The sequence below is a fragment of the Haliotis cracherodii genome, unplaced genomic scaffold, assembly GCF_022045235.1.
Source record: "Haliotis cracherodii isolate W230 unplaced genomic scaffold, xgHalCrac1.p SCAF_7, whole genome shotgun sequence".
NCBI lineage: Eukaryota > Metazoa > Mollusca > Gastropoda > Lepetellida > Haliotidae > Haliotis > Haliotis cracherodii.
Window position 1 is genome coordinate 32,330,784 of NW_027266330.1, and position 144,179 is coordinate 32,474,962.

General features: G+C 38.6%; 1 protein-coding gene across 1 annotated transcript; it reads left to right on the forward strand.

The window, feature by feature from the left end:
- The first annotated feature begins 21,939 nt into the window (after positions 1-21,939).
- LOC139448804 (uncharacterized) lies at positions 21,940-114,301 on the forward strand. Its single transcript, XM_071230334.1, has 40 exons — positions 21,940-22,018; positions 22,666-22,761; positions 48,460-48,492; positions 48,943-49,044; positions 55,542-55,559; positions 56,145-56,177; positions 58,093-58,194; positions 59,612-59,752; positions 60,594-60,695; positions 61,738-61,833; positions 62,661-62,762; positions 63,806-63,901; positions 64,729-64,830; positions 65,873-65,968; positions 66,796-66,897; positions 67,937-68,032; positions 68,859-68,960; positions 70,000-70,095; positions 70,923-71,024; positions 72,067-72,162; positions 72,990-73,091; positions 74,131-74,226; positions 75,054-75,155; positions 76,062-76,157; positions 76,985-77,086; positions 78,129-78,224; positions 79,052-79,153; positions 80,195-80,290; positions 81,117-81,218; positions 82,236-82,331; positions 83,158-83,259; positions 84,302-84,367; positions 85,194-85,295; positions 86,292-86,384; positions 87,211-87,312; positions 87,989-88,036; positions 92,573-92,674; positions 94,089-94,139; positions 96,861-96,962; positions 113,523-114,301. The coding sequence occupies exons 1-40, from the start codon at positions 21,940-21,942 to the stop codon at positions 114,299-114,301; spliced, it is 4,329 nt and encodes a 1,442-aa protein (XP_071086435.1).
- Positions 114,302-144,179: the final 29,878 nt, after the last annotated feature.

The following is a 144,179-nucleotide window of genomic DNA, read 5'->3' on the forward strand; positions in this document are numbered from 1 at the left end:
TGGTGTATCTAGATCTATGTCTTTTCCACATTTGTCGTAATATGTTTGTTGTTTAAAGGAGTCATTTAGTTTATTACACTTCTGGCCTTTATTGTCTTTCTGTAGTTGTAATGCATTTTGAAAGCTTATGTGATTTGACTTATGAGTTATGCTATTACAGCATTCACGTGAATCAGTCTCTTGTCTACCGGCGTGCTTCTATCTCTTGTTAGTAGTTACTGGGGGTGGCCTGTACAGGGGTGGAGTGGGTCCAGACTTAAGCTCACTGTTCATGTATAACTTGTCCATTATGATATAGGCCTGCTGTTCCCTCTGTCGGGCCTGCTTCATGAGAGGGACGAGCACGTCCTGTCTGTACTGGCTTACTTCCTCGGGGAACAGATCGTTTTTTGTGAATGGTTTACCTTTGAGTTTCCTCGCAGCAGCCTTGACCGAGTCCCTTTCCCTCGTGAAGACAAACTTAGCAATCAGCGATCGGGGTCGGGGTGTGTCACCTGGGTGCCTGGGTGGGCGGGGCTTGCCAATCCTGTGTTCTCTCTTGAAACTCATCTGTTCTGACTCTAATGGGTTTTATCGAAATCCTTTAATACCCTTTCACAGCTCTCTAAAGTAGCCTCTGGTTCAGTTTCAGGTATGTTATCAAAGATCAAATTGTCCCTCATGGAACGACACCTTTAATCAATTAGAGCTTCTTTTAGAACAATATTCTCCTGCTTCAGATCTGCTAATTGTGGCGCACAAACACTGACCTTTTCACTTAAAGCCTTCACATCACAGAAAATATCAGCCTTATCTTTTGTCCATTCATCAAAACTGTCCCCCACAAACTTGCTAGATTTTTTAACGTCATTCATTCTAGTTTTCAATATTTCGATTTCTTGGACTTTCAAGTCTTGAAATGTTTGTTTTGATAGACAACACTTCAGCTTCTATTGCATCAAGTTTCGATAACTTTTAGTCCATGTGTTCAAGCTTCGCCGTTATGGCTGAATTATCAGGGCTCGTGGGTAGGGGTATTTGAGGAGACGGGAATGGACTTGGATAATGGTGTAACGGACCTGGTAGTGTTCAATACATATGCCGGTGTGGGTGAGGACTGTACACTGTCTCGAGGGCTTGTCTCACTGTGCTGTATGTGTCCATGTCGGGTACCCGTATACTAGACGGCGTGTCTCCTGTGTTGATACTTGTGTCCGACGAATTTGCTTTCTTCTTTCTTTTACGATCTGTTTTTTTGTTTGAAGGTTGCTTAGGCATAACTGGTCGTTTGATGATCCATTATAAGTGAGATGAGGCCCAGAGTACTAGTATAAAAGTACTTCAGGGTAAAACAATTGGCGAGCAGATTCAATGCACACCTGTGTCGGCCATCTTGTCACGTCACAAAAACGAGATTCTGTCTACATGGTCACACCCGGTGATTGTGAAGATCTAAAATTCTATCAACAGTGAGACAACATGGCTGTTCATATTCATTTCCAATATCCTTTTAGAATTAGTGATAAATGTTAAGTCCAACACAAAAATTTCTCTTAATAATTCTTACAAAATACCAAACAGAAAGTGGGGTGTGGGAAAATGGGACATGTTCCTGCGTGAAATAATAAGACATAAGTAGCGATGACAGTTCTATCATAATTGTACTATCTAAAGCATAGATTTGGCGAACGAAAAACGTTATATCTGCAATGAATGACTCATGTCGGCAAAACCTAAAACGTATATGTCCGCCATCCACAAACAATCACTTCATTAATGGCGAGCATTTACCAAACCGCGACAATCGTGGATTCCCCTAGAAATAAACTCGCTTCTAAACTCACTACTGTTCTACTGTCGGGTAGCCACAATGGCTAGGCTGGACCCTAGTGGAATGGTTCATGCCATAAAAGTCCAGCAACCGAACACTAATTAAGACGGGCCGACCTTGTGTTCGTGGTCTGCTGAACACAGGTCAATGGCCGCTCATTAACTCAAGATTCACATCTCACTGTTTTGATTTATCTCACTATGCATTTGATATATTTTCCAACTTCAACTGAAATCAGGTCCCGTGTTACACGCATGGCACACGCATGTGCAACGAGTGTCTCGCGCGTGCTCAACGGGTTGCACACGCGTGTTGAACGGGTGCTCGACCCGTGTGCAACCCGTTGAGCACCCGTGTCACATGCGTTTTAGGCAGTAGTGTAGGTACTGTAAGTACCCATGATCCCCAGCGGTGTGGCCTTGCTTTGGTTACTGGTTGCCTATAGCCCGCGTTTAAAAACTGTATACATGATACAAATGCTCAAACATATTTCATACATTGCTTGTTAATATAACTTTGCATAAATGACTCAATTGTGAATATATGAACTTGGTCTCGTAGAAATATGGCTGATATAATGCCGATGCCAGGTTAAATTTTAACTCTTTTAACTCACTATGTCTATGGTCGATAGTACTCCTTCTGATTGAAATACTTCAAACTTAGGTAAGTAGATCGGTAGTTACGCGATATTTGAAAAGCAATAATCTGTGAAACATTTATATGTCGTTTTATGGGACAAAAACATTTTTTCTAGCATATCTTGGGACAGGGATAGAGGTGGCCCAGTCGTCTAAGGCGACTCAATTCGCTTTGCAGAGCGCGTCCCTTGGGCACGACAGAAACCTATGATTATGGGTTCGAATGGCAGTTCACCCCAGTTATGTTTCTAGATTTGTAAGCACCATACCAGTGCTCGTAGGTTTCACCAAAGTGCTAAATGTTTGAGACCTGCACCATTTAGGGCAAAAGGCATCAGTGAAGCGCATGAGCAACGGATATGCCAAGTTTCAGGATAACTCAAAGCGTCTCAATAGACCCGCTGTTGCAGATTAAATACGGTAATTCCAAGATAGTGAGTTAACATAACCTTACTTCCTGAAATCTCAGCCATGAGATCATCCCTAACCAAAATCATATTTCTGTTCGTGGTCTCTGACCATGGATACAGTTCAGATTCGGGAGATAGTCCTTCACGAAAAACAATCTTGGGTACGTACATATCATCAAATATATCTCACCAAGAGAAGTAACAATACACGATAAGGTTTGGTTGCGTATCATACCCATGAAGACCCGGGGTAGTCTTCAGAAACCTATGCTTGTCATAACGGGATCAGGTGGTCAGGCTCGCTAATTTGGTTGATGCATGTCATCGTATCCCAATTGCGTTGATCGATGCTCATGATATCAGTCACTGGGTTGTCATTTCCGGTCACGTTCATATAGCTGGAATATTGCTGAGTGCGGCAAACAAATACACAAACACTTCGCCTGTATGAGTAAAAAAACGCCAATATCTGTATTTTCTATTCGATTTGAGAGGTTATCAGTATTTATTAACGGAAGACTTAACTCATTCGCTATCAAACTACTCAAAATTTGCCCACAGCACTAGGCCAGGTGTAGGGTAAGACACAACAGTACAATTGTATTTTAGTTATAAATCCGTAAAGATTCCGGTTGGAGGTAGGTCCCGAACCGCAATGTTTGTAACAGGTGTCACTGTAAAGCAAAACAACATCATAACGTTATAAAAATATGTATTAATCTGTGCTTTACCACTATGTGGCTCTTTCAGTATTATGTATACATTCTTAGTGATCACCTAAGTACAAACACAGAAGAAAATGGTAATAACAGATTAGAAAGTAGTTTGCTAAGGATCACCACTTCAAGTTGTGTGCATCTGTTGAAATAGCCGAAGACGATATTGTTTGAAGACATGGTTAATTAAGTCCTTGGTCATAAGCCACATAATGTCAACAAAAAACATGTCAAATATTTGAATGTAAAAAAAATCGCGAAAATAATTTCGTCCAAAAAGACACAACAGCTCTCAGTAGAGCGTATGTCAGCCACGTGATGCGATTAAAGCCCGACACTGCCGTCTCATGCTTCCAATAAGTGTTGGGATGGCTGCCAGGGGCAGATTGTTGTAAGAGCATTGTTGCCTGATTTGCAGCACTTTCCATATGTTTCGCCGGCTTTCCACTCCATGCCCGCATTTCATGCACTAAGTAGGCATCTCAACCTTGTAGCACACCTGTCATCGTGCCCCACTGTAGGGCATGGAGATCGGTTCTTCCATCTCTACTAATACCACCCTAATCATGACTGAGCCGCCTTAATGACAGTCATTTTCGGCTTCGTTTGAATCCTGAAATCGTCCTCCTTGTCTACGCCACACTCGCGCGCAACGATCTGTGACGTCTAGACAGCATATCGCTTCATCACTGAAAAGTCCTGGTCTGACCAAATGACGTGATTTTCAGCCCAAGCCAAACGTGCCTGCCTGTGACGTCGGGTCAGTGGGAAATGCATGCCCTCTGTGCCTGGAGACAGCCTCTCGGGGACGATTACGTACTGTCTGACTAGAATCGTTAGCGCCACTGGCGTTCGGAATGTCCTCACTGAGAGTTTGGCAGTGACGATGTGATGACGTTTCGCTGCAATCAGGCGAAACCTGTCGTCGCCAATCGCTTCAAATAGGCCGGTGTGACATTGAAAATGGACCCGCGTTGAAAAGTGACCCCGGAGTCATTATTCAACTTTGAAAACATACCCGGTCTCAGTTGAAAAGTGACCCTGTGATCTTACCAAGTCGTTAAATAGTGAACCGGGCCTCGCGTTGAAAAGTGACTACGTTGAATTATGACTTGTCTAAACATGTCTAAATTGGTGCAAATATTCATCAGTGTGTTCGGGATGAGGGTTGGAGGTGACACGCATTTATAGGCATGTGTTAACGTATGCATAATTATACAAATTGCCATGGTTCCTGGCTTTAGAAATGATCGTCACGATATGGCTAAAATATTGCGGATGTGACGTGAAGCATTAACTCACTCACTCACTTTAGAAATGTCCAAAAATGTGAGTGCATGAACAGCTGTCAAGTGACTGCCTGTGCGTACGCTTGCACGTGTGTTATGTTTGTTTGATTGGGTTTTACGTGGCTTTGGGTAGTATTTCAATGATAACACCACGGTGGTTACAATGGGGAACCAGTCTTCGGGCTGAACGAAAGTGGCCCGGTGGGTGGGTGCATGTGTGGTATGTATGTATGTATGTATGTATGTATTATGTATGTATGTATGTATGTATGTATGTATGTATGTATGTATGTATGTAGGAGAGAGAGAGAGAGAGAGAGAGAGAGAGAGAGAGAGAGAGAGAGAGAGAGAGAGAGAGAGAGAGAGAGAGAGAGAGAGAGAGAGAGAGCACTGTGTCCTGAATAGTTGAAGTTGATTATCCGAAGGTATTATATCTACAATCTGGAAGCTAGATAGACGTCCCCACGCATAAAATGTTCATGGTGGTGTTAGGAATAGCGTCTAATGATTATTTTTTCGAAGTGTTAATGTGATGTCAAGTATATTTCAGTACAAGCATATATAAATGTTGTGATTTGAAGTCATTCTATTATTATATTGATGCAAATATATATTGTGTTGACACGCAAGTTGGTATATTTACATACAAACTTCAACCCCATAATATTTCAAAAACGAATAAACGATATTGTGAGTTAGTATCAATAAGATTAGTTAAAAAACTATAACATTAAAAGCCATTAGTCTAATGCATGACAAAGGTCTGAAAGGGAAGACTGCAAGTGTTACCAGCTACCAAAAGGACGTGCCCACAACGTTGTAAGAACGTTACTTTGTTTAAGCAGCGTGACGTTGTCGTAATATTGCTACAACGTTTTTAAGCAGCCAATAAGTCGAACGTTGCACAGAAGTTGCATGGTTCCACAGGAACGTTCTTGTAATATTACTGAGCGTCTACATAGTAACCAAATAGTAACCTACGTATGCAACGTTGCCTGGACCCCCTGTGTTTACTGGGTTATTAGCATCTCTGTTGGAAGGGTAGATCACATCATCGTCATCATCGAATTAGGAATAACAACGGTTTATACAAGGCGGGTGAAGCAAAACAGAAATACATAGTTTTGTATTATAAACCCTAGAAGTTTCTGATCACATATGCTACAATGGCCACTACCATCATTTGCAACGTGAAATAAAAGTGCAGGCAGAGCGATGGACATTACCAGACTCGCCAACAGCAAAATACCAAGTTTGTTTTTAAAAGATTAAACCTTTTTACTATACTGAACAACAAAAGTTCCTGTGACATTGAATAAGACTTAATGCAAAGTTATGTTTTTACCAAATCTGAAACAATCTCGGTTTGCAGCAGATGAAAGACTCCTGTAAGTGTTCAAATGGTTTAATTTGCCATACTGACTTCAGAAGATGCGTGATTTCATGAAAAACATGAACATGCCAACATGTCAATTTTCAAATCACTAGCGTATGTGTCCACCTCTGTTTATATTTGATGAAATATGGACAACCGGAAATTTCCCTTCTTCGTGGCACAATGCTATTATTATTCCTATTTCAAAGCCAGGACAGGATCATACAGATTCATCCAACTACCGTCCAATATCATTAACTAGCTGCGTTTGTAAAACCATGGAGTGCATGGTCAACAATCGATTAGTCTGGTACCTGGAGACCAATAACCAACGTCCTGAGTGACATCCAGTGTGGTTTCCGAAAAAACAGAAGTACCATTGACCATTTGGTGCGTTTAGAATCGTTTATCAAAAATTCCATTGTCAACAAACAACATACTGTATCAATCTTTTTCGATCTAGAGAAAGCATATGATACAACGTGGAAACATGGTATTTTAAAAGATTTGCATGAATTTGGATTGAGGGGCAGATTACCTCAGTTCATATCTCAATTTTTAAACAACAGACAATTTCAAGTACATGTGGGCTCTACCCTGTCTCATCGTTTCGATCGAGATCAGGGCATCCCTCAAGGCAGCATACTATCAGTCACCCTTTTCAGCATCAAAATTAATAGTCTCACTAAAGTATTAAATAATAGCGTTGATGGTTCCCTTTTTGTGGACGATTTCAACATTTCTTGTCGTGGTTAGAATATGAATACAATAGAAAGACAGCTACAGCTCTGTCTTAACAAAATTCAAAAATGGGCCAACGAAAACGGCTTCAAATTTTCTAAATCCAAAACAAACTGTATTCACTTTTTGCCGTAAATAACAACCTCACAAGGATCCAGATTTATTTTTAGATGGTACTCCTATCAAGGTAGTAGAGGAGGCCAAATTCCTGGGCCCTCATATTTGACCGTCATCTCACATTCTTACCACACATTAAATATCTCAAGGCAAAGTGCCTGACGGCTCTCGACTTGTTAAAAGTCGTTTCAAATTCCGAGTTGGGAGGGGATCAGACCACCCTCCTTCACTTGTACAGATCATTAATACGCTCCAAACTAGACTATGGTTCCATTGTCTATGATGGATCCTGCAAAAGCAATTTAGAAAAATTGGACACTATACACCATCAAGGCCTAAGACTCTGTCTTGGAGCTTTTAGGACCTCTCCCGTGGACAGTTTATATGTGGAGGCAGATGAACCATCACTCGAACTGCATCGCATTTAACTTTCACTGCAATATATAACTAAATTGCACTCAAATAAATCTAACCCAGAGTGCAATTGTGTTTTCCACCCTCAATATGTAAACCTGTTTCGAAATCTATCTAACCTGGTTCCACCACTTTGGATCAGAATTCAACCACACATCACTGCACCTAAAATAGATTTCAATATCATATCACCCCACAGTCTTCTGTCTTCTCCTCCCTGGCAGATGATGAAGCCAGAAGTAGACCTCACTCTCACCAATCTAAAAAAGTCGGATACCAATCCTTTGGTATATCAACAATCGTATAACCAATTACGCTCCAAATATAATTCCCACAGGTTCATTTTTACAGACGGGTCCAAGGATGGTGGCAAAGTTGCAAGTGCCACCATCGTTGGTTCCAGAACTGTCTCCTCCAGAATCCCAGAGTTTAGTTCAATTTTTACTGCTGAGGCCAAAGCTATCCTAACAGCTTTGACCTACATTAAACAACAAAACCAATGTAAAACATACATCATCTTCTCCAATTACGTTATCTTGCCTTCAAGCACTTAAAAGTGTCTCACCACATCACCCTATTATCCTTGACATTTCAGAACTCTATGATGATCTTTCCCCTGGCCAATGTGACATCGTCTTTTGCTGGTTACCAAGTCATGTAGGCATAACAGGTAACTCTAAAGCCGATGCTGCAGCTAAAGCAGCTCTTGACAAACCGTTATCTCCACTTCGTATCCCGTACAGTGATTTCAAACCAACTATCAAATCTTATACTCGGGATCTCACGCAAAAGAAGTGGGACACCCAAGTAGGAAGCAATAAACTACACGAATTGAAACCAACAATCGGTCATACCTACTTGGGTTGTCAGTCAAGACATGACGAGGTCGGTTTACACACGAATATCTGCTTAAGACAGATGAGGACGAACCTCCTAAGTGTATCCCTTGTGATGAAAGGTTCACCGTCAAGCATATATTGCCTGACTGTGTGGACTTTGCAATAGCAAGGGATTCACATTATCAAAGTGTGTATCTACAAGATCTCTTTTCCCGAGTCAGCGGGCATCTCATCATAAATTACTTGAAAGAAATTGGTCTGTATAATAAATTTAAATATGTATGTGAATAATTAAAAGGTTGATTCTAAGTTTGGTGTCATGCCACTGTTAACAGACATTATTAAAGGTTCTATCCAGGAGGTTAAAGTGCCCTTAAAATAATGCCCCCATGCGTGACACGTAATCCTATCATAATCAATGTAACTATCATCAACCAGTGTGTTTAAGCCAACTCATTGAGGAGTATTTTTAAATATTGGCTAGCATTGTGCACAACCACCAGTGGCTAAAGTGATGACGTAAATCCTGCTGAGGTATCATGCAGGAAGCAGAGGTATTGTAAGTCTCCATGATCCCCAGTGAGGTGGCCTAGCTTTGGTTACTGGTGGCCTATAGCCCGTGTTTTAAAACTGTATATATTATTGTTATGCTCAAATATGTTTCATGAATTGTTTCTAAATATAGTATGCTCAAATATGTTTTACAACTTGTTTTTAAACCAAACTTTGCATTAATGACAAAATTGTAAATATATTAACTCGTCGCTATATTATTCTCGTCGCTATATGGCTGAAATAATGCCAATGCGACGTTAAATTTTAACTCACTCATTCACCCAAGTGGTGGAACCAGGTTTGATAGCTTTCGAAACAGGTTTTCATACTGAGGGTGGAAAACACAATTGTATGCTGGATGAGATTTATTTGAGTGCAATTTAGTGATGAATTGCAGTGAAAGTTTAATGCGGCGCAGTTCGAGTGCAGATTCATCAGCCTCCACATAGAAATGTCCACAGGAGAGGTCCTTAAAGCTCCAAGACAAGAGTCTTAGGCCTTGATGGTGTATAGTGTCCAATTTTTCTAAATTGCTTTTGCAGGCTACTCCATAGGCAATGGAACCATAGTCTAGTTTGGAGCGTATTAATGATCTGTACAAGTAAAGGAGGGCGGTCCTCACTCGGAATCTGAAACGACTTTTAACAAGTCGAGACCCTTCAGGCACTTTGCCCTGAGATATTTAATGTGTGGAAAGAATGTGAGATGACTATCAAATAAGAGGCCCAGGAATTTGGCCTCCTCTACTACCTTGATAGGAGTACCATCTAAAAATAAATCTGGATCCTTGTGAGGTTGTTATTTACGGCAAAAAGTGAATACAGTTTGTTTTGGATTTAGAAAATTTGAAGCCGTTTTCGTTTGCTCATTTTTGAATTTTGTTAAGACAGAGCTGTAGCTGTCTTTCTGTTGTATTCATATCCTTACTACGACAAGAAATGTTGAAATCGTCCACAAAATGTCAACATTCAACGTTATTGTTTAATACTTTTGTGAGACTATTAATTTTGATGTTGAAAAGTGTGACCGATAGTATGCTGCCATGAGGGACGCCCTGATCTTGATCGAAATGATCAGACCGGGTAGAGCCCACATGTACTTGAAATTGTCTGTTGTTTAATATATTGAAATATAAACTGAGGTAATCTGCCCCTCAGTCCAAATTCATGCAAATCTTTTAAAATACCATGTTTCCACTTTGAATCATATGCCTCCTCTGGATCGAAAAAGATTGATACAGTATGTTGTGAACAGTTCTAAATGCACCAAATGGTCAAAGGTACTTCTGTTTTTTCGGAAACCACACTGGATGTCACTCAGGAGGTTATTCGTCTCCAGGTACCATAGTAATCAAATGTTGACCAATTCACTCACATGAGTTCAGTGTGTGATGCTTAGAAACAGCAACCTTGATGTTGACAAATTCTTTTAAGTTGAGTAGAATGACGGATTGCGGTTTCTTTGCACACTCTACAAGGAGAGAACCGGAACAAAGTTTATTGACATTTGAAACCTCTCCGCAGATACCAGAGATACCTTTAGAGATTCAAATGGATGTAGCTTGATTGGTTTTTTGTCACATGCTTCAGTTACTAAAAAAACGTGGCCAATAGTCAGATCGAATTGGTGTATTCTCGTCTGACGAGGTATTGTCACATTCAATGTGCTCCAAGCTGCAAAGACCGAGGATAAAGGGGTGGTATATTCAAGCAAATTTGACATGCAAAGCTATAACTATCTACCAAATTAAAGGTCAGTTTGGTTCTGCCCATGACAATAGAGTGGAGACATACAGAATGGGGACAGCATCATCAGATTGGCCCATGTGTCACGGCCTTATTGGCATAGGGATTTAAGCAAGTTTGATAGATTCATACATATATTTACAAAATTTTGAATACATTCATTTTTATACACCACACGATTGTGCGAAAGATTGTATGCACAGGGCATGACATGACCAGCCCATTCAACCGCCCGTCAAGGCAAATTTAGGGTCGAAGTTGTGTGTTAGACTAAGGAACACTATTGCCGGCTCCATCGCCCTCAACCACCAGAATCCCTTCGTCTGCCAACACAGGGTCGCAGCCCACGGCAAACAGGCTGCCCACTTTGATCGCCTTTAACGACCAGCAATGGGGTGCTGATGACACATTCTTGTTTATTTTCCCCGGGTCCCAACGGGGACTTTCACGTAAGTGCTGTAGTAGTGTTACGTGTTCGACCGGATCTGGGAAGTTCACGTGTTGTCCTGTGTGTCTGATAACAATTCCACAGTCTTTCAATGATGCCTGGTGCTACGTGGAAAAACCTGGCTACACATGAAGATGATTCTCCTGTTTGCAGTCGGCCGATGGCGATGTTGCGCTCGGCTTCCTTTAGTCGTGGCATGTTTTCGCTGTTCACTTTCTGTAATATTGTGATGGCATGCAAATGAAATCCAAACGTTTTGGCCCCAACAAGTGATGTTGCACGTGCTTATGTTATGTTATGTTATGTTAGTTTCGGTGCAAGGCTCGAACGTAATTGTGTTTTTACGACTTTCACCAAATTTCTGCAGTACCTCCTTCTTTCCATACAAATAATTCCCTATCCATCTCGAAAGGACCAATTCGTTTTTTAGATTGATTTTGAATGGATGTCGGCACTTCTTTTGGTTTCTTTTTTGTGCAGAGTATATTTTAACAAATGTTGCAGGATTGACATCACTTTCTTATTTTTATCAGATTCCAAATCAAAGTCAGAGTAAACAGTATTCCAAGCAAAGTATAAGATGAAACAACCTCTATATTTCTATCTTTGTATATCCATTTCTCTATTTTTGATCATTTCCCACCGTTTTGAAGTGAGTGAGTGAGTGAGTTAAAATTTAACGTCGCATCGGCATTATTTCAGCCATATAGCGACGAGACCAAGCTAGTATATGAAGAACAAGACATATTCTTTTAGATTTACGGAAACAATGACCACTTGTCACAATAATTCTGTCAAAATGTTGATTTGACTTTGAAGACCTATTAACGCATTAGAGAAAACAACGTCAGCAAAAAGTATAAGGAATATTTCCATTTCTGTACCCAGAAATGTTCCAGCCTGTAAATGTTTCTCCAACCCTCAATCGAGCCTGTTCTTCATAAATGTTTCCCCAGCTCTAAATCGAGGCTGTTCTTCATGTTTCCCATTGCATCAAACCAACACCGTAATCTGTCTCTAAGAATCATGCAATATAATTTGATGAACAATGTACAGATATTCGTCGATAGTTATCAACATTTATCCATATCACCCTTTCTATGGCACAATATTTGCTTTTGACGATTCAAAAGAAACAAAACCGTTATTATATAGAGAATAGAACACTAGAAGTGAATACGGAATAATACCTGAACATTGAAACATTTCACTTATTACATAATCTGTTCCAGCTGCTTAATTACATTTCAACTTTCGAAAATTCTCTTGTATTTTCTCACTGCTATATATCTTTGTAAAAAGGGACTAACGTGATCAGGTTGTTAGGCTCGCTGACTTGGTTGATGCAGTCGTTGATCCCAGTTGCGTAGATCGATGCTCATGATATCAATTACTGGATTGTCGGGTCCAGACTCGATAATTTACAGATCGCCGTCATATAGCTGGAATATTGCTGAGTGCGGCGTTAAACTACCAGCCAACCAACCAATCAACATACCCTCTCAGGGGTACAGTAATGTAACACTAGTTTAACACCCCCTACGAGGAAATAGCCACTAACAATCTCAGTTACTGATTCATTCTACCAATTGTAAAAGGGAATTTATTTAGTTACAATACATAGTTATCAAAATTTATGACCCATTTCATTTAAAAAAAAAAAAAACAAGAATAAAATGAGAAATTACCTGTTTTACAAGATCCTTGATGGCTGAAACTTTAAAATATTGATCCCTTGTGATTGAAAAATCAATGCAGTCAAACAGGACATGTTTGACCGTGATTCTTTCATCACAAGGGATGCAGAATGGAGGATTCCCACCTTTACATAGATATTCATGAGTACATCAAAAATGGCCAATACGACATTGTCTTAAAAGGAACTATTCAAATCTGGACTGACAACCCAAGTACATGTAGGTATAACCGATATTTGCTCTTATTGCATGTATTTTATTTATACCCACTTGGGTGTCCCATTTCTTCTGTATTAGATCTCTGATGTAACATCTAAAAACAGGTGTATGATCACTATTGGGTGGTGTCACAGATTTGTTGAGTGCTGCCTTAGCAGCAGCAGCATCAGTCATTGTGTTACCAATGATCCTAACAGGGCTGGGTAACCATCAATTGACGATGTCGTCGTATTGGCCCGTAGCAAGACTATTATGTAATTCAGTGATGGTAAAGTAAAATTGGACGTTGAAACGATGTATTTTTTAATACCTGGAGACAGGACAGCGAGTCTAAAAAAAAATGAAATCCCCATATGTTTAGACTGTTTATTTATATATTTTACAGCTGTTAAAATGTCCTTTGATTCAGCTGTGAAAATGGACGAGTTATCTGGTGATCTAGTTGATAAAGTTCTGGATCGAACGATAGTGGCGCTGGCAACATCATCACTATCCTTGGATCCATCAGTAAAACAACATTTGTAAGTATCATTTTCGCTTCTTAACTGATCATATTCTTATTGATGTTAAAGTTGATTGGTGTCAGATTTCAATAGTTCAGTTAAGGTAAGAAGAGGAAGAAGAAGAAGAAGAATTTTATTCATGAATGAAAGCCACATGGCCCAGAGTTCATTTACAAGAATAACATATGCTATGTACATGCACAAATGTTCTTACAACAAACGTTAAGATTGCTTACATTTGTATTTACATAAGTAAATGTCTTTTTAAATATATGGACAGGTTTTTAATAACAATCATTTCTGGTGGATAGAAGACTGATATTTTTGTTAACAGATGGTTGCACATGTTAACATTTTGGAATTAAATGTTCTCTACTACTTATAATAAAAGGGCCAAATTCACAAAAATGGTATTCTTTTAAATAGTGGTTACATTTCATACATAAACTAAACGACGACTCTGTGGTTGTATTAAATCGAGTTTTCTGTACATTTAGATTATGGCTTAAACAACGGACTTTACATAAATCTCTTAGAAGATCTCTTTCATGATCACATGCTAAAGTAGACATATTTTTCTGGTTCGAGTAGTGATTTATAAGATGAATAAACATCAAGGAAAGAAGAATTGGTGATTTTGTAATGCCAGTTTTGGAATTCTATATCTTTACATCGTTGTTTGACTATCACCATGAAGCATTTCATATTGCCACAATCCTGAGACAACCACACATATGAAAACCCAGTTTGAAACAATAATTGTCTTATGTAAGAAACCCAGTTAGTTTGACCATTTTCGTCAGATGCCTTTAACATATGGTAACAGGCATACGGATATCTTGTTTCATGTAATCTAAGTAGTTGAAGCAAATACTTAATACAACGACTGTAATAGTGTAAATACAATGATGTTCTTCCCAGCTCTCCTAGAATTGCATTTATTGATGTTCTTTTACCAAGGTATTTGAAATATGATACAATTTCAATTTGCGAAGCTATATACAATTTCTCAGTTTTCCTCAGATAACAATCCTTTCTGAAAACTATGACTGTTGTCTAATCTAAATTAACTTCAAGGCCCTGCTTGTCACAATAAGAGTCTAAAGCATCTAGTTTTCTCTGCAGTCCAATTACACAATCATCAATATGAGTGACATCATCAGTAAATAATAATAACATGATTTCATCAAAATAATCACAAATATGCCTCTTAGCTCAAGAATCTCAAATCACTTACAAACTCCTCTATAAAAAGAATACAAAGAACAGGACTTAATATGTATCCTTGTCTAACACCACTTGTGTTAAAAAGGCTTGGTTTCACACCTTCAACCCTTACATATGCTTTTATATTTTCATACATATTTCTTATGATGATAAACATTTTACCTTAAACCTCCCTATTTAATAACGCATATACCAACTTATTTCTATCTACATAGTCAAGTGTTTTTCAGGCATAAAACCTGCGGTTTGATCTTCTAAGATATTTCTGACACAGGGATTGTAGAACAAAACTTTGATCAATGGTGGAATAATCATTTCTAAATCCCGCTTGTGCTTCGTGTAGCATATCATTAACCTCGACCAAGTTTCGAGTTCTCAGTTCCAGTAGTGAAGTAAAAATTCTACCAACAATATTTGAAGCGAAATTCCCCTGTAATTATCCGGATTTCGACCTTCACGATTTTATACAGTGGGACAATTATTCCTATATTCCACTCATCTGGAAATTCGCCACGATCAAATACAGAATAATAAAGTATATAATTAAATATGACACAATGGAAAGAGCGTTTTTCAATAAGGTGCTTTTTCAGACTTTAAACTTCTAATAGCTGCCCTTCTTACATCGTCAGTAATGACGTCGGACAGTATATCTGTAGTATTACAATAGTCACAGTTAACACAACCATGTTTGGTAATAAACTCTTTCACATATATATCACAATCAGTATGAGATTCTTTATCTTTGATATTTAGCAATTTTGTGAAGTAGTTGTACCACTCAGATACAGTGTTGTGAACACTGTTAGAGAGCAGCAAGTATTCGATTTTTCTCCAGAACATTTTACAGTCGTTTGACTGTACAACAGATTCAATCTCGTGTACGACAGACATTTTAAAAGCTTTTTTTTCTTTTCTTAACACGATTTACGGTATATCCTCTTTGCTGTCAGGTATTTTTCTAAATTTTCTCCAAATCTGTAGTTCCTTATAATATCTAAACATATATATTTCTTTCTCTTGGCACATAAACATTCACAGTCAAACCAAGGCGGTTGTCTCACTCTATAATGAGATTTATTTCTATTTATAACTTTAAAGTGATCGCCAGGATATTGGAGTAATTCGACAATTTTAGCAGTCGCTGCGTTTACATTCGTATGTACAGCATCAAGAAAATCATTAACTATATGTCTGCCCATATCAGAGTTTAATCGACTTTTAAACTCATAAATACCGTAATCTTGCCATTTGAACATAAGTATTGTTTCAGAATCAAGATCAGTCTGCCTGTGATATGGCGCACTATGGGAAATACAGGGAGGTTTTAGCTGACATGAAACTGGTAGATGATCAGAATCCGGTCCAGCGTGAACAGCTAGATCTAAGATATAATGGAATATATTTGATGATGCGATGAAGTACTCTACCAAGCTAGTACCCCTATTACTGACACATGTAAAACTTGTCAAATATCAATTGATTTAAATGCATGATGGAAAGCTCTCCAAATTCTAAGACTTTTGATACCAAATCCGACACATCTGAAACGGGTGGCACTAGTGAAGAGCAACCTCCCCGTGGTGAGTGCTGGGAAACGCTAATAGCTCTTCCCCGTGTGGACCCCGGGTAGAACATGTCCTCAGCATCCCATTACTTGTCGTACGAGGCGACTAAATTGGACAATCTATTTGTCGTGGGTTGCACCCCTGTGTTGGCAGAGGACGGGAGTCTAGTGGTTGAGGGCACTGGTTCCAGGAATAGCATTCCTTTGCCCAATACACCACTTTGATCTTAACTTCGGCTTGGTAGGATGTGCCCGGTCCTATCAATCGGCTGGTCATGCCGAGCCCTGTGCATTCAAAATGATATTTGCACAAATTATATTTCGGAATTATACTTTACTTGATGTTTTGCACTTATTATTACAACTGATGTCTTAGTTTCAAATGTGTGTGTTACAAATATATGTATTTCAATTATGAAATTTGCCTCAAGTCCAATGCCCAGAAGGCGGTGGCTCATGGGCCAATCTGGTGGAATAGTGACTGATTTAATTATTCTGCTTGAGTATATCACCCGTGCATCCTTGGTGAAGATCCGCTTGTTATTAGCATCGTCCTTATGACACTCCATGGTGGGTGGGGAGCTAAGGTAACGAAGCAATAACAATTGAACATGGATTACAAAACCCCCTAAAAAGCCAAAATGTCCATTTGAAGTTGATGATGAACAGCGACCGTCCAAATCGATTGATTACTGGCCACTTTTCATTGTGATTGAGACTTAAGATAAAACACCTTTATAGTTGAGCCCTTACGCAGTATCTAAGGGTATATACGGGTTTCTATAATGTATATCTATGGCATTGCAGGTGACGTCAAAAACATTAAATGCTTGCGTTCAGGCGTATTGTTAATTGAGTGTTGTAGAAGGCAGCAAGCAACAAACCTCATGTCAACGGAATCTTTTATCGGCGTCCCGGTTTCAGTCTCTGCATGCCGAACACTAAACACCAGTAAAAGAAATTGTTAGTGACCGAGATCGATTGTTTACTGACATGGCTGACATTGTTATCGTCTCAGAAATAAAAGACCAAGGTGTTACCTTCGTCAAACGCTTCACAGCCCGTAAAAAAACAATGTAACCTCTCCAACCAATACGTACCTGTTCTCATTTTCATCTCCTTCTGCTCCAAAATCATTAAAGGCAAGATATTGCAGCATTCCCAATCCCCTCAGATGTTTTAAATGCCAAATGTGTGGCCATGGTGTCAATACTTGCACATTGTCTCTTACAGGTGCTCACTGTGGCGAGAAGACACATGCAACAAAAGATTGTGACAGTAACCATAAAAAGTGCGCCAACTGTGCCGGAAGCCATCGTCTTTCTCAAAGGATTGTCCCGTATGGAAATGCCAGTTGGAACTAAACAAAATTAAATTCACCAGAAACATCAGTTTTACTGGTGCTAAAAAACTTCTCCAAAATCCTGAACTTAAAGCAACGTATGCATCCGTCACATGCCATAGACAGCTCCCAATACGTCTCAAATTCAATCATCTTGTGATACAGAACTCATTTCTCACACAGGTACAATCAACATGTCAGTCGTTTTGAAAACATCAAACGGAAACAATTGTCAAACAAATAGTTAAAAGCAAAAGCAAACCACGGTCGGAATCTTCAAAGAAATATCAAAGTGGCAGAGCCTCAAAGGGGTCAGAAAATGAAATCAAAATATTCAATAAATTTAGAGGACATTTCGAGGACATGGATGTGTCAGAACACACCCGTCCAAGGGCCCTAAAAAAGTGCGGGGTAGATCCCCAATCAATCCCCTAAAAAGATAGTGTATTCCAATAATATTTTGCAGTGGAATTGTAGACGACCGATGACTTATTTTAATTAATTGCAGCTATTAGTCCAGGATTTGAAACCTTTAGCATTCAGTCTGCAGGAAAACTATGTAAAACAGACAGAAAATTCTAACTTACATCAGTTCAAGGCATATCATTTTTTTCTCCTCCGGGTGATAGGGCCACTGGAGGTTCGTCAATCATTGTGAGACATGATGTTATCCATAGCCCTGTTATGCTTAAAACTAATCTCCAAGCTGTTGCAGTTCGACTCACTTTGAAGGTTGATTTTACACTCTGCTCATTGTATAATCCACCTACATCCGCTCTCGAGCAGTCTGATCTTCAAGGGCTATATGATGAACTCCCTAAGCCCCGTGTAATCAAAGGTGATCTAAATGGCCACAACCCACTCTGGGGTAGTACAAACACTAACACGAAACGTAAAATACAATGTAATTGAGGATTTCCACTCTGATAATGACATCTGCATATTTAATGATGATTCAAACACTTTCCTACATCCTGCAACTGGCACCTACACTTCTCTAGAATTGTCATTAACTCACTCCAATCTACTCAACGAATGTGAATAGTCAGTACACATGTACAATGATCATAGTGGAAGTGACCATTTCCCAAATGTCATTAAAGCAATCAATCCATCTGATAATCCACCTTCAACTAGATGGAAGTTTACCAAGGCTAACCGGTCTATGTTTAAATCATTATCCACAAATTAGCTAATTCCTGAGTGTTTCAGTGATGTTGCTGATCTTATTCAGGATTTTTCTGACGTTTTAAAAGAAATTGCTGATGAATGTACACCAAAATCCTCTGCAAATCCACATATACGAAAACCATGGTTTAACACTGACTGTAAACAAGCCAGGAAATCTAGGAAAAAGGCACAGAAGTATTTCTGTCATCCCCCAACTGTCCATAAGTTAAATAAATGTATAATTTTAAATGCAAAAGCTCGTTGAACGTTCAAACAAAATAAACGTTAATCTTGGCGGAACTATGTTTCTAAAATAAATTCACGTACACCAATGTCTAAGGTTTGGAATATGGTTCAAAGAATAAAAGGTAAAGGTTCCAAATCTAGTGTTCACCATCTTAAAGAGGGTGACACATTACTAACTGATAAATCTGATATAGCCAATAAATTAGGAGAAACTTAAGCTAAACATTCGTCATCATCTAATTATGTACCTACTTTCAGAATTTTAAAGACCAACAAGAAAGAAAGAAAATGAATTTTAACTCTGACAATGGTGAAGATTATAATGAAGTTTTTTTCCATTCATGAGCTAAATACTGCCTTAGGACAAGCTCATGATACTGCTACAGGTGCTGATAGTATCCACAATCAGTTGCTTAAATATTTACCCCTGTTTTGCAACACTATTAAACATATTTGATAATATCTTGACAACTGGTAATTTCCCTTCGTCATGGTGGAATGCTGTTATCATTCCAATTCCGAAACCTGGTTGGGATCACACTGATCCTTTAAATTATAGGCCAGTATCGCTTTAAAAGCGGTGTATATGCCTCCAGTAACCAAAGATTTGCTTGCCTCAGTTTCCTGCACAGTACTCCAGCCAGGATTTATGTCATCGCTTTAGCTGGGGGTGGTTGTGCACAATACTAGCAAATATTAGGAAGTACTCAGCAATGAGTTGGCCTAAAACACTAGATGATGATAGTTACATCGATTATGAAGGCAATTACGTGTCACACGGGGGGGACAATAATTATGCAGTACTTTAAGTGTGGTGGCACGTGGTCCTGTGCACAGGGCACATAGGTGAAGTTAAGCAACATCGGTCGCGGAGAGTAGCTGGATTGGTGACCACGTTAAGCAGCTTGACTACTGAGAGTTCCTAGGGCTTTATTCCTGCCCCACACCACATGTGGTGTCTCTTTGGGCAAGTGACTTTGTTCGAAATGTGCCTCTGTTCACCCACCAGTGATGGGTACCCGGTAGGTTGAAATGGTAATGTGTCTTTCAACCGTCTAGCTCTTCACAGGCAGATTGGGTTGTATACTCCCCAGCTCCTGGGCAGAGCCTTCAACAATCTTTGTAAAGCATCATACCAAACTTAAAACCAAGAAATTAGTTATTTTCAAATACATATCTAACAAGAGTGCTCTGAGAGCACAACATTCCCCGCATGAATTTATTTAACGAGTCAAATGAAGCTCCGTAAAACAGGGGCAACTCTGTCAAACTTTGTCGGAATGAAACGGGACTGCAATATGCGTATCATCAACATGTCGACATCTTGTGTGTATCCCATCTTGTGGGATATTCTCTGGAAACTGGAGGAGGAGTTGATTTCACAAGCTTAGTACCCTCAGTGGGACGGACAGACGGACGGACAGACAGACGTACGGACGGACGGACTGCGCCACGACATAATCCTCCTTCGGGCATTCTGGCCTGGCGGGGGATAAAAAATATGACACAAGAAGTTTAGGATGAGCTGTCCGCTTACACGGAAAAGAATTTTTTTCGGATTCACTGTTTGATTATGTGAATCCCTTGCAATTGCAATATATGCTTGACGTTGAACCTTTCCTGACAAATGATATAATGAACCGTATGACGAAATCTGTCCCGCTCGAATGAATGATTATGCCATTTAATAAGCACCATTATTACACAGAGACTCGTTCAACTAAGGACATTTACATGGTGTAGTGAGTGAGTGAGTTAAAATTTAACGTCGAATCGGCATTATCTCAGTCACAAAGCGACGAGACCAAGTTAATATATTTACAATTTAGTCATTAATGCAAAGTTTTGTTTAAAAACAAGATGTGAAACATATTTGAGCATACTATATTTAGAAACAATTCATGAAACATATTTGAGTATAACAGTATTATATATGGAGTTTTAAAACACGGGCTGTAGGCCACCAGTAACCAAAGCTAGGCCACCTCACTGGGGATCATGGGGACTTACAGTACCTCTGCCTCCTGCATGATATCCCAGCAGGATTTACGTCATCACTTTAGCCACTGGTGGTTGTGCACAATGCTAGCCAATATTTAAAAATACTCATCAATGATCATGAAGTGGCTTAAAAACACTGGTTGATGATAGTTACATTGATTATGATAGGATTACGTGTCACACATGGGGGCAATATTTTTACGGTACTTTAACCTCCTGGACAGAGCCTTCAAAAATGTCTGTTAATAGTAGCATCACACCAAAGTTAAAAAACAAACATTTAATAAATCACATACATACATGTATTCAAAATTCATTAAACAGACCAATTTCTTTCAAGTAGTTTATGAGGAAAATCCTCATATGGCTGAAATAATGCCGATGCGACGTTAAAACTCCCTCAGTCACATTGTGAAAATCGGCCCCTGTACATAAAACCACAACCCCCTACCCCATAGTCCCTTGTCAGTAGTTGTTCTCTATTGCCCCCGTGTTTATTCCGGGTCAGAATAGATCCGGTGATTTGATTATTGTATATAAGAGTTCCCCGATCGGGCCGGACATTGCTCACAATACACAAGTGTTGTGTAATCATCCCCTTGCAAGAAATGATTCTAAGTCAGATATTGGGGCCATGGGGAGCTGTATTTATTTTCTCGTCAAAGTCATCAGACCACAAAGATAAAACATTAATACGTGATAATTACACAAAATAGTAAGTGAACTGAAAGATGACGGATTATATTTGTCACCTGTCATCGATAAGATCATACGGTGCCTTAGGGGAAGTAAACATTTTATGCATATTTATGATTTAAAAGGCAAAAACATAGCAGACGAAATCTGTACTTGTTCAAGAGCGGACGCATGCCGAATCTCGAAATGGCAGTTTCTCAAATATGCTGTCTTCTTCTGATATTATGTCTCACACGAGTAGATGGTCAAGGTAATGATACGGTGCTGCATCTTCTTGGAAGTAACTGCATTAGCCAAAGAGACATTAAAAAGATGTTTGGACAAGCTAGACAAGCTAGAAGTTTGTATGTCATTCGCGGTCGATAGTGAGTCATTATTGTCTCACCTGAAGTATTGCATCGTGTTCTCCTTTGGCGGGAGCCCAAATATTGATTAGTAAGCTTCACATCCAGCGTAGTAGGTTGGCAAGTGGTAAAACCGTGTGCTCGTCATTCTGAAGACATCTGTTCCATTGCCCGTAAGTGTCAGCTCCTACGCTCCTGCGGACACGACTAGAGATAACTTCAGTGTGGTGTGAAGACCCAACTCGCCACTATCTTATTTCCTTGAAATTATCATTTTTCTTGTAAAATCTGACGACAGGTTATGTTCTTTCTATGATTTGGGAACAGACTGTACTTTTCAAAATTATTTCATGCCCTTAACAAGAACATGAAGTGGTCGGTCTGCAATTATATTACTCTGAAGGGTTCAAGTGAAGCATGTTTTTGTTACATTGATTGTATTAGATGGTTTGAGCCATGCTTTTTCCAATTTATCTGTTTTGTGAAAAACAGACATGATTAACGACAATAACCGACGATTAGATTTGTTCTTAATTTCTTTTCACTATTTCAGCATGCCCATCAACCGGATTCTCATGTGTTAGCAACTGTAATGCCGCAGGAGTAGTTCCCGCTTTCACGTGTCCAATTGGTCAGGTGTGCTGTTTAGGTAAGTTTTGTTTATTTGTCTTTTGTTTAACTGCCGCACTCAGAAATATCCCAGCTATATGACGGCGATCTGTAAATAATCAAATCTGGAACAGATAATCCAGTGATTGACATCATGAGCTTCGATATACGAAATTGGGATACGATGACATGCATCAACCAAGTCAGCAAGCCCGGCCATCTTATCCCTTCAGTCGCCTCTTGCGACTAGCATGGGTTGCTGAAGAACAATACTGATCGTCAGGATTAGCGTTAATGGCAATATGACTTTGTTACTTCGCTTTCACAAGCTCAAGAAGCAGGCTCTTTATTGCTCTAAAGTATTCGCAGTTCTTGGACACCTCCACAAATGATATTTATGAAAACTTGAAAAGGGAAATAGAATGCCAACGTAAATTTCAATCAATTTGGTTTTAATCGAGTCCTTTATCCCTGTCAGTGGATCAGAGTGCAAGTGTTGATATGGCAAGGATAGAATATCCTGTCAGATGAATGTAAAAGTTTGGAACCACACTGCACATACTACGAACGCTCAGGCAAGGAGCGCAAGAGCAGCATATTTAGAATGTGCCAGTTTCCGTAGAATGTAAATTTATGACCACTTCCATGCTTTGTTTGATAAAAAAACATCGTTCCCTCAAACCGGGAACTTCCGTACATCGTCCGAAAGCTGTAATAAGCATATGTGAGTGAGTGAGTGAATGTTGCTTAACGCCACATCAGCAATTTTGTAGCTATTCGCGGCGAGAAATGTCTTTTGTGTAATCATATATCTACCAATATAATAAAAGTGATGTTGCAAATCACTAAAATCTGTCATGTATCACATGCATAGATAAAAGACTGACTGTTCATTTAAAAATCCATATTTTATCATAGAGTCTGATTTCCTTTAAATACGCTAAAATCAAGTGATAAGAAACTATGGTAAAAAGTTCAGATAAGGTATGATTGTTTGTTTGTTTGGTTGTTGTTCAACGCCGCACTCAGCAATATTCCATCTATATGACGGGGGTCTGTAAATAATCGAGTCTGGACCAGACAATCCACTGATTTACATCATGAACATCGATCCCCGCAATTTGGATCGATGACATGCTTCAACCAAATCAGCGAGCCTGACCACCCGATCCCGTTAGTCGCCTTTTACGACAAGCACAGTCGCCTTTTACGGCAAGCATGGATTGCTGAAGACCTATTCTACCCCGGATCTTCACGGGTGCAGATAAGGTATGAACATTATCATAATAAGCATATGGGTCAAACAAATTAGATCGTCAAAATTTACGGTCTTTTCCAGAGCATCATTAGTCTACGCTTTGTTGGTGTCACGTTTTTTCTGCTGAAGTCGCTGTCTCAAAGGACGTTTACATGGTATAAATAGTGTTGCAACGTTCTTATTTCATCACACGGTTTAACCAAATTAAAGAACATTCAACTGAAGTTGTCTTGTTGGCTTTCCAACAATATCCAAAGTCATCAAAGCCAAAAGTGATATGCACTGCTTACCCATCACAGGTAGATAGATGTGACATAGCGGGACATAAACTGAACCAAATTATAAACTTCACAATCCTAAAATTATAACATTTTGACCAGTTATCATTGTGGGTCCTTATTGTGTATTTAAACAGTAATGGCCACGTATTGTCTTCAGATAACACCCGTTTTTGTGCAGGTGAATCGATCAAAATCATGTGCACAGCACCATAGTGTCAAAAGTGTTTTTTCACGTGCAACTGGTCACGTGGCCATAATACCGCACGTGTTTTCAGCCATACTTGTTAGCAATCATTAACAAATAAAGAAAAACACAAGAAAAGAAAAGTCTTTACGGCCATTTGTCATGCCACGCCTTTCAAATGTGCAACATAAACGTGCCATCGGCATGTTGCAGATGGAACGTCCGTAGCTGAAGTCGCAAGGACGATGGGTTGTAGTCGACGGACTGTTTATGATTTACAGACGCGTCTACAGCAAACGGGTACCACCGTTGATCGCCCTCGGCCAGGTCGACCACGTGTGACATCACCTCTGTAACCGATTTTTGACGGCTACATCAACCAGAAATGGACTGTTTTAGGGGTAGACTGAGTGCACAAACTGTTCGAAACCGTCTGAGAACTGCTCACCTTCACGCACGACAGCCATACTGCGGGCCGATTCTGACTCAATTACACAGACGTTAAACGTCAATTGTGGGAACAGCGACACTTACAATGGACTCTTCGATTTGCTTGATGGTAGAGCGAGGATGTGGAGGCGCCGTCATGAACGTTACGCCCAGTGTTGTGTACAGGAAAGTGACATATTTCGAGGTTGAAGTGTCATGTTGTGGGGTGCTTTCTGTGGCAATTCACGTTCCCGGCTTCCTGTCACCCGGGGCAACCTTAACGCTACTGCCTACCGCGACCAGGTACTGGCACAGAACTTCTGCCTGTTATGGCAGCACATGGACCCGGTTTGATCTTCCAACACGACAATGCCAGACACCACACAGCTATTGTGACAAGGAATTTCCTTCAGAATGCGGGAGTCAACGTCATGAACGGGCCGTCAAGGTCTCCCGACCTCAGTCCCATCGAACACGTCTGGAATGCTCTTGCCAGAAGTCTGCGCACTCTCCAGAACCAACCACAGAATTTGCAAGATCTTGGCACTATTTTGCAGCAACAATGGCGTCGTCTTCATGTGTTCACAAGCATCACAAGGTCCATGCGGAGGCGTTGTGTGGCAGTTGTCAACGCACGTGGTGGTCATACACGCTACTGTACTTGTGTGCCATCAGATATTCGTGCTTGGGACTTATGATTTAAAGCATTGTGTGAGTGAGTGAGTTAAAATTTAACTCACTCACTCACTCATTATCTCAGCCATATAGCGACGAGACCAAGTTAATATATTTACAATTTAGTCTTTGATGCAAAGTTTTGTTTAAAAACAAGTTGTAAAACATATTTGAGCATACTATATTTAGAAACAATTCATGAAACATATTTGAGCAATATTATATATACAGTTTTAAAACACGGGCTTTAGGCCACCAGTTACCAAAGCTAGGCAACCTCGCTTGGGATCATGGGTATTTACAGTACTTCTGCTTCCTGCATGATACCCCAGCAGGATTTATGTCATCACTTTAGCCACTGGTGGTTGTGCACAATGCTAGCCAATATTACAAAATACTCCTCAATGAGTTGGCTTAAAAAACACTGGTTGATGATAGTTACATTGATTATGATAGGATTACATGTCACGCAGGGGCGCAATATTTTTACGGTACTTTAACCTCCTGGACAGAGCCTCCAATAATGTCTGTTAATAGTAGCATCACACCAAAGTTAAAAACAAGCATTTAATTATTCACATACATATTTAAAATTTATCATACAGACCAATTTCTTTCAAGTAATTTATGATGAGATGCCCGCTGACACGGGAAAAGAGATCTTGTAGGTACACACTTTGATAATGTGAATCCCTTGCGATTGCAAAGTCCACACAGTCAAGCAATATATGCTTGACGGTGAACCTTTCATCACTATGAATACACTTGTTCGTCCTCATCTGTATTAAGCAGATATTCGTGTGTAAACCGACTGTTGCCAATACGACATCGTCGTAAAACGACCTCGTCATGTCTTGACTGACAACCCAAGTAGGTATGACTGACTGTTGGTTGCAATTCGTGTAGTTTATTGCTTCCTACTTTGGTGTCCCACCTCTTTTGCGTGAGATACCGATTATACGATTTGATGGTTGGTTTGAAATCAATGTACGGGATAAGAAGTGGAGATAACAGTTTGTCAAGAGGTACTTTAGCTGCAGCATCGGCTTTTGAGTTACCTGTTATGCCGACATGACTTGGTAACCAACAAAAGACGATGTCACATTGGCCAGTGGAAAGAACATTATAAAGTTCTATAATGTCATGGATAATAGGGTGATGTGGTGAGACACTTTTAAGTGCCTGAAGGCAAGATAACGAATCAGAGAAGATGATGACATTTTTAGATTGGTTTTGTTGTTGAATATAGGTCAAAGCTGTTAGGATAGCTTTGGCCTCAGCAGTAAAAATTGAACTAAAATCTGGGATTCTTGAGGAGACATTTCTAGATCCAATGATGGTGGCACTTGCCACATTGCAACTATCCTTGGACCCGTCTGTAAAAATGGACCTGTGAGAATTATATTTGGAGTGTAATTGGTTATATGATTGTTGATATACCAAAGAATTGGTATTGGTAGATTGGTTAGAGTGAGGTCTACTTCTGGCTTCACCATCTGCCAGGGAGGAGAAGACAGAAGACGGTAAGGTGATATGATATTTAGATCTATTTTAGGTGCAGTGATGTGTGGTTGAATTCTGATTCCAAGTGGTGGATTCAGGTTTGATAGATTTTGAAACAGGTTTTCATACTGAGGGTAGAAAACACAAATGTATGCTGGATGAGATTTATTTGAGTGCAATTGAGTGATATATTGCAGTGAATGTTTAATGCAGCACAGTTCGAGTGAAGGTTCATCTGCCTCCACATACAAATGTCCACAGGAGAGGTCCTTAAAGCTCCAAGACAGAGTCTTAGGCCTTGATGGTGTATAGTGTCCAATTTTTCTAAATTGCTTTTGCAGGCTCCACCATAGACAATGGAACCATAGTCTAGTTTGGAGCGTATTAATGATCTGTACAAGTGAAGGAGGGTAGTCTGATCCCCTCCCCACTCGGAATTTGAAACGACTTTTAACAAGTCGAGAACCATTAGGCACTTTGCCTTGAGATATTTAATGTGTGGTAAGAATGTGAGATGACGGTCAAATATGAGGCCCAGGAATTTGGCCTCCTCTACTACCTTGATAGGAGTACCATCTAAAAATAAATCTGGATCCTTGTGAAGTTAATATTCACGACAAAACTGAATACAGTTTGTTTTGGATTTAGAAAATTTGAAGCCTGTTATGATGTAAATTGTTATAAAAAGGTAAATTGTAATACTTGCAGCAAATTGTAATAATTTTGACGTAATTTGTAATCATCTCAAATTGCGGTAAAATGTAATTACTTTTTACGTAAATTGTAAAAACCTTATACAGTTTGAGTCACAATTATTGAGAATTGAAAAATCTTTAAAATTGTAAATATGAAAATTTCATCCGAAAATAAAATATATTTCAAGTGAGCACAAACCTTCTTTAATCACATCACAGTAACATCAATATTTAATCAGAACACCATTTGCTTCCAAACACAGTTTTATACGATTGGGCATACTTCCTATGAGAGAGGTTAGAGTCTCGTGGGTGAGAGAGTCCCAATATCGCACCACCTCGCACTTCATGTCATCAACTTTTGTCAATCCCTTTTGGTTCACCGACTCCTTCATGAGTCCCCACACATTTTCTATAGGATTTAAGTCCGGGCTGTAGCTAGGCCAGTCCAAAACGGTCACATTGTTGTCCTCAAACCACTGCCGCGCATGACTTGCGGTGTGTTTGGGGTCATTATCCTGGGTGGGTTTACTAAGTTGCAAGAACTTGTCCCCAATACAATTCTCATTTTGTTCTGTGAATAAAATATGTTTAAACGAAACTAAACTAGCAAATGGATGACATGTCATTCTGCAGTAGTCTGTGCTGATTTATACATGTTCATATACATAATATCAATTTATTATTATTCAAGTTTCAATTTTTTTAACGTTGCCTCGGAGGATGTTAAGCAAATAATGACAATATCCTGGGCAATGTACATGTAGGTATGTGAACCCGCAAGGACTACCTTTATCAATTATTTTACGTGCCGCTTGTGTCATGTCTGTATTGTTAGAATGATACTCTAGCAACTGTACACATCGAAATTGATGACTGAAAGATCCCTCCTTGGGTTAAAAATGATGGATTACATTAGGTACGTCTATTCGACAAATAGGTTAATTGATTTATCATCCAATAGTAGCTTAGCTAGGAGTCCATTGCAATAACATTGAGTTACCGAAGAGAGCTCTGTGCAACCGGACCCTGAAATTATGTAACAAATGAACAAAGTAAGATATTTTAAAAGATAAATAAGCTTTTTTAAGAAACACAAACCTGTAGATATACGAATTAGAATGAAGCAAATACATTAGATAAACGTATCTTCTACGTAGATGAAAGTATGTCCAACGAAGACATAAGTATATTCTTCGTAGATAATACGTTTTTCATTTTTTATCACTAATTTGAGACGGACAATAATCCCCTGAAAGCATAACCTCCTCTGGGGAGGACTAAAGTTATTCCAACAAACAAGCACTGTAACGCACGCACGCACGCGCACACACACACACACACACACACACACACACACACTACATACCCATACAAAAACACCCCCACACAAACACTATATGTGTGTATACATGTACGTATGTATGTATGGATGTATGTGTGTGTGTGCGCGCGCATGTAGGTGTGTATGTAATGACAGTTAATGTGAGCTCTATGTCATTTGTATCACATATATGACTGCACTTCTACATACTCTAGATGACAGTATCATGTACGTAGATGAAAGTATGTAAGTTGATCATAGTATCTAGAGGGCATAGTATCGGAGATAAATATAATTTGGTTTCTTAGTTAGTCACTATTCTTTTCATCGGAATGTTAAGAAAGTATGCTATAATTTCAATATTTTATTACAGTGCTTGATGTTAGCTGGAATTATTTTAATCCTCTTAAACCCCCAGAGAAGATTATCCTCTGATGTAGTTTTTGTCCGTATATATGTCACAAATTAGTGATAACTTATGAAAAACGTAATTATCTGTTTCGAAAATTATGTACCGCATTATACGTGAGGTACCACATTTGGTATCAAGGTTGCTTGGCGTAATCCACCAACGATTACCGAGTTTAATGATCTTAGAACAATCTTCGTATAAGGTCAAAGAGAATATTTACGTTAGTGACAAAACACTTTTCATTATAGATTTTCCATCCTTTCAATTTTGATCAAAACAGATACATTTCATCAATAATTGATTGCAACAAATTTATTAAACATTCTGATGCTCTTTGAAACTCAACAAGACATGCCCGAAGATACCAGATATTATTTGTCTATGCTTTGAATTATGATTTCTTGCCATTATCATGATGGATTCTGTTTTAGTTGATGGGGCAAGGAGTTATTATCCCAGCAAAAGTTGTCAGTAAGTTGTTGTTAGTTATTCATGACATGCCAGAACTAGCACTGAATCTGATTTTGTAGAAGATGATATCCTTGAATATCTCAAGGGTCATGATAACAGTGTATGGAGATTTCTCTTAGGCAATTTCAGCTTAAAAAGGTTTTCTGTGGATTTATCTTTGAATAATTTTGGTAAGAGCTTTCTAGAATTATGCAGTATACTAAATAAATACATATTATGAATGGAAGGTGCGGGTCAGACGCCGGGGTGGGAGATTTTACTTTTTTAGGAAATCAGGGTGCGAGTGTGGTGGATTATGTTATTGCCTCGTCCGAGTTGTTTGATATGTGCCATAGCTTTGACATACCGTCTCGAGCCGAGTCATCACACCTTCCTGTCACGATTTGTTTACGTACGCTTCTAGTAAATGACCCTATGCCACGCAATACACGTAACAATGCTTCCTTCAAATTTGTGTGGGTTGAAGAGAAGGCTGAAGAGTTTAGAATAAACCTTATTTCTGGGACTGGGACTGCGAATGATTTACTGGAGAAGGCTGTAGATGTAGCATTTGTTAACGTTGAAGAAAGTATTGGGTATATTACTGAAGCTGTTATTATTGTTGCATCTGATATGGAGAGAATGAATAAGGGCTGTAAATATGACCAACAATGGTTTGATAGCGATTGCCAGCTACTTAAAAAGGAACGATGTAGACGTTTAAATAATTTTAGAAAGAATAAGGATAGAGGATCAGTAACCGACTATAATAGAGTAAGAAATCAGTACAACGATGTTTGTAAGAAATAAAAGACAGAAACTGTTGGAATCAAGCATAGATAATTCTAAAACATTTTGGTCATCGCTAAAAGCCATTAAACCAAATAGATATTGCAAAAATGACATTGGTATTCAAGCCTGGTTTTAGCATTTCCAGGAACTGTTTTTAGTTCCCTTTAGCCATGATGATAACAATTTATTTGACATGGAATTCAACGAAGATAAAGTTGACAGTGTAACATATGATATTCTTGAATGTCCAATATCTAAAGAGGAAATTATTGACAGCATATCCAACCTTAAAGATAATAAGGCATCTGGAAATGATAATGTGATAGCAGAGTTTTTTAAACATTCCTCAGATATTTTAATACCATATTTGGAACTAATTTTTAATATCCTTTTGGAGAGATCATATTTTCCAGATAATTGGACAGTTGGCATTATTGTCCCTCTTCACAAACAAGGCGCAACCAGCGATGTTAATAATTACAGAGGCATAACTCTCCTAAGTACATTCAGTAAAATATTTATTTCAATTATTTATAAGAGACTCGTTTTCTGGGCGGATTCTTTGGATAAGATAAGTGAGTCACAAACAGGTTTTAGAAAAGGATACTCCACCACTGACAATGCTTTTATCCCATATTCTATACTTCAGAGATATCTATCAGTGAAACGAGGGAAGCTATATGCTGTATTCGTAGATTTTGCAAAAGCTTTTGACTCTGTGAAAAGGGATAACTTGTGATCACTCTTTCAAACACATGGGATAAGTAGCAAAATTGGAAAGTTATTATGCTCTCTATGTAAAAATGTGAAGGTGTGTGTCCGGAACAATGGCGCTATATCGGATACTTTTGTTAGTAGCATGGGTGTCTGACAAGGGTGTATATTAAGTCCCTTCTTATTTTCCTTTTTCATAAATGATCTGGCATATCAAATCCAAAAAAAATGCACTGATGGAATACAACTGCACCCCAAAACTATTAAATTATTTCTGCTTCTTTTTGCTATAGTCATGTTCTCGGGCACAATACCTGGCCTACAAAAGCAAATACATGTATTAGAGAGTTATTGTGACGAGTCAAAACTTACTGTAAATATGGATAAAACCAAAGTTGTAGTTTTTAAAAATGGTGGTAACATATCCAGAAAAGAAAAATGGTTTTACAGAGGGAAGTCTGTAGAAGTTGTTCCTATTTATAAATACTAAGGCTTGTGTTTTACAAGTAGATTAACTTGGTCAATAAATGCACATAACATTTCATAGCAAGCCAAGAAATTTTTTGTAGGCATATTAAAAAGTCTTAGAGTTCTGGACAATGTTACATATGATGTCTATTTTAAAATATTTGATACAAAAATAACCCCGATGGATATGGATATGGATAAGAAATTTGGGGCGTAGAACATTTGGATGTTATTGAGAAAATACATTTATATGCATGTAAACGGTTCTTGGGGGTAAAATCTAGCACAGAAAACGCAAGGGTATATGGTGAATGCGAACGGTTTCCCATGTATAACAATAGTTATTTAAAGGTTATTAAATACTTAGTCAAGCTAATAAATATGCCATCTTCAAAATACCCGAACAAATGTTATAGTATGATGCTTCTCTACGAAAGCCATGGGAAACAAAATTATGCATCAAAAGTTAAAAACATGTTTTACGAATGTCGATATGGTAATATTTGGTTACAGCAACATGTAGATATGCCACAACATTTCTTCACCCGTTTGACACAGTCTTTAAAAGATATGTACATTCAAAAATGGCATGGTTCTTTGTCAAGTTCTAGAAAAGCAAACTACTACACTACATTTAAGACTACTATTATACTAGAACCTTATCTATTAAGTGTAAATTTACATAAGTTTAGAACAGCTCTTTCTCGATTCCGTTGTGGCTCACATCATCTATTTATTGAAACAGGCAGATATGAAGGTATTGCAAGAGAACAAAGACTTTGTAGGATTTGTAAAACTGATTGTACTGAAGATGAATATCACTTTTTATGTGTATGTCCAGTGTATGAAGATTTAAGAGCAAAATATCTAAATAACCATTTCTACCGCAACCCAAACGGTAACAAAATAATGACTTGTGATTGTACAGAACCTATTAGAAATTTATTAATGTTCATTTATCCTGCCATGAAACTAAGAAAATGTATGAATTTGTAACACGCCCCACACAATGTACTATAGGCCTTTGGCCTCATAAGTACCATGAATAAAGATTTATTGACATATGAAAGGGATCAAGACAGTAACATTTATTCATTTATTTCATTAAATATACTTCTTCCTATGAAAGGAAATATTTTATGTTATATTAATGATCCATATGTTAATCATACATTGCTACAAATATTGCATAAGTTAACATTGTTTGCATTTATTTAATATTATTTCTTTATATGTGAGAAGTTCACAGAGATCGAGAATACACAATATCTAATAGTATATGCAATGTAGGAAAAGAATATCCACGCCCCTGTTTTGATATTGATAAAAACATTGTATATAATGTTATGTATTAAGTATTTTCCTTTCCCATCCATGGGAAATCTATGCTGCATTTGCTGACGACTGTTTTTTCTCCTTTGACATTGCACAGAAGATCTGTCACTCATTTGTTGTATTTGAATTCTTCGTCAAAATGTAATGTGTACATACGATTGAATTGTCTCGTTTGTTTCGAGGAAACGGTCATGTGCTCCTTATCAAATTAAGCAAACCTCCAATGCAAATCGACATGATTTCAGGGTCTGGTTGCACAGAGCTCTCTTTGGTAACTCGTTACTCAGTGTTATTGCAATGGACTCCTAGCTAAGCTACTATTGGATGATAAATCAATTAACCTATTTGTCGAATAGACGTACCTAATGTAATCCATCATTTTTAACCCAAGGAGGGATCTTTCAGTCATCAATTTCGATGTGTACAGTTGCTAGAGTATCATTCTAACAATACAGACATGACACAAGCGGCACGTAAAATAATTGATAAAGGTAGTCCTTGCGGGTTCACATACCTACATGAACATCGCCCAGGACATTGTCATTATTTGCTTAACATCCTCCGAGGCAACGTTAAAAAAATTGAAACTTGAATAATAATAAATTGATATTATGAACATATATAAATCAGCTTGAACACAGACTACTGCAGAATGACATGTCATCCATTTGCTAGTTTAGTTTCGTTTAAACATATTTTATTCACAGAACAAAATGAGAATTGTATTGGGGACAAGTTCTTGCAACTTAGTAAACCCCTCTCCGCTTAAAATATGTTTGTGTAAGTTTGTGACGTTATAATTATTCCATTGTGTATATTACTACCTACAATACTGCCTAGAAGTTCATTCCCCCTACACGCATGGGCAACGCGTTACGCAACCAATGTGCATCAGGTTGGTCACTCGTGTGGAACCCGTCCGCCACGCGTGTGATAACCGTTCGCCACTCGTGTGCAACGCGTGACACACTCATTAGAGGGGGAACAAACTTTTGACCAAAGGAGGACCCGTGTTAAGCTGAACTTGGAGGTGGTAACAAGGAGAGAAAATTTTGTTATCCTGACGAAAAATGATAATACACATGTATTTGCTAATGTCTCCTTTCTTTAAGTGATTTTGTGGGAATAACATGAATACTGTTGTGATTACATAGATCTGTCTTGTTTTATACGACCATTGCTTCTAAATCCCATGGTGTTAATAGAATACATGGTCCTGGAACATGTTATTACCATTGAAATGCTTTTATTGTGATTTGACATTAACCGTCTGTAGTACGACTTTCAGTGATAATATGTATGAGGTATGGCGGCGCATTGTTTTTATTGGACCCTAATTATTTTATGATGACTTGGACTCTTTTATCTCAGCTCCATAGCCATGAGGCTGGAAAAGAGCAGCAATTAATGAGGGTGGGTTATATCATTGAGGATACACTTGAGGGAGAGAATACTAATTACCGTACTACAGGAAGAGACCTGTAGACGTAAGTGCGGGGTTGTGTTTTAGCTGGCCGTTCGATAATGGCCGCCAGGAGAAGTGAGCTTTAACTGCGTCATCTAAAATAAATAATAAGATACAGCAGTGTTATTTTCACGGGTCTGTTGAATAAACTCCCAGCGCTACTGTCAATGTATCTTCTACTTGATCCTTGATACATCATTTTGGCATTCACAATATATAGTATTTCAACGAACAAAGGAGCACTGATCTAAAGCAATTCCGCGGGAGTAGTTGTTACCTGTGCATTACTGTATTTTCCAAGTGAGTACCCGGATGAAATAACAGAAACCTAGACTTGTTCGCGACCTGTGCTCGCCATTCGTAAGCGCATTTTTATTGATAGTAGAAGGACGTATGGTCACATTGATCAACAAAAATGAAATACAGTTTTGGAAATGTAGGTATATTTGTGGGGAGCATCAGTAATGGTGATGAAGTTTTGATAAGTCACTTGCTTGGTAATTGTGCGATCTTCGTGTACACTATTTTGACTTGCAACAAAAAGTAAATATTTCATCTGAACACTGCTTATTTTACCGTGTGTATATGTTTACACTCAAAATGTAAACAGATTTCACTAAGAAAATTTATTAAACGCCTAAATATTCAGTTATTTTACAAATTAACTGAAAAATATGTCCATCTTTATAAATATGATAACGAATTCAAAATATTTGTTTATGTTTAATATCATCACCAAGTACAGTTCTGTATTGTTTGGCTTCTTTTCTTAGCATAATTATGATATTGTGATGTGTTTAAGCTCTTTTCATAGTCTTTATCATTTTTAGTCAGTCGGTTAAATAAATGGACAGATTATTCAGTCAATTTGTAAAATGACTGAAATATTTAGATATTTAATAAATTGCCTGAGTGAATCATATTTTACACATGGACTGTAACATATACACTCTTACAAAAGAAAATACTTGTGAAAACAACGTCTATCGCGCATCGAAAAACTTCCCAACCGAACGGAAAGGAACAAGAATGATTCTGTTCAAAGCTGCCGCGAATGAATGAAAACAAAATGCAAATATCATTATTACAACCTACCAAAGTTATAATGTATCCGTGGATATCAACATAAAGGAACAATACCCATTGCGTATGCAGCTGTACAAAAATACTTATTCGATGTCAAATGTCTCTGTGAGAATCAAATACTTTGATAATAGTTATTTGGAAACAATATTTGGAATATATATGAAATATATCAATATATTTAAATATATCGTTTTTAAAAGTTATTTAAATGTATCGGATATTATAACCCGTGTTCGTTTCTTAACTGATCACTTAGTTTGTTTTAATTGTTTCACATAGGTGCCAAGTCAGCTGAGAAACCCCACGTGACAACTATTTTTATAATGTCCACGGTTCTTAAAAACATCCATTGAGTTAGATAACAATGAACAACCAGTCAGGGTATTATCAGTTACCCTTTGAACAAAGTATGTTGTTTTTACATCTGTACTTCACACCATGATATGAGTGTATTCCCTAGGTTTAGTACACCTACCTTCACATGTAAACACTTACTTTTGACATATCCACTGGGTTCCCTCCCATAACATCGGACCTCCAAAATGCAGACCTCCCAAAAAGCAGTTAAAATTAGCTCACTAATTAATTGGGCCATGCTGGTCACACCTAAGTAATGAATGGACTGGTCCACTCCCCTGCTTTGAGGGATTATCGATATGCTGAGACAATGAGCAGTAGTGGACAACAACGTTAACAACATTGTCTTAAAAAAACTCCTCCTTTCTTTAATCTGCTCCCGGTACATCACAAATCTTATTCAAACATTACCTTTAAACAAGATTTGTGTAAAATATACCAAATGTTCTCTATCACTAATACTTCCTTCTCTTGTGTATGGTATAACATATACATATATTTGAACATGAGCTTCAAACTCCATCTCGGCTTGGACACTCGCCCCGCGCAGATGTGTCCTTCTTGCTCGCAACCCACGCTCAGCCGTGAGAGATATCGCTTTATCTTTACCGAGGGGGTTTGTCGACATCCTGGAGCCCTTGCTGGCTTACAGGGTTAGAGACTACTCCCTCCAGACTTCGTACAAGTCCAACTCGTCTTCCCACTCCATCTCCTTGACCTAGGTCAAAGGAAAAGGCCTCTGGTCAAAGCTCCGGCCAAGACCAAGGCAAAGGTGAAGAAGACCCCGGCCCCTACCCCTGCTGCACCACGTCCGGTACAGAAGGCCAGGCCGCCCACAACGAAAAAGGCTCCACCAGTCGCCCCCATGGAGACCCAGGAGAGCCTTCCAACCACTCCTCCACCCCCGACAGCTGCACTGGAATGACTTATGTGGGCAAAATGAATTTGTTCGCAATCCACAAACAATCATTTTATTAATGGCGACCATTTACCAACCCGCGACAGTCGTGTCAACACGGGGGTTCCCCTAGCAATAAACTCGAATCTAAATTCACTACTGTTCTACTGTCGGCTACCCACAGTGGCTAGACTGGACCCTAGTGGAATAGTTCATGCCATAAAAGTCTAGCAAACGAACACTAATTAAGACGGGCCGACCTTGTATTTATGGTCTGGTGAACACAGCTTAGTGGCCGCTCATTAACTCAAATTTCACATCTCACTGTTTTGTTTTATCTCACTATTCATTTGATAAATGTGTCAACTTCAACTGGAACCCGGTCCCGTGTTACACGCGTGGCGCACGCGTGTGCAACGAGTGACCCACGCGTGTGCAACGGGTTGCACACGCGCTGCACACCCGTTGCACACCCGTGTCCAACGGGTCCTCAACCCGTGTGCAACCCGTTGAGCACCCGTGTCACATGCGTGTTACACGCGTTCTCAACGGTGTTAGGGGAATGAACTTCTAGGCAGTAGTGTACTTTACCAATTGAAATATGATTCCATTAGGTTAAATATGAACGATTATGTCGAAAATCGTCAATAGGATATATTACAATTATGTACAAAACACACAGAGTATTTCTCAAATAAATAACAAAACTAAGATAATTCTAGTAATTAATCCGCTTCTAGACAACCATAGAAAAGAAATTCCAATGTGTTGATATATACATATAATTATACAACAATGTACGATAACGACCTCAATCCTCCCCCACACCCATACTTTAATGACGATTGTATGATAAACCCTGTACCAACCGTGCCAAGGAAAGGTTCTAGTCATTTAACGCCTTTGACACTAAACTTATAAGGTTATTACAATTTACGTAAAAAGTTATTACATTTTACGTCAAGTTGAGATTATTACGTCAATTTTTATTACAATTTGCGTATAACAATTTACGTCAAATTCTATTACAATTTACGTTATTATTACAATTAACGTCAAAATTATTACAATTTGCTGCAAGTATTACAATTTATCTTTTTATTACGATTTACGTCGTAACAAAGCCGTTTTCGCTGGCCAATTTCTGAATTTTGTTAAGACAGAGCTGTAGCTGTCTTTCTATTGTATTCATATACTTACCACAACAAGAAATGTTGAAATCGTCCACAAAAAGTGAACCATCAACGCTATTGTTTAATACTTTAGTGAGACAATTAATTTTAATGCTGAAAAGGGTGACTGATAGTATGCTGCCTTGAGGGACGCCCTGATCTTGATCAAAATGATCAGACAGGGTAGAGCCCACATGTACTTGAAATTGTCTGTTGTTTAAAAATTGAGATATGAACTGAGGTTATCTGCCCCTCAATCCAAATTCATGCAAATCTTTTAAAATACCATGTTTCCATGTTGTATCATATGCCTTCTCTAGATCGAAAAAGATTGATACAGTATGCTGTTTGTTGACAATGGAATTTTTAATGAATGATTCTAAACGCACCAACTGGTCAATGGTACTTCTGTTTTTTTGGAAACCGCACCTGACGTCACTCAGGAGGTTATTTGTCTCCAGGTACCAGACTAATCGATTGTTGACCATTCGCTCCATGGTTTTACAAACACAGCTAGTTAATGATATTGGACGGTAGTTGGATGAATCTGTATGATCTGTATTGGAATAGGAATAATAATAGCATTGTGCCACGAAGAAGGGAAATTTCCGGTTGTCCATATTTCATCAAATATACTAAGTAACGTTTCCAATAATGAATCGGGCAAGTGTTTCAGGAGCTGATAGTAGATGTTGTCGGCTCCTGCTGCAGTGTCATAAGATTGCCCTAGGGCAGTTTATAATTCATGGATTGAAAATGTTTCGTTAAAGTCCTCACCATTATCAGAGTTAAAACTTACTTTTTTCTTTTCCTGCAGTTTTTGAAACCTCTGAAATGAATCGGGCAAGTGTTTCAGGAGCTGATAGTAGATGTTGTCGGCTCCTGCTGCAGTGTCATAAGATTGCCCTAGGGTAGTTTATAATTCATGGATTGAAAATGTTTCGTTAAAGTCCTCACCATTATCAGAGTTAAAACTTACTTTTTGCTTTTCCTGCAGTTTTTGAAACCTCTGAAATTGAGGATTATAGTTTGATGATGAGGAATGGTTTGCCAAAGTGTAACCAAGTTTGTTGGCAATATCTGATTTAGCAGTTAAAAGTGTATTACTATCTTTGTGATGGTGAACTCCAGATTTGGATCCTTTGCCCTTAATCTTTGGAATCATGTTTCACTCCTTGGACATAGGTGTGCGGGAATTAATTTTTGAAACATAGTTCCTCCAGGATTGGCGTTTATTCTGTTTAACGGTACGTCTCGCTTAAGCGCCCGTGATTTTAACGTTATTCAAATTGTGGACAGTTGGATGTCGTCGGAAATATTTTTCAGCTTTCTTCCTATTTTTCCTAGCTTGTTTACAATTATAATCGAACCATGGTTTACGTATATGAGGGTTTGCAGAGGACGTAGGAATGCTTTCATCTCCAATAGCATTTAATATATCTGAAAAAAGTTGTATGGGATGAGGAACATTCCTGAAACTGTCGGGTTTTTGTTTTTCAGAACAGAGTGTTTTGAAAAAAGACCAATTGGCTTTTGTAAAGTTCCACCTTGTTGACGGTGGTTCGTCAGACGGATTAATAGTTGTCAGTATCGTTAGAAAATGTTCGCTTCCACAAAGGTCATCATGGACCGACCATTCAAAATCATTTAAAATATTTGAATCTGTCAGTGAAAGGTCAAGGGCAGAGTATGTGGCGGGATGAAGATATGTGGTATTACCATCATTGAAGATGCATAAATCATTGTTTGAGATAAAATCTTCAAGGACTTTTCCCTTATTATTTGTGTTAGTACTCCCCCATAGGGGATTATGACCGTTCAAATCGCCCATGATGATACAGGGCTTCGGGAGCTGATCGTACAAAGTCTGAAGATCTGATTGACGGATAGTTGAGGAAGGTGGAAGATACAGTGAACGCAGTGTAAACACTGTGTTCAAAGTAACACGGACAGCAACAGTGAGCGTGCATCACAAATACCCCCGACCCGCCTAGCGTTTCAGTAGTTTCCAATTAAATAGCTAGGATAGGTTAGGGTTTGAAAAATTCATAAAAAAAGGAAAATCAATAAAAACATTTTTTTTCTTTTGACTGCACCCCTCCATATGACACAGATTATAAGTTTCAGATGAATCCACTGAATAGTTTAAGGGAGATCGCGCGGACAAAGTTTTCGGACGGACGTTAGGGTTTGGAAAATTCATAAAAAAATGTAAAATTCATAAAAAAACATTTTTTTCTTATGACTGCACCCCTCCATATGGCGCAGATCATAAGTTTCAGATGAATCCACTGAATAGTTTAAGAGAGATCGCGCGGACAAAGTTTACAGACGGACAGGCGGACGGACGGACGGACGGAACCTTGGTATAACTTTATACCCCCGACTTTTTGTCAGGGGTATAATAAGAGAAAACGTTTGTGAGGTTATCATACGATAATAGAGAGTACACGCTACCTCACTCATTTATGAACATTATATCAATAACCATGCTTATAAACGTACCTTTTGGCATATTTATATATAAACGATTATAGTTATCTTTTCATATCATAGACCTGAATATTTTCTGTCAATCAGTATCATAAACAGAAATTACTGTCCTTTCGTGTCTCTTTTATATTATACATTAATATACCGCAGGTATCCAGGTACTAGTATCTGCACAAATGCGGTTTTATTTGTTCCCCAACAAGTGGATCATTTGTACCCCAGTAATCATTCTCAACTCCCTGAGGAGTTTTCAACCCAAGTTGCCTAGGGACACCAGAAGGTTTTTACATCCATCTCACATATACATGTATGGTAGCCAGTCCCTGCTGGATGAACAGAGGCACATGAACTAAGCCCAGGCTTTGGTTTTAGTTTGTTATTTAACGCCGCACTCAGAAATATTCCAGCTATATGACGGCGGTCTGTAAATGTTCGAGTCTGGACCAGACAATCTAGTGATTGACATCATGAGCATCAATCTATGCAGTTGGGATACGACATGCATCAAACAAGTCAGCGAGTCTGACCACCCATTCTCGTTAGTCGCTTCTTACGACAAGCATAATCCCCTTTTACGGCAAGCACAGGTTGCAGAAGACCTATACTACCCCGGATCTTCACGGGTCTAAGCCCAGGCTGACAGCACAAGCTATGACACTTTCAGGTGTATGTACGTACTCATGTTTCCATCATCTGGTCATCTGCCATCGAACGAGTGGGTTCCTTTGAGTGCACATGATGTATATACTATACACCAGTGGTAGTGACAACACTAAAGACTTTTGTATCAAACCACAAAGCTAAAAATAGGGTTATGGGTCTTACCAAAACAACTTCTACTCTCTCTTACTCTACTGAAGTATCTCGTCCTCCTGTCACTGCTGCCTCTTTCGACTGCCAGACTGAGCTGATCATGGGTCAAGTCTGTTTAGCCACTTCATACTGCTTCACTCCATAAACCAGCTGTGACTCCTCTAAAACAAAAACTGTAAAAAAATGTTGAGTCTCAGACCCCTGAACCAACACCTGAAACAGAACCAGAGCCAGAAATTGCTAAACTTACAAACAGGGAAAAAAGGCCACTTCTCCTTTAGAGGTCCCAGTAGAGGTCCATAACGCCTTTGGTCCTCTGGAAAGGAAAAACAGTAGAACCATCGACCATTTGGCTTGCTTAAAATCATTTGCTAAAAATGCAATAATAAATAAACAACATGCAGTATCTATCCTTTTCGATCTAGAAAAAGCATATGACACTACATGGAAACATGTTATCTGAAAAGATTTACCTGATTTTGGATTACGAGGCTGTTTGCCCCAATTCATATCCGAATTTTTAACTGACTGGCAATTTCAAGTCCACGTGGGTTCTACCCTGTCTGATCTTGTCTGTCACATTGTTTAGTATTAAGATAAATAGTTTGTCTAAAGTTTTAAATGATTCGATTGATGGATCGCTCTTTGTAGATGATTTTAATATTTCTTGTCGTGTCAAACACATGCACACTATTGAAAGGCAACTGCAGCTATGTTTAAAAAAAATCTAGAAATGGTCTCTTGAAAAGGGTTTCAAGTTTTCCAAATCTAAAACAAACTGTATTCATTTTTGTAGAAAGTATAAACCCCACAAAGATCCAGAATTATATATATGCTTGAAGGCCCTAGATTTATTAAAAGTTGTCTCAAATTCTAAGTGAGGAGGGGAAAAGAAAACCCTCCTCCAACTACATCGAACACTTATCTGCTCTAAACTTTATTATGGCTCCATCATATATGGTGGGGCTTATAAGGGCAATTTAAAATTACTTGATACTATTCATCATCAGGGCCTGAGGCTTTGCCTTGGAGCCTTCAGAACTTCTCCTATTCATAGTTTGTATGTGGAAGCTGACGAACAATCCCTTAAACACCGTCTCATTAAATTAGCTCTACAATATATCTTCTTATAACTCCAATCCAGCGTATGACTGTGTTTTTAATCCCTTTACAGTAATCTCTACAAAACAAAATCTTCTCTTATTTCATCACTTGGAATAAGACAACAAGCAGACATTAATAAAGCTTGACTATACAGCCCAAACTCAGCTTCTCCGCGGTGAATTTGAAAAACCAGAGGGGAATCTTACCATAACTAAACTAAAGAAGCCAATCAACTAATCTATCAACAAGAATATAATGAATTAAGAAGCTTTTACAATACCTACAAATCTATGTTTACAGACGGATCCAAAGATGTTGACGCAGTTGCCAGCGCCACTGTCGCTGGATCCAAAATCATATCATCCAGATTACCAAATGACAGTTCGATTTTTACAGCAGAATCAAAGGCAATCTTAACAGCTCTCAAATATATAAATACTCAATCTAAGCATACACAGTTTATTATATCTTCTGATTTCCTTTCTGGTCTTCAAGCCATTAAGAATATTTCCTATCAATATCCACTTGTACGTGACATAATAGAACTTCATAACGATCTTGCTACTGGCCATTCTTTTGTTGGTTAGCCATGTTGGAATAACTGGTAACACAATGGATGCTGCTGCAGCCAAAGCAGCACTCAACAAATCTGTGACGCCACTTCTGATCCCATACACCGATTATAAATTCGTGGTTAGATCTTGCATCCATGATCTAATGCAAAAATAGTGGGACACTCAAGTAGGTATAAATAAATTACATGAACGTAAACCAACTATTGGCTACACCTACTTGGGTTGTCAGTCCAGATTTGAAGAGGTCATAATACGACGATGTCGTATTGGCCATAGCAGGTATACAAACGAATATTTATTGAAAGGTGAGGATCCTCCATTTTGTATCCCTTTGGATGAAAGAATCACCGTCAAGCATGTCATGCTTGACTGTGTTGATTTTTCCATCACAAGGGATAAATATTTCATATCGTCATCAATTAAGGATCTTTTTAATAGAATCAATTCTCATTTAATCATAGGTTTTTTAAAAGAAATTGAACTTTTTGATAAATTTTGGAATTGTGTACATAGCTATATTTTATATTGGTAATGTATAATTTGTAACTTAGATTGTCAGTGGCTATATCTTCAAAGGGGGTTGAAGTAGCGTAAAAGTATTGTCTCCCTGTGAGGATATGTAAGACCACATCATTCAAAATACATTTATTCTTACCTCGGTTTTAAAACGTAGTTTATTTGTTTCTTTTAACGGTTGGCGAAAATTGCATACCATTACCAGCAGCAGAAGGGATGATGTAAATCCGCCTGGGGTCCATGCAGGTAGCCAAAGTACTGTAAGTCCCCATAGACCCTGTCATGGTGATCTACCTTCAGCTGCTGGCGATCTATAGCCCTTTTTTATATTGAACCGTTATATATAGTGATATCTTTTGTAGTTGTATGCTAGTTTTAAATATTAATCTGTGATTTTCTAGTAATTTTACTGTCCATCGATGACAGGTTTTAATTTAGTTCAAACATATGTATTAATAAATGAAATTTCTCGTCACGATATGGCTGAAATATTGCCGATGTGACGTAAAGCTTAAACTCACTCACTCACTCCTCCATTTTGTATCCTTTGTGATGAAAGTATCAATGTCAAGCATATCCTGCTTGACTGTGTTGATTTTTCCATCACAAGGGATAAATATTTCAAATCATCATCAATTAAGGATATTTATAATAGAATCAATTCTAATTTAATTATAGTTTTTTTAAAAAGAAATTTAACTGTTTAAGTTTAGCCCTTTTTTATATTGTATTGTTGATTGAAAATGTATTCTTTTAACTGTTCTCAAATAGTTTTAAAATCGAAACTGTGATACTCAAATCTTACTGTCCGTCGTTGACAGCTTTTAAATTAAATCATAACTGTTTCGTCATGATATGGCTGAAATATTGCCGATGTGACGTTAAATTTCACTCACTCACTCACTTTGTGGAAGGCTCTGTCCAGGGGGTTAAAGTATAGTAAAATTATCGTCCCCCTGTGTGACAAGTAATCCTATCATAATTGAAGTGTGACTAGGCTTGTCGTTAAAGGCGACTAACGGGATCGGGTGGTCAGGCTTGCTGACTTGGTTGATGCATGTCATCGATCCCAATTGCGGCGTTAAACAACAATACAATACCTAATCGATGTAACTTTCATCAACCAGTGTTTTTGAGCCAACTCATTGCTGAGTATTTTTTACTATTGGCCAGTATTGTTCATGACCACTAGTGGCTGAAGTGATGATGTTAATACTGCTGGGGTATCATGCAGGTAGCAGAGGTACTGTAAGTCCCCATGATCCTCAGTGAGGTGGCCTAGCTTTGGTTACTGGTGGCCAAAAGCCTGTGTTTTAAAACTGTATATATAATATTGTTATGCTCAAATATGTCTCATAAATTGTTTGTAAATATATTATTCTCAAATATGTTTCACAACTTGTTTTTAAATAAAAAAATTGCGTTAATAACTAAATTGTAAATATATTAACTTGGTCTCGTTGCTATATGGCTGAAATAATGGCGATGCGACATTAAATTTTATCTCACTCACTCACTCACTCACCATAGGCACCAAGAAGTTTAATGATAGACAGTTTATTGTATATTTTGCCATAAGTAGCTATCAGTGGTTCTAATGTAGAGGTTTACTGACGTATCTGACCCAATACAAGTTTTTTTTTTCTGATGAACTGAATAAAATATCTGATACCTTTATTGCCAGGTCCTCTGCAAATCCTCACATCCGTAAACCATGGTTTACCAATGATTGTTAACAAGCTAGAAAGGCAAGGCAACAAGCTGAACACTGTTTCTGTATAATATAAAATCTTAAATGCTAAAGCGAGACGAACATTTAAACAAAATCAGGGCCAAACTTAGCAGAACTATGTTAGAAAAATAAATTCAAGAACGCCAATGTCCAAAGTATGGAACATGATCCAAAAGATCAAATGTAAGGGTTCTAAATCCAGCATCAACCACCTTAAACATGGGGATGAATTGCTTACTGATAGTTTGGATATAGCTTATAAACTGGGAGAAACTCTGGCAACACAATCTTCCTCGACTAACTATGTACCTAAATTTAAAAAATACCATAGCAGCAGGAAAAGAAAAACATTTGTTTTAAATCAGAAAATGGGGAAAACTACAACAAAATATTTTCCATTCATAAGCTCAAAACTGACGGAACGGGATCATAACTATCCCTTAAATAATAGACCCATTTCATTGACTAGCTGCGTTTGCAAAACCTTGGAACGCATGGTCAATAATAGCATGACATGGTACTTAGAATCCAATAATTTAATAACAAGTATTCAATGTGTTTTTCGTAAAAGTCGCACAACCACTGACCATTTGACCGATTAGAGTCATTCGTTGAGAATACAATTATAAACATGCAGTGTCTATCTTTTTCGATCTAGAAAAAGCTTATGCCACTGCATGGAAGCACAGTATTTTAAAAGATTTACACGATTGCGAGGCCGTTTGCCTTAACTGGTATGTGCATGGGTTCTACCCTGTGTGATCATTATATTTAGTGTCCCACAAAGCAATATTATGTCTGTCACTTTGTTTTGTATTAAAATATATAGTTTTAAAAAATTCACTTGATGGATCACTTTTTGTGGATGATCTTAACTTATCTTGTCATTTGGGAATGTGCACACTATCAAAAGACATGCAATGATGTCTAGCTAAAATAATTAAATGGTCTTTAGAAAACGGTTTTAAATTTTCGAAATCAAAAACAAATTGTATTCACCTTTGTATGAAATGCAAGCCTCATAGAGACCCAGAATTAGTTTTGGATGTCAATACTATTAAGACCCGTGAAGATTCCGGGGTAGAATAGGTCTTCAGCAACCCATGCTTGCTGTAAAAGGTGACTAGGCTTGTCGTAAAAGGCAACTAACGGGATCGGGTGGTCAGAATCGCTGACTTGGTTGATGCATGTCATCGATCCCAATTGCGTGGATCGATGCTCATGATATTAATCACTGATTATTTACAGACAGCCGTCATATATCTTGAATATTGCTGACTATATATCTTGAATATTGCTGACTGCGGCGTTAAACAACAAACCAAACCAAACCAAAACCAATCCTATTAAGGATTCACTATTAAGTGAAGCAAAGGACTCGGGTATCAGTCATTTGACATTTTTACCTCACATCAAACATAGTGGGGTGGGGATAAGAAAACTCTACTCCGCCTGCACTGATCACTGATTCTCTCTAATAGAGATTATGGCTCCATCGTGTATGGTGGAGCCTGCAAAAGTAATTTATAAATACTGGATATCATTCATCATCAAGGTCTGAGGTTTTGCCTTATGAACTTCTCCCATTAATTGTCTGTATGTTGAGGTTGACGAGCCATCCCCTAAACACCGTCGCTTAAAATTAGTATTGCAATATGTTGCAAAACTTTATTCCAAACCATCTAATCCTGCATATGAATGTGTTTTTCACCCTTCGTATGAGGATTTGTATGACCCCAAAACAGCACTTGGAATAAGAATAAAGCCATTTCTGATGCTAACATTAACCTTACAGTTATATCTCCCTCTCAGATTTTGTCTTCTCCTCCGTGGCAGTTTATAAACTCTGACGTTAACCAACCTAAATAAATCAGGTACAAATCAGTTACTTTATCAGCAAGAATATAATGAATTAAGAGGCACCTATAACGCTTACAAATCTTTTATGAAGACGGTTGTGCAGTTGCTAGTATCACTGTCACAGTGCCACTTTCACCATATCATCAAGAATACCATACGCCAGCTCAATTTTACAGCAGAATCATCAAAGGCATTTTTTTAACAGCTCTCCAATATATACATACACATTCTAAACATAAACAGTTCATCATATTTTCTGATTCCCTTTCCTGTCTACGGGCCATTAAAAATATTTCCTGTGACCATTCACTTATTTTTGAAATCAACAAAATGATCTGCTACTCATCTTTTGTTGGTTACCCGGCAATGTTGGTTCTATTGGTAACACAACGGCCGATGCTGCTGCAAAGGCAGCGCTCAAGAAATCTGTGACGCCACTTCTAATTCCATATATTGATTGTAAGCCTGCTATTAGATATTATATCAGAGAACTAATGCAAAAGACTTTGGACACCCAAGTAGTTATCAATAAGTTACATGAAATTAAACCAACTATGGGTTACACTTACTTGGGCTGTCAGTCCACATTTGAAGAGGTCACTAAAAGACGATGTCGTGTTGGCCATTCTCAATACACTCACGAGTATTCATTGAAAGGTGAGGATCTTCCTCTTTGTATCCTCTGTGATGAGAGAATCACTGTCAAGCATACGGTACTGTAAGTCCCCGTGGTCCCCAGTATGGGTTGCTGGTGATACATTGCCCACTTTTATATTTTTATTTTTTATATATTTTGTATTGTTATAAATATTTAAGTTTAATTGTAATTTACTAGTTTTACACCTATATCTTTGGTAATCTTGTTATTTTACTGTCCTTTGTGGACAGGTTTATATTTTAAATGTATGTCTTGTATGATTTGATATAGTTAGTATATGGCTGAAATATTGCTGACGTGACTATAAATATTAACTCACTTTAATGTAGAGATGCTTTTCTTTCAGGGGGAATATATGCTTCTGGAGTCAATGTTTAAGAGTGTATAAGAAAGATGTATTACAACGTAAACAACAACAGTATCTTCAAAATATAAGTCCTCATTGAAGAATGGAGCTGTATTATCCTAACATCCATTGCACTGTTTCAGATCCCTTTATTATACCAACAACGACCATGCCACGTAAGCCCTTCTGAATTCGTCCTTCAAGTAAATAACTTAAATAAAAAAATAACTTGACTTGATTCATCTTCTGGGACCGACCATGGGGGAGGGGGGTGACTGGGATTTTTTTATTGAGACCAGATATATTTTTCTGCTACAGCTGCAAAGCCAGCTATTATTTTTGATTAAACTACAAGCCAAAGTATATTTTTGGTCGGGACATTTTATGTTTTTCAATAAAATCCCAATAACCTCGCAAACCCCTTATCCCTGCAAATTAGATCAAGTGGTCGGATCCTCAGATCAACATATTTGTAACATAAAATTGCAGTTCAATCAATCCAGTAAAATGAAGTCAATAAGTGTTTTATCATTATCAGTAAATAATTTCCCAATGTGCTTAACATTGGTTTTCACAGATACCTGTTTTACTTACCTCCCGAATACTTTGATGAAAGTTTTTTTCAGCCTGCAATTTTGCCGGGATCGCATGTGTTGCCAATAGTAACTGTAACCCCGCAGGAATTATCGCTGCTCGCCAGTGTCCAAGTGGTCAGGTGTGCTGTGTCGGTAAGTAGTCTGACCTCTTTTGACCTTGAAACAGTGGCATTCTTTCCAGAGTGTTAAATTTATTTTTATGATCCTGCGATCAAGGAAATGTGTATAATTATAGTGGAAAACGAAATGGTCTACACAAACATGAAGGGTATTTGTGAATACCAGCTCCTCAGTGTTTTCATCTGGCATGGAAGTAATTTTGGAAACTTACAAATACTGTTTGCCATCATACAGTGATTTTGAAATCTGTCACAGAGCTTCGATATAAGTAAATCATGTTGGTCATATTGTGAATCCTGAGGATACGCTGTTAGCAAGTTATCAAATGTGTTTTTCACTCCAAGAGAAGTGAATTGTAAAAAATAGTGTATGAATCTTTGTTTCGGATGTCCTTGGAGTTAACGTTTGATGATACTCCTTGGTATAATTAGAAGTTAATCTATTATGTGATTTAACCTAATACATTTTACCATAGTACCTTTTACTTGAGTGAATGATATCAGTACGATTGTTTGCTATAAGTATAACGAGGACAATTGTGTCAGGGTACCATGTGTGTACTAGTCCAAGAGATGGGAGTGATTTATTTCACACAAGAGGTCCATACAAGTTAATGCTTGTTTCGAAGACAAAAATGGCTGAATTTTCCAAAAATGTTTGTCTTACAAAAATCTGATGGTCCATTTTCACACTAGGGGGCGCCGAAGTCATGACTCAGCATTTTTTTATGTATTATACCTCTGGCAAGTAAATGGATGTTTTCATCATAGTTTTTCTTTTAAAATTGGGTGTCAAAATAAAGAGAATACAACAACCTACTCAGTCATACACAAAATTTAAGCGTTCAGATATATTTCCGGTGCAATAATACTTGTTTGGCATAACTAAGTGCAAAAATAATCAATTTCGTTCTTTTTCCTTCCTCACATTAAAAAGCAACATTGTATTTTCTGTAAAAGAAATGTGTTGAAATTAAGAAAATCACTTTGTACTATTCAATTAAAAGTAATTAAAAGGTTATTACGAAATTTGTGACCGGAGTCATATGTTAAACGTTGACACAAGGGAGATAACTCTTGGCAATGGTTTTCATAAAAGTTGTCATTTTGATACATTTTAAGGAAAATAAAAGCACCTGGGATAAAATGTATTAGTTAATTGGTCATCAGTTAAACCAGATATTGGTTAGAATCTATAAGGAGGGCACAAAAACATTTCTCACCAAATTTCAATCCAAAGAGGTGTTTTACAGCAGCTTCAATTTACAATTATTATCCTTTGGTGTACGTTATAGCACTTGCAATGAGGATATCTGCATAAGAAGTTCCATATCTTATTTGACCCACACAATACATGTTTGTTATATATGTAACAATAATAATTAATTCATATGCATCTTGTTTTGAAATTATTCTCATGAATTTAAATGACCACATGATCGTATGTATTTCAGATATATTTCAACTATCCAAATTTGCATATCTAGTAGCCATAAATCAAACAGTTACTGACCCACTTAATTGTTGCCTGTAGTAAGAGTCATGATCTTGTTTAGTATGACACGTATTGTTATTTAAGCTATTTATGTACAGCTAAGTGTATGTCCATCTCACATCTTCAAGACATGACAAATCTACCAGACAAATCTTCTTCATCTGTGTCTGTGTCACTTCCACTGTCTGAAATGTGACTCATGCTTGCATCAGCATCATCTACGTCTAAATCATCAGGGATGGTTGTCAGTTCCTTTGTGATGTGGCTTGGCATGCTCCATCTACTAGCTTCTAGACATGTCCTTCTGGTGCATATTTAACAGGAGTTGGCGTGTGAGCATTTCACCAAACACTTGACACAAAGTTTGTTCGTTTGATCTTCTCAACCAATGATCTCTAGGATGGTGGAAACACACATGGGTCACACCCTCGAATCCTGTGAAGTGGAGCATAATTAGTTGAAGGAGCATTCATCTGTTTTAAAATACTAAATCGAATGTCATTTATAAGGCGCACACAAACTTCTCAATTCCAGAAACAATGTTTTGTGATAGTATCTGTGACAACCCCACACATTTAAATGTTGACTTCAAGGCTTCTGATGACTGGACTATTTGCAAGGGTCGACACTTTCCCTTTCTGATGAATGCAGCTGTACAGTCGCACCCTGTGAAAGCGTGTACAGACGGATGTACCTGACACATGTCTTCACCAACTACAGAAGCAACTGCATTGATGTCGATGTAGCGTCTTGTTTTGTTGCTGCTGTTCCCTGTATCCATCCAGACATGTCCCCCTTTCAGGTGTTTTACGTGATGAAGCAACAAAACAAGTACATCTGTATCTGATTCCCTCACAGATATGTTTGGAGAGTCAAGATCTTCATGATCACAGACATTACACAGATGGAAGATAATTCTGGTGTCAGCTTCTTCATGTGAGGAAGCTAGATGAGGTACTACAGCTCTAACAATGTTTCCACCACTTGCTGTATACACATAACAAATGTTTTCAATGGCAACACCTAGGATAGAACTGTAGTTATTCCCTGGCAAGAAATTTAAGGAATGATGTTTTAAAGGATGGATATCTTAAAGCCTGATGGAATACCTTAGGTCTTGTTTGTAGCGATCCAGTTACAACTGTTTCCATAACAGTTTCATCACGCATCTGTCTTTCAATGTCCTTGATTGATGGGCTTGACTATGTGTCACACATAAATTCAATGCGTGGAGCATTTCTACACAGAATACTAAGTACAAGTCTGGCAATATCCTTTTACAGGAGAGGGGGGATTGTCGGAGACTGAACAAGGTGCATCCCATCGATAATTATCACATCAACTCTGTCAGGTGATGAGTATGATTCAATGTTGCTTTCAAGTAACTTGGATAACTTTGATTTGTCAGTCTTGTTAATAGACCTATCTATCTGACCTACACAAAGTGGAACTGGTGTCAACGGATACTTGAAAACTTCTTTCAAATCCGTGCTAGTTGATGAGGCCAAGAATAGCAGCCGGCCAAACAGGTCAGGAGAGCATTACAGTTCTCGTATTTTGTCTTTTGAGTGGATTTTTAATTTCAGAGCCCCATCAGCAAAGTTCTTGATCTTTTGTCATGGAAGTGGTTTCTCAAAATGGCTTGGATCAATGAAACAACCGTCCCTGATAGTTATTGTCCTATTCCTGACCTTTTTCTAGACACTAGAGTGAAGATCTTGTGCGATTGGAGGTGAGACAGCTTTCCCTGTGTTGATACAGGACAGCTGAGAATCAATGTTTTCTTCTTGAAAGGCTTTCAATACCATTTGTTACTTGACGTACGTCATGCTGATCTCGCTGTATTCTGGAGGCTTTGCATTCTTTTGAGACATCCTCCTTTGGTTGCAGTCCAGTCATCCTCAATAAATATCCAACAACTGAACTTCTCATTGATCGAGTGATCATTCATTTCTTGCAGACTCTGATTGGGTGAAAGAAGATAACCTTACGTGAAATGAGTGAGTAAGTGAGTATGATTTTACGCTGCTTTTAGCAATATTCCAGCAATATGAGGGCGGGGGACACCAGAAATGGGCTTCACACATTGTACCCATGTCCGGAATCGAAACCGTTTTTGGCATGACGAGCGAACGCTTTAACCACTAGGCTACCCGACCGCCCCGGTGAGCCTTGAGGCAACATCAGCATTGACAGTCTGCGCCTACCCGATGTTAACTGGAACACGGGAAAACTCTTTTGATGTTCTTGATTTTACAGCCCTCCGTTTTCAAGCATCTTTCTTGCACCTGGATGGGTGACATCTATATTCAAGAGATTCAGATGATACCTGGCCATCCATTGTGCATAGTTGTGTCCACTGGCCACAAAAAATGCACATTTTCCTAAGACAATATGTGAATAGACTGAGATCATTAGTCCTGCATGCACTGCTGAACAATAAATACAGGTTCAACATGTCGATGTACATGACCCGGTATTGGGCTGTTTTCCCTACGCTGCCTGATCTGGTTTCATTCATGAAAATCGCATATTTGTGCAGCAGTTGAGTCACCTCCTTTGCTTTGATTTTCAGGAGATGGACTGGCTGAAAGATTTGTCACAGTCTCTTTCAATGTTGTGTCAACAAGATCCAAATTATGAATCAGAAATGTTTGGAAATGTAGTTTCCAAAAGAAGAATGCCATAATAGGATGTATGCGTTTACACCTATTAATATGTTTGCCACTTATGAAGCCCTTCAAAGAGCCACTGGCAATAACTCCTGAACAGTCCCCATGAACAATCTATATAAAGTGTCTCAGGCAAGCAAAGTATGCCATGGATCTGTGAAACGCTCCAAAGCAAATTTATACAAGTGTATATTGTTCTCCACATTGCTGTGGGATATCCACAATGGGATATCCATAATGTCTCAAGAACAATATTGAGCTGGGTTGCGGAATGTGTCAGATTCTCCATATATTCTATTTGGTGCTGTGATAAACTGTCTTCTGCAAGTTGTGAATTATTCCATGTACATGCCATCATACATAAGGCATCGGTACACAAGCTTGATAGCATTTTTTTAGGATCATCCTGGCTACGGATATCATATTGAAATTGTCCCACTTTAGGGTTCTTCCCGAAGGTTCTAGTTCATTTTTCTCATCTTGAAATGAACGATTTCTTGTTGATTTCTTTGGTGCACTATTGGTTTTGTCAGTGGGTGGAAAACATGTAGCACTCATAGTAGCATCCATTGGAATATTTTGGAAGCAGTTTCATGCAGTGTACCCTTTCCTGACAGAGGTCAGTGTTTTCATCATATACTGTGACATTGAATAAGATTTTATGCAAAGTTATGTTTTTTACCAAATCTAAAACAATTTCCTTTAGCAACAGATAAAAGACTCCTGTAAGTGTTCAAATGGTTTAATTTGCCATGTTGGCTTCAGAAAATGTGTGATTTCATAAAAAAACATGAACATGCCAAATGTCAATTTACAAATCAATAGCGCGTGTGTCCACCTCTGGTAGCTATTCAAGGACCACATCTTCGTCTCATTGAATTGACCAGGCATCACACAAAGTCCTGTGGGATATCTGTTCATATCTGCTGAAGCATGTTTTGAAGTTCCTGGGGTGTCTATGGAACACATGGTTGACGTCGAAGGCGCCGATCCATCTCAGCCCACATGTGCTCGATTGGTGAGAGATCAGGGGAGCGAGCCGACCAGGGGATGACATTCACATTGTTTTGTTGAAGAGAATCAAGAACAAGTTGAACAAATGATGCCAGGCGTTGTCATGTTGAAAGGCAATGCCTGGGCCTTGACGACGCAAAAACGGTAGAACAACAGGGCCGATGATTTCGTCGCGGTAGTGCTGTCCATTGAGATTTCCCTCTACCACTATAAAACGGTTCCTCTGTCTTGCTGTAATCCCACCCCATACCATAACGCTGCCGCCCCCGAACCGATCCTCCTCCATGACACAATGATTGACGTAACATCAACATGATGTTTGCATCAGTGATGATATTTTACTTCTTTAGAAATGAAGTCAATGTCACCAATTTCAGCAAGCAACTTTCTGTCCTCAAAAATGTGTGCTGCGTTTTTTATATTCTCCTCTGCTTCAAAACTCTCACATTTACCTACATGCTCTCTGACCTTGCCAAACCTCTTGGTCAAATGTTTGCAAAATATGCAGGTGTTTCCAAAAATGCCTTTGGTATGAATAATGTTGCTGTGTGACTGAGATCGTAAGAGACATGATTGGCTTGTTTCAGTTGAGATGTGTTCTTTGGGAATTGCAGTACAATTCTTGTAGCATGAATGGTGGTAACCAAATGAATTACCCAAGGCATCTACTGTTCTTAGTCTTTCACAAATGTTTTCATATTTGGAACGTCTGAACTTTTCCAATCAAAGTTTTGATATTTTCTGAACCTTTTGCCATGATTCACTGTCGAAATTGTGAACAGATTGTGTTGGCTTAAATGTTGGCTTCCCTTGTTAAGTTTCCACCTTTTGTTATGTTTTTACTTTTGTTGTTCTTACATGTACATATATATATGCTCTCTGCCTCATAGCATTCCCCTCATAAAGGAGCAAGCATATAGTCCAAAACGTTGTGTTCCTCATAATTAAGAAGTTGACATCTTCTTCATGTGTATCACTTCTAAATGCCTTTCAAAAGCTTAAACACTTTTAGTAAGTGAGTGAGTGAGTGAGTGAGTGAGTATGGTATTACGCCGCTTTTAGCAATATTCAAGCAATATCACGGCGGAGGACACCAGAAATGGGCTTCACACATTGTACACTCACAAACAACGACTTCAGGAAACTGCATTCCATCTGACAGAAATCATCTATATATAAGCACCCTTTATGCATATTTATTGTGAACAGGTTTTGGGCCTAATATGCAAGTTTGATTGGCTCAATGTAAGCAATTAGAAATACCTTTAATTGTAAACCATTATTTAACAATATAGGTGTATTTTTATGACATCAATTTTACTGTTTCAGATACCCTTACACTACCAAGTAGTTGGAGTCACGTGACAAAATTGGAGCAAATTAATATAAAATCTTAAATTTAAAAAAAAGTCTTATTGCTTCATGGGTTTATGGGTAACCACTCATAGAATGGATAATGAAGTTGGACCTATTTCAATAATAAACAACCCATTTTAGTGGTGTTGTGTTGTGTTGTGTTTGTAACGTAAATATTCCTCCTGAAGTAAGGGTGCAGGCAATTATATGGATCAGCCCATCAGTTAGCCCCGTTTGTGGATTTTAGGGCACCGCTCATTACAGGATTCTTTTTAAACCCATCTGTAATAAAACGGAAGGAAAGTCTTAATTTCAGCACGTTAGAACAGTAATCAAGTTTGCTGTACCCCCTTGTATATTGTAATAAAGAATAGTTTTGCCCTGAGCTATTATAACGTCAAAGCATTCGGGCGGAATTTCACTCGTGCTATAACTGTGATAGTACATGGTAAAACAATTCATATCATACTGTACGTGGGGATGGAGCAATTTTTATTTCTTAAAAAAAGCTGTATTTTCATGTCATCAATTGTACTGTTTCAGATGCCCTTACTTTAGCAACAACAACGACCTTAGCAACAACGACCTTAGCAACAACGACCCTTCAACGTAAGTGGTATGAATTAATATGCAGTCGATTATGGTAAAGTCCACCGACTATGTTTAAGTTGTAAATTCAGGCGCTTCTGAAATGTATTTCCAAATAGATTTGTTTTGTTTGTTGTTCTTGTTATTCTTGTTGTAAAAAGCGACTAATGGGATCGGGTGGTCAGGCTCGCTGACTTGGGTGATGCATGTCTGATGATTGTCTGGTCCAGACTAGATTAATTACAGACCGTCGTCATACAGAGTGTGGCGTAAAACAACAAACCAACCAACCTTACTCTAGCAACAGCAATAACAACCATTCCACGTAAGTTTATGAGATAATGTGCTGTGGACTATGGTTAAGGTTATGTTTGAACCCGAGCACGAAGAGTGAGGGGCGAGGTGTTCAGTTGTCGGGGCTGTGGTAGCACCGATTGGTGTCAGTACGAGCATTTCATTGCCATGACCACATCTCATTGGTTTGTTGTTTAACGCCACACTCAGCAATATTCCAGCTATATGACGGCGGTCTGTAAATAATCGAGTCTGGACCATCCAATCCAGTCATTAATATCATGAGCATCAATCCAGGAAATTGGGATCAATGACATGGATCATCCAAATCAGCGAGCCTGACAACCCGATCCCATTAGTCGGCTTTTTGACAAGCATAGTCGCCTTTTAAGGCAAGCATGGGTTGCTGAAGACCTATTCTATCCCGGATCTTCGTGAGTCTTTTCCCAATAGAGATCTTCTTTTGAGGAAATATTTGAGTTAACTTGATTCATTTTCAGGATCTGCTCAGTCATAGTAGATGGACATATTTCTCGGGTAACTTTACATGCAATTGTCACTTAAACAATCCAGAAAATATAAACTGTAGTTATTCAGAAATGGGTAACATTATCTGTAAATGGTTTCAATCTGTGCATATCATTTTACCTTCCGATTACATCATGTTTTCGGCTGAATGCACAAAAATATAATATTTGTTTGTTTCTTGTTAAACGCAGCACTCAGCAATATTCCATCTATATGATTGCGGTCTGTAAATAATCAAGTCTGGATCAGACAATCCAGTGAGCATCGATCCGAGCAAATTGGACACGATGACATGCTTCAACTAGGTCAGCGAGTCTGATCACTGGATCCCGTTAGTCGCCTCTTACAAGCATAGTCGTCTTTTATGACAAGCATTGGTTGCTGAAGAACTACTCTAGCCCGGGTCTTTACGGGTTGAAAAACATAATAATAAAACTCAGCATGAAAATGAAAGTCCCATGAATCTCACAAAAGTTTTGATGATCATTCTTTAGGCACGGAAGTACATATAAAAATACAGGGCTTTGTCTTTTTCGTCACATATCCAAAAAGGTTCTTGCTGACTTTCATTATAAAGCCTGTTGTAGTTTTGACATTGTTTTAAATGTGAGTCATTCATAAACTTAAGAACAGATGATCCAGTGTCTTGTTTTTGTGAAAGCGGGCAATAAAGATCCGGGATAAAAAAGGTCTTCAGCATCCCATGCTTGCCGTAAAAGGCAACTATTCTTGTCGTAAAAGGCGACTAACGCGATCGGGTGGTCAGCCTTCCTGACGTGGTTGATGCATGTGTGAGTTTCCCAGTTGTGTGGATCGATGCTCATGATGTCAATCACTGCATTGTCTGGTCCAGACACATTTACAGACCGCCGTCATATAGCTGAAATATTGCTGAGTGTGGAGTTAAACAACAAACAATCATTATTAATCCTGTTGTAGTTTTGACATTTTTTGGAAAGGGGGTCATCTATGAACCTAAGAACAGATGAGGTAATGTCTTGTTTTTGTGAAAAAGTGTACATTCTTAACACATTAATGACAAAATATGAAAAGTACTTTTCCGCCAAAGAATGAGTAAACAGATCTTTTTCCATTGGTGAACGTTTTCTTTCAGCCTGCACTGATGCCGGAATCTCATGTATTGTTACGAGTAACTGTAACTCCTTTGGAATTATTGCTAGTCGCCAGTGTCCAAGTGGTCAGGTTTGCTGTGTCGGTAAGAATTCTGACTTCGTTTGACCTCAAAACATGGGCATTCTTCCCAGGGCGTGAACTATTTTCTATTAAACGCAAAGGAAGGTTGATGATGAGAAGAAATAGATGTAGAAATTCCATTTCCATTTTCAGATTTGTTTTTTTTATGATCCTGTGATCAAGGAATTGTGAATAATTGTAGAGGAAAGCTAAACGATCCATACAAACATGTAGAATACTTGTCAATACGTGCTCCTTAGTGTTCCCACTGTCAAGGAAGTCATTTTGAGAACTTCCAAAGACTGATTGTCATTATGCAGTTATTGTTTTGAAATGTAATGAAATTTGCCATATTTGTAGTTTGTATGTATAAACCTGTCGATATTTGTTCTTTGTGTTGGCCATTTTGTGGATCTTAAGCATAGGTTATGTGTCAGCTGGTATGTTTTTCAATTTAAGAGTGAAAGACATGCCCCAGGCGGGTGTTTGTGTCCTACGAATTATGTATGCCTCTCAGAACAAAGGAATAAGCAATCCTTGAAAAGTTTCATAACCACCTTTACACTTGTTGCTCAGCATACAGCATTTAGCAATATACACCAGTCACACAAAACGCCTACTGTTGGTCTTCCTATGCCATGTTCGTCCGATAATGACACCATATCACGAGCCACTGGTCGTAGATTCACGTTGGTTTACCGGTCACGGTATCATGTAGCACAAGCAGCTAGGTAAGCACACTATTTCATCGCTTTGGAGTTGCTGCAGTCTGCTAACAGTAGTGACAGAATCAATGTTGTCACTTGTACAAAACACCTCTGCTCAAAATAACAAGCAACACAGAACTTCGGCTATGTTTACATGGTAGCTCTACCGCACAATGCACTTGCTGAATGGTTCGAGTCACGTGACAAATATAAAGCAAATTAATATAAAATCCTAAACTTAAAAAAAGTCTTATTGCTGCATGGGTTTATGGGTAACCACTCATAGAATGGATAATAAAGTGGGACCTATTTCAATAACAAACAACCCATTTTAGTGGCGTTGTGTTGTGTTTGTAACGTAAATATTCCTCTTGAAGTAAGGGTGCAGGCAATTAGATGGAACAGCCCGTCAGTTAGCCCCGTTCGTGGATTTTAGGGCGCCGCTCATTACAGGATTCTTTTTAAATCCATCTGTAATAAAACAGAAGCAAAGTCTTAATTTCAGCATGTTAGAAAAGTAATTAAGTTTGCTGTAGCCCCTTGTATATTGTAATGTAGAATAGTTTTGCCCTGACCTATTATAACGGAAAAGCACTAGGGCGCAATTTCACTCATGGTATAACTGTAATAGTACATCGTAAAACTATTCATATTAAACTGTACATCGGGATAGAGCAAACTTTATTTCTTAAATAAAGGTATTATTTCCTGACATCAATTGTACTGTTTCAGATGCCCTTACTTTAGCAACAACAACGACCTTAGCAACAACGACCTTAGCAACAACGACGGTAGCACCAACGACTGTAGCAGCAACGACCTTATCAACAACGACTTTAGCAACAACGACCTTAGCAACAACAACACTTCAACGTAAGTGGTATGAATTGATATGCAGTCGACTATGGTAAAGTCCACCAACAATATTAGAGTAGGAAATTCAGGCACTTCTGAATTTGTCAGCATTTATTTCCAACTAGATTTTTTGTTTTTTGTTTAACGCTGCACTCAGTTATATTCCATCTATATGACGGCAGTCTATAAATAATCGAGTCTGGACGAGACAATCCAGTGATTGAAATCATGAGCATCCATCCACGCATTTGGGATCTATAACATGTATCAACCAAGTCAGCGAACCTGACCAGCTGATCCCGTTTGTCGCCTCGTACAACAAGCATAGTCACCTTTTACGGCAAGCATAGGTAGCGAGGACTTATTCTATCCCAGATCTTCGTGGGTCTTTTCCCAATAGAGATCTTCTTTTGAGGAAATTTTTGAGTTAACTTGATTCATTTTCAGGATCTACTCGATCATAGTATATGGACACATTTCTCGGGTAACTTGACATGCAATTGTCACTAAAACAATCCAGAAAATACTAACTGTAGTAATTCGGAAATGGTTATCATTATCAGTAAATGGTTTCAATCTGTGCATATCATTTTAATCCCCTTCCGAAAACACCACTTTTTTTGCTGAATGCACAAAATATAATATTTGTTTGTTTCTTGTTTAACGCGGCACTCAGCAATATTCCAGCTATATGACGGCGGTCTGTAAATAATCGTGTCTGGACCAGACAGTCCAGTGATTGACATCATGAGCATCGATCCACTCAATTAGGACAATTGTGACAAAATATAAAAAAAGGGCATTTCTGACAAAGAACGAGAAAACAGATCTATTTCCATTGGTGAACGTTTTCTTTCAGCCTGCACTGATGCTGGAATCTCATGTATTGTCATGAGTAGCTGTAACTCCATAGGAATTATTCCTAGTCGCCAGTGTCCAAGTGGTCAGGTTTGCTGTGCCGGTGAGTATTCTGACCTGGTTTGACCTCAGAACATGGGCATTCTTCCCAGGGCGTGAACTATTTTCTGTTAAATGCAAAGGAAGGTTGATGATGATGAATTATGTGTGCCTCTCAGGACAAAGGAATAAGCAATCCTTGAAAAGTTTCATAACCACATGTACACTTGTTGCTCAGCATATGGCATTTAGCAATATACACCAGTCACACAAAACGCCTACTGTTGGTCTTCCTATGCCATGTTCGTCCGAAAATGACACCATATCACGAGCCACTGGTAGTAGATTCATGTTGGTTTACGGGTCACGGTATCATGAAGCACAAGCAGCTCGGTAAGCACACTATTTCATCGCTTGGAGTTGCTGCAGTCTGCTAACAGTAGTGGCAGAAACAATGTTGTCACTTGTATAAAACACCTCTGCTCAAAATAACAAGCAACACCGAACTTCAGCTATGTTTACATGTTAGCTCGACCACACAATGCACTTGCTGAATGGTTGGAGTCACGTGACAAAATTGGAGCAAATTAATATAAAATCTTAAATTTAGAAAAAAGTCTTATTGCTTCATGGGTTTATGGGTAACCACTCATAGAATGGATAATGAAGTGGGACCTATTTCAATAATAAACAACCCATTTTAGTGGTGTTGTGTTGTGTTGTGTTTGTAACGTAAATATTCCTCTTGTCGTAAGGGTGCAGGCAATTATATGGATCAGCCCGTCAGTTAGCCCCGTTTGTGGATTTAAGGGCGTCGCTCATTACAGGATTCTTTTTAAACCCATCTGTAATAAAACGGAAGGAAAGTCTTAATTTCAGCACGTTAGAACAGTAATCAAGTTTGCTGTACCCCCTTGTATATTGTAATAAAGAATAGTTTTGCCCTGAGCTATTATAACGTCAAAGCATTCGGGCGGAATTTCACTCGTGCTTTAAATGTGATAGTACATGGTAAAACAATTCATATCATACTGCACGTGGGGATGGAGCAATTTTTATTTCTTAAATCAAGCTGTATTTTCATGTCATCAATTGTACTGTTTCAGATGCCCTTACTTTAGCAACAACAACGACCTTAGCAACAACGACCTTAGCAACAACCACCTTAGCAACAACGACCTTAGCAACAACAACACTTCAACGTAAGTGGTATGAATTAATATGCAGTTGACTATGGTAAAGTCCATCGACAATGTTTTAGTATGAAATTCAGGCACTTCTGAATTTGTCAGCATGTATTTCCCAATAGCTTTGTTTTGTTTGTTGTTTAACGTCGCACTCAGCAATATTCCAGCTATATGACGGCGGTCTGTAAATAATCGAGTGTGGACCAGACAATCCAGTGATTAATATCATGAGTATCGATCCCCGCAATTGGGATCGATGACATGCATCAACCAAGTCAGCGAGCCTGACCACCTCGTACAACAAGCATAGTCACCATTTATGAGAAGCATAGGTGCTGAGGACCTATTCTATCCCAGATCTTCATGGGTCTTTTCCCTATAGAGATATTTTTTTGATTTAATATTTGAGTTAACTTGATTCATTTTCAGGATCTACTCGGTCATAGCAGATGGACATATTTTTTGGGTGACTTGACATGCAATTGTCACTAAAACAATCCAGAAAATATTAACTGTAGTCATTCGGAAATGGTTATCATTATCAGTAAATGGTTTCAATCCGTGCATATCATTTTAATCTCCTTTCCGAATACACCACTTTTTTGCTGAATGCACAAAAATATAATATTTGTTTGTTTCTTGTTTAACGAGGCACTCAGCAATATTCCAGCTATATGACGTTGTTCTGTAAATAATTGAGTCTTGACCAGACAGTCCAATGATTGACATCATGAGCATCGATCCACTCAATTAGGACAATTGTGACAAAATATAAAAAACGGGCATTTCTGACAAAGAACGAGAAAACAGATCTATTTCCATTGGTGAACGTTTTCTTTCAGCCTGCACTGATGCTGGAATCTCATGTATTGTCATGGGTAGCTGTAACTCCATAGGAATTATTCCTGGTCGCCAGTGTCCAAGTGGTCAGGTTTGCTGTGCCGGTGAGTATTCTGACCTCGTTTGACCTCAGAACATGGGCATTCTTCCCAGGGCGTGAACTATTTTCTGTTAAATGCAAAGGAAGGTTGATGATGATGAATTATGTGTGCCTCTCAGGACAAAGGAATAAGCAATCCTTGAAAAGTTTCATAACCACATGTACACTTGTTGCTCAGCATATGGCATTTAGCAATATACACCAGTCACACAAAACGTCTACTGTTGGTCTTCCTATGCCATGTTCGTCCGATAATGACACCATATCACGAGCCACTGGTAGTAGATTCATGTTGGTTTACCGGTCACGGTATCATGAAGCACAAGCAGCTCGGCAAGCACACTATTTCATCGCTTTGGAGTTGCTGCAGTCTGCTAACAGTAGTGGCAGAAACAATGTTGTCACTTGTACAAAACACCTCTGCTCAAAATAACAAGCAACACCGAACTTCGGCTATGTTTACATGTTAGCTCGACCACACAATGCACTTGCTTAATGGTTGGAGTCACGTGACAAAATTGGAGCAAATTAATATAAAATCTTAAATTTAGAAAAAAGTCTTATTGCTTCATGGGTTTATGGGTAACCACTCATAGAATGGATAATGAAGTGGGACCTATTTCAATAATAAACAACCCATTTTAGTGGTGTTGTGTTGTGTTGTGTTTGTAACGTAAATATTCCTCCTGAAGTAAGGGTGCAGGAAATTATATGGATCAGACCGTCAGTTAGCCCCGTTCGTGGATTTTAGGGCGCCGCTCATTACAGGATTCTTTTTAAATCCATCTGTAATAAAACAGAAGCAAAGTCTTAATTTCAGCATGTTAGAAAAGTAATTAAGTTTGCTGTACCCCCTTGTATATTGTAATAAAGAATAGTTTTGCCCTGAGCTATTATAACGTCAAAGCATTCGGGCGGAATTTCACTCGTGCTTTAACTGTGATAGTACATGGTAAAACAATTCATATCATACTGTACGTGGGGATGGAGCAATTTTTATTTCTTAAATCAAGCTGTATTTTCATGTCATCAATTGTACTGTTTCAGATGCCCTTACTTTAGCAACAACAACGACCTTAGCAACAACGACCTTAGCAACAACCACCTTAGCAACAACGACCTTAGCAACAACAACACTTCAACGTAAGTGGTATGAATTAATATGCAGTTGACTATGGTAAAGTCCATCGACAATGTTTTAGTATGAAATTCAGGCACTTCTGAATTTGTCAGCATGTATTTCCCAATAGCTTTGTTTTGTTTGTTGTTTAACGTCGCACTCAGCAATATTCCAGCTATATGACGGCGGTCTGTAAATAATCGAGTGTGGACCAGACAATCCAGTGATTAATATCATGAGTATCGATCCCCGCAATTGGGATTGATGACATGCATCAACTAAGTCAGCGAGCCTGACCACCTCGTACAACAAGCATAGTCACCATTTATGAGAAGCATAGGTGCTGAGGACCTATTCTATCCCAGATCTTCATGGGTCTTTTCCCTATAGAGATATTTTTTTGATGAAATATTTGAGTTAACTTGATTCATTTTCAGGATCTACTCGGTCATAGCAGATGGACATATTTTTTGGGTGACTTGACATGCAATTGTCACTAAAACAATCCAGAAAATATTAACTGTAGTCATTCGGAAATGGTTATCATTATCAGTAAATGGTTTCAATCCGTGCATATCATTTTAATCTCCTTTCCGAATACACCACTTTTTTGCTGAATGCACAAAAATATAATATTTGTTTGTTTCTTGTTTAACGAGGCACTCAGCAATATTCCAGCTATATGACGTCGTTCTGTAAATAATTGAGTCTTGACCAGACAGTCCAATGATTGACATCATGAGCATCGATCCACGCTATTAGGACAATTGTGACAAAATATAAAAAAAGGGCATTTCTGCCAAAGAACGAGAAAACAGATCTATTTCCATTGATGAACGTTTTCTTTCAGCCTGCACTGATGCCGGAATCTCATGTATTGTCATGGGTAGCTGTAACTCCATAGGAATTATTCCTGGTCGCCAGTGTCCAAGTGGTCAGGTTTGCTGTGCCGGTGAGTATTCTGACCTCGTTTGACCTCAGAACATGGGCATTCTTCCCAGGGCGTGAACTATTTTCTGTTAAATGCAAAGGAAGGTTGATGATGATGAATTATGTGTGCCTCTCAGGACAAAGGAATAAGCAGTCCTTGAAAAGTGTCATAACCACATGTACACTTGTTGCTCAGCATATGGCATTTAGCAATAAACGCCAGTCAGACAAAACGCCTACTGTTGGTCTTCCTATGCCATGTTCGTCCGATAATGACACCATATCACGAGCCACTGGTAGTAGATTCATGTTGGTTTACGGGTCATGGTATCATGAAGCACAAGCAGCTCGGTAAGCACACTATTTCATTGCTTGGAGTTGCTGCAGTCTGCTAACAGTAGTGGCAGAAACAATGTTGTCACTTGTATAAAACACCTCTGCTCGAAATAACAAGCAACACCGAACTTCGGCTATGTTTACATGTTAGCTCGACCACACAATGCACTTGCTTAATGGTTGGAGTCACGTGACAAAATTGGAGCAAATTAATATAAAATCTTAAATTTAGAAAAAAGTCTTATTGCTTCATGGGTTTATGGGTAACCACTCATAGAATGGATAATGAAGTGGGACCTATTTCAATAATAAACAACCCATTTTAGTGGTGTTGTGTTGTGTTGTGTTTGTAACGTAAATATTCCTCCTGAAGTAAGGGTGCAGGCAATTATATGGATCAGCCCGTCAGTTAGCCCCGTTCGTGGATTTTAGGGCGCCGCTCATTACAGGATTCTTTTTAAATCCATCTGTAATAAAACAGAAGCAAAGTCTTAATTTCAGCATGTTAGAAAAGTAATTAAGTTTGCTGTACCCCCTTGTATATTGTAATAAAGAATAGTTTTGCCCTGAGCTATTATAACGTCAAAGCATTCGGGCGGAATTTCACTCGTGCTTTAACTGTGATAGTACATGGTAAAACAATTCATATCATACTGTACGTGGGGATGGAGCAATTTTTATTTCTTAAATCAAGCTGTATTTTCATGTCATCAATTGTACTGTTTCAGATGCCCTTACTTTAGCAACAACAACGACCTTAGCAACAACGACCTTAGCAACAACCACCTTAGCAACAACGACCTTAGCAACAACAACACTTCAACGTAAGTGGTATGAATTAATATGCAGTTGACTATGGTAAAGTCCATCGACAATGTTTTAGTATGAAATTCAGGCACTTCTGAATTTGTCAGCATGTATTTCCCAATAGCTTTGTTTTGTTTGTTGTTTAACGTCGCACTCAGCAATATTCCAGCTATATGACGGCGGTCTGTAAATAATCGAGTGTGGACCAGACAATCCAGTGATTAATATCATGAGTATCGATCCCCGCAATTGGGATCGATGACATGCATCAACCAAGTCAGCGAGCCTGACCACCTCGTACAACAAGCATAGTCACCATTTATGAGAAGCATAGGTGCTGAGGACCTATTCTATCCCAGATCTTCATGGGTCTTTTCCCTATAGAGATATTTTTTTGATTTAATATTTGAGTTAACTTGATTCATTTTCAGGATCTACTCGGTCATAGCAGATGGACATATTTTTTGGGTGACTTGACATGCAATTGTCACTAAAACAATCCAGAAAATATTAACTGTAGTCATTCGGAAATGGTTATCATTATCAGTAAATGGTTTCAATCCGTGCATATCATTTTAATCTCCTTTCCGAATACACCACTTTTTTGCTGAATGCACAAAAATATAATATTTGTTTGTTTCTTGTTTAACGAGGCACTCAGCAATATTCCAGCTATATGACGTCGTTCTGTAAATAATTGAGTCTTGACCAGACAGTCCAATGATTGACATCATGAGCATCGATCCACGCAATTAGGACAATTGTGACAAAATATAAAAAAAGGGCATTTCTGCCAAAGAACGAGAAAACATATCTATTTCCATTGATGAACGTTTTCTTTCAGCCTGCACTGATGCTGGAATCTCATGTATTGTCATGGGTAGCTGTAACTCCATAGGAATTATTCCTGGTCGCCAGTGTCCAAGTGGTCAGGTTTGCTGTGCCGGTGAGTATTCTGACCTCGTTTGACCTCAGAACATGGGCATTCTTCCCAGGGCGTGAACTATTTTCTGTTAAATGCAAAGGAAGGTTGATGATGATGAATTATGTGTGCCTCTCAGGACAAAGGAATAAGCAGTCCTTGAAAAGTGTCATAACCACATGTACACTTGTTGCTCAGCATATGGCATTTAGCAATAAACGCGTCACACAAAACGCCTACTGTTGGTCTTCCTATGCCATGTTAGTCCAATAATGACACCATATCACGAGCCACTGGTAGTAGATTCATGTTGGTTTACGGTCACGGTATCATGAAGAACAAGCAGCTCGGTAAGCACACTATTTCATCGCTTGGAGTTGCTGCAGTCTGCTAACAGTAGTGGCAGAAACAATGTTGTCACTAGTATAAAACACCTCTGCTCGAAATAACAAGCAACACCGAACTTCAGCTATGTTTACATGTTAGCTCGACCACACAATGCACTTGCTTAATGGTTGGAGTCACGTGACAAAATTGGAGCAAATTAATATAAAATCTTAAATTTAGAAAAAAGTCTTATTGCTTCATGGGTTTATGGGTAACCACTCATAGAATGGATAATGAAGTGGGACCTATTTCAATAATAAACAACCCATTTTAGTGGTGTTGTGTTGTGTTGTGTTTGTAACGTAAATATTCCTCCTGAAGTAAGGGTGCAGGCAATTATATGGATCAGCCCGTCAGTTAGCCCCGTTCGTGGATTTTAGGGCGCCGCTCATTACAGGATTCTTTTTAAATCCATCTGTAATAAAACAGAAGCAAAGTCTTAATTTCAGCATGTTAGAAAAGTAATTAAGTTTGCTGTACCCCCTTGTATATTGTAATAAAGAATAGTTTTGCCCTGAGCTATTATAACGTCAAAGCATTCGGGCGGAATTTCACTCGTGCTTTAACTGTGATAGTACATGGTAAAACAATTCATATCATACTGTACGTGGGGATGGAGCAATTTTTATTTCTTAAATCAAGCTGTATTTTCATGTCATCAATTGTACTGTTTCAGATGCCCTTACTTTAGCAACAACAACGACCTTAGCAACAACGACCTTAGCAACAACCACCTTAGCAACAACGACCTTAGCAACAACAACACTTCAACGTAAGTGGTATGAATTAATATGCAGTTGACTATGGTAAAGTCCATCGACAATGTTTTAGTATGAAATTCAGGCACTTCTGAATTTGTCAGCATGTATTTCCCAATAGCTTTGTTTTGTTTGTTGTTTAACGTCGCACTCAGCAATATTCCAGCTATATGACGGCGGTCTGTAAATAATCGAGTGTGGACCAGACAATCCAGTGATTAATATCATGAGTATCGATCCCCGCAATTGGGATCGATGACATGCATCAACCAAGTCAGCGAGCCTGACCACCTCGTACAACAAGCATAGTCACCATTTATGAGAAGCATAGGTGCTGAGGACCTATTCTATCCCAGATCTTCATGGGTCTTTTCCCTATAGAGATATTTTTTTGATTTAATATTTGAGTTAACTTGATTCATTTTCAGGATCTACTCGGTCATAGCAGATGGACATATTTTTTGGGTGACTTGACATGCAATTGTCACTAAAACAATCCAGAAAATATTAACTGTAGTCATTCGGAAATGGTTATCATTATCAGTAAATGGTTTCAATCCGTGCATATCATTTTAATCTCCTTTCCGAATACACCACTTTTTTGCTGAATGCACAAAAATATAATATTTGTTTGTTTCTTGTTTAACGAGGCACTCAGCAATATTCCAGCTATATGACGTCGTTCTGTAAATAATTGAGTCTTGACCAGACAGTCCAATGATTGACATCATGAGCATCGATCCACGCAATTAGGACAATTGTGACAAAATATAAAAAAGGGCATTTCTGCCAAAGAACGAGAAAACATATCTATTTCCATTGATGAACGTTTTCTTTCAGCCTGCACTGATGCTGGAATCTCATGTATTGTCATGGGTAGCTGTAACTCCATAGGAATTATTCCTGGTCGCCAGTGTCCAAGTGGTCAGGTTTGCTGTGCCGGTGAGTATTCTGACCTCGTTTGACCTCAGAACATGGGCATTCTTCCCAGGGCGTGAACTATTTTCTGTTAAATGCAAAGGAAGGTTGATGATGATGAATTATGTGTGCCTCTCAGGACAAAGGAATAAGCAGTCCTTGAAAAGTGTCATAACCACATGTACACTTGTTGCTCAGCATATGGCATTTAGCAATAAACGCGTCACACAAAACGCCTACTGTTGGTCTTCCTATGCCATGTTAGTCCGATAATGACACCATATCACGAGCCACTGGTAGTAGATTCATGTTGGTTTACGGTCACGGTATCATGAAGAACAAGCAGCTCGGTAAGCACACTATTTCATCGCTTGGAGTTGCTGCAGTCTGCTAACAGTAGTGGCAGAAACAATGTTGTCACTAGTATAAAACACCTCTGCTCGAAATAACAAGCAACACCGAACTTCGGCTATGTTTACATGTTAGCTCGACCACACAATGCACTTGCTTAATGGTTGGAGTCACGTGACAAAATTGGAGCAAATTAATATAAAATCTTAAATTTAGAAAAAAGTCTTATTGCTTCATGGGTTTATGGGTAACCACTCATAGAATGGATAATGAAGTGGGACCTATTTCAATAATAAACAACCCATTTTAGTGGTGTTGTGTTGTGTTGTGTTTGTAACGTAAATATTCCTCTTGTTGTAAGGGTGCAGGCAATTATATGGATCAGCCCGTCAGTTAGCCCCGTTTGTGGATTTAAGGGCGTCGCTCACTACAGGATTCTTTTTAAACCCATCTGTAATAAAACGGAAGGAAAGTCTTAATTTCAGCACGTTAGAACAGTAATCAAGTTTGCTGTACCCCCTTGTATATTGTAATAAAGAATAGTTTTGCTCTGAGCTATTATAACGTCAAAGCATTCGGGCGGAATTTCACTCGTGCTTTAAATGTGATAGTACATGGTAAAACAATTCATATCATACTGTACGTGGGGATGGAGCAATTTTTATTTCTTAAATCAAGCTGTATTTTCATGTCATCAATTGTACTGTTTCAGATGCCCTTACTTTAGCAACAACAACGACCTTAGCAACAACGACCTTAGCAACAACCACCTTAGCAACAACGACCTTAGCAACAACAACACTTCAACGTAAGTGGTATGAATTAATATGCAGTTGACTATGGTAAAGTCCATCGACAATGTTTTAGTATGAAATTCAGGCACTTCTGAATTTGTCAGCATGTATTTCCCAATAGCTTTGTTTTGTTTGTTGTTTAACGTCGCACTCAGCAATATTCCAGCTATATGACGGCGGTCTGTAAATAATCGAGTGTGGACCAGACTATCCAGTGATTAATATCATGAGTATCGATCCCCGCAATTGGGATCGATGACATGCATCAACCAAGTCAGCGAGCCTGACCACCTCGTACAACAAGCATAGTCACCATTTATGAGAAGCATAGGTGCTGAGGACCTATTCTATCCCAGATCTTCATGGGTCTTTTCCCTATAGAGATATTTTTTTGATGAAACATTTGAGTTAACTTGATTCATTTTCAGGATCTACTCGGTCATAGCAGATGGACATATTTTTTGGGTGACTTGACATGCAATTGTCACTAAAACAATCCAGAAAATATTAACTGTAGTAATTCGGAAATGGTTATCATTATCAGTAAATGGTTTCAATCCGTGCATATCATTTTAATCTCCTTTCCGAATACACCACTTTTTTGCTGAATGCACAAAAATATAATATTTGTTTGTTTCTTGTTTAACGAGGCACTCAGCAATATTCCAGCTATATGACGTCGTTCTGTAAATAATTGAGTCTTGACCAGACAGTCCAATGATTGACATCATGAGCATCGATCCACGCTATTAGGACAATTGTGACAAAATATAAAAAAAGGGCATTTCTGCCAAAGAACGAGAAAACAGATCTATTTCCATTGATGAACGTTTTCTTTCAGCCTGCACTGATGCCGGAATCTCATGTATTGTCATGGGTAGCTGTAACTCCATAGGAATTATTCCTGGTCGCCAGTGTCCAAGTGGTCAGGTTTGCTGTGCCGGTGAGTATTCTGACCTCGTTTGACCTCAGAACATGGGCATTCTTCCCAGGGCGTGAACTATTTTCTGTTAAATGCAAAGGAAGGTTGATGATGATGAATTATGTGTGCCTCTCAGGACAAAGGAATAAGCAGTCCTTGAAAAGTGTCATAACCACATGTACACTTGTTGCTCAGCATATGGCATTTAGCAATAAACGCCAGTCACACAAAACGCCTACTGTTGGTCTTCCTATGCCATGTTCGTCCGATAATGACACCATATCACGAGCCACTGGTAGTAGATTCATGTTGGTTTACGGGTCATGGTATCATGAAGCACAAGCAGCTCGGTAAGCACACTATTTCATTGCTTGGAGTTGCTGCAGTCTGCTAACAGTAGTGGCAGAAACAATGTTGTCACTAGTATAAAACACCTCTGCTCGAAATAACAAGCAACACCGAACTTCGGCTATGTTTACATGTTAGCTCGACCACACAATGCACTTGCTTAATGGTTGGAGTCACGTGACAAAATTGGAGCAAATTAATATAAAATCTTAAATTTAGAAAAAAGTCTTATTGCTTCATGGGTTTATGGGTAACCACTCATAGAATGGATAATGAAGTGGGACCTATTTCAATAATAAACAACCCATTTTAGTGGTGTTGTGTTGTGTTGTGTTTGTAACGTAAATATTCCTCCTGAAGTAAGGGTGCAGGCAATTATATGGATCAGCCCGTCAGTTAGCCCCGTTCGTGGATTTTAGGGCGCCGCTCATTACAGGATTCTTTTTAAATCCATCTGTAATAAAACAGAAGCAAAGTCTTAATTTCAGCATGTTAGAAAAGTAATTAAGTTTGCTGTACCCCCTTGTATATTGTAATAAAGAATAGTTTTGCCCTGAGCTATTATAACGTCAAAGCATTCGGGCGGAATTTCACTCGTGCTTTAACTGTGATAGTACATGGTAAAACAATTCATATCATACTGTACGTGGGGATGGAGCAATTTTTATTTCTTAAATCAAGCTGTATTTTCATGTCATCAATTGTACTGTTTCAGATGCCCTTACTTTAGCAACAACAACGACCTTAGCAACAACGACCTTAGCAACAACCACCTTAGCAACAACGACCTTAGCAACAACAACACTTCAACGTAAGTGGTATGAATTAATATGCAGTTGACTATGGTAAAGTCCATCGACAATGTTTTAGTATGAAATTCAGGCACTTCTGAATTTGTCAGCATGTATTTCCCAATAGCTTTGTTTTGTTTGTTGTTTAACGTCGCACTCAGCAATATTCCAGCTATATGACGGCGGTCTGTAAATAATCGAGTGTGGACCAGACAATCCAGTGATTAATATCATGAGTATCGATCCCCGCAATTGGGATCGATGACATGCATCAACCAAGTCAGCGAGCCTGACCACCTCGTACAACAAGCATAGTCACCATTTATGAGAAGCATAGGTGCTGAGGACCTATTCTATCCCAGATCTTCATGGGTCTTTTCCCTATAGAGATATTTTTTTTATTTAATATTTGAGTTAACTTGATTCATTTTCAGGATCTACTCGGTCATAGCAGATGGACATATTTTTTGGGTGACTTGACATGCAATTGTCACTAAAACAATCCAGAAAATATTAACTGTAGTCATTCGGAAATGGTTATCATTATCAGTAAATGGTTTCAATCCGTGCATATCATTTTAATCTCCTTTCCGAATACACCACTTTTTTGCTGAATGCACAAAAATATAATATTTGTTTGTTTCTTGTTTAACGAGGCACTCAGCAATATTCCAGCTATATGACGTCGTTCTGTAAATAATTGAGTCTTGACCAGACAGTCCAATGATTGACATCATGAGCATCGATCCACGCAATTAGGACAATTGTGACAAAATATAAAAAAAGGGCATTTCTGCCAAAGAACGAGAAAACATATCTATTTCCATTGATGAACGTTTTCTTTCAGCCTGCACTGATGCTGGAATCTCATGTATTGTCATGGGTAGCTGTAACTCCATAGGAATTATTCCTGGTCGCCAGTGTCCAAGTGGTCAGGTTTGCTGTGCCGGTGAGTATTCTGACCTGGTTTGACCTCAGAACATGGGCATTCTTCCCAGGGCGTGAACTATTTTCTGTTAAATGCAAAGGAAGGTTGATGATGATGAATTATGTGTGCCTCTCAGGACAAAGGAATAAGCAGTCCTTGAAAAGTGTCATAACCACATGTACACTTGTTGCTCAGCATATGGCATTTAGCAATAAACGCGTCACACAAAACGCCTACTGTTGGTCTTCCTATGCCATGTTAGTCCGATAATGACACCATATCACGAGCCACTGGTAGTAGATTCATGTTGGTTTACGGTCACGGTATCATGAAGAACAAGCAGCTCAGTAAGCACACTATTTCATCGCTTGGAGTTGCTGCAGTCTGCTAACAGTAGTGGCAGAAACAATGTTGTCACTAGTATAAAACACCTCTGCTCGAAATAACAAGCAACACCGAACTTCGGCTATGTTTACATGTTAGCTCGACCACACAATGCACTTGCTTAATGGTTGGAGTCACGTGACAAAATTGGAGCAAATTAATATAAAATCTTAAATTTAGAAAAAAGTCTTATTGCTTCATGGGTTTATGGGTAACCACTCATAGAATGGATAATGAAGTGGGACCTATTTCAATAATAAACAACCCATTTTAGTGGTGTTGTGTTGTGTTGTGTTTGTAACGTAAATATTCCTCTTGTTGTAAGGGTGCAGGCAATTATATGGATCAGCCCGTCAGTTAGCCCCGTTTGTGGATTTAAGGGCGTCGCTCACTACAGGATTCTTTTTAAACCCATCTGTAATAAAACGGAAGGAAAGTCTTAATTTCAGCACGTTAGAACAGTAATCAAGTTTGCTGTACCCCCTTGTATATTGTAATAAAGAATAGTTTTGCTCTGAGCTATTATAACGTCAAAGCATTCGGGCGGAATTTCACTCGTGCTTTAACTGTGATAGTACATGGTAAAACCATTCATATCATACTGTACGTGGGGATGGAGCAATTTTTATTTCTTAAATCAAGCTGTATTTTCATGTCATCAATTGTACTGTTTCAGATGCCCTTACTTTAGCAACAACAACGACCTTAGCAACAACGACCTTAGCAACAACCACCTTAGCAACAACGACCTTAGCAACAACAACACTTCAACGTAAGTGGTATGAATTAATATGCAGTTGACTATGGTAAAGTCCATCGACAATGTTTTAGTATGAAATTCAGGCACTTCTGAATTTGTCAGCATGTATTTCCCAATAGCTTTGTTTTGTTTGTTGTTTAACGTCGCACTCAGCAATATTCCAGCTATATGACGGCGGTCTGTAAATAATCGAGTGTGGACCAGACTATCCAGTGATTAATATCATGAGTATCGATCCCCGCAATTGGGATCGATGACATGCATCAACCAAGTCAGCGAGCCTGACCACCTCGTACAACAAGCATAGTCACCATTTATGAGAAGCATAGGTGCTGAGGACCTATTCTATCCCAGATCTTCATGGGTCTTTTCCCTATAGAGATATTTTTTTGATGAAACATTTGAGTTAACTTGATTCATTTTCAGGATCTACTCGGTCATAGCAGATGGACATATTTTTTGGGTGACTTGACATGCAATTGTCACTAAAACAATCCAGAAAATATTAACTGTAGTAATTTGGAAATGGTTATCATTATCAGTAAATGGTTTCAATCCGTGCATATCATTTTAATCTCCTTTCCGAATACACCACTTTTTTGCTGAATGCACAAAAATATAATATTTGTTTGTTTCTTGTTTAACGAGGCACTCAGCAATATTCCAGCTATATGACGTCGTTCTGTAAATAATTGAGTCTTGACCAGACAGTCCAATGATTGACATCATGAGCATCGATCCACGCTATTAGGACAATTGTGACAAAATATAAAAAAAGGGCATTTCTGCCAAAGAACGAGAAAACAGATCTATTTCCATTGATGAACGTTTTCTTTCAGCCTGCACTGATGCCGGAATCTCATGTATTGTCATGGGTAGCTGTAACTCCATAGGAATTATTCCTGGTCGCCAGTGTCCAAGTGGTCAGGTTTGCTGTGCCGGTGAGTATTCTGACCTCGTTTGACCTCAGAACATGGGCATTCTTCCCAGGGCGTGAACTATTTTCTGTTAAATGCAAAGGAAGGTTGATGATGATGAATTATGTGTGCCTCTCAGGACAAAGGAATAAGCAGTCATTGAAAAGTGTCATAACCACATGTACACTTGTTGCTCAGCATATGGCATTTAGCAATAAACGCCAGTCACACAAAACGCTTGGAGTTGCTGCAGTCTGCTAACAGTAGTGGCAGAAACAATGTTGTCACTAGTATAAAACACCTCTGCTCGAAATAACAAGCAACACCGAACTTCGGCTATGTTTACATGTTAGCTCGACCACACAATGCACTTGCTTAATGGTTGGAGTCACGTGACAAAATTGGAGCAAATTAATATAAAATCTTAAATTTAGAAAAAAGTCTTATTGCTTCATGGGTTTATGGGTAACCACTCATAGAATGGATAATGAAGTGGGACCTATTTCAATAATAAACAACCCATTTTAGTGGTGTTGTGTTGTGTTGTGTTTGTAACGTAAATATTCCTCTTGTTGTAAGGGTGCAGGCAATTATATGGATCAGCCCGTCAGTTAGCCCCGTTTGTGGATTTAAGGGCGTCGCTCACTACAGGATTCTTTTTAAACCCATCTGTAATAAAACGGAAGGAAAGTCTTAATTTCAGCACGTTAGAACAGTAATCAAGTTTGCTGTACCCCCTTGTATATTGTAATAAAGAATAGTTTTGCTCTGAGCTATTATAACGTCAAAGCATTCGGGCGGAATTTCACTCGTGCTTTAAATGTGATAGTACATGGTAAAACCATTCATATCATACTGTACGTGGGGATGGAGCAATTTTTATTTCTTAAATCAAGCTGTATTTTCATGTCATCAATTGTACTGTTTCAGATGCCCTTACTTTAGCAACAACAACGACCTTAGCAACAACGACCTTAGCAACAACCACCTTAGCAACAACGACCTTAGCAACAACAACACTTCAACGTAAGTGGTATGAATTAATATGCAGTTGACTATGGTAAAGTCCATCGACAATGTTTTAGTATGAAATTCAGGCACTTCTGAATTTGTCAGCATGTATTTCCCAATAGCTTTGTTTTGTTTGTTGTTTAACGTCGCACTCAGCAATATTCCAGCTATATGACGGCGGTCTGTAAATAATCGAGTGTGGACCAGACTATCCAGTGATTAATATCATGAGTATCGATCCCCGCAATTGGGATCGATGACATGCATCAACCAAGTCAGCGAGCCTGACCACCTCGTACAACAAGCATAGTCACCATTTATGAGAAGCATAGGTGCTGAGGACCTATTCTATCCCAGATCTTCATGGGTCTTTTCCCTATAGAGATATTTTTTTGATGAAACATTTGAGTTAACTTGATTCATTTTCAGGATCTACTCGGTCATAGCAGATGGACATATTTTTTGGGTGACTTGACATGCAATTGTCACTAAAACAATCCAGAAAATATTAACTGTAGTAATTCGGAAATGGTTATCATTATCAGTAAATGGTTTCAATCCGTGCATATCATTTTAATCTCCTTTCCGAATACACCACTTTTTTGCTGAATGCACAAAAATATAATATTTGTTTGTTTCTTGTTTAACGAGGCACTCAGCAATATTCCAGCTATATGACGTCGTTCTGTAAATAATTGAGTCTTGACCAGACAGTCCAATGATTGACATCATGAGCATCGATCCACGCTATTAGGACAATTGTGACAAAATATAAAAAAAGGGCATTTCTGCCAAAGAACGAGAAAACAGATCTATTTCCATTGATGAACGTTTTCTTTCAGCCTGCACTGATGCCGGAATCTCATGTATTGTCATGGGTAGCTGTAACTCCATAGGAATTATTCCTGGTCGCCAGTGTCCAAGTGGTCAGGTTTGCTGTGCCGGTGAGTATTCTGACCTCGTTTGACCTCAGAACATGGGCATTCTTCCCAGGGCGTGAACTATTTTCTGTTAAATGCAAAGGAAGGTTGATGATGATGAATTATGTGTGCCTCTCAGGACAAAGGAATAAGCAGTCCTTGAAAAGTGTCATAACCACATGTACACTTGTTGCTCAGCATATGGCATTTAGCAATAAACGCCAGTCACACAAAACGCCTACTGTTGGTCTTCCTATGCCATGTTCGTCCGATAATGACACCATATCACGAGCCACTGGTAGTAGATTCATGTTGGTTTACGGGTCATGGTATCATGAAGCACAAGCAGCTCGGTAAGCACACTATTTCATCGCTTGGAGTTGCTGCAGTCTGCTAACAGTAGTGGCAGAAACAATGTTGTCACTAGTATAAAACACCTCTGCTCGAAATAACAAGCAACACCGAACTTCGGCTATGTTTACATGTTAGCTCGACCACACAATGCACTTGCTTAATGGTTGGAGTCACGTGACAAAATTGGAGCAAATTAATATAAAATCTTAAATTTAGAAAAAAGTCTTATTGCTTCATGGGTTTATGGGTAACCACTCATAGAATGGATAATGAAGTGGGACCTATTTCAATAATAAACAACCCATTTTAGTGGTGTTGTGTTGTGTTGTGTTTGTAACGTAAATATTCCTCTTGTTGTAAGGGTGCAGGCAATTATATGGATCAGCCCGTCAGTTAGCCCCGTTTGTGGATTTAAGGGCGTCGCTCACTACAGGATTCTTTTTAAACCCATCTGTAATAAAACGGAAGGAAAGTCTTAATTTCAGCACGTTAGAACAGTAATCAAGTTTGCTGTACCCCCTTGTATATTGTAATAAAGAATAGTTTTGCCCTGAGCTATTATAACGTCAAAGCATTCGGGCGGAATTTCACTCGTGCTTTAACTGTGATAGTACATGGTAAAACAATTCATATCATACTGTACGTGGTGATGGAGCAATTTTTATTTCTTAAATCAAGCTGTATTTTCATGTCATCAATTGTACTGTTTCAGATGCCCTTACTTTAGCAACAACAACGACCTTAGCAACAACGACCTTAGCAACAACCACCTTAGCAACAACGACCTTAGCAACAACAACACTTCAACGTAAGTGGTATGAATTAATATGCAGTTGACTATGGTAAAGTCCATCGACAATGTTTTAGTATGAAATTCAGGCACTTCTGAATTTGTCAGCATGTATTTCCCAATAGCTTTGTTTTGTTTGTTGTTTAACGTCGCACTCAGCAATATTCCAGCTATATGACGGCGGTCTGTAAATAATCGAGTGTGGACCAGACAATCCAGTGATTAATATCATGAGTATCGATCCCCGCAATTGGGATTGATGACATGCATCAACCAAGTCAGCGAGCCTGACCACCTTGTACAACAAGCATAGTCACCATTTATGAGAAGCATAGGTGCTGAGGACCTATTCTATCCCAGATCTTCATGGGTCTTTTCCCTATAGAGATATTTTTTTGATGAAATATTTGAGTTAACTTGATTCATTTTCAGGATCTACTCGGTCATAGCAGATGGACATATTTTTTGGGTGACTTGACATGCAATTGTCACTAAAACAATCCAGAAAATATTAACTGTAGTAATTCGGAAATGGTTATCATTATCAGTAAATGGTTTCAATCCGTGCATATCATTTTAATCTCCTTTCCGAATACACCACTTTTTTGCTGAATGCACAAAAATATAATATTTGTTTGTTTCTTGTTTAACGAGGCACTCAGCAATATTCCAGCTATATGACGTCGTTCTGTAAATAATTGAGTCTTGACCAGACAGTCCAATGATTGACATCATGAGCATCGATCCACGCAATTAGGACAGTTGTGACAAAATATAAAAAAAGGGCATTTCTGCCAAAGAACGAGAAAACATATCTATTTCCATTGATGAACGTTTTCTTTCAGCCTGCACTGATGCTGGAATCTCATGTATTGTCATGGGTAGCTGTAACTCCATAGGAATTATTCCTGGTCGCCAGTGTCCAAGTGGTCAGGTTTGCTGTGCCGGTGAGTATTCTGACCTGGTTTGACCTCAGAACATGGGCATTCTTCCCAGGGCGTGAACTATTTTCTGTTAAATGCAAAGGAAGGTTGATGATGATGAATTATGTGTGCCTCTCAGGACAAAGGAATAAGCAGTCCTTGAAAAGTGTCATAACCACATGTACACTTGTTGCTCAGCATATGGCATTTAGCAATAAACGCCAGTCACACAAAACGCCTACTGTTGGTCTTCCTATGCCATGTTCGTCCGATAATGACACCATATCACGAGCCACTGGTAGTAGATTCATGTTGGTTTACGGGTCACGGTATCATGAAGCACAAGCAGCTCGGTAAGCACACTATTTCATCGCTTGGAGTTGCTGCAGTCTGCTAACAGTAGTGGCAGAAACAATGTTGTCACTAGTACAAAACACCTCTGCTCGAAATAACAAGCAACACCGAACTTCGGCTATGTTTACACGTTAGCTCGACCACACAATGCACTTGCTGAATGGTTGGAGTCACGTGACAAAATTGAAGGAAATTAATATAAAATCTTAAACTTAAAAAAAGTCTTATTGCTTCATGGGTTTATGGGTAACCACTCATAGAATGGATAATGAAGTGGGACCTATTTCAATAATAAACAACCCATTTTAGTGGTGTTGTGTTGTGTTGTGTTTGTAACGTAAATATTCCTCTTGAAGTAAGGGTGCACGAAATTATATGGATCAGCCCGTCAGTTAGTCCCGTTCGTGGATTTTAGGGCGCCGCTCATTACAGGATTCTTTTTAAATCCATCTGTAATAAAACAGAAGCAAAGTCTTAATTTCAGCACGTTAGAAAAGTAATTAAGTTTGCTGTACCCCCTTGTATATTGTAATAAAGAATAGTTTTGCCCTGAGCTATTATAACGTCAAAGCATTCGGGCGGAATTTCACTCGTGCTTTAACTGTGATAGTACATGGTAAAACAATTCATATCATACTGTACGTGGGGATGGAGCAATTTTTATTTCTTAAATCAAGCTGTATTTTCATGTCATCAATTGTACTGTTTCAGATGCCCTTACTTTAGCAACAACAACGACCTTAGCAACAACGACCTTAGCAACAACCACCTTAGCAACAACGACCTTAGCAACAACAACACTTCAACGTAAGTGGTATGAATTAATATGCAGTTGACTATGGTAAAGTCCATCGACAATGTTTTAGTATGAAATTCAGGCACTTCTGAATTTGTCAGCATGTATTTCCCAATAGCTTTGTTTTGTTTGTTGTTTAACGTCGCACTCAGCAATATTCCAGCTATATGACGGCGGTCTGTAAATAATCGAGTTTGGACCAGACAATCCAGTGATTAATATCATGAGTATCGATCCCCGCAATTGGGATCGATGACATGCATCAACCATGTCAGCGAGCCTGACCACCTTGTACAACAAGCATAGTCACCATTTATGAGAAGCATAGGTGCTGAGGACCTATTCTATCCCAGATCTTCATGGGTCTTTTCCCTATAGAGATATTTTTTTGATGAAATATTTGAGTTAACTTGATTCATTTTCAGGATCTACTCGGTCATAGCAGATGGACATATTTTTTGGGTGACTTGACATGCAATTGTCACTTAAACAATCCAGAAAATATTAACTGTAGTAATTCGGAAATGGTTATCATTATCAGTAAATGGTTTCAATCCGTGCATATCATTTTAATCTTCTTCCGAATACACCACTTTTTTGCTGAATGCACAAAAACATAATATTTGTTTGTTTCTTGTTTAACGAGGCACTCAGCAATATTCCAGCTATATGACGTCGTTCTGTAAATAATTGAGTCTTGACCAGACAGTCCAATGATTGACATCATGAGCATCGATCCACGCTATTAGGACAATTGTGACAAAATATTAAAAAAGGGCATTTCTGCCAAAGAACGAGAAAACAGATCTTTTTCCATTGATGAACGTTTTCTTTCAGCCTGCACTGATGCCGGAATCTCATGTATTGTCATGGGTAGCTGTAACTCCATAGGAATTATTCCTGGTCGCCAGTGTCCAAGTGGTCAGGTTTGCTGTGCCGGTGAGTATTCTGACCTCGTTTGACCTCAGAACATGGGCATTCTTCCCAGGGCGTGAACTATTTTCTGTTAAATGCAAAGGAAGGTTGATGATGATGAATTATGTGTGCCTCTCAGGACAAAGGAATAAGCAATCCTTGAAAAGTGTCATAACCACATGTACACTTGTTGCTCAGCATATGGCATTTAGCAATATACACCAGTCACACAAAACGCCTACTGTTGGTCTTCCTATGCCATGTTCGTCCAATAATGACACCATATCACGAGCCACTGGTCGTAGATTCATGTTGGTTTACGGGTCACGGTATCATGAAGCACAAGCAGCTCGGTAAGCACACTATTTCATCGCTTGGAGTTGCTGCAGTCTGCTAACAGTAGTGGCAGAAACAATGTTGTCACTAGTACAAAACACCTCTGCTCGAAATAACAAGCAACACCGAACTTCGGCTATGTTTACATGTTAGCTCGACCACACAATGCACTTGCTTAATGGTTGGAGTCACGTGACAAAATTGGAGCAAATTAATATAAAATCTTAAATTTAAAAAAAAAGTCTTATTGCTTCATGGGTTTATGGGTAACCACTCATAGAATGGATAATGAAGTGGGACCTATTTCAATAATAAACAACCCGTTTTAGTGGTGTTGTGTTGTGTTGTGTTGTGTTTGTAACGTAAATATTCCTCTTGTTGTAAGGGTGCAGGCAATTATATGGATCAGCCCGTCAGTTAGCCCCGTTTGTGGATTTTAGGGCACCGCTCATTACAGGATTCTTTTTAAACCCATCTGTAATAAAACGGAAGGAAAGTCTTAATTTCAGCACGTTAGAACAGTAAATAAAGAATAGTTTTGCCCTGAGCTATTATAACGTCAAAGCATTCGGGCGGAATTTCACTCGTGCTTTAACTGTGATAGTACATGGTAAAACAATTCATATCATACTGTACGTGGGGATGGAACAATTTTTATTTCTTAAATAAAGCTGTATTTTCATGTCATCAATTGTACTGTTTCAGATGCCCTTACTTTAGCAACAACAACGACCTTAGCAACAACGACCTTAGCAACAACCACCTTAGCAACAACGACCTTAGCAACAACAACACTTCAACGTAAGTGGTATGAATTAATATGCAGTTGACTATGGTAAAGTCCATCGACAATGTTTTAGTATGAAATTCAGGCACTTCTGAATTTGTCAGCATGTATTTCCCAATAGCTTTGTTTTGTTTGTTGTTTAACGTCGCACTCAGCAATATTCCAGCTATATGACGGCGGTCTGTAAATAATCGAGTTTGGACCAGACAATCCAGTGATTAATATCATGAGTATCGATCCCCGCAATTGGGATCGATTACATGCATCAACCATGTCAGCGAGCCTGACCACCTTGTACAACAAGCATAGTCACCATTTATGAGAAGCATAGGTGCTGAGGACCTATTCTATCCCAGATCTTCATGGGTCTTTTCCCTATAGAGATATTTTTTTGATGAAATATTTGAGTTAACTTGATTCATTTTCAGGATCTACTCGGTCATAGCAGATGGACATATTTTTTGGGTGACTTGACATGCAATTGTCACTTAAACAATCCAGAAAATATTAACTGTAGTAATTCGGAAATGGTTATCATTATCAGTAAATGGTTTCAATCCGTGCATATCATTTTAATCTTCTTCCGAATACACCACTTTTTTGCTGAATGCACAAAAACATAATATTTGTTTGTTTCTTGTTTAACGAGGCACTCCGCAATATTCCAGCTATATGACGTCGTTCTGTAAATAATTGAGTCTTGACCAGACAGTCCAATGATTGACATCATGAGCATCGATCCACGCTATTAGGACAATTGTGACAAAATATAAAAAAAGGGCATTTCTGCCAAAGAACGAGAAAACAGATCTTTTTCCATTGATGAACGTTTTCTTTCAGCCTGCACTGATGCCGGAATCTCATGTATTGTCATGGGTAGCTGTAACTCCATAGGAATTATTCCTGGTCGCCAGTGTCCAAGTGGTCAGGTTTGCTGTGCCGGTGAGTATTCTGACCTCGTTTGACCTCAGAACATGGGCATTCTTCCCAGGGCGTGAACTATTTTCTGTTAAATGCAAAGGAAGGTTGATGATGATGAATTATGTGTGCCTCTCAGGACAAAGGAATAAGCAATCCTTGAAAAGTGTCATAACCACATGTACACTTGTTGCTCAGCATATGGCATTTAGCAATATACACCAGTCACACAAAACGCCTACTGTTGGTCTTCCTATGCCATGTTCGTCCAATAATGACACCATATCACGAGCCACTGGTCGTAGATTCATGTTGGTTTACGGGTCACGGTATCATGAAGCACAAGCAGCTCGGTAAGCACACTATTTCATCGCTTGGAGTTGCTGCAGTCTGCTAACAGTAGTGGCAGAAACAATGTTGTCACTAGTACAAAACACCTCTGCTCGAAATAACAAGCAACACCGAACTTCGGCTATGTTTACATGTTAGCTCGACCACACAATGCACTTGCTTAATGGTTGGAGTCACGTGACAAAATTGGAGCAAATTAATATAAAATCTTAAATTTAAAAAAAAGTCTTATTGCTTCATGGGTTTATGGGTAACCACTCATAGAATGGATAATGAAGTGGGACCTATTTCAATAATAAACAACCCATTTTAGTGGTGTTGTGTTGTGTTGTGTTTGTAACGTAAATATTCCTCTTGTTGTAAGGGTGCAGGCAATTATATGGATCAGCCCATCAGTTAGCCCCGTTTGTGGATTTTAGGGCACCGCTCATTACAGGATTCTTTTTAAACCCATCTGTAATAAAACGGAAGGAAAGTCTTAATTTCAGCACGTTAGAACAGTAATCAAGTTTGCTGTACCCCCTTGTATATTGTAATAAAGAATAGTTTTGCCCTGAGCTATTATAACGTCAAAGCATTCGGGCGGAATTTCACTCATGCTATAACTGTGATAGTACATGGTAAAACAATTCATATCATACTGTACGTGGGGATGGAGCAATTTTTATTTCTTAAAAAAAGCTGTATTTTCATGTCATCAATTGTACTGTTTCAGATGCCCTTACTTTAGCAACAACAACGACCTTAGCAACAACGACCTTAGCAACAACAACACTTCAACGTAAGTGGTATGAATTAATATGCAGTTGACTATGGTAAAGTCCATCGACAATGTTTTAGTATGGAATTCAGGCGCTTCTGAATTTGTCAGCATGTATTTCCCAATAGCTTTGTTTTGTTTGTTATTTAACGTCGCACTCAGCAATATTCCAGCTATATGACGGCGGTCTGTAAATAATCGAGTTTGGACCAGACAATCCAGTGATTAATATCATGAGTATCAATCCCCGCAATTGGGATCGATGACATGCATCAACCATGTCAGCGAGCCTGACCACCTCGTACAACAAGCATAGTCACCATTTATGAGAAGCATAGGTGCTGAGGACCTATTCTATCCCAGATCTTCATGGGTCTTTTCCCTATAGAGATATTTTTTTGATGAAATATTTGAGTTAACTTGATTCATTTTCAGGATCTACTCGGTCATAGCAGATGGACATATTTTTTGGGTGACTTGACATGCAATTGTCACTTAAACAATCCAGAAAATATTAACTGTAGTAATTCGGAAATGGTTATCATTATCAGTAAATGGTTTCAATCTGTGCATATCATTTTAATCTCCTTCCGAATACACCACTTTTTTGCTGAATGCACAAAAACATAATATTTGTTTGTTTCTTGTTTAACGAGGCACTCCGCAATATTCCAGCTATATGACGTCGTTCTGTAAATAATTGAGTCTTGACCAGACAGTCCAATGATTGACATCATGAGCATCGATCCATGCAATTAGGACAATTGTGACAAAATATAAATAAAGGACATTTCTGCCAAAGAACGAGAAAACAGATCTATTTCCATTGATGAACGTTTTCTTTCAGCCTGCACTGATGCCGGAATCTCATGTATTGTCATGAGTAGCTGTAACTCCATAGGAATTATTCCTGGTCGCCAGTGTCCAAGTGGTCAGGTTTGCTGTGCCGGTGAGTATTCTGACCTCGTTTGACCTCAGAACATGGGCATTCTTCCCAGGGTGTGTACTATTTTCTGTTAAATGCAAAGGAAGGTTGATGATGATGAATTATGTGTGCCTCTCAGGACAAAGGAATAAGCAGTCCTTGAAAAGTGTCATAACCACATGTACACTTGTTGCTCAGCATATGGCATTTAGCAATATACACCAGTCACACAAAACGCCTACTGTTGGTCTTCCTATGCCATGTTCGTCCGATAATGACACCATATCACGAGCCACTGGTAGTAGATTCATGTTGGTTTACGGGTCACGGTATCATGAAGCACAAGCAGCTCGGTAAGCACACTATTTCATCGCTTGGAGTTGTCACTTGTACAAAACACCTCTGCTCGAAATAACAAGCAACACCGAACTTCGGCTATGTTTACATGTTAGCTCGACCACACAATGCACTTGCTGAATGGTTGGAGTCATGTGTCAAAATTGAAGGAAATTAATATAAAATCTTAAATTTAGAAAAAAGTCTTATTGCTTCATGGGTTTATGGGTAACCACTCATAGAATGGATAATGAAGTGGGACCTATTTCAATAATAAACAACCCATTTTAGTGGTGTTGCGTTGTGTTTGTAACGTAAATATTCCTCTTGTTGTAAGGGTGCAGGCAATTATATGGATCAGCCCGTCAGCCCTGTTTGTGGATTTAAGGGCGTTGCTCATTACAGGATTCTTTTTAAACCCATCTGTAATAAAACGGAAGGAAAGTCTTAATTTCAGCACGTTAGAACAGTAATCAAGTTTGCTGTACCCCCTTGTATATTGTAATAAAGAATAGTTTTGCCCTGAGCTATTATAACGTTAAAGCATTCGGGCGGAATTTCACTCGTGCTTTAACTGTGATAGTACATGGTAAAACAATTCCTATCATACTGTACATGGGGATGGAGCAATTTTTATTTCTTAAATAAAGCTGTATTTTCATGTCATCAATTGTACTGTTTCAGATGCCCTTACTTTAGCAACAACGACCTTAGCAACAACGACCTTAGCAACAACCACCTTAGCAACAACGACCTTAGCAACAACAACACTTCAACGTAAGTGGTATGAATTAATATGCAGTTGACTATGGTAAAGTCCATCGACAATGTTTTAGTATGAAATTCAGGCGCTTCTGAATTTGTCAGCATGTATTTCCCAATAGCTTTGTTTTGTTTGTTGTTTAACGTCGCACTCAGCAATATTCCAGCTATATGACGGCGGTCTGTAAATAATCGTGTCTGGACCAGACAATCCAGTGATTCATATCATGAGTATCGATCCCCGCAATTGGGATCGATGACATGCATCAACCATGTCAGCGAGCCTGACCACCTCGTACAACAAGCATAGTCACCATTTATGAGAAGCATAGGTGCTGAGGACCTATTCTATCCCAGATATTCATGGGTCTTTTCCCTATAGAGATATTTTTTTGATGAAATATTTGAGTTAACTTGATTCATTTTCAGGATCTACTCGGTCATAGCAGATGGACATATTTTTTGGGTGACTTGACATGCAATTGTCACTAAAACAATCCAGAAAATATTAACTGTAGTAATTCGGAAATGGTTATCATTATCAGTAAATGGTTTCAATCTGTGCATATCATTTTAATCTCCTTCCGACTACACCACTTTTTTGCTGAATGCACAAAAATATAATATTTGTTTGTTTCTTGTTTAACGAGGCACTCCGCAATATTCCAGCTATATGACGTCGTTCTGTAAATAATTGAGTCTTGACCAGACAGTCCAATGATTGACATCATGAGCATCGATCCACGCAATTAGGACAATTGTGACAAAATATAAATAAAGGACATTTCTGCCAAAGAACGAGAAAACAGATCTATTTCCATTGATGAACGTTTTCTTTCAGCCTGCACTGATGCCGGAATCTCATGTATTGTCATGAGTAGCTGTAATTCCATAGGAATTATTCCTGGTCGCCAGTGTCCAAGTGGTCAGGTTTGCTGTGCCGGTGAGTATTCTGACCTCGTTTGACCTCAGAACATGGGCATTTCTTCCCAGGGCGTGAACTATTTTCTGTTAAATGCAAAGGAAGGTTGATGATGATGAATTATGTGTGCCTCTCAGGACAAAGGAATAAGCAATCCTTGAAAAGTGTCATAACCACATGTACACTTGTTGCTCAGCATATGGCATTTAGCAATATACACCAGTCACACAAAACGCCTACTGTTGGTCTTCCTATGCCATGTTCGTCCGATAATGACACCATATCACGAGCCACCGGTCGTAGATTCACGTTGGTTTATGCGTCACGGTATCATGTAGCAGAAGCAGCTCGGTAAGCACACTATTTCATCGCTTGGAGTTGCTGCAGTCTGCTAACAGTAGTGGCAGAAACAATGTTGTCACTTGTACAAAACACCTCTGCTCGAAATAACAAGCAACACCGAACTTCGGCAATGTTTACATGTTAGCTCGACCACACAATGCACTTGGATATTGTAATAAAGAAAAGTTTTGCCCTGAGCTATTATAACGTCAAAGCACTCCGGCGGAATTTCACTTTTGCTTTAACTGTAATAGTACATGGTAAAACAATTCACATTTAACTGTACATGGGGATGGAGCAATTTTTATTTCTTAAATAAAGCTGTATTTTCATGTCATCAATTGTACTGTTTCAGATGCCCTTACTTTAGCAACAACAACAACCTTAGCAACAACACTTCAACGTAAGTGGTATGAATTAATATGCAGTCGACTATGGTAAAGTCAACCGACAAGTAGGAAATTAGGAAATTCAGGTGCTTCTGAATTTGTCAGCATGTATTTCCCAATAGCTTTGTTTTGTTTGTTGTTTAACGTCGCACTCAGTAATATTCCAGATATATGACGGCGGTCTGTAAATAATCGAGTCTGGACGAGACAATCCAGTGACTGACATCGTGAGCATCGATCCACGCAATTGGTAGGTTGGTTTGTTGTTTAACGCCGCACTCAGCAATATTCCAGCTATATAATGGCGGTCTGTAAATAATCGAGTCTGGACCAGACAATCAAGTGGTTAATATCGTGAGCATCGATCCACACAATTGGGATCAATGACATGGATCAAACAAGTCAGTAAGCCTGACCACCAGATCCTGTTTGTCGCCTCGTACAACAAGCATAGTCGCCTTTTAAGGCAAGCATGGGTTGCTGAAGACCTATTCTACAATGGAATCTTCACGTGTCCCACGCGATTTGGATCAATGCAATGATCAAACAAGTCAGTGAGCCTGACCACCCGATCCTATTTGTCGCCTCGTACAACAAGCATAGTCACCTTTCATGAGAAGCATAGGTGCTGAGGACCTATTCTATCCCAGATCTTCATGGGTCTTTTCCCCATAGAGATCTTCTTTTGATGAAATATTTGAGTTAACTTGATTCATTTTCAGGATCTACTCGGTCATAGCAGATGGACATACTTGTCGGGTAACTTGACATGCAATTGTCACTAAAAGAATCCAGAAAATATTAACTGTAGTTGTAGTTGGTATAATGCTCCCCAGCCCAAGGAGGTGTCACGTTTACCCAAAGTTTTTCCTGAAGCCAAATAAAGACAATATTAGTGGAGATGTACAAGAGAATGGAGTAACATCAACTGCGCATGCATCAAGCGCACATGGCAACATTTCTTACACACTTGTTCAGTGAAATAACAGTGCTTTCATATACAATCTGTAATCATAATTCTTATACATATATGATATATGAAACTTGGAATAAAACTTGGAATACTTCTTATATCTTCAATCTTACATCTTGACTTAAGGGTATCTTTAACCTTGCATTCTTAGTACTTAAGCTTAACCCTTAACTTAGACATGACATTCACAAGCTTCTTCACTGTTATGACAAAGTAAGAATATCATGTATAGGCTTATTGTCTTGAACAACTATCACTTGCCTAACATTCAAATATTTTGACCAGAGTTCTGACCCATTATGCAACTTCATTAACATTGACAAACTTTCATTAAACATATGAACATGAACTGGAAATAACTTGAAATACAACCTTGAAACTATTGACAGAATTTATATCCAACTTACTAAAAGTACATACTGGAAATATGAATTTACACTCTCAAGTTGTCTTGGCAACACCCTTAAAAATTAGATAAAGAAATACTGTACATTCTATCATTGACTATTCCAAACAGTAATAACACTTGAAACTTGGACTAAGTCATCTGAAACATCACCCATTGATAAGATAACAAAGACATTCATTCTAAATTATCTCCCTTGAATTACTAAATCACCTTGATGGAAACATTCAGATGCTTATATCAAAGGCATACATTCATCAAATCTACTGACAATATAAACAACATATACACCACTTGAAATTAGTGCATACAACTTCACCATGTTTGCCAGTGAAAAGAATAATGAAGAAATTCAACTTTTGCATTATCTCCCTTGGATTACTAAATAATTGACATGAAAATATTTAGCATAGAAAGAGATAAACAATTCTAAAAAAAACCTCCTGATAAAATATTAATAAAGATATCTATGAATTATTGATGAAAAACAATGTTACAAAGTTCCAAAATATTTAGAATATTGATAATATTTTAGTTTATATATATATATATATATATATATATATATATATATATATATATATATATATATATAAATATGATGATAATGAAAAGAATTTAATTTATACATTTGGAAAAAGGATGATGACACATTTACAATGAATTTTATTCAAAATGAGACAAACAATCTAAGCCTTTAATAAAACAAAACCTATTTCAAAGAAACTATCACAGCAAACCTTGAAATATCTACACATACTTCTGATTAAACTGATAACTAATTGACAAACCTATCTACATGATCTAGTAATACTTTGACAACATACTCACGGAAATCAACCTTTGAATACATCATACGTCATAACCACTTCTGAGTCCTGACACTATTGAACGATAACTTCAGACTGACACAATTCAATAACAATATTTATCTTGAGAGACAATCACAAAGCATAAGGATATAATGGAAACTTACTCTATTTTGCAAACACATGACTTGCTAAACACTTGTCTCAAGATACAACAAACTTTGAACGAAAACATTTTCACGCTACAGATTTGTTTACTTCCGCTCAGCAGCAGAGGGAAATAACTCTCTTACACATACAGGCAGTACCGCTAAGAAATTTGACTTGACGAAATGACATAAATTCTCATCAAATTAAACTTATTCCTATCTGAACTACAGAAATATTCATTTCCATACATTTCTACCATAAGCTAATGGACAACTTCAATATATCTATGCTATTTATACAATAACAACTTTTCTGACCATGCCGTTCGAGCAGACGAAAAACTTCTATGCATTGGGCCGACAATAATCATGAAATACAAACTATCTAATAGTGTTAATTAACATGATATTGCTAACAATTAAATGTTTATATGCTTATGAGATGGAAGGTGTGTATTTTGTGCATTGGCAACTAACCTGAAGCCAAATAAAGACAATATTAGTGGAGATGTAAAACATTTAATGTTTTCAAGAGAATGTAGTAACATCAACTGCGCATGCGTCAAGCGCACATGGCACCGAAGATGCTATTTACGTCCAAACCACTAATATATATGAATTTGAAATGGACTTCTGGTGAATTACAATATTGATAAAATATGTGACAATTGTACTTCTTTACATAGTAATTCGGAAATAGATATCATTATTAGTAAATGGTTTCAATCTGTGCATATCATTTTAATCTCCTTCCGAATACACCTTTTTTGAGGTGAATGCACAAAATATAATATTTGTTTGTTTCTTGTTTAACGTGGCACTCAGCAATATTCCAGCTATATGACGGTGGTAAGTAAATAATCGAATCTGGATGAGACAATCCAGTGACTGACGCCATGAGCATCAATCCACTCAATTGGGACATTATGAAATGCATCAACCAAGTCAGTGAGTCTGACTCCTGGATCACATGAGTAGCCTCCTAAGACAAGCATAGTTGTCTTTTACGGCAAGCAAGGGTTGCTGAAGAACTATTCTAGTCCGGATCTTCAGGGGTTGAAAAACATAATAATAAAACACAGCATGAAAATGACACTACCATGAATCTTACAAAGGTTTTGTTGATCATTCTTCAGGCACGGTAGTGCACATAAAAGTATGGGGCTTTCATGTTTTTCTTCACATATCCAAGGACGTTATTACGGACATTCATTATTAAGCCTGTTGTAGTTTTTAATTTTTTTGAAAATGGAGTCATCTGTAAACTTAAGAACAGATGATGATGTGTCTTGTTTTTGTGAAAAGTGTACATTCTAAAAAACAATAGTGTCAAAATATGACAAGTATTTGTCACAGAGTGACGAAATATCCCCCGCCTGTACACCATAGTACCAAATATGAAGACAATCCAGCGATTAGTTCTTGAGATATTGTGGCAACACCGTTTTCCAACTCCAAAAACAGATTTGCCTGCTGTGACCTTGAAAATGGGGTCAAGGTCACCAAATCTGACAGGTGTATGCGGTGTCTGTATATACACCATAGTTCCAAATATGAAGACATTCCAGAGATTAGTTCTTGAGATATTGCGGCAACACCGTTTTCCAACTCCAAAAGCAGATATGCCTGCTGTTACCTTGAAAATGGGATCAAGGTGACCAAAACCGACTGGTGTCTGCGGAGTCTGTATATACACCATAGTTCCAAATATGAAGACAATCCAGAGATTAGTTCTTGAGATATTGCGGCAACACCGTTTTCCAACTCTAAAAGCAGATTTGTCTGCTGTGACCTTGAAAATGGGGTCAAGGTCACCAAAACCGACTGGTGTCTGCGGAGTCTGTATATACACCATAGTTCCAAATATGAAGACAATCCAGTGTTTAGTTCTTGAGATATCGCGGCAACACCGTTTTCCAACTCCAAAAGCAGATATGCCTGCTGTGACCTTGAAAATGGGGTCAAGGTCACCAAAACCGACTGGTGTCTGCGGAGTCTGTATATACACCATAGTTCCAAATATGAAGACAATCCAGTGTTTAGTTCTTGAGATATCGCGGCAACAAACAGGTGGGACGTACGGACGGACGTACGGACGGTCGTGAATACTATATCCCCCGCTTCGCGCTTTCGCGCGGCGGGGGATAAAAAGGACATTTCCGTCAAAGAACAAGAAAAGAGATCTAATTACTTTGATGAACGTTTTCTTTCAGCCTGCACTGGTGCCGGAATATCATGTATTGTCACTAGTAACTGTAACTCCTTTGGAATTATTACTAGTCGCCAGTGTCCGAGTGGTCAGGTTTGCTGTGCCGGTAAGTATTCTGACCTAGTTTGACCTCAAAACATGGGCATTCTTCCCAGAGCGCGAACTATTTTCTATTTAACGCAAAGAAAGGTTGATGATGAGAAGAAATTGATGTAGGAATTGAATTTCCATTATGAGCTTTGTTTTGTTTATGATCCTGTGATCAGGGAATTGTGAATAATTTGAGAGGAAAGATAAACGATGCATACAAACATGTAGAATACTTGTGAATACCTGCTCCTTAGTGTTCCAACTGTCAAGGAAGTCATTTTGAGAACATCCAAAGACTGAATGTCATTTTAGAGCTATTGTTTTGGAGTATAATGTAATTTGCCATATTTGTAGTTTGTATGTATAAACCTGTCTATATTTGTTCTTTGCGTTGGCCATATTGTGAATCGTAAGGATACGTTATATGTCCGCTGGTATGTTTTTCAATTTAAGAGTGAAAGACATGTCCGAGGCTGGTGTTTTTGTCCAACGAATTATGTATGCCTCTCAGGACAAAGGAATGAGCAATCCTTGAAAGGTTTCACATGTATATAACCACATGTATACTTGTTGCTCAGCATATGACATTTAGCAATATACACAAGTCAAACAAAACTGCTACTGTTGGTCTTCCTATGCCATGTTAGTCCCATGGTGACATCATATCACAAGCCACTGGTCTTTGATTCACGTTGGTTTATGCGTTACGGTATCAAGCAGCTCGGTAAGCACACTTTTTCATGGCTTGCATTTGCTACAGTCTGCTAACTTTAGTGGCAGAAACAAAGTTGCATTTTCTGCAAAACAACTCAACTCAAAATAACAAGCAAAACCGAAATTCGGCTATGTTTACGTGTAAGCTTGATCACACAATGCACTTGTGAGATGTTTCATGTCACATGATAAAACTGAAGCAAATTAACAGAAAAACTTAAATTTAAATAAGCCTCATTGCTTCATGGGTTTATTGATAACCACACATTAAATGGATAATCGAGTGGGACCTACTTAAATAATAAACAAACCATTTAAGTGGTGTTGTGTTGTTTGTGTTTCAAACGTAAATATTCCTCTTTGCGTATGGGTGCAGGCAATTAGATGGAACAGCCCTTCAGTAAGCCCTGTTCCTTGATTGTAGGGCGCCGCTCATTACAGTATTCTTTTATAACCCATCTCTATTATAAAACAAGGTCTTAATTTCAGCATCTTAGAAAAGTAATATAGTTTGTTCTACCCCCTTGTATATTGTAATAAAGAATAGTTTTGCCCTGAGCTATTATAACGTCAAAGCACTCGGGCGCAAGTGCCCTCGTGCTTCAACTGTAATAGTACACGGCAAAACTATCCATATTAAACTGTACATGTGGGCAGAGCAAACTTTTTTTTTTAAACAGAGCTATATTTTCATTACATCAATTGTACTGTTTCAGATGCCCTTACTTTAGCAACAACAACAACCATAGCAACAACGACCCTTCAACGTAAGTATTAATCAGCAGTCGACTATAATAAAGTCCACCGACTATATTCAAGTAGGAAAGTCAAGTCCTTCTGAATTTGTCACCATGTTTTTCCAAATAGAGATCTTCTTTTGAGGAAACATTCAAGTTAACTTGATTCATTTTCAGGATCTGCTCGGTCATAGTAGATGGACATATTTCTCGGACAACTTGACATGCAATTGTTCCTTAAACAATCCAGAATATATAAACTGTAGTAAATTGTCATTATCAGTAATCTGTGCAGACCCGTGAAGATTCCGGGGTAGAATAGGTTTTCAGCAACCGATACTTGCCGTAAAAGGCGATTATGCTTGTCGTAAAAGGCGACTAACGGGATCGGGTGGACAGGCTCGCTGGGTGGGCAGGCTCGCTGACTTGGTTGATACATGTCATCGTATCCTAATTGCGTGGATCGATGCTCATGATGTCAATCACTGGATTGTCTGGTCCAGACTCGATTATTTTACAGACCGCTGTCATATAGCTGGAATATAGCTGAGTGCGGCGTTAAACAACAAAAAAACCAAACCGAATCAATCTGTGCATATCATGTTCCGAATACACCACTTTTTTGGCTGAATGCACAAAAATATAATATTTGTTTGTTTCTTGTTTAACGTGGCACTCAGCAATATTCCACCTACATGACGGCGGTCTGTAAATAATCGAGTCTGGACATGACAATCCAGTGATTGACATCATGAACATCAATCCACGCAATTGGGGCACGATGAAATGCATCAACCAAGTCAGAGAGTCTGAAAACTGGATTCCGTTAGCCGCATGTGACAAACATAGTTGTCTTGATTCATTTTCTTTTATCCACTCAGTCATATTATATTAATTACTTTGATGAAGTAATTGTTCGTTGAACACCAACAAAATGAATGATTTGTTCAATCGTGAGAACTTGTTTTACTTTCAAATCTGACTTTACAGCTGAAAACACATGAGAAATTATCGATATGAGCTATGATTTATCAGGCAATAGAAAAATGATTCCATTTGTGTCAATTTACACTTTAATTCTGAAAATAACTCAATCCTTGGCATAAAATGGGGATATGAGAGCTTACATACCATCCATCTAATTGCGTTAAATGCAGTTGAACTAATATGATTGTACCCGACTTGTATAAACGGTTGTGACATGTGGATGGAATCACATGTTTTTGAAACGTGTGACACTGTATGCTAGTGCTTGTCTTAACGGTAACGTCAACTGTCCTGAAGTGTTTACGGTACCGTTGGATCCATATGAAGAGAAGTCAACTCTCTTTCTTGTATCCATTTAGGGACTACCAAACTGTATATACAGTTCCACATCAAAAGTATTTTCTAACGCCCCTGTATCTATCAGGAGTTCACACGTTTTGCTGTTTATCAGGATTAACACAACATTTTTTTTTTTTATCGCGCTGATCCTATAGCAGTATTTTTCTTCGCTGTGTTTGTGTAACTGTCCTCTTGTATCGTTATACCTTCGACCTAAAAGGGCGGGGTTATATAGTTATACCAAGGAATTCCGTGTGTCCGTCTTTCCATCCGTTCTTCCGGTTCTACTGCCTAGGTTGTAGTCAAACTTGATTAAACCATCTTAATCATTAGGAGATGTGCAGCGCAAAATTTAATTTCAATCGGTGCAACCTAAAAACTAGGAACTACAACACGGATTGTTTTCAAATTTGAAGGAATACTTCCTATAACTAATTGGAGAGGTGATTTTGATATATGTATTGTTTTATATTTTGAACTGTTTTTTTTAAACCCCCGACCTGCGATCTTCAATCATGCCATTACCATGTTATATTTTGGTGCAGGGTCAATCGTTAAGGAATCAATATATCTCCGACCCGTGAAGATTCCGGGTATAGGTCTTCAGCAACCCTACTTGCCGTAAAAGACGCCTATGCTTGTCGTAAAAGGCGACTAACAGGATCGGGTGGTAAGACGCACTGACTTGGTTGATGCAGGTCATTTAATCCCAATAGCGTTGATCGATGCTCACGATGTCAATCACTGGATTGTCTGGTCCAGACTCGATTAATTACAGACCGCCGTCATATAGCTGGAATATTGCTGAGTGCGACGTTAAACAACAAACCAACTAACAACCAATATATCTCCAATATCAACATTGTTCTACAGCTGGTGTTGAGTACCCTGCCAAATCACTCCAGTAAAGCTGCATCTATCTGCAGAAAACATACAAACAAGTGAACAACATAAACACAGAAGAAACGAGACAAATAGTGAGCAGGGCGCTCTAATAGGACATCAGCAATCGATGCTTGCCGTAAGAGGCGACTAACGGGATCGGTTGGTCAGGCTCGCGGTTTTAGTTGATGCAGGTCATCGATCCCAATTGCGTGGATCGATGCCCATGACATCATTCCAGGATTGTCTGGTCCAGACTCGATTATTTACAGACCGCCGTCATATAGCTGGAATATTGCTGAGTGCGGCGTTAAACAACAAACCAACCAACCAAAGCTAATTGCGTCGAGCAGCGGGGGTAGTTAAATTGTAATGATCAAAACCATGAACATTACATTTTATCCTTCAACATGGTATGTAGTGGGATTGAAATCAGTTTGGTTTAAAATTAATTGTTGTGTAGTATAAGCGATATATTAAGATTACATTTCCCATTTAGCTTTAACAAAATGAATTGTCTTTTATGAAAACGCTCCATTTCAGCGTGCACTGACACTGGCATCTCGTGTGTTGGCACCAGTAGATGTCCTTCCGCAGCAGTCATAAATGCAAGAGAGTGTCCAAGTGGACAGGTGTGCTGTGTCAGTAAGTAATCCGTCCTTATAAAATAAAACGTGTATATAATGCTTTGTTATACCTATAACACAACAACAATATAGGTTTGTAATGTTCAAGTGGTTAGGGTCCGAATGTATAAACATTTGATGGCACTTGCAACGCGTGTAACGAGGGTACCACCGTTTTTCAATGCATATAATACAGAACTGGGTTTCAGCTGAAATTGCCAAACTCATCTTATGTATAGTTAGCTCCTCAGACTGACAAAACAAAAAGGAGGATCAAAGGTGAGCTTTCAGCCTAACGAGGAAAGATTTAACCATTAGTTCGAGGAAGAGGTTATTTTCTCTGTACACGATGTGTTTGTGCATTCTCTTCTGTTCTGTTATATGCATTAACATAGAAATTGCAAAGTGTTACTGTTTACACAGGTTTGATGGAGTCATTAGACATTTGCGTTGGCCAAACAAACAGACAAACAAACCAATGGAAAACCACTTGTACTTGGTGATTATCTATTGATAGATCTGTCTCAGGCTGTTTAGTCTTTAGGCTTGTTGAAATACGCTTACAAAATCACACAATCTTATCTATTTGCTCCGTGTTTTAATAACATCAATTTTATCTTTTCAGGTTCTTTGGTCTCTTAATGTAAGTAAAATATATTTATTTTAGGCGGTGTGTGTGTGACCCTTCTAAAATTAAAGGTCATAAGTTCAGATGTTGGAATCGGTACCCACAGGGTTAAGAGAAAATTATTCATTCCTGAAATAGTAGCTAAATAACACTGATATTACCACATTTGAGCCGTGAAGATTCCGGGGTAGAATAGGTCTTCTGCAACCTATGCTTGCCGTAAAAGACGACTATGCTTGTCGTAAAAGGCGACTAACGGGATTGGGTGGTTAGGCTCGCTGACTAGGTTGATGCATGTCATCGATCCCAATTGCGTTGATCGATGCTCATAATATCAATCACAGGATTGTCTGGTCTAGACTCGATTATTTTACAGACCGCCGTCATATAGCTGGAATATTGCTGAGTGCGGCGTTAAACAACAAACCAACCAACCACATTTGAGAAGAATCTGATTTATTACTATTACGTAAATTTGAATAAACAGGTTTGACAGGATGAAAATTCCAACAGAAAGTAGGATTCGTTTTTGCTATTTGATTTGTCCTTGATCATTGAAAATCGAATCTTCTTAAAGTCACAATAGAACCACACTGATTGTGATGAAAATGAATACTAGTACATTACCGTAAGAGATACAAGCATCAAGCATTATTCTGAGTTAACAGTGTTCGTGACAAGCATTATTCTGAGATGATAGCGTTAGTGACAAGCATTATTAGGTTAACAGTGTTTGTGAAACCATTATTCTGAGTTACCAGTGTTTATGATAAGAATAATTCTGTGATGACAGTGATTGTGATAAGCATTATTCAGAGTGAACAGAGTTGTTTGTGATAAGTATGATTTTGAGTTATCTGAATAAGAGAAACATACATCACAGAGAACCAAAAATATTGGCTTCAGAAAAAATATATGTACATTTTGTAGAGATAACGTTCACATGATTGGCAGTATGGTTGGACAACAAAAACGCTCGCTAAGTAATATTTTAAGTCGCGGTACAGAAGAGTTGTTATTTCTTTAAGACCAACGATTTAATGTTGTGGGTTGTGGGAACGTGGAGGTGTCGTTTCTTGACAGATATATTTTGGTCAGCACATCAAGACATGTTTGTTCACTGAAAGAGGCAAAAACTTTTCTTGGGACCAACAAATTTTTTTTTTTCAGCATGAATATTAGCTTCACATTTGGGTAAAACCCGAGTGCAAATTATTTTGCGACACATTAAAGCCAATGTGAGACAGGTAGTTTCAGAGAATGCTTAGATATCCTGCACTAGCGACAGGTGATTTATTATTTCTTCAGAATACTAACATACTGAAATATAGAGGTAAATATTCAAACCACCCTGGTAATATTGGTGAGTTCATCATATTACCACATGGCACATGCAACAAGGTTCCTGTTGCGAGTATCCAGCTACAACCTGCTCATAATCGTACTTGTATAATGCACATATATGACTGATATCATGAGCAAATGTCACAGTCATTAGAATATGATGACACACGGTACACATTCTTCCCACCCGATGTCTTATTTACGTTGGCTGTTATGACTAGCATTGAATGCTTGGGTCCTGTTCAGTGACAATATCCAACATAAAGTAAAATACAATAACAGTTATTGACCATAGTAATACTCCAACTAAAAAGCAAAACCTGTGGGTGAATGCAGTGCAATAATATTTTAATTTATTATTGATATGTTAATGATCACAGTAGTCTAGCTTTTGCCACGTTCGTTTGTAAATAATTGAGTGAGTGAATGAGTTAAGACTTAACGTCACATCGGCAATATTTCAGCCATATCGTGACTAAATCAAGTTGTACAGTAATAATACATACATATAGACTATAAAATCTGTCGACAAAGGACAGTAAAAGAACTAGAGTATCACAGATATAGATGTAAAATCAGTGCGTAACCATAAAACTTTGACTATTTGGAACAATACATCATAAAAATTGGCTAGTGATAACCAGCAGCCAAAGTTAGGCCACCATAAAAGGGACCATGGATACTTACGGTACATGTGCTTCCTGCATGGTACCTAAGCAGGATTTACACCATCCCTCTGGCTACAGGTGATTGTTATAAAGTTTTAGCCAAAGCATTTAAAAACAAGTATTCTATGCTTAAAAATATGGAAAAAGATTTTTTTTTTGAGTGAAATGGGACTTCATACCCTCTCAGGGGGACAATTATTTTACTTTACTTTAACCCCCTACAGCCACTAACAATCCCAGTTATATAATCATTTTGCCAACTTAAAATCACTTACTTTTTACAATACATTTTCTCAAAATTTTATCTTTTAATTCAATTTCTTAAAAAAAATCATTAAATGAGTACTTAACTGACGTAAAAGATCCTTGATGGATGAAACCTGGAAATAGTTATCACTTGTGATGGAAAAATCAATACAGTCAAGCAGGACATACTTGACCGTCATTCTTTCATCACAAGGGACACAAAATGGAGGATCTTCACCTTTTAATAAATATTCATGGGTATAGCGCGAATGGCCAATACGACATCGTCGCATAATGACCTCTTCAAATCTGGACTAACAACCCATGAAGGTGTTACCGATAGTTGGTTTTATTGCATCCAATTTATTGGTACTTACTTGGGTGTCCCACTTCTTTTGCATGGTCTTTGCTATATCATATAATTGGAGCTCCAAGCCGAAAGGCTGGAAGCCCTACTGTAATCGGCAGATTTATTATTATTATTATTATTATTATTATTATTATTCCGCCGATGTTTGTAACAGAGCTAACATAAAAACCACTTGCTCGATTTAGTTGAAATTTTGTATATGTATGAAGACAGTTGAGTTCTAGATACGAAATGATTCCCTAGGCCGTAGGCCCAAAGACCAAGGGCAGATAACTGAAAAACAAGTAATTTTTGAATCTATATTTTGCCCTATTGCTCAAAAACCTCTTGTCTGATTACTTTCAAATTTTGCATGTATCCCCTGCTTAAGGTGCTTGAACTTATTTGTTCTTTGACTGTGGTCATTGGATACTTGGTTTGGCAGCCATATTGGATTAAAGGTTTTCACCTGTTTTTTTGGGTGCCTGTCTTCAAATCCCTACTCCTCGTAATCCCCTGCATGAAATACATTCAAACTTTTTGTGAATTGTCTCCATACACAACACACCAATTTGACATCACCGATTTTGGATATCTTATTTAGTTGCCGCCATATTGGATTCAATGTTTTTACAGGGTTTTTGGGGTACCTGTCTTCAAATCCCTAATCCTCTGAATCCCTGCATGATATGCATTCAAACTTTCTGAGAATTGTCTCCATACAACAAATTGTCTTCACCGATTTGGGATATCTTTTTTAGTTGCAAAATTGGAACAAGGTTTTCAAGCAAAAAACTGACAGTTCGAGTATAAATGCTGAATGAAGCGCTCATAAAATATACGATTTACCCCCGTTCAATGACTCCACAGCAAAAGCCACTCTTGTCGTAAATGTCTTCTGCATTATGTATACTATCCTTGATCAGGGTTAGAATTGGTCTCCAGAAACCCATGCTTGTTTTAAGAGGAGACTATAAGAGGCGATTATCGGTATGGGGTGGTTAGGCTCCCTGACTTTGTACTTCATTTCCCAACTGCCAAATGCTTTCGTACCTTACTTTTGATGGCATTGTTAAAAGCAAACCATTTGAGGCTTCGAACATGGTCTAGTGCGGTTTAGAACACTCTGGTTCACTCTGGCACACTTCAGTTTCGTAGCGGTAATGTCCTGCAACGGTGATTATCATTTGACGGAGTTGGTACAAGCAAACCATTTGAGGATTCAAACATGGACAGCGTCTGAAATGGGTTTAGAACATCCCGGGACATTCTGGGACACGTCAGTTTCGTAGCAGCGATGTCTCGCAAGCGTTTCCTTACCTTTGACCGCGTCGGTACAACCAAACCATTTGGGGATTCGAACATGGTCGAAGTCATACATGTGTTAAGAACATACTTGGACACATGTGGTGATGTTTTGGGAACGGTTTATAACATTTGACGGCGTAGGTACAAGCAAACTATATGCGGATTCAAAATTGGTCGAGGTCAAACATTGGTTAAGAACGCACTGGGACACGTGGTGATGTCTCGCAAACGGTTTATCATATTTGACGGCGTTGGTACAGGCAAACCATATGCAGATTCGAACATGGTCAAAGTCAAACATGGGTTAAGAACAAACTGGGACACGAGGTGATGTCTCACAAGTGGTTCCTTACATTCGACGGCGTTGGTACAAGCAAACCATGTGCGGATTCGAACATGGACGGCGTGTGAAATGGGTTTAGAACATTCCCCGACGTTCTGGGACACGTCAAAGTCGTAGGGGCGATGTCATGCAAGCGTTTCCTTACTTCCGTCGGTACAGTCAAACCATTTGGAGATTCGAACATTCGAGCACTGTATCCCAGCAATGCGACAGAAACCCAGGACACTGACGAACTCAGAAGGCTAATCCTATTGACTGGAGGTCAACTGACAAAGAAGTTACAGCCTGTTAAAGAGTCACCAAGCTGAAAGGATGAAGAGCCCTCGTGTTGGTGATAATATTTGGGACACCCCTTGAACACTCAAATTTAGTAGTGACGATTTCCGGAGTTGGCACAAGCAAACCCTTTGAGGATTCGAACATGTTCGAGGTCGGAAATGGGGTATGATCAGACAAGGGCACCCCGGCACAAGACAATTTCGTAACGGCGATACCCTGCAAGTGGTGCCTTCATTTGACAGATTTGGTACATAGAAACCCTTTGAGCATTCGAACATGGACGTTTGTACACAGTGTCACTTGGAGCCCACCATTGCTGCTTGCAATTTTAATTAAAGGTTTGTAGTCACTGTATGGTAGAAGGAGTGGTGTCACAGATTTGTTGAGAGCGGCTTTTGCTGCAGCATCAGCCATTGTGTGGCCTTTTATGCCCACATGACTGGGCAACCAACAAAATACGATGTCGTATTTGCCAGTAAGTCATTGTATAGTTCTAAAATATCTAAAATGAATGGATGACTTGAAGAGCTGGATGCTATTGCCTGTAGGAAGGAAAATGAATCTGAGAAGATGATGAACCGTTTGCTGCTAGATTGTTTTTGAATATATTCCCAAACCGTTAATATGGCTTTTGCTTCAGTGGTGAAAATTGAGCTATCGTCTGGTAAGCGGGATGGTACGGTTTTTGATTCAATGACAGCAGCACTGGCGACTGTGCTACCGTCCTCGGATCCATCAGTAAAAATGAAACGGTGGGATTCATATTTAGTTCTAACTTCTATATATTCTTGTTGGTATATCAATTTATTTGTGTTTTTAAAAAACAACCCTGTAATAGTAAAGTTCACCTCCGGTCAGATAAGTTGCCAAGGAGAGAGGACAAAAGCCTGAAAGGAGAAATATTATCTAAATCAATATTTGCAGCTGTAATGTGTGGTTTAATCTGAATGCCTAGTGGTGGGACCTGCTTCGGCTTACTTTGAAAAAGTTCTTCATGAAGGGGTTGAAATATACAGTTATATGCAGGGTTTAACAGGTTAGAATGTAATTTTGTTATGTGTTGAAGCGATAATTTGATACGCCGTTGCTTCAAAGATGGGGTTCATCAGCTCTTAGGCCCTGATGGTGAATTGAATCTATTTTTTTGGAAATTGCTCTTACAGACACCATAAAAAATAGAGCCATGATCTAATTTAGAGCGGATCATAGACCAATTACACAAGTGGAGGACGGTTGTCTAATCACCTCCCCACTTTGTATTGGCAACAACTTTCAACAAATCTAGAGCCTTCAGGCATTTAGTTTTGAGGTAATTATTATGTGGCTTAAAAGTTAAATGGTGATCGAAAATGAGATCCAGGAACTTGGCCTCTTCTACAACCTTGATAGGAGTGCCATGTAACAATAGGTCTGGACATTTGTGGTGCAAATACAATACAATTGATCTTAGGTTTCGAAAACTTAAAGCCATTGATGAGACACCCTTTTTGGATTTTGTTGAGACATAGCTGCAACTGTCTCTCGATGGTATGCATTTTTTGCCACAACATGAAATATTAAAATCGTCCATCAATGGAATCATTTAAAACCTTTGACAGACTATCTATCTTTATACTAAACAAAGTTACAGACAAAATGCTGCCCTGCGGGACACCTTGATCCTGATTATAATGGTTAGACAGGGTGGAACCAACACGAACCTGAAATTCTCGGTCTGTTAGAAATGGGGATATACGTTGAGGCAAACGGCCTCTTAACCCCATCTCCGTGGGGACCCGGCGAAGATAAACAAGAATGTGTCCTCAGCACCCCATTGCTGGTCGTAAAAGGCAACCGAATTGGGCAGCCTGTTTGCCGGGGGCTGAGACCCTGTGTCGGCAGATGAAGGGATTCAGGTGGTTGTGGGCCAAGGAGACTGCTATAGTCCGACACACCACTTTGACCCTAACTTTGCCTAAACGGGCGGTAGAATGGCCCGATTCTATCAATCGGCTGGTACTATCATGCCCTGTGCATACTTTTTCGCACAAACGTTTGGTACTGAAACATAAATTTATTCAAAATGTCTATTCTAAATGTATGAATCTATAAACTTGCCTAATGCCCTATGCCCGGAAAGCGTTGGCTCATAGGCTAATCTGGCGATGCTGACCTCCGAATTATGTACGTCTCCAATAAATTGTCATGGGCCGAACCCTTACTTCGGTAGATAGTTATAGCTTTGCTTGAGTATACCACCCCTTTATACCTGGTCTTTGCAGCTTGGAGATCCGCTTCAGCATAAGACTGTTCTTGTAGACACTCCATGGTGGGTGGGGAAAAGGGATGCATAATTATTTCCCTTTTGACATGGCTTCCAAACACCCTGTTTCAAAAAGAAGACACATAGAGACTGACCAAAAAATACTACGCCTACTCGATCCGACTATTGGCCACGTTTCTTGGTTATAGAAGCTTTAGACAAAACACCAATCAAACTCAATCCATTTGGTATCAAAGGTATCATTGGTACCTGTGGAGAGGTTACAAATGTTACAAAGCTTCGATCTGGCTCTCCCCTTGTAGAATGTGCACGGAAACCTCAATCTGTCAATCTTCTTAAAGTAAATGAGTTTGTCAAGATCAATGTTGTTGCCTCATTGCACACTGAACTCGTGTAAGGGCATTGTCCATGATAGAGCTTGCTGCCTGTCTGGCATGTCCGAAGACGATATAGCCAAGGAACTTGAACAACAGTAGGTCACAGCTGTAAGACGGTTTACTTTCAAGAAGGATGGTGTTGTCAAACCAACCAACACCTACTTCTTCACTTTCGCCCGAACGTTGATCCCTCAATTTATCAAAGCTGGTTACTGTAACCTAGGAGTGGAGGTGTATATCCCCAATCCACTCCGGTGCTACACCTGCCAAGCATTTGGACATGGATCCAAGTCCTGCCATGCCTCCGCTGTTTGTTAACGCTGCGGGGACAAGCACGAGCCCACTGACTGCAGGAAAGATGTGAAGTGTTCAAACTGCAGTGGGAACCATATGGCTTCTTCACAATCCTGCCCTGTGTGGAAATGCGAGTCCCAAATCATGAGAATTAAGACCGAACAAAATGTCTCGTACCTCGAAGCCAAGAAGAGGGTTGAAGGGCTCACTTCAAGCACTTCCACCAACTCCTACCCTGCTGCTGTCACTCGTCCTCCTGTCACTACTGCCTCTATCGCCTGCTAGACTGATCTGACATGGGTCAAGTCTGTTCAGCCTCTTCCAACTACTTCAATCCAAAATCCAGCTATGCTACCTTCATCTGTAACACCCTCAAAACCAGAAATCGTCTAAGACTCCTAAAGTAACACCTGAAACCAGAACCAGCTAAACTTACAAACAGGGAAAAGAAATTATTTAAAATGATGCAGCTGAGAGAATCAGCTGCAAACACCAAAGGCCACCTCTCCTTTAGAGGTCCCAGTAGAGGTCCATAACTCCTTTGGTCCTCTGGACATGGAGGTAACTCCACCTCTACATTATACCGATAGGAGTACTACAAAGTCTTCCTCACGTTCGCGTGACATTTCTCCTGTAGAAGCACCACCATGAATCCACAAAACATAATACAATGGAATTGCAGAGGTCTTAAGAAAAACTTTTATTCCAAGATTTTAAACCGTCCGATTTTTGTCTCCAAGAAACATATCTAAAAAACACAGATCTATTTGATATCCGTTGGTACAGTCCTTACCACTTGTATTCCCCTCCTGGTGATAAAGCTACAGGAGGTTCTTCTATCCTGGTGAAGCAGGGCATTATCCATAGCCCTGTTCCACTCAACACGACTCTTCAAGCTGTTGCTGTCAGTGTTACTTTGAACACAGTGTTTACAATGACGAACCTCCTAAGTGTATCCCTTGTGATGAAAGGTTCACCGTCAAGCATATATTGCTAGATTGTGTGGAGACGATCCTCCAGTAGCTTCAACACCTGGTTGTGTAAAAGAATGGTAAGAGCTTAACCGACACAAATCAAAGCTGTCAGTCTGTTTGAGATATATCTCTTGGAGACAGATTGCCGATGGGTTAAAATCTTGAAATATTAAATGTAATTCATTAAAATTGCTCCTAAGACCTCTGCAATTCCACTGAATCAGTGGATTCATAATATTCATGTTACTGGTGGATGAACAGGAGATCTACGTCAGCCATGTCGAGGCGACTTACTTCTATTGCACACATTTGGATGAGTAGACACATCCATGTCCTCCAAGGTTTGAAACCCCTTATATATTTGTATAGGTCAAGGTGACACTTCGGTACACGATCTGAATTTCTAGAATATTCAACTTTTTTGCTGGCATTTGTAACAATAGGTGATGGTTTTGGTGCTGACGCCACAGTTGCCACTGGTGTTGATGATGACGTATCTTCTGTTTGGGAATGAGGACTTGATTGTACCATGGAAAAGTTATCGCTGTTAACCCAAGTTATATCTGTCTGTCATTGTACGGAGATAACTGATTTGGAAGTTATGCGTGTCACAGCTGCTGAGTATGACACAGATGTGGAGGTGGAAACAGTAGACATGACCAAATGCTTCGCTTCAGGGAAGGTTATGTTTCTTTCATGTTTCATTTTGACTATCTGAAGCTGAAGTTGGAAATTGGGACATGACTTCGAGGAAGCCGCATGATCTCCAGAACAGTTAGCACAGTGAGGGGTTTTGCTACATTTATCATCAGTATTGTGGTCACCTTCTCCACATTGATAACAGATATTTTGATTGTGGCATGATTGTGCCTCATGCCAAAACTGTTGGCATTTGTAGCATCTAAGTGTATTGGGATTATATTTATCCACTTCGATGTTGGTTTAGAAAAAGTCGTGAGATAAGTATTTGATTTAATGATTGCTTCATCTCGTTTGTAGGTGAAACATTTGACGTTAGTAACTCCTTGATCTTTCAATGCATCGGCTATTTCAATTTTGGACATGTCAGAGAGACAACGGTCTCTATCTCTGTCAATGCCTTTGCTTGAATTTAGGGTCTTGTGTGGCACAATCAAAACAGGAGTAGAAATCAATGTGTAAAAAAACAGGTAGTGTTGTTGATTGCTTAGGAGCTTTACATTCAACGAGCAGCAAACCAGAAGGGATTCTTTTAACATCCTGCACATCTCCAACTATGCCACAAAGTGCTTTGGACATTTGAAATGGGTTCAACTTCAATGGAGTACCATCAGTGGCAGAAACCACTCAAACTCGAGACCAACAAATAGACGAAGTCTTCAGGGTTGCATTCTCCTCATTTGAGGAATCCTCTAATGCACGTATTTTATTGCGTGTGCCATGGTTTGTGTATTAACGGTTCATCACCCTAGCTCCCCACAAACAATGGAGTGTCATTAAGACAATGCCGCTTGTAAAGAAAGAGAAAAACCTATCTGTCTGTGCCTACTCACCTTTCGAACTGACAGTATTTTTTTTCTTTTCAGAAGAACTCCAAGGATAGGATTTAACAGACACAGAGTACGAAGCCTGAGATAACACGTCACTGTCTGTATAAATACTCATGTGAATAAAAAGGTAACTCTACAATGCCTTGTTCAGTATGACACAACGACTGAGATATAGTCGATTACCGAGTGATGTCACAAAGGCCTTGGGCGGCAGTACAGCCTATCCGTCATAAAAGTATGTCACGTCTCATAATATGGTGAGATTGATGTGCGACATCACAGTATAACAATTTATAGTTCTGCTCTGCCAGCGGTTAATTTTCACTAAAAGATGCACATAGGCTGGCCACTCCAATGGTTGGAATTAACAGTCAGCACTAGGTATGATAATATAAACTTCTTTTAAAGACATTTCAAGCTGTGCATGGAACTCCTCCTACATATCATAAAGATCACACAAGGCACTATGTCCCTGCAAGAATGCTTTGGCAAAATCAACAATTCCTGCTGCGGGTTCCAAAATCAGACTTAAAGACCTTTGGCCCCAGATCGTAAAGCGTTCTTGTCGCTTATTTGTGGAACCCACTCACTCTCACACTAAAACCAGGACCAACACTTCACTCCCCTAAGTCATGGTGTAAAACTACCAGCACTATTCCAATTGACTCCGCAGATCTGATTGATAAGCCCTTTCAGAGTTGACTGCATGTGATAGTCTTGCAGTTTGTGTGCACTTTGAGCATGCCCGTGCGGTGTGGACAAATAGTGCAACATTCATGGCCTTATAATTGTTATTGTTAACAAAGCCCACAAAAAAACGAAAGAAAGCTAGGAACAATAACAAACAATCATTAAAATATAATTTATTAAACCACAGTTTGAATGTGAAATTATCAATAAAACATAGCATGGAAAGTAGGCCTTTGGGACAACTATCACAAACAGTGAATACACAATGCTATTTGGAAAGTGGTCAAATGTAACAAATGCTGTATTTGGGATAACACTTTCTTAGTAAAGTAGATTGTAGTAGATTTGTGGGTTGAGTCCCGTCCGGGATTCGAACCCACACTTGCCAGCACAAAAAGTCAGCGATCTAACCCACTCAGCCACCGAGACTTCCACAATAATGAAAGTCCGACAACTGGTAGTCTAGATAACGTACTTTGAGCACCCCTCAGACAAGTGTAAATTGGCACGGCTCCCATGGCCGAAAGCTATGAATACACAATGCCATTTAAATCGTTAAAACCGTAACCATCGTTCAGAATGTTAAAGTTAAAGTTTTCGAGGTTGTATGATTAGAAATCACATTCCGACTGTCACTTTCATGATCTGGAAAGTGACGTTCTGATTAGTCGGATGAAAGGTCGTTCTGACGTGACCCCTAATGGGATGTGTTCAGATCTTTGTTTAGCGGTAGCGAGAACTAAGGTCTGGTTTTAATGAGATTGCACACAAACAAATGCTTTCCTAAAGACTTCTATAGTAACGTTTAATATTTTTTACATAACTTAGCATTTAGCATCCATTTGATAAATGCACATGTGTGCACAGTTTGGCCATAAAGCAACACTTAAAACAGAAAGAATAGACTAGCTTAGTAGATCCTTTTCAGAGTGCAGGAAGCTAAACACACTACCCCCAGTTCTGCACCAAATGTCACTTGCTTGAAATTATCTATGGTCACATTCAGCGTTAGTCATCATGTTGAAAAAGACACGCTAAATATAGAAAAAACATTGTCAGATTGAATTACTGGATGGAAGTACATTACAAAAACCTTGAAATCATCAAATCACAGCTACCAGACGATTCTAAAAGGCTCTCAATGAAATCTGTTCCCGTGAAGACGCCGGGGTAGAATAGGACTTCAGCAACCCATACTTGCCGTTAAAGCTGACTATGCTTGTCGTAAAAGGCGACTAACGGGATCAGGTGGCGAGGCTCGCTGACTTCGCTGTCATCGACCCAAATTGCGTGGTTCGATGCTCATGATATAAATCACTGGATTGTCTGGTCCAGACGTGATTATTTACAGACCGCCGTCACATAGCTAGAATACTGCTGAATGCGGCGTTAAACAAAGCACAGTCGCCTTTAACGGCAAGCATGGGTTTCTGAAGACCTATTCTATCCCGGAATCTTCGCGGGTACTACGCAATTTGGATCGATGACATGTATCAACAAAGTCAGCGAGCCTGACCACCTGATCCCATTAGTCGCCTTTAACGACAAGCTTGGGTTGCTGAAGACCTATTCTACCCCGGATTTTCACGGGTCCTTAGTACTGTAAGTCCCCATGGACCCCAGTATTGTGATCTCTCTTCGGTGCCTGGCGATCTATAGCTCGTTTTTACCTTGTATTGTTACGTTTGGTGTTATATTTTAATGGGCAATTACTAGTTTTAGATATAATCTGGGATAAATCTACTTATTTTACTGTCCATCGTTGACAGATTTTTCATTTAGTCTAAATATGTGTATTAATAATGTACTTCTCGTCACGTAATGGCTGAAATACTGTGACGTTAAATCTAAACTCGCTCACTCACTCATTTCACCCTAAAACATATTTTCAACTGTAAATAATAATCAAAACTTTAAACCTCAGCACCAATAAAAATACATATCTCTAATTCATTAATGTCAGTTGTTTGCCTCCCTGTGCTGATATCATCCGATAATAGCAGTGTCTACAACATTCATGGAATATGGTTTTGACAGTCATGACATGATATGATTGAGATTCTTCGAGATTCCTCGAGTTTACATCACTGCATTGTTCCTACTATCAAGCACACAGTGACTGCCCACATTTAGTAAATCATCTGTAGAAGGGCTAACACGAATGTTAATGCTTTCTTTTACTCCTAAAATCAAAAGTGGAAGCACCTATGATAAAACCTGGTGTCATAGGTACACATTGAAAACATTATTCCTTGGTTCTACAGAAAAAGCATGGAGTTCAGGCTAGAAATTGGCCAGGGACACATTAACCGGCTTTAACGGTCTCATACATGTGAGGCAAGATGATGAGCCTTATCAAAGAGAAGGAAGTAAAGGGGTGGATTGTTACCACACTGTCTATCAAAGCCTATTAAGGGCAGTTACCCCATCAAGTAAAAGAAAACGCTTGAAAACAACACGAAAAAAAATAACACTTAAGTTTAATGTTTCATTTACTGAAGACTTTGAAATACTCCCAGAAAATCTAAAACATTTTCTGTTTCATGTTTTTAGGTTGCTTAACATGTCAGTTTCAATTATTTGCCAGTTTGAAGGAGACAAAGCAATAATTACACATTACTTAGAAAGTAAACAGGTTATCCCAACACAAAAGTTAGTATCTTTATTCACAATTAACAGTGTTTGGCAACACCAGCTTAAAAGAGAATTTTTCTCCAATAACTTATGGGCTTGTAGACAAATCAGATAAACACCTGCACTCGGAAAATCTGTAATTTATGTATTGTATTTATAGAGACTGGATTAAACTTCACTACATGTTCCTCCCCAACATGTCTATATGGCACCAGAGTACATAGTTTTGATACACCGAAAGAGTTGTAAGAGTTTAATGATGTATACTCCATCAATGTAGCGGTAGGAGAAAGCGATGTAACGAGATATTCTTAGGGGTATGCATAGAACATGTGTTTATAGACTTATCTCCCTTAGTAGAAAAACCGATTTGTTGTTATGAAAGCACGTGGTAGAGAATTGGGGAAAACTGCGATGTAAATGAGGAGGAACCATGGTGTTCACGGAGTCTACGATGTGTATTTGAGTAACTATATTTGTTGTGTGATGTACGATGGCTCCCGTATTTGACATGCATCTGAATAAATCCTTGAATTTTGTGTTTACTGCGAGTTGCACGTGCGAATGCGTTCCTAGCGGGGTACCGCTATAGTGAACACCAAACCCTTAGTGTGCAACTCGTAGATAACTGGAACTTTTGATGTGTGTGAGTATATTATCACATAATGAACGATAAACAGGAAGATGTAATGGAGAAATATTGGAGAATAAGTGGTTTGTCGAGAAGCTCTCGTGTGTCTTAAAAGTCACGTGACTCGAGAATTGAAGCCAAAGCGAAAGTCACAGTGTTTTGGCAGCAGCAAATGATATTGCCAATATGACAAGAACCTTTTCTGAGCAGATTACCTGTACCTGAACCTGGTATATTTTATGGCAATCCTCTCGTCTATCCTTCATGGAAGACTGACTTTGAAACCTTGATTGAAACTCATGAAATTCAGCCTCTAGAGAAAATTTATTACTTAAAGAAATATGTTTGTGGCAGTGTGAAAGATGACCTTTGAGGGATACTTTCTCATGAGAGCTCCCGAAGCCTATGATGAAGCAAAACAGTTGCTTGATAAAAGAAATGGAAATCAAGTCATTTTAGGAGATGCTTTCAGAGGCAAACTAGATACATGGCCGAAACTGAGTGGATAAAGTGGGACTGCATTGAGAAAGTATGCTGACTTTTTGAAACAATGTTCAATAGCATCAAGAACTATTCCAAGTCTGAAGGCCCTTGATTTTGAAAAGGAGAATAGGATGCTTGTTTCTAAATTGCCAGAAGCCTTGATCAGTTGAGTAGTTGTGAAACGAAGGTTAACGAATATGCATCATTTGCTGAGTTTGTGAAGTGTGTTGCTGATGAAGCAAATATTGCATGTGAACCAGTGACGGGTGCTCTTATTATGAAGCAGGACAAGATGAAAGAGCCCTCCTCACACAGAGATAAGGTCAGAGATATGCAGACAGCAAATAAGAGACCAGCTGTATCTCTGTCAACAGAACTCAAGGAGAAGTCGTCTCTCCTATGCAGCAAGGATCACGATCTTGAACATTGTGATGTTTTCCTGAAGAAATGCATGAATGACGGGAATGAGTTTGTGATGCGAAGAGGAATATGTTTCAGTTGTCTGCTCTGGGGTCACCACTCCCAAGGATTGTCCAGCTAGAAAAACTTGTCAAGTTTGTTCCAGGAAACACCCTTCTGTGTTTCATGGTGATCATGGTGAGGTGAAAGGGGCCACAAAGAGTGGGTGAAGAGACACGTGTGAAATCTATCAGTGGAAAAGTTGCTGTGAGCCATCTCAAGTTGCCCAATCGCTCGAGCAAGACTTTATTGAACATGAGACCAGAGATAAAGTGATGTCCTATGATGATACAAGATTTCTGAAGATTATGAAGAAAGGAATTCATCAAAGCTCTGTCAATCATTATCAAATGCACCTTCCTATTCGTCTCCCTGAACCGAGGTTACCTAACAACAAAGTTCAAGCAACTCATCGTTTGCAACAGTTGTCATCACGATTTAAAAGGGATGTCAAATTCCACAATGACTATGTGGCATTCATGGACAAGATTATCCAAAATGGCCATGTCGAGAGAGCCCCTGCAATAGGAGGAGTTGAGAATGATGAGTAGACAGTTTGGTATATTCCACACCATGGGGTTTACCACCCAAGAAAACCCAACAAAATAAGGGTTGTTTTTGACTTAGTGCTCGGTTTCCCTGAAAGATCACCTCCTTCAGGGACCTGACAACAAATACACTGATCAGGGTCCTCAACAGATTCCGCCAAGAACAGATTGCAGTCACCTGTGATATATAACAGATGTTCTTCCAGTTAAGAGTTGATGAGAGACAAACAGATTATCTGTGATTCCTGTGGTTTGATCAAGGTGACTTTAACTCTGAGCCATTGGAGTACCGCATGAAGGTACACTTGTTTGGTCAGGATGTTCGAACTATGGCTTGCGACAATGTGCAAATGACTATGAATCAGATGTTGGACATGTGGACATGATGCAGCTGATTTTCTGAGAAACAATTTTTATGTCGATGGTGGTTTGAAGTCAGTTCAGACAGTTCAGGAAGCTGTCAAACTTGTCAGTGCAAGCAAAGAGCTTTGTGGCAAGGGTGACATTAGATTACACATGTGAATCTCCAAAGAGGTTCTAGCCACAGTCCCACTAGAAGATTGTGACAACTCGAAGGCGTTGCAGCTGCTTAAGGGCATAGAAACTGTGGAAAAGCCTTTAGGAATCCATTGGTGTGTAGAGACTGATACACTCTCAATCAGTGATACATTGCAAGATAGTCCACTTACCCGAAGAGGTGTGCTACCGACAGTCAGTTCTGTGTATGACCTGTTGGGATTTATTGCGCCCATTGTCATGGTTGGAAAGACTACACTGCAAAGTATGTGTCGTGATCATGCTGACTGGGATGATCCTGTTCCTGAATCTTTAAGACCCCAATGGGAGAAGTGGAGAACCGAGATTCTAGAAGTGACAAATCTCCATGTGGACAGATGCTTTAACCCACAACAGTTTGGCAAGGTGACACCTGTGGAGTTTCACCATTTCTCTGATGCAAGTAACCTGGGTTATGGTCAGTGTTCTTATATCCGATTGACTGATGATGATGGGAAGGTACACATTTCATTTTTGATGGGAAAAGCCAGAGTCTCGCCTCTAAAACAAGTGACCATACCTCGACTCGAACTCACAGCAGCGCTTGTGTCAGTTAGAATCAGTACTTTGTTATCCAGAGAACTAGAGTATGAAGATATGCAACAAGTATTCTGGACTGATAGCAAAGTTGTCATGGGCTACATAAACAAAGACTCTAAGCGATTCCATGTGTTTGTAGCCAATCGAGTATCACAGATCCGTGAAAAAACTGAACCGTCTCAGTGGAAGTACATTGAGAGTGAGAAGATGAGATGATGCATCTAGGGGTCGGACACCTCAAATCTTGATGACCAAATCTGACTGGTTGAAGGGACCCCTCTTCCTCTGGAACAAGGATGTACCTGAGCAGCACAGAGAAGAAGAATGTATTTTGCTGACAGCAGCTGATCCAGAAGTGAGGTGTGTCAAGAGTCTTGCGATGACAACTGGATCTGTGGGATTTGATGCAGAAAGATTTGAGTGTTTCTCAGATTGGTTCAAATTAAAGCGTGTTGTTGCAATGTTGCTGAAACTAAAGAGAAAACTGAGAATCAATTTGAAACAGAAGAGTGATGAGGTCTGTGAAACTAGGGAAAGTGTTGGACCATGTACTAATGTCACTGTGATGGACATGAAGGAAGCAAAATGTCAGATTGTGAAACTTGTTCAACAAAATACAATATGGAGATGAGATTAGACTGTTGAGGTCTTTGAAGAAAAATCCTTGTGCATCCAAAGCACTGAAGAGAACAAGTTCCCCGTACCGCCTTGATCCTTTCTTGTATTACGCCGGTGTACTTTGTGCGGGAGGTCGAATCAGATGGTCGCCCGTCACTTGCAGTGAGAAACATCCAGTGATATTACCAAAAGGGCATCACGTGACCCACCTTCTTACTCGTTATTGTCATGAGACGACATGTCACCAATTGCAAGGACGTGGAAAGACAACGAACGAGATACAGTCTAATGGTTATTGGATAGTCTGATGTAGCTCGGCAGTGTCTACTCACATAATCAAATGTGTGAAATGCAGAAAGCTTCGCAGTCAGGTCCAGCAGCAGAAAATGGCAGATCTTCAATCCGAAAGAGTCAACCAATCACCACCATTCACCTACTGCAGAGTGGATTGCTTTGGACTCTTTCTGGTTAAAGGTGGTCGGAAAACTCTAAAGCATTATGGAGTTCACTTTACATGTTTAGCCTACCGTGCCATGCATTTAGAAGTTGCATCCTTACTCTCCACTGATTCTTTCATCAATGCCTTGAGAAGGTTTCAGTCTATAAGGGGACCAGTGCGAGAACTGCGATGTGGTAAGGAACACACTTTGTTGGTGCCTCGAATGAATTGGGGACTGTTTAGAGAATGATACAGTGAGAGATTTCCTTCTGAAATCAAACTGTGACGTGGTGGAATTCAAGATGAATGTACCTGCTGCTAGCCACATGGGTGGTATATTGGAGTGACTGATTCGGTCTGTACGTTCAGTGCGTGTTGCCCTAATGGATCCAGCGAGTCAACTGCTTAATGATGAATCTCTCAGCAATTTGATGTGTGAGGCTACAGCCATTGTAAATAGTCGTCCACTGTCAACAGAATCGTTGAATGATCCTTCTTCATTGGAACCTCTGAGAGCAAATCACTTGTTGACAATGAAGAGTCGGATAATACTGCCTCCTCCTCGAAACTTCCAGAAGACTGACTTGTATGCTTGTAAGCAATGGCGTCGAGTGCAGTACTATGCAAATGAGTTTTGGTCCAGATGGAAGAAGGAAGCGCTTCAAAATCTGCAGACCCGACAAAAATGGACTCGCCATTGTAGAGACGTTCATGTTGGAGATATTATGATCATCAAGAATGACAGTATGCCGAGAAACCAATGGCAGCTTGGGAAAGTTGTTGAGACGTTTCCAAGTAAAGATGGACATGTTCTTAAAGTTAAGCTGCAAATTGCAGATCAAAACATTGGACTCTAAAGGAAGACGACAAGCACCCATTGCCTATCTTGAACGTCCAATTCAGAAGTGAATACTTCTCCTGGAGTGTGAAAACAACTGAATTGAACAGTTGCCTTGAACAGTTTCTATTCAGTTCTAGTTGAATTTATCTTTTAAGAAATTATTTGATAACATTTAGTTATAATTTGATCATGTTGATATTGAGATTCAAGTTGATATGGTCTGGTGTCGTGATATTGCTGGAATATTGCTAAAGGCGGCATAAAACCATACTCACTCAAGTTGATATGAGGTCTTACTTTATTGTAAGGGATATGTTGCAATAATCAAAGTTGATGTGAAATGTGATGTATTATGTGACGGATGATGTTAGACGTTTTGAAATTAGATTATCCTAATTTTGAGGGGGAGTGTAGTGGTAAGAGAAAGCGATGTAATGAGATATTCTTAGTGGTATGCATTGAACATGTGTTTATAGAGTTATCTCCCTTAGTATAAAAAAACGATTCGTTTTTATGAAAGCACGTGTTTGAGAATTTGGGAAAACTGCGATGTAGAGTCTACAATGTGTATTAGAGTTACTATATCTGTTGAGTGATGTGTGATGGCTCCCGTATTTGACATGCATCTGAATAAATCCTCGAACTTTGAATTTTGTGTTTACCTCGAGTTGCACGTGCGTGTGCGTCACTAGCGGGTTACCGCTATTATCAATAGTTTACAAAATGTATTTCTGTATTAAAAAAAGACGTTTCTACCTTCATACACTGACCATTAATATTACATGAAAGAAAAGGGTCAGTTCAATACATGGTTGAGGCTGCATAGAACATATCACCCTAAAATATTTTTTCAACTAAAACAAATGAACAAATCTTTAAACCTCAAAGCCAGTAACAATACATGTTTAAAATTGAGTAGGGTCTGTTGTTTGCCTTTCTTTGCTGATATCATCTGATGGTGTGCTACGATGTTTACATTAAATAAGGGAATTTGTGACATGTTCTGCTGTCAGCAGTGTACATGTATCAAACTCAAGATATCAGCATCACACAACTTGACCGGCAGATGATTAACAACACAGAGACAGATTTGTTGTGGCAGTGGTGGCTTTATCCTAACTTCTTGTCAACTTCGTCAGTTTCAACAAATTGAGAGAGCTAGCCTCGGGGGCTCGTGCCGAGCTCGACCACAATACAAAACAACATTCATTTCCAGGTCATCCAACTGCTCCATTCAACCCAAACTGTCCCCACCTTCCCTGTCATTACTTCTAAATTCGCCTCCACATTCATGCCAATATGCATCAATATAAACAGGAAAGCCTATAAAGTATCAATGACTGAAATGTGCACTCATCCTTCAGGTTACACACAACCAACCACACGACTACTTTGGTAATGTTATATTTTTAAAAACAACTATTACCTGTACGTGTGCACAGTTTGCCCTTAGAGCAGCAATAAAAACAACCAGTTCCTTTTCTGAGTACAGAAAACTAAACACACCATCCCCACCAAATGACACCTACTTGAAAACATCTGTGGTCACATTCAGCATAAGTCATCATGTTGCAAAATACAGTACTTAATATAGAAAAACATTGTCGGTTTTAATTACTGGATGCAAGTACATTTAAAATCTTACACAAAATCATCCAATCACAGCCTGCAGATATCTCTCGATCAGCTGCCTACGGAAAGCGCAGTCACAACTGGTTCTGATTTGGTGTAGTAGAACCTTTAGGGGACAGAAATATACAATGCATTTTACAAAACAGGGCAGATAATTAAGTAAAGTAGATCAATGTCACAATCTTTTTTAGGTGAATTCGAACCAGAAATTTCTATTGTATGAGGGTGATCTCATAAAGCTCTGCACGCTAACGTCCAACCCATTCGACAGAGGTGTCACTATTCGACAGTCGGATAGCATAACGACACCCCAAAATAAAACTCGCCATATCTATTAACGAATGAAGGCTTTGCGTGACATTTAAATTACGTATGACACGCATAAATGCTCATCTTGCTCAATATCAAAACTTTCAGTAATTTATTTACCTCAAAAAGAAAATATCGCGAGTTAAAAAGGTTCTGGCCAAACTTCTCGGCACACAACTACCACAAACGCCATTGTTCACTTTTGGCACTTCACATTGAGCGGCATGCACTCCAATATTTTCTTTATAATTTCATCATTTTTCCTATTCCATCATATTTTTTTGTTTGCTGATGACTCACACTCATGTTCCATAATTTCTAAAAATTAGCAACTTTCGGTGTAACTAATTGTAAACAAAAACAATCTGAATCGTAAAATCATCGATTGGATGGAACTTGTATGATCATGGCAGCGGCGGTAAACAAACATCTCCACATGCATAGTTATCCCCTTAGACATTTACAATCATTTTATTACATCTAACTTAATTTTCTAGAATTATTGACACGCATGTATAAATCTTTGTATAAAAAAGAGTTTGCAAATGATTTCGTTTGGTAAACTTTCGGACACATTGACAAGCTAACAAACGTCAGTGACACGTTTGGGCGTGTCCTAACTAGCGATTTGTTGAGTTGAACAAAGTCAACAAACACTGCGAAAAATGACAAATATTGGATGATACGCAAAATCTGAACTGGTATACATTCTAGGTAAACCATTCAATAGCAAAATAATGCAGTTTACGAGATATAATCAAAGTACTTGCAATTTTAGGTATAATTTCTGAGACTGGAAGCACGTACCGGTACTGCAACGGAGAGCGATATAGTGAGTGAGTGAATATGGTTTTACGCCGCTTTTAGCAATAGTCCAGCTATATCACGCTGGGGGACACCAGAAATGGGCTTCACACATTGTACCCATGTCGGGAATCGAACCTGGATCTTCGGCATGACGAGCGAATGCTTTAACCACTAGGCTACCCGACCGCCCCGAGAGCGATATAACGTATTGATATGCCATAATAATAACAACATAATATTGTTATTGGTCTAACATTACAAAAAGAACAATTTAAGATATTAAAGATTTTGTTGATGACTTTCTGAGAACCGAATAAAATTTTGGTACACGACGACTGTATGGAGGTAGTGTAAATATACTGAACAGCATAGGAAACCCACCAGTAGAAAATGGTGAAAATTTCAATGCCGTTTATCTGTAGATGCAAAATAACATGGAATATTATGCTGACAACATTGCAGATCATGCATACTGATGTTAAAGCGACCAAAACAGATTGACAGAACGCACCACTGGACACATCACCTAAACGCAACAAACATCATGCATTGCTTGAAAAGCTCAATTTGCATGCTCAAATCATGGTGACAGACAGTATAAGAGATTTTCTGAACGAAGCCACTTTCATTTACGCTGAATACACTAAGAAGAACGTTAAAACGTCATGCCAAGGTTGATAGCTTAGGAACGTGAACGTGCCTTGTGCATGATTCAAGTTGGTATTTCCAGTAGAGCTATCGCACAACGATTTGGATGCCACCATTCGACAATCGTGCGACTGCAGAGAAGACATCAGCAAACAGGAACCACCAGAGATCGTCCACGTCCTGGCCAACGACGTGTCACGATGCCACGTCAAGATCGCCATATTGTTCGCAGACATCTTCGTGACAGAACGTTGCCAGCTGCCAGGACTGCAGCAACTGTCCACGGTCGACGAGGGGTCATCAGTGCAGACACTGTGCGACGTCATCTTCGTGCTGCTGGATTGTGTGCTCGACGTCCTTACGTAGGACCCATCCTTACTGATAGACATCGAAATGAACGGCAGCGTTAGGCTGAACGTCATTGTCATTGGAGATTACAGCGATGGCATGGTGTCTTGTGCTCCGATGAGTCTCGTTTTCATCTTCGTAATGCTGATGGTCGGTTGAGACTATGGCGTAGATGAGGAGAACGTTATCATCCAGACTGTGTTGTACAGACTGATCAATGGGGTGGAGGCAGTGTCATGGTGTGGGGTGGCTTCAGTTATCATCACAGGACCGATCTGCATGTGTGCCGTGGAAGAGTTAATGCCCTTTATTAAAGTGACAACATCTTGCAGAATCACGCCATGCCCGTCTTCCGTATGCATCTGGATCTGCACTCGTTCCAGCAAGACAACGCCAGGGCTCACACAGCTCGTGCCTCGACGCAGTATCTAGCCAACTTTAACATACCACTGCTTCCATGGCCAGCACTGTCACCAGATTTGTCTCACATCGAGCATATGTGGGATTACCTCGGTCAACGCATTTCACGTCGCCCACAGATTAACAACCTGAGAGAACTGGAAAACGACCTGCAACATGAATGGAATGCGATCCCCCAGAACATTATTCGAAGGCTGATCGGGTCAATGCGAAGTTGCATGGCTTGTGTTGCTGCAAATGGTAGTCATACACGTTACTGACTTTTCATTTTGACCCCCTGTGTCTTTCATACACAGATAAATTAAACCTGTTCGAAGACTATGGATTCCAGTTTGTTTATGGTTTTTGTTGTTTTTCCTTCTATCGATATTTAAGAAACCTTCATTGCCTGCTGGCATATATTTTCAAACGTCAGAACTTTTACTACTGGTGGGTTTCTAATGCTGTTCAGTATATATATAGATTCTAGGCTCCTGTATGTGTACCCAAAACAAAATAAATTGTACCCACAATACTTTGTGAATTTGTACCTTAGAAAATAAGACAATAGATCTATAATTATATTTATGTTTTCATGTAGATTAACAGAACACATAAAAAATATTTTATCAAGTTCGTAATATGATTATGACTGTGATCCTTGAAATTGATTGTTTAGTTTTGAGAGAAAATTGACGTCTTGTCACTGAAGAATAGGCCAGTAAAGTTGGTTAAACCAAAGTTAGAATGTATGGTTTTGATAGGAAAGTGATATTATGTTAAGTTTAAGACACCAAAATTAATGCATATCTTTGAAATAATTCTGGGTAGATCTACAAAATCACATACCCATTTGTGTACCAAATCACTAGAAACTTTGGGTACAAAAGTCACCACTGTACATTTCAACTGGTTTTTGTGAATTAATGGGATAAAAAAATTCGTCTGAATGATTCCTTTTCTCATTTTAAGAAAAGAATTTGTTTTACGGCCGGATCTACACGGATCACATTTTGTCCTAAAAATATGTAAAAATGTGAAAAATATGGACACCTCAGAAACGAGGGCTTATAAAGTTATAATTCTCCCTAACTTGTCACAAAGTGTGACTTCTAAGAAAAGTCCTTATGAAAATCGTCTTTTTTTTATGACACTGACATTTCTGGCACTTAGACATAGAGTATTCAAGGAAAGACAGATATGTTTTTGAATGAAAATATGACTTTCCTTTATAATTCTTTTTTCATGATGACAGGGAAACTTTTATACACACCAGCTGAGGAAGGTGTGATACTGTGATTGCATACAAAGGAAAAACAGGTTGGAAGCAGTACCTGAATGTATAAAATAGACAACAAAAGGTGAACAAAAGTAATGGATTGGCTGACTGGAAAAAGGGTAAACATGTACACAGGCACGTTTGTTTTCATTCCAACCAGAAGACTGAGATAGCATTTTCTTAGACACATGCAGCTAATTTACGAGCTTATGTACCACAATTGTTCTTGTGACTAAACAAACAAAAATGTCATGTACTGTTACAAGTACTATTACTGTAATTAATGTATAATATTCCTATTGAATTATATTTCTGAATTGTTTTATTTGGAAACAAACCACTTAATGCACAAGATTAATGTCCATATGAGTTTAGTATGTATATGTTTAGGATCTGATTAATGTATTCATTATACATAGAATACTAAAATTGAAATGATGACATCAGAGAGTTACTTATTCACATAGTTGATTTTCAGAGTGAAAGATAATAATTGGTGAAAAAATATGTTTAAACTAAAGATAATAATTGATGTTTGATCAGATGTTTGATCAGTTACACTGTGCTGATGCAAAGACCAATATTTACTGTCCACACACACAATCATTGCAGAAAAAAATAATAAATAATAAATTAGAAAACCTGTAAACAGCTGTAAATAATTAAACAATTACAAATCTATCATCAATACGCAATCATGGTGGTCTTCATATTTTTGGAATATATTTAGAAATCCTTCGTGAAACTGTTCTAAAATCATGCTAGAATCTATGAATGTATTCCCGAAAGGAAAACTATCCTAAATGTAATGTGGAACAAACAACGAAAATATACTGAACCAAATTAAAAACTTCACAATCCTAAACTTTTAACATTTTGACCAGTTATTATTGTCGGCCCTTATTGTGTATTTTAACAGTAATGGCCACGTATTGTCTTCAGATAACACCCGTTTTTGTGCAGGTGTATCGATCAAAATCATGTGCACAGCATTATAGTTGCAAAAGTGTTTTTTCACGTGCAACTGGTCACGTGGCATACTTGTTAGCAGTCATTAACAAAAAAAATAAAAAAATACAAGAAAACAAAAGTCTTTACGGCCATTTGTCATGCCACGCCTTTCAAATGTGCAACGTTAACGTGCGATAGGCATGTTGCAGACGGAAACGTCCGTAGCTGAAGTCGCAAGGACGATTGGTTGTAGTCCACGGACTGTTTAAGATTTACAGACGCGTCTAAAGTAAACGGGTACCACCGCCGATCGCCATCGGCCAGGTCGACCACGTGTGACGTCACATGCAGAGGATCGTCAGACGTCACCTCCGTAACCGATTTTTGATGGCTACATCAACCAGAAATGAACTGTTTAGGGGTAGACTGAGTGCGCAAACTGTTCGAAACCGTCTGAGAACTGCTCACCTTCAAGCACGACGGCCATACTGCGGGCCGATTCTGACTCAATTACACAGACGTCAACGTCAATTGTGGGCACAGCGACACTTACGATGGACTCAGAGGAATTGGAATCATGTCGTCTTCAGTGATAAAGCCCGATTTGCTGATGGTAGGGCGAGGGTGTGGAGGCGCCGTCATGAACGTTACGCCCAGTGTTGTGTACACAGAAGTTGACAGATTTCGAGGCGCAAGTGTCATGTTGTGGGGTGCTTTCTGTGGCAATGCACGTGTCAGGCTTCTTGTCATCCGTGGCAACCTCAACGCTGCTGCTTACCGCGACCAGGTACTGGCACCAGAACTTCTGTATTTTATGGCAGCACATGGACTGCGCACTCTCCAGAACCAACCAAAGAATTTGCAAGATCTGGGCACCATTTTGCAGCAATAATGTCGTCGTCTTCCCAATCATGTGTTCACAAGCATCACAAGGTCCATGCGGAGGCGTTGTGTGGCAGTTGTCAACGCACATAGTGGCCATACACGCTACTGAACTTGTGTGCCATCAGATTCTTGTGCTTTGGACTGTTGATGTTATTACCGAATACCGTAGGTGCTTGGAACAAATTATGGTTACCATCGTTAATTAAAATCCTTCTTTGGACATTAATGATTAAAAAATAACTTCTCTGATACATTAGTTTTTAATTTGACTTGGGTGATCTTGCCGATCGACGATATCCATGGACGTATTACATGGGATACACTTGTTGTAGTGAAACTTATCAGCATGTACATCGCAGAAATATGAATCATATCCCATTTATATTCACCGTAACATTGAATGGTGATTTTTAGATATGAACAGAAGTTCAAATATGTTTTTATATAGGCACTTCTTGCCCAGATATGGGTGTATTCCTTCTGATTTAGTAAATCTGCACAAGTAAACGCTTAACTTTGACAAATTCACTTTGCAAAATAACAGTGATTAATCAATCAACACATTTTCGGTTAATCATTTTATGGATATTTTTTAACTCAGGTGATCATTCCTCCCTTGCTTCACTGTACCTGGCATGCATATAACATTACATACATTTCAGCCAACTTCAAACCCGGATTTAGATTGAATAATTACCCCAGACACAAGAAAGGCCAAATGGGAACCTGTCAGGTAATCTGAGTGAAGCTACCACTAATTATACTTGCAATAAATTAATCTAAAGTGATCGGTGATAAAATCACAGGTGTAGGCTTATACAAGGATACATGGATGACAACAAGGGAGTAGCAATTTTATTCTACACAATCCAAAAATATGTTCACTGCAGGGATATATTTTTGTTAACTAAAACCATCAAGAGTATTTCCATACAATGGCATCTTGTGAGCCATCACCATTCTTTTTGTCGGTTTGTTTAGGTTTGAAGAAATTAATTAACATGCGCCCTTAGTACTAACAGAATCTTCATAGATCAGAGGTATCAAATCAATGTTCAGAAATGCGTATTGATAACGACCAGCAGGCAGTGTTAGACACCCCAAAAGAAGTCAGAGAAGTGCTCCTTTAACGCTGAGTGTTTGCATTTTTCTTTTGCATGAATTAGTAGTATAGTGAATGGGGGTTCTGGTCCACTGCCATCTAGACCAGATTCATATACCATCAATGCTACTAGAGAGGTATTTTTATGCAAATTATGCGATGCAATCCAAAGATCATCAGAAAACAAGATGCATATCGATGAAACAATTTATTCTTAATCTCCAACCAGTTCTTTGGTTTTGGCACAGAATGCTTGGTGTGCTTGTTGTCTCCCCTGTACTATGAACGTTTTTCTCTTGTCTTTACCAATGCCATTGGTCTTGTCTTATGAGAATTTGTTCGAATCTCCTGCTTCATTGCGTTGTATTTGGTGAGTTCCTACACGCTAAATGGAACTCCTCCCCGGATATCTTGCAATCACCCAGTGCAGTTGAAATATGATCCCCAATGCTATTTAACTTTTCTTCAGTCAAAATACATGAATACTTTCATGTTGTAATGATTTCTTTTGCAACTTACAAGAAATATATTTAAGAGCTATTCCTGCCAGTCCAGAGACTCTGGCTTCTACCTCCATGCCAAGTACAGTAGGCCTGGCAATTTGTTTGATAATAAACCAACACCCGCTACACAAACTCCCCTGCTAGTCGTTACAAGTGCAGTGTCAACTCCATCAAGAACATTCATAGCTCTGTGATACTTTTTTATATGTTAAGGGTTGAAGTAATGAGATTTTTTCTCGCACCAAAAATAATTCTCCAACGTTGACGTTTATGTCTTTTAAACCATTTAATAGACCTGGTAATATCATAAGGCTATGATTGGCGCATCCCCCATCAAGAATTCCATAAGAAGTGCAGCTTTAGGGGTATAGCATTCAAGTTATATAATATATAATTGAATTCAGTAACCAAAGTTAGGTAAACATCTTTTAATGCTGGATGACTCAATAACATATGGCCTGTGTCATCTGGCAGGGGAGTGACTTACAAACTCTTTCATTCCAAGTGAATATAAGCCTCAAGTATGATCCCACTAATCAGTATCTTAGTTAACAGATGTGCCTTATCCGTTCTCACATATGGTTGGGGCAAATACGATATTCAGTAGCCATTTGATTTTTGTTTTGAGCATGATCCATTTATTGTTATCGACGCAAACAAGATTGCTTAAAGTGTTTTTATGGAGTCTGTTAATTTTAACATAATTTAAATCCCCTAAATTAGGTGCTGGAGCATTAGGTGCTGTGAACGTATAACTCCTTTCTGCTTGTACACACTTGTAAGTGTGAAGCATTTAACTTGCCCTCTATACCGGTTTTATCAAAGCCATCTGTGTCTCCAAGATCGGAAAGCGCAAATGTATTACATTGTCTAAGGTTATGCATTCCAGGACCTGAAGAATCAACCATTATTTATAATATGGAGTGACACACTCAAATATCCTATATCTACAGGTCGATGTTTTACATCTAATACAGAAATATTGACCTTTGAAATAATGCCCAACATTAACTTATACTGTAATGATCAGACCGATTCTGTTCTACCACTGTTGTATCTTTTACTGGAATAGCTCTCAGTAGAGTTGAAGGACTTTTGCATTGAATATTATCCATTGTACTAATCTGTTCAAGATGGATGCACAACTCTTGATTGGGAATTATATCTTGAACTATATGGGTCATTTCTCTTCTTATAAATACAAGTGTATTTGCTAAGTTGCTGTCAAGTTTTATCGAATGTGTTCCACGGCATAAAATCAGCACCCCATTTGACACATTTAGTGTGAGATTAGCCCCCAAAGGCTTAAAATTTCATCATTGAGTGAGCATACATTGTAATATCCATCAGATATAGTGCGACGGTCCCTATGAAGAAATAACATATTATTACCTCTCGTAGTACTAATATTGGTCCACCGTAGCTAATACTTTATATCGCAGAGAGCAACTTCAAGTTGGCCCGCTGAGTTGTAAGTATCATGAAGTAGTTGAATAGACTGGCCATTTGTTATTCGCGAGAATGTTACATACATATTAAATTTAAAAAGATACTATAGTATAACCTCAATATCGGAGGTGTTAAGCCGAAAGTACTATTGAAGCAACAGACCTTACACATCCAACAATGTCTCCTGTGCTCAGTTTAAAACTCAATTCCCTTACATCTTTAGAAATTACAGGATCACAGCAACAAACATTAAAACAGTACATGATTGGTTCTCCAATCCAATGCAGTTCTAGCAAAACCAGCAAATGTTTTCTATATTGTGTGCCACAACATGCTGTGTAGTATCTGTTAGTGACTATCGCAACAAACTAAGTAAGTCTGTCATAGCGACTGATTTGGGACAACCATTGTCTGCAGAACGTTTGATTCCAAAGGCTAATTACCCTGTAGCCATGACATGTATATGTCTCCATAACTTAGTTGGCATTATTTATAAGACACTAATCCCCATTGTTAATCCTCACCAACATTTCATTGTATATTGACTGTCAGCCAACCTTGGCTACCATATCACTTAGTATGATGTTTATTGCCTTGATTAACCTTCCTCTGTACTGTGCCGGTTCATCATGTTCATTGTCCAGAGCAACGCCATTGCCTCTTTGTCTGCCCATTGTTGTTCGTTTCTATATATGTGTTATGTGTTTGATGTTAGTCAGCTTGGTACCCGAGTGCTGGTGTAGGGACGACTCAAGCAGGATGTGCTGCTCGGAGGAAACGTCCTGAGGTTGAGCTGGAGATCTGCTCACCTCATGTCTGTGTTTGTATTGTCAGACCAGGTATTCCGCTCATTGTGTATTTGTTGTTTATGGTTTACATGTTGTACATAAAACGTTCCGGGACAGTGATGTCGATTTGTCCTTGATTCCCCTAAGAGCCAATACCCTGTCAACATGCACATTGATATCTGGTGGAGAATCCGGGTAGAGTAACTCTTGAGTTTACTCCTGATCAAGTTCATACACAGGACCAATGAAGTATACACACCTATCCCACATACATCCCTACCACTGCCATCATGATGCAGATACTGCACCATACAGAAACCGCCTCATTGGCACCTACAAGGTGGACACTGTGTACAAGATATCTCATCGGAACTTACTTATTTGTGTTTACTTACATGGACTCAATCCAGGATATATATTGTGCGACTGTTGATAAGTGCAACCAGGTATGTTTGATCAAAGCTAGTATATTAATGGCAAAATGTGTCTTTACAAAATTCATTTTTGTATATGTGCAATATACTCCAAATTGCATCTTAAGTCAAGCTAGATCTTTGAAGTTATTGTGTAGTTAATCTTTGAAATGTCTCAAGGCCACGCCAGACATATAGATGCAGCCAGGGCCCAGACAAACCTGAGCTGTAGGGTTATTGAGTCACACAGCTAGACTCTTAATTTCAAAAATCAAAATGACAAAATTTGTCATTTGTTACAAGTTATTAATGTGCACAGTATGGTACAAAATTGAATGTATTGTCTTGTCTCGGACTTTGAATTCAGATTAGGGATATTCTTGGGTAAGCCATCCCCACACATAAGTATATTGTAGGTCATTACTAAGTAACTAACAGCAAAGCATATTATTCAGCATATCAGAGTTTTGATGGAATAAGGAATATTTTCAACGATATCATTAACTCATTTAACTGATTAAATACACATTTGCACTGTTGTTTCCTTCGCTGTAAAAGTTCACACATATCAGTTAAGACTCATGTTACCTGGGGGTCCAAGCCTCACGGAATGGAGGGAAGTTGTCATACCGACTGATTTGGGACAGCCATTGTCTGCAGAACGTTTGATTCCAAAGGCTAATTACCCTGTAGCCATGACATGTATATGTCTCCATAACTTAGTTGGCATTATTTATAAGACACTAATCCCCATTGTTAATCCTCACCAACATTTCATTGTACATTGACTGTCAGCCAACCTTGGCTACCATATTTATAGTATGACATAGTATGACATTTATTGCCTTAATTGATCATCCTCTGAAATGTGTCGGTTCATCATGTGCAATGTCCAGAACAACATCGTTCCCTCTCTGTATGCCCATTCTTTTTTGTTTCTATATATGTGTTATGTGTTTGATGTTAGTCAGCTTGGTACCCAAGTGCTGGTGTAGGGACGACTCAAGCAGGATGTGCCGCTCGGAGTAAACGTCCTGAGGTTGAGCTGGAGCTCCGCTCACCTCATGTAATCCTGAGCCGGAAGGTGGGCTCATTGCTGTGCTTGTGTTGTCAGAGCAGGTATGTCATTCAGTAACTGCGCAAACTATACCGAACCTTATTTCAGTGGCAAACAAGAAGTTATAACCTAATCTGATTCTATAAGTGCATCATTAGATGCATCTATTCAGCACATACCAGGACTAATGGACAGTCATGTTGGGGTGTGGATAGAATCGATTCTTCATATTTCGATATAGGAAATTATATGCCTTTGAAAGTGGATCTAATATAGATTTACCCTCATATTATAAGAAGAAAAACAGCCATAATTAATGTAAAAATAACGATGACAACTGTTTGAGATGGATGTTAAGACCTGCCTTGTTTCCCACAAACAAACTTTTGGATAGACCTTCGAGCTATCCCCAAAATCTAGACTCAAATTTGAGGGTAGAGATGAACCTGCACCAATCTCGCAAATTGATAAGGTGGAAAAGCGAAATAATTTAGTTATTAATGTTTTCTGACATTGTAAAGGAACTTTAGTTCACAGGTTGAGCTCCGCCCCAGAATTCCCAGTATCACTTCATTTCTGGTCGAAAAAGATGGTAAACATCACTATACATGGATAATGAGCGTAAACAGGCTATTATACGATCATACAACCATAAGGGAAAAGAAATATTTCTGCAAAAGATGTCTGTATGGATACAGCAGAGGAACTTTTAGGAGCGCATAAAGAAGAGACTGCAGAGGTGTTGGGCAGACTGCTATCAAGATCGATATGCCTGAAGAAGAAAAAAATTATATCAAAATTTTGACATTATTGTAATCAACTACCAGCACCATACATAATTTATGCTTACTTCGAAGCACTTATAAAAGGGGTTGAAAATACCAAACACAGTACTGATTATAGTTTTACATACAAAACTCAAGAACATATTCCTTGTGGGTTTGGATATATAGTTGTAAGGTATGATGGGAAAAACAAATGCACTCGTGATTTACAGAGGTCCCAATGCAGTGGAAAAAACATCCTAGAATCTTTACATAATGAAGAGAGAATAATCAGGGGAAATTTATCACTAAGACATCCATGTGTATGACGAGGGATGTCTAGAGGACCTATAAGAAATCAACAGTCAGGATTGTAATAAACCACTGAATGGGGATTCTGTAAGGGATCATTGTCACGTCACGTGTACTTACAGAGGAGCCACGCATTAATGAGTGTCACTTAAAACTTGAATTGAATTCTGAAACAATACCAATCTCTGTTGAATTTCAAAACCTTGAGGATGTGATTCTCATCTCAACATACAAGCTATCTCAAAGAATGATGGTGGTTTAGTTATAATTCCTAATAATATAGAAAGATATACATCATTCTCGTTGACTGAGGACAAGGATGGGAGAGCGAGAACAAAACAAAGTAATGGACACAGATTCATAGATAGTGTACAGTTTCTGTTATCTTCCCTGGACAATTAAGCTAATACAAGCAATCCCAATGACTTTGCTGTAACAAATCAATTTTCTGATCGGTTAACTCGGCATTTGTTGCTAAGAAAAGGTGTATATCCCTGCGAATCTATGGATGGTTTGTCTTCATTCAATGAAACTAAATCCCCATCTGTTGAATCATACTATAGTATGTTAACAGAATCTAAAATACCCGATGCTGATTATAAACACGCTCTTAATGTGTGAGATAAATTAGGTTGTAAGAATTTAGGCAATTATCATAATCTGTACTTAAAAACCGATTTGTTGTTACTCGCCGATATATTTAAAATATTTAGACAATATTTAAGACAATACTATTCCTGTCCCAGATTCTCGTGAGATGCATTGTTGAAGGAGACCGGTGTAGAACTAAAATTACTCACCGATTATGATATGCATTTGTTTGTTGAGAAAGGATTAAGAGGTGGTATATCAATGACAGCGAAAAGGTATTCTAAGGCCAAGGATAAATTAATCAAGGGATATGATTCGAGTAAACCTACTACGCACATATAATTTCTTGATGCTAACAATTTGTATTGATGCCACAGACTGCAGGAAGACTGCACCATCTCCTACTCTGCTGCTGTCTCTCATCCAACTGTCACTACTGCTTCTATCGACTGCCAGACATGGGTCAAGTCTGTTCAGCCACTTCCAACTGCTTCAATCCAAAAACCAGCTGTGCCACCTTCATCTGTAACATCCCAAAAACAAAAAAACATAACAAATGTTGAGTCTCAGACTCCTAAAATAACACTTGAACCAGAACCAGTTAAACTTACAAACAGGGAAAAGAAATTGTTGAAAAACACTGCTAACATGAAAACGTAAATGTTCATTGGATGGAAAAATGACTAGAAATTCATTAAAATTGATTAATAGGTTAGCGTCTAGAAAGTGTCCGGAAAAGCGTCGAGTTTTTCAAGCGTAAAATTGACAGAAAAACGATGCTTTTTGCTCTGCCTTGTACAACTGTTAATGGCCAGTCATATGGCGCTGGTCCCCTGACGCACGTGATGCCCAAGTACTAGTACCCTAGTACTAATTCAAACATACAGCATTGTTTCTCATCATTTACACCCTCAAATTTTGAATGTAGCGTCTGGGATAAGTAATAGAGTTTGGTTGCATACTCGTTCAAGGATACCCTTGCTACAACCCATCCTAGAGAAAAATAACAAAAAAAACCAAAATCCAAACTATCGTAGTGACAATCTTCAGCAATCTATGAATTTACCTTTGAATATATTTGACACATCTTTACAATAACCTTTCAATGATTGGCCAATTTATCAGTGATGACAAAGGCTTGAAATCGCCACAGGTTCATTAACAACTTCAGAAAGATCTCCCGTCACGTTTATCATGTCGGCCATTTTGATATCTTGTACTTGCTGTAAATGTATTACGACGCTCTGCCATTGTAATTGACTTAATGAGGTAGTTCTTAACAGACCTTCTCATCTAATGAAGATATTGTTTGGAATACATTTGATGTAAACAAACTAAAACAGATGTTCCTCGCTTTTGGGGAACTATTGTATTCCGGAATGGCCTATTAAAACTATAATAAGTCAAGGCACAATGAGTGTATATCATCTGTTATTATATGTGTTTAACAAATACGGTTTTGGGCGTTAATAAAATACACTGACGCAAGTATATTCTAAGCAAATCAATTGGATAATAGAATATGCTTAATTTTACATATTACATAACATCACTACACAAAATTTGGACAGTTGTAGTCACACAGTACGGTGATCGCATTAAACACCACTTTGAACAGTATTTCAGTCATATCACGTTGTATCAGACTATTGTGGGGTAAAAATCCAAAGTGGTTTAGGCCATCAAACAAGTGTTCGTGAAGAGGTGAGCGTATCCTGCCACACAGGTGGCACCTGTCACAAAGACATGCAAGGACAAGTCAAATGTTCACCTGAACAAAGCACGGAAACAAACACCGAGCATGTAAGTTATATTGTCCGTCAAAAACATGGACGGGTATAAACAATATGTTCGTACAGGTAATACATGTCATACATTTGACAAAATGTATTGACTCAGAGCATTATTGCTAATCACAGAGTATAGACTTGGCATTCAGATGAACTCATCACCCATACCATTATTGATAATCCTTCTTAAAGAGCTATGAAATCAGAAACTGCTATAGCACATTTTTATACTTTATTTTTTAATTGGCATATTAGACTTCTATTTCATAACTTAGTTTTTTTTGCACATATCGACACGTATTGTATTGTTGCATTGATGCCCTTGCAGAAATAAGCAAAATGTGTCAAAATTAACCAAAGTGCAACAATTCGACAACGCAACATTTTGGCCATTTGTCACATTGTCGTGTTGTTGCATTGTCGCTTTTTGAATAATCTTTTTCTATATTTTACAAGTCCATAACGTTTTATTGTGAGCTCTTCTCAAAAAGTGCTTTGTGTTCAACTCCCAGTTCCAAACACATTGTATCTCATCAACATACCACATAAATCCAGTGCAATGATCTTCCGGAAGACCTTACTCTTGATCCTATAAGACAACTGACGAGTGCAAGCCTAACCTGTAACCTCATTACTTCGTTGGTGTTTGCCGAATTGAGAGGGGTAGGAAATGTGTGCTCCAGCCAATAGCGGAGCTCACTACACAGTTTTTAGTATGTCGTTTAGAGGATATTGCAGTTGATATACTGTATAATGCATGTGATACTGATTTGCTGAAAAGTTATAACTTTCAGGATTCAAGATTAAATTTGCGTTTATTTCATATATACACTGGAATATTGCTGACACAGGCGTTAAAACAATTTGTTTTCATAATGGAGCACTGCAGTCATTTAAAATAGAACTGTATACATGTGTAGTACCAACTCAATCACTCTGTTTCAAATATTCAGCAGCAAAAGTATATATCAACCAGGTGTGAGGAGAGATATCAGATTTTTATATGCAGTCAAATAGGGATGATTAAGGACCCTCACTGATTAGGTTCTTGTTTACTTAAGAGCAGAGTTGGCCATGTTAGATACCACTAAAATCCAGGAGCTCCGGCAGGGGGCAAACTGGTCTTGTTATTGTGTGGTATGAGCTGTGACTTAGACCAAAGAGAATAAAGTAAAACATGAGGCCAACGCAATGCTACTATGGTTGGGAAAGTCTAGATTTCCACAGCTCTAGCCTGAAAATAAGAATTGTTCTGTCCTCCTTTTTAATTTTATTATTTTTATTTTGTAGACATGGATGGACCAACCAGGAAAGAAATTGATTGAATTTTAATACCTCATGTCACCAATGATCCAGTTAAATTCATCACACAATAACATATTAGTATTTTATGTTACGAAGGGCATGATCAGGTACATGTTCACTGTAGTAATGTACATACTAGTCAACTTGATTATAATGTTTATTATATTGTAGTGTGGCATCAACGATTACTATATGATATCCTCACTTGTCATTGATGTATTGACATCGAACAATGGACGATAATTTGAAATTCTTATTCGAGATATAAATAGCTTCAACAGGGACAGTACTGGTGTCAATAAAACTATCGTAGTTAAAAATATAATCTGAAGGAGCCAAGAACAATATTGTTTAATAATGCTTACTTCCATGTATAGAACTGAGGCAATCTGGGATTGACAAATCATACTAGAATTGATCTGGATTCCTTATTCGCTAAGGCCTGGGAGATGTACAAGGCTGTCAGTATCGCATGGAGAACTGACGTTTGGGAGAATCCAGCTGGGGCCAGCCTGGGTCAGTGTAATCAGATATATTGTGGAGTTTCTGGTTTGAGCTGTTTGCTGAATAGAACAAGGGCTCACGAACAAGGGCACAATGTAGAGATTAAAGCTTTACCACATCTGTTTATATCAGATATGATATTGTGATTTGAAATCTATTTTTGAACAATTGCGAGTTATTGAATACTCTGTATTCTGTCGTCATGTTAAGATTATATATTTTCTTTGTTGCTTTTTGAATTATCCACAAATAATGAGAATTACAATGTAAACATCTATCTGGAGATGTATAATTATACTACTGAAGGGCATATCTGAAAAATGGGACTAATCGACTGATATTTCTTTCTCAAACACTGTCCATTACAGACATTCTCATCAGTATATTATACTTTGCATAGTTTAAAAGTTGAGTAATATTACACTGGCAAATTGTGCATCTTTCTACATTTTGAATTCATTATAATTTCTGAAATAAAACCTTAACATCAGATAGTGATATAAACGAATATGATCTATACTGTGATCAATGAATTATTAATTTCGTATTATGAATTGAAAAAATTGAAATATGATAGTACAAACAAATTATCTTAATCTGTTCGTGTGAGTAGGTAGCATAACCATTTGTGAAAAATCAAATATTCAAAGTTTAGGGGTTTGAACATGTGCATTGAATAACAGACAAGAAAGCAACGCAATGATTAAACTATGAATCAAATGAATCAAATTTTATAAATAAAACTGAATATATAGAAAATAAAAGTTTAATTTCTTATTGTTGGAAGGGGTTACATCAACAATATACCAGCTATATGAGAGCCTATTCTAACCCGGATCTTCACGGGCATTTCCTTCAGTAATATGGCTGATGTAGATTTTGTAAATATTTGTTTTAATTTCATTTTAGGTTTTTACGTATATTTATTTTATATAACTAGTACTGATATCCTAACAAACATTGCGCTAATGTCTGGTTTAATTTTTCAACAACAACTTGGCTACGGTGGGCCTCTTTTTGTCACTCCTGATTACAGTAACATCATACAGTACATTATACTGTTAATAGGATTAATAGTTAATAGTTACTGATCCCATAAACATTTGCGACCAGTATATACATGGAACAAGCTGTGCCATTTTAATGGTCCGCGTATATACGACCCAGTGCATAAAGTGCTTCAGTTGAATTGTTTGAGGTTAATGTTTCAGCCTCTTTGTACCGACTTGCTACATCTACTATGGTTAAAGCACATTTATATGTTTTGCATCTTACCTTATCATGAGGAAGACACTAGAGGTCAGCCTGATGAAATACATTCATTGTAAAAATATCTACCTTTTCCTTGTTATATAACGTGGGGCTGGTAAATATATTTGTCATATTGCTTGTTTCTTTAACCAGTCATTTAAAACAATCATGACGATCACTGGATCACATTGCATAATTTGCATAAATTAATGACCCCTGTAGTAGCATTGTTGGTGTATGAATCTGGTCTAGGTGGCAGTGGTCCAGAACCCCAATTCCCCATACTACTGAATTTAGCAAAGAAAGGAATGTAAGAAAATCCCAATTTGAACAAAACTACAGTTTTAAAGGCCAATGATATATCGCTGCGTGGAGATACCAATAACATGTCTAGGTGTGTCTGCCAAGATAAAGTATGTCAACATGGTCTATAAAAACATCATGAAATTTTTTACTGCTTTAAATATGTTTTAATTAAATAATAAATATTCACAATTCTAAGTCACAACATGATAACATGGACAACTCGAGTTGGTCATGAGTAGACCCGGGTACCCACAGTACTAGATCTACCCGGACCTTTGTATAGTCAAGTGATATTTTGTTAAATGACAATAACAATCAAACTCCGTGGTTACAGTTCAAAGCGCGAAATCGTCGCATTTTAAACAATCCACACATTCCTTCTGATATTTATGTTTGAGTAAAATATATAAAGGCCTTGTCAACTTCAGTGTATGCATGATCAGATCGGTTTACGCATGTATCTCAGTAGCTTTTGCCAGGGATCTGGTAAAGCAATTCCCAAACGGACATTTTGCACCGTGAGACCACAGCTGGTACCTGGGTAGGGTTGAAATATTAGAACAGGCCTGTTTCTAAACAATGGGTAAGTGTTTATTGTTTTCACAATAGATAGGCCTAGTAGCATGAATTTACATATATTATAATAATGATCTCAAATCTTGTAGAATGTCAGAGTTATTTCTAAAATTCAAACTGAATATACTACATTGTCAGCTTGTTCATGCAGTAGTCTTAGTCCAAAGAACAACTTGCCCCTCATATCTCATGGATGTTGGGCCTCTCACTAAATTCGACTTTACCGTTTCCGAGTTTCACATTTACAGTCTCGGTAAAGTTCAGCGAAAGTCGAGACGTTCTGAGAAGGAAAAACTGACCAAAACCTAATTAGATATACATTGTACCTGTACCATTATTGATCATTTTGTTACCAGAGAACATATATCCAGGTCTCAGGTGTGAAATTCGCAATACTTATAATACTTAATATATTATGAATACAAAAATGTATTACATTATTAATAGAATGCCAAAGAAACATTTCTGAGCGTCCTGTGCAGAACTTCTATCCAAATAAACACTTTGGGGAGGCTGTTACGGAATAATAGCATAGTTGTAGGGTGTAGATATTTAGGCGACAGAAATATATCCTATGGTGATACGTGTCACCTAGGGTTGCGAAAATGTTGCCCTAACGTCGCAAATGTATATATACCCAATGGGTGACATATATACTATATATTAAAAAAGCAACCTTTTGGCGACGGTAGCCTAATGGTCTAATATATATATGTACACTGTACACTTTACCTTTTGGCGACAGGGTATGGGCGACATCAAAAATATATTTTTTATTTGCTTATATTTACAAGGTTAGGTCACTTGTTTATAGTTATGTATCAACTTTGATTGTGTTTAACTGTAAAGAAATAGTGTGGTTATGTATGCTTGTTATATATGGTAATGTCGCACAAAGGTAGCAATATACCACCGTGTTGCCCAACAGTTGGATTTGTATAAAGTCTTCTCGGAAAGCACATGCCCAGCTGCAGAGATCGCAGCTTCCAGAGGATATTTAGAACTGAAATGACACATATTATAACCACAGGCATCTCATGAGCCCAGACTAACATTATTTACCAGAAACAAAATTTGAAGAAAATTTGCATCTGCATACCATCGGGTACCTTTTGCAGTCTTCATTTTTTCCTATGACTTTTATGCCTTGTGTTTCACACGTAATTGAACAAACTGCACCCGCCAAATTTTTTTAGGAAGATTTAGAATGATTTCCGGACACGGGGCTAAGTGGGTAAGTATCAGAAAGTTTTTTAGCTGCGTATTTGAAGTGAACTCTTAGGTGCACTGCCCCTGTGACAGAATGACTGACGCTTTTCTTACCAAGACATGTTCATCTAACGATAATTTTTTTTTATATAACTAATCTACAACGGATGTTGCTGCAGGGTACATACGCTCATTTCATCTCTCGCTTTGAGGAATTACTTGAATGAAATGGTGTAGAGATCCTAGGAGATATGAAATAGGGATATAAAGATTATATGAAATACCTTTCACTTATTTTAGTTGATTGGCGTATGAACCTTTATACTCAAATGAAAGAGCATTCTTAATTATTAGTCCAATTGGAGAGATGGTTGCGAATTAACTTTAATGAATATGAATAAGGTTTAATGAATTATGCATTTTGACTGGTGGAGAACAACGCACAATTTTTTATCCTTCAACAAATCTGACCGCCTCCGTGGTCTAGGTTCAGAGCGTTTGGCCGGAAGACGGAATGTCGGGGCTTCGATCCCCGGCTGCGTCATACGAAAAGAAGGTATTTTATACCCTGCCAGGCATTCGGCATTAGGGGCTTAAACAAGGACTGGTAGGTTCGGAGTGAGTGAGTGAGTGAATATGGTTTTGCGCCGCTTTAAGCAATATTCCAGCAACACCATGGCAGGGGACACTAGAAATGGGCTCAACACATTGTACGCATGTTGGGAATCGAACTTGGGCCTTCGGCGTAACGAGCGAACGCTTTAACCACTAGGATACCCCACCGCCGCTGGTAGGTTGGGAGTCAGTATACTGCGTCTGAGTGAGGTATTCATATTAAACTGCTCCCACATTAAAATCGGCATTAGTCCGGACCACACACACACACATTATTTTTGAAGGCAACATTAAACCCCATTTTACCTCACATCTTCAACAATTCTACAACATAATAATTAAAAGCGTCATAACTGTTTAGTTTCTTGTATACATTTATGTGTAATTATTGATGCTTTTGACTGACGAGATAAATATATAATGATGTTGTGTTTGTTTGTTGTTCCAGTTGTATGATGGCGGTCTATAAATAATTTAGTCTGGACCAGCCAATCTAGCATCGAGCATCGTTCCACGCAATTGGGATACGATGACATGCATCAAACAAGTCAGCGAGCCTGACCACCCGATCCCGTTAGTCGCCTCTTACGACAAGCAAGTCGCTTTTTACTGCAAGCATGGTTTGCTGAAGACCTATTCTGACCCGGATCTCCACGGGTCTAATGCTGTTGTGATCCGTAACAGAGACTCGGCTGTTTCCATTTTTAATGATACGTCAACGTGTCAGTATACCTCCATCAGCTGCTGTACAATTAAATTCGGTTGTATCAAACATTTCATAGGATCATCCGTACATTAACGGACAATTATATTAAATGAGGTTTAGAGATACATGTATCATTAACCTGTCATTGAGCCAACCACTTCAAATCATATGCGCTTAGGCGATGGCAAAATCAGTGGTCCGATCTCAAAACCTTAAATCTCCAATACGTAAAGTACATAAGAAATGTCAGAGGTGACTGAACTTTGGAGTCGAGAAAATCGCTTCCACTCATACCACGTGGCAATTGTCAGGATTTTTTTTAAAATCAGAGTTAATAGCACGTTATTGAAAAGAATATTCTTAGAGTATCATAAAGACAGATTAGTAATTCATTTGGTGATGCCGCCATAAACTTTTGTGAGTGAAGATAGTAAGAAGTCATGAAACGCTTTCTGATAAAGTAATGGAACACATTAATACGCATACACATGTATGTCAAATTATGTCTGTATATTAAGTTTTAACCCCCACAAAGATAATCAGCAATTTAGTGTCAGCGTCATGCAGCATGTAACAGGTGTGGGATTCAGAATGTGTGCATTAAAGGGTCAGTGGTTGTTATTGATTACCATTATGGTTGATCATGGTCTACCATGCTTGTCGTAAGAGGCGACTAACGGGATCGGAAGGTCAGGCTCGCTGACTTGGTTGATGCATCTCATCGATCCCAATTGCGTGGATCAATGCTCATGTTGTCAATCACTGGACTGTCTGGTCCAGACACGATTATTTACAGACCAGCGTCATATAGCTGGAATATTGCTTAGTTCGGCGTTGAACAAACAAAGAAACATGATCAATGATCTGAGCTAATTGGGTTGGTGCTCCGTGTCTCTCCAATTTGGATACAAGGATACCATGTTTGCCTTCCGGATGTATTACTGCTATTTTGAATGCAGTAGGGTGGTCGCGATGTATTTGCAGTAACGATCTGCCCATGTCACAATGCAAGTGATAGTGGTTGGTTATCGTGAAAATCAACAAAAGTTTACTAATATCATTCACATGGTGAAAATGTGTCAACACACACTTTTCAATTGATATACCCATCTTGTTGTTTGTTTTAGTATCGTCGTATGTCTTTTGACAGTGGGTCTGATAGTGAGGGCGACGCAGATGTCTCATCACTGTAACTAAATCATAAATTTCAAGCGGCAAATATAAGATGAGAGAAGTTGGATAGTTCCTTCAAGCATATTGGCACATGCCAGATCGGCATCATGATGTCATGTGAGTGGGATGATTCAGCTGATCCTTTGTCAGATGAGGTGGATATTGTTATTATCTCAACTGAGTGCTGTTCGTCCTGAAGCATTACTTCCTTTTAAAGGGAGACGCCTTTTAATATCGGGCCAAACAGATTATATAGTGCATAAAAGGCAAACTTGTGATAGAAATTATATAAATGGATCACTGAAAATCAGTGACGTCAGAAGATATTCGGGCTTAACTCCGTGATAAACAGTAATTCTGTTATATCACGTCTTGTCAGGTTGATTTGTTACCAAAACTATTACTTCCGACATTTGTTTTGTGCTACTTTAATTGTTTTGACACTACTACAGTGTTCCAAAATATACAGACGCACTGTTAGTCAAAACACCATCTGGGATTGCAGCTGCAGCTCATCAAATACCAAGCCGCCATACAAAATCCCACGAGAGTTAGAGTGAATTGCTTTTTGTTGTTGTGAGGATAGATTCTTTTTTTGCAAAGTCAGCAATTATATACATGCAACGTTTACAAATGGCACCCGAAGGCATGGTTACAAGTCTTTTGACACTTTAATTCATGGCTTCTTTAATATAACATCCCAACATCGCAAATTATTTTACGCAAAACAGTTTTTCTTCAGAATCAGTTTGTTTGTTGTTTTTCGCCGCACTCAGCAATATTGCTGCTTTCTGACGACGGTCTGTAAAATAATCGAGTCTGGACCAGACAATCCAGGGATTGACATCATGAGCATCGATTCACGCAAATGGGATACGATGACATGTATCAACCCATATATTTCATTTGCGATTCGGTGCAGTTCTAATGATTTACTTACTGCAAACTCAAACACAAAATACAGGTTCAATAACCATGAGGTTTATGACATACAGGAAAAGTAAGAAAATAAAGCATTGCTATATAAAATAAACTCAATGGTCATAATATTGTAACACATCTTCAAACACAAATAGATACCAACTCGCTGACTTGGTTGATGCATGTCATCGACCCCAATTGTGTGGATCGATGCTCACGATATTAATCATTTTTAGTCGCTTTTATTGATGTCTAACTGAATGCTCATCTAGTAATATTGGGATTAAGGGAAAATATTATTACTGTTCGTGTATTTCATTTCATTTTGTTATTTGCTTAATGTTTCATAAATAAATGTTTAATTCGTTTGACGTCAACTAGTTTTGCGGAAGATCGTGTCACGTGATCACACAATCTGTTCCCACTGTACACTGAAGACCACTGTAGGCTTAAGGGCACAACGCACCTGCTCCAATTGATAAACCCGTATGGATGATTATTTCGACTTCTGATTCAACCTATCTTAATAAACTTCAAAAGTCATCCTGTATTGGGGAAAGTCATCAGAATGTTTTAGAATTGTTTCAGATGGATTCAGACAAAAGCAACTGATTACCTTCTGGAATTTCATTATTCTCCTGAAAGGTATATTCTGGCTCCATTCTACCTGAAGATATTTCATTCTATAAGAAAAATTGCTTACTATGTGAATTTTGTTTAAGAAACTGAAGCTGATTCATTTCTCTGAATTTGGAAAATAGTTTAATACCGCACCAGCATATGAACCAATTGTTGTCATTGAACAGTATTTAGTTTATATCATAGAGTGATGGTGAGGAACAATGCAAAATTATTCAGACATAATAATCAGGTTGGAAGATAGGGTTCCCATGCACCTGAAATGTGTTATTTTTAACTGGAATGTTGGTAATCCTCATATTGTTTTTTTGCAATTAAGGGGCCAAGTTAGCATAGCATCCAAGTTGCAAGAGGCGACTAACCCGGATTTGATGGAGGAGTAGGTTGTGAAAAACAACGTTCTTTATGCCAAGAACCATGTATGTGTGTCTGTGTGTCTGTGTGTCTGTCTGTATCACCCTGCCACAATCAAACACGAATGATCTCCGATAAAACACGGACAAAAGTGTTGTCACTATTGCTTCACATTTGAAAATACCAAACATCAATGTTTAAATAAACCTATTCAGGTAGAATACATATGCAAAAAAAATGAGCTACAATGCCACAATGTGTAGTCATTCCCTAATGTAAGTTGCCAAAATATATTTATGTAGAAGTCATTTGTGGTATTTCATCATTATCATCAAAATCATCTCACCGAAAAGATATCAAGAAATGTGTTTTTTATTCGCAGCCCCGAGAGGAGGCAGTAATCTTTGTGGCACTAAGGGTAATCAGTCGCAAATATGATTACAGTCATACTGCGCCTCGGGTAAATATACGTTTTCTGGGCAATAAAAACCCTTTTATAAGTTTCATGTACCATTTATCCTGAGCCAGGCAACCGACACCAGTCACATCAGACGGCGCTCCGGAGTTGTTAAGAAAGGGACATACACCTAAACTCTAAATGGCGGTTGCGCAAGCAGGCTGCCTTCTTCTGATACTATTCCTCTCTCAAGCGGATGGTCAAGGTAATGAAGCCTCGGCTTTTTCCCAATTTCCCGATTTATAAGCATGTCAATGGTGCCTTTAGAACTTGAGGAATTATGCCTTTTAACTGTAAGGTGTGTTTTTTAGAATGTCTTCGATAATTCTCCTCAATCCAGAAATAGAACGTCAAAATTACCTTTCCATCATTCCATTAGAACGGATTTTATTTATGGTCGGTTAATTTAATTTTTATTTCAACCTCCGTTGATAATGATGTCGAGTGCATAAAAAACTAGGAGCTGTGAAACAAGCGGACATGCTCAACCTGTCCATGTGGTCAGGCGATGTAATTCTTAGACAATAACGTCAGTACTATATATTGTTTGTCGTTTCCAAGCGGGCGTGAACGCTATTCTGTAGCGAAATCCGTAGTATAATTATTATTATTATTATTATTTCAAATTAACTGCAATTCATTTTAGAGTATAATTTCTTTGGAGTAAAAGAATGATAACAATGAGAGTTACATAACAGAAGCTCTCATAGAACATATCAGGGGCCTTCTAAAGAGTGTATGTTTGGAAGCATTAACAGTGTATAGGAAATCTAAGACTGACAGAGTGGTGACAATTGGGTCCTTTACTTTAACGTTGTATCCATATACTGTTATCTGCGAAGCAGCACATGGGCGTAAGGTTTAACTACCGTATTCGACGTAATAAGCGCACAGGGCGCTCTCAAAATTAGAAATAAGGTCTCGCATAAGAGTTGAAAGATAAATTTTATGGTTTATGCTGACAACCTGAAATGTTTATGTACGACAGTTAGATACTGTTTTTTTCCCCAGAATTTAATTGCCCATATTTAAGGATGCATATAACACACGAGTGCGTATTATACGCGAATAAATACGTTTTGTGTACATTGATCAAACGGAAGGGGTACTAATCGGGATTGTTCACTAGTCAATATCTTTGCAAATGTCGCCGTGGGCGCTTATTACGTCGAATACGGTATTGACGAATCGAACTGAGTTTTCATTTACTATAAAAAATAATAAATGACCTGATATATGCAGTTACACATACCGACATTCTTCATGAATACGGATATTGACAGCAGGAATTTGTTGGTTCAATGATGCCCTGTTCACGGTTTGTTTCTTTGCTGTTTAACGCCGCAGTCAGCAATATTCGAGCAATATGACCGTGGTCTGTAAGTAATCGAGTATGAACCAGGCACTCTATTGATGGATATCATGAGCATCATTCCACAATATTGGGATACGATGACATACATCAGCATGACGACCTAATCCTGTTAATCGCCTTTTACGACAAGCCTAGTAAACCTTTTTACGGAAAGTAGGATTGTTGAAGACATGTTATAACCCGGATCTTCACGGATTCCCTTTGGTCACGAATGTATACATACGATAACACGTGAAGACTTCCTGCAAATATCAAGGTTAAGGACTCAATAAATTCGCGTCCAAACTTTGGTTGTTGAAAAAAAATCCTAAACAGTAGGGAGCAGAAAAAGCGAAGAAAGAGGTATACGCCTGCACTTTCCCTTGAAATAGTGACCTTTTCACAAGTATCACTGCACATACCAATGTAATAAGCTCTCTACTTGTACATGATTGTCGTCAAGTCCTGGGTACAAGTAAGATAGGACCATATATCGTGATTTTTTGGAAAGCAGCCAATTAGGACCTTGACATACCTAAACCTTTGACTATTTGTCGTTACGAAATAAACGACCAGTGCGAGTTGTTTAACGTGTAGTGATTAACTTTTCGTTGTGTTCATTGTAATTCCTGCATTCTGATTAGCTGAATTAGTCACATGTTATTGCATTCATTTCCCAATGAATCTAACAAATTAAGCTACGCCCACCGAAGCGGACTACTTTTGTTACGACAGAATGTCGGGGAATACCAATCTTACAGTGGAGGGAATTCCTTTTCTGTTCACGTGTATTGTCATG

Coding starts and splice junctions, on each gene's coding strand:
- LOC139448804 (XM_071230334.1), top strand. CDS start 21,940: ATGCCGAATCTCGAAATGGCAGTTTCTCAAATATGCTGTCTTCTTCTG. Junction 66,898..67,936: donor TGGTCAGGTTTGCTGTGCCG/GTGAGTATTCTG, acceptor GTACTGTTTCAG/ATGCCCTTACTTTAGCAACA. Junction 77,087..78,128: donor TGGTCAGGTTTGCTGTGCCG/GTGAGTATTCTG, acceptor GTACTGTTTCAG/ATGCCCTTACTTTAGCAACA.